This window comes from Scardinius erythrophthalmus (assembly GCF_964197995.2).
Source record: "Scardinius erythrophthalmus genome assembly, chromosome: 3".
Lineage (NCBI taxonomy): Eukaryota > Metazoa > Chordata > Actinopteri > Cypriniformes > Leuciscidae > Scardinius > Scardinius erythrophthalmus.
The window spans coordinates 31,363,697-31,507,875 of record NC_138223.1 but is presented as its reverse complement, the minus strand read 5'-3'; the positions used below and the strand labels follow the sequence as shown (position 1 = coordinate 31,507,875).

The 144,179-nt window shown below is 39.3% G+C and overlaps 3 protein-coding genes across 6 annotated transcripts in view; 2 read left to right on the top strand and 1 right to left on the bottom strand.

The window, feature by feature from the left end:
• The window catches only part of asb5b (ankyrin repeat and SOCS box containing 5b), an 11,748-nt gene extending 488 nt beyond the window's left edge, over window positions 1–11,260 (top strand). The window contains exons 2-8 of the mRNA XM_081362416.1: window positions 1,086–1,324; window positions 4,383–4,462; window positions 4,600–4,707; window positions 7,992–8,142; window positions 8,253–8,387; window positions 8,525–8,716; window positions 10,587–11,260. Coding sequence (XP_081218542.1) covers window positions 1,201–1,324; window positions 4,383–4,462; window positions 4,600–4,707; window positions 7,992–8,142; window positions 8,253–8,387; window positions 8,525–8,716; window positions 10,587–10,714 — 918 coding nt within the window. The 5' untranslated portion in view covers window positions 1,086–1,200 and the 3' untranslated portion in view covers window positions 10,715–11,260. The remainder of the gene's footprint in view (window positions 1–1,085; window positions 1,325–4,382; window positions 4,463–4,599; window positions 4,708–7,991; window positions 8,143–8,252; window positions 8,388–8,524; window positions 8,717–10,586) is intronic.
• A 1,722-nt stretch (window positions 11,261–12,982) lies between these two features.
• On the bottom strand, window positions 12,983–46,659 carry wdr17 (WD repeat domain 17; the record flags this gene model as incomplete). Its single annotated transcript, XM_081360692.1, has 28 exons — window positions 46,531–46,659; window positions 43,631–43,814; window positions 43,167–43,397; window positions 41,767–42,018; window positions 41,439–41,561; window positions 41,153–41,340; window positions 33,654–33,822; window positions 33,490–33,581; window positions 33,280–33,362; window positions 33,074–33,160; window positions 32,786–32,950; window positions 31,730–31,932; window positions 31,246–31,395; window positions 31,031–31,161; window positions 30,825–30,950; window positions 30,549–30,704; window positions 21,303–21,367; window positions 21,095–21,227; window positions 20,473–20,564; window positions 20,287–20,386; window positions 19,294–19,433; window positions 16,741–16,852; window positions 16,342–16,483; window positions 15,229–15,331; window positions 15,027–15,128; window positions 14,845–14,940; window positions 13,217–13,400; window positions 12,983–13,102 (listed from the first exon to the last, which is right to left on the bottom strand). The coding sequence occupies exons 1-28, from the start codon at window positions 46,651–46,653 to the stop codon at window positions 12,983–12,985; spliced, it is 3,852 nt and encodes a 1,283-aa protein (XP_081216818.1). The 5' UTR covers window positions 46,654–46,659.
• A 19,666-nt stretch (window positions 46,660–66,325) lies between these two features.
• Window positions 66,326–133,597, top strand: gpm6ab (glycoprotein M6Ab). 4 transcript variants are annotated; one of them, XM_081361592.1, is made up of 7 exons: window positions 66,326–66,427; window positions 125,301–125,493; window positions 126,548–126,704; window positions 127,063–127,216; window positions 128,240–128,316; window positions 129,028–129,093; window positions 130,896–133,092. In XM_081361592.1, the coding sequence occupies exons 1-7, from the start codon at window positions 66,424–66,426 to the stop codon at window positions 130,974–130,976; spliced, it is 732 nt and encodes a 243-aa protein (XP_081217718.1). In that variant the 5' UTR covers window positions 66,326–66,423; the 3' UTR covers window positions 130,977–133,092. The 4 variants fall into 4 exon arrangements, with proteins under 4 accessions (XP_081217718.1, XP_081217716.1, XP_081217715.1 ...); XM_081361590.1 differs by having other exon boundaries at window positions 66,345–66,427; window positions 131,440–133,597; XM_081361589.1 differs by lacking the exon at window positions 66,326–66,427 and adding an exon at window positions 95,387–95,872 and having other exon boundaries at window positions 131,440–133,597.
• The last annotated feature ends 10,582 nt before the right edge of the window (window positions 133,598–144,179 follow it).

The following is a 144,179-nucleotide window of genomic DNA, read 5'->3' as shown; positions in this document are numbered from 1 at the left end:
ATGTAGCAATAACAGTTAATTTTTTTTTTTTTCATTTTGGTTACACTTTATTTTAAAGTGTCCTTGTAGTTGTACATTATACATTTTAAAGTGTCCTTGTAAATGTATACAGTTTAATTATACATTTAAGTAGCACATTAGGAATATTAATCAACAACATGTACTTAATATAGGGTTAGGGATTGGATTAGGGTTTGGTTTAGGGTCAGTTGCATGTAATTATGCATAGTTTACTGATATTATAGTAAGCTATAGGCTAACTTGAAACAAGAACACTTTTTTTTTTTGACATGAAAATGTTTGGTGCAATTCACTACAGAAATAGTAATCCATCCCTCACATTTATTCAGTAATATCTCAGAAGGTAACCTTATTTTAAGGTGACATAATTACACATTACATGTTGCTACTGTTGTAATAACAGTAAATTATGCATAATTACAAGTAACTAACCCTAAACCAAACCCTAACTGTAACTCTGTAGTAAGTACATGTAGCTAGTTAATATTACTCTGTGAGTACAATGTAACTATATCACTTTAAAATAAAGTTTAACCTGAAGAATTCAGTTAAAATGTAGTGATTTTGTCTGGAAATGCTGTTCTTAACTAATGTTTGTCTTTTCGTCCCTTTTTATCAGACTACTTTGCTGCCCTGTTTATCATGATCTTAATAACATGCAAATGACCTGACTTCAAATGCTATACAAACTAAACCAAACATTTTACAATATTTTTGATAAATGTTAAGGATGTAAGGAAAAAATCCTTTAAAAGTCCTGACTCTATAACTAGCTATTTGTGTCGGAATAACAGTGGCACTGTTCTAATATTAACTTGCGATATAAATAGACAAACGGGCACGGACATGGTAGCCTACAGTAGGCTACTATGGTAAAGATGTACCTCATGAATATTAATTTAGTTCCGTGACGTGCGTCCAGTAGGCGCAATTGAAGTAACCGTCTACTATGGCAAAGGCTTGGCTTATGAATATTAATTACGTTACGTGACTGGATGCTCCAGAAAGATCACTAAGCAACGTCAGGGTGAACTTATTAATATTCATATGCTACATCTTTGCAGTAGCCAACACGACTCTGCTGAGGTCTGAAACAACAACAAGCCGAGCAGCCAATCAGAGAGAAGCGCTATGGTCACACTCGCTGTGTAAAAAGAAAGACACTGACCTGATGCAAACATGACAGAAGTTCCCTGCGGAGATTCCGAGAACTCAGATAATACCCCCAAGAAAAGAAAGCGAGAGGACGTCGAGGGGTTTTCTGCGAAAAAGAAAGTGCGCTGGGGTATTTTGATTAGTCAAGGTGAGTTATAGACACGTGTAAATAAATGTGCCTTTATAGTTGCGCCCTGCTATCACATTGCAGTAATGCATTTGTATGGGGGCGAGCCTTCTATAGGCTACCTATAAAATGGCAAATAATATTGAAGTTAATATTAGATAATATAACATAAGAATTAATATGACATTTTTAATATTCATTCTTGTTAACGTTGTGTAATTCTAATAATGTTAATATCAAATCATCATGAATATTGTTTTATATATGTAGCCTGTGTATAGTCTATACATTAATTATATAATAGCCTAACCTTTATTAAACAAACAAAATAAGACTAAGGACAGATATCATGCATAATTGCCAAGAATGTGTCATTCAGACGCATGCGGGCACACATGCAAACACCAATGGAGCAGAATGAAGTGAATATGAAACATCAGTATTATTGGTAATTTATTATTTCCAGTGTTGGATGAAAAAAAAAAAAATTCTTCCCAAGCTTGATTATTCTTTCTCATATTTCCCGCAACCCAAAATACAAAGCTGACTATTTGCAGACCATGTAACAGTATAGCCTAAGAATAGGAACGTACAAATATTCTCAAATTGTGTAGCCTACTTGGCCTAGTTGTTAGTTAAAGGTAAAACTGTTTTTATTGCTGCACACAGCTATGTTTAGTCATTCTTAGTTGGAGTTGGTGATATTTAAAGCCTCTTTACAAGGGCATTATAGTTCAAGTAAACACAGCACACTATTAGCAGACTACTGCATCATGCATTAAACATAGGCTTTTACCCTAATGTGTACCTGCTTGTTTATTAAGGGATGGATTGCTTTATATTTTTACAATACACCATATAATTGTATAGGACTGTCTCCCTGACTAGGGAGTCTATAAACAGGGAAGTTACAAGTAGTCCTAGTCTCCATGGAGCTCAGCTGTAGTCACATGAACAGAACAGGATCTGAAATATTCATGAAAGCTCTCAGAGAATATCACAATAAAGACTGCTTGCAACCAGTGTTCATACTGAGAAGTGCCCATCAGGCAACAACCTATGTTTCTTGATCAGAAAACAGGGCTATGTCACTAATGAAGTAGTTTTAAAATGACATGAATTCTTTAAGCGCACAAGAAAACACAAAATTGCATAATTAAAAACAGCATAGTAGTCTAGTATCATTGTAACTGACTAAAGCACAGCTGTGACCTAAAGCTCCACATGTCACTCTGGAATCTCAGTGGCAGTAACCCATCGCCTTCGCTCAGCTAAGCTAAAAAAGAGAAGACGGCTGCTTTTTGCACCCCGAGATGATAGCCGTCCTTTCATTTACAGGCTATGGCGTATACGTATCAATGGCTAGATGTGCCGTGGGGCGACGGAGACATGGGTACGTAACGGAAGCTCTTGTTCCGCTCTTGCTCTTAGGCCGTGTTCTGTGCCAGGAATGACAGTTGCAGAGGGCAGCTTTCGTATGCTGTTGTGGCTAGATTGAGCTTATGCTAAATATAGATCTCTGAGTAGATATATCTCCGGTTGGAGCTGCTAGCACTGTGTGTATTATGGTATTAATAAATTGTATCTGTGACATACGATTATTGATCTGACTAAATAGAAAAGGCCATGTTGTAACTGTAGTTGTATTGTTGCTACTGTGGTCAGTAGGTTGATGCAGTTGTTTAATTGAGGAATTATCCAAATGCGGTCCGGGGACTTTGCATGGATGTGTTAGGGGGCCTGTGGAAAATTTGAGAGAAAATTTGAGAGAAAAAATATATATATTTAATTTTTTTTGCTATTTTTGGAAATTTTTTGAGAAAAAATATATATAAATAAAATATTATCTATCTATCTATCTATCTATCTATCTATCTATCTATCTATCTATCTATCTATCTATCTATCTATCTATCTATCTATCTATCTATCTATCTATCTATCTATCTATCTATCTATATATATATATTAAAATTTTTTTAACATAACATTTAAATGTTATGTTATTAAAATAAAATTTAATATTTTAACATTTAAATAAAATATTTATCAAATTAAATTTGGTAAATTTTGGTAAACAAACATTTTAAACATTGCTTTGAAAAGTGCTTCAAATAAATCTGAATTGAAAAAAAAGGTTTATTTTACATAATTTCTAACTTGGAAAAAAAATTGGACTGAGGAAGTTTAAACTTATTTTTAAGTTGCAAATAGGATGCAAACTGATCCTCCGTATAAAGATCTCATATAAAAGTAAGTAATCCATTTCCCAATCCATACATAAGTAATCCAATCCATACTGAAAAAGAAAAATAATTTAGCACAAAATTACTGCTCCCCAATTTATAATTTTTTTTTTGCTATTTTTGAAAAGTAATGCTGACAAGAGAAGTCTTTGACACTGACAATTCTTCCGCATGAACACGTAATGGAAAAGACATGCCATCCAAAAGCCCTGGCATTTACTGCCCTGCAATGTTTAATGATTGGAAGTCAGAGGCCTCTACATCCAATGGGTTTTTGTAAATGGGCTTTTGCCTTGTAGTTCCATTTGAGAGATAAGTGCATCTTGCCTTTATTGCTTTTATTCCTACATACGGATAAAGTAAGTCCAAAATCCAAATTTGCGTTTTATGAGGTAAAATTCTTTCATTTTAATTTTGTATTACAGCAACACGTTGAAATGAATCACCTGTATTGTATATAGAGAGCTGGTAATGCCGTGCGATTCCACTCACAGGCTCTTCTCAACAGCTGTCAATGGGCAGTGTCAAAATCACACCACTCTCACTTTAGAATGTACTGGAAATTATATCAAGTTCATCTGTGGCTGAGTGGGTGTATTTAAAGCTCCTGAATTTCATGGTAGTGCTTTTGTAACGGTTGGTTAGCTTTTAACTACAGCAAATTATGATTGCTGTAAATTATGTTAATGTAACATTGGATAATTGTTAATTCCAAATTTTGGGGGCTTGTTTTGTGGTTTGTTTTTCTGAGAAGAAAAGGCATTTATCAGCCATGGGAAAGTTCATTGGCTTATTAATAAGAATAATTTGACGTATGTTCATTCCCTTCTCAGGTTCATGGGCGGATCGTTCTCCCCTCCATGAAGCTGCATGTCAGGGTCGACTTCTGGCTCTTAAGACTCTTCTTTCACAGGTTTACAAACATATACACATACAATAATGGAACAGAAATTGTAAAAAAAAAAAAAAAAGAAAAAAAAAAATATAAATTTAGTAACTTTTTAAAGAAAAAAAATTCTATATTGCTGTTTTTCTTCTCCATATTACCAGGGTCACAATCCAAATATCGTCACCATTGATCACGTGACTCCGCTACATGAAGCTTGTCTGGGAGATCATGTGGCATGTGCCAGGGCTCTCATAGAGGCCGGTGCCAATGTGAGTTACAGTTATTAAACAGCATATTAAAGACTTTTCGGCAACCTTACAACAATTATGAAACAAAGTAATTATTGAAACAGCAAAACACTGAACGTATAACATTTAAAACACACGACAACTTGCCCCAGTAAAAATCACAGCTGCCCTGATTATACATTTATGAAATATACACTTGTCCTGAGTACACAGTTCAATCTTTTGCTCAATAGTATCTTTAGTACATAGTACATCAATAGTACATTATATAATATTGATCCTTGCTTGAATGTCTGCCAATGTGATTTTATTGTGTTTGCTTGTTTACCCAACAGCTATAGCAAAAGTATGATGAAATTAGAATTTATTTGAAAGATAAACTTTAAACACAAACTTTAAACCAGAAATCTGGAACCAATTGAACCACTTATTTAAAAAAGAGTATGGAATTAATATTTTATCCCCTAACCATAGGCTTTAGTTACTGAGATACAGTCCCTGTGATAACTTCCTGTGTGACAACTAACCCCAGCCGCCCCTAATTTTTCCTGCTTTTTGTTTATTATATGTTTAGCCCTTTTCATGCATGGTCACTAACTACAGTGGACATCTATTCAAAAAGCCCTTCCTTGCGTATAAAGGGTTTTGATGGCATAGTTGCACATCAACCACTAGAGTGAACACTAGTGCATCATCCTATACACTGCCACCCTGTGGCAAGCCATTGTATGTGGAATTGTTTTCTCCAAACCAAGATGGCCGACAGCCAGTCAGAAATTCTCTGGAAGTTGCTCTGGAATATCCATCCATTCCTTCTATCCTAGGAGACTCTTGCAGGTAAAAAATAAAAAATAAATAAAAATTGTATTATCAAGTAACATCCAGGGAGTCTTATCATTGTTTCATTTTCCAAGTACTGATTTTAGATCGGGTGGAAATTCTGATGAATCATCTGTCCACTAAATTGGACATCATGCATCACTAACTAGATCAGCTACAATTCATACTATTTACTGTGACTGTTCTTGAAAATACTTCATCTGCAGTAACTTTTTTGGCTGTAAATAAATGATTATGTTTTTATAATGTAATTTGCAGTTACGTCAAAAAAGTAATCTGAGTATGTAATGCACGTTACTTTTAGTGCGCTACCTTACTTGTTACATCAAAAAAGTAATCTGATTACGTAATGCACATTACTTGTAGTTGTAATGCGTTACTTTACTTGTTACATCAAAAAAGTAATCTAATTACGTAACACATGTTGTAATGTGTTACCATAGAATAGATTGTTCTATTATTGGGAGATGAGAGCGCGTTCGTCTTGCGTTCGTCTTGTTAATAAAAAAAAAATCAAGTCTTATTATTACTGATAAAACGTGAACGCCACAAAAAAAAAAAAAAAAAAAAAAAACATTGATATTGTTTATTTTCTTTAGGCTATATATACACTCAATATTACACAACTACTAAAATGGTGGTAAATGCAATGCCGTAAATTAGACCTACCTGTCGCAACATTCCCTACTCAGATTTTTTTTTTTTAAATAACATTTTTATCTAGGTAAAATCTACATATAGTTCCAACGAAAGCATTGTTTAGTGTAAAATATGGTGAAGATTAGTGAACAGGTTGTCGATTCATTAAATGATAAGCTATTTCCTCACAAAAGCTGTTTATTCACCGTAGTGAAGCCTCTCCTCCATTGATATCCATTAAAAAAAAATGTTACAACACTAACCTTTCATTGAAGTAGAAGGATAATCACATTATGAAATAAATGTTTTTCTCCTAAACAAGTTGGCCATAATCATTGGCACCCTTTTATTAAATACTTTTTGCAACCTCCTTTTGCCAAGATAACAGCTCTGAGTCTTCTCCTATAATGCCTGATGAGATTGGAGAACACCTGACAATAGATCAGAGACCATTCCTCCATACAGAACCTCTCCAGATCCTTCAGATTCACAGCTCCATGTTGGTGCTTCTTCTCTTCAGTTCTCTCCACTCATTTTCTATAGTGTTCAGGTCAGGGGACTGGGACGGTCATGGCAGAAGCTTCATTTTGTGCTCAGTTTTTTGCAGTTTTATGTTGATTTTGATGTCTGTTTTGGATCATTGTCCTGATGGAAGATCCAGCCACGGCCCATTATGAGATTTCTAGCAGAAGCATTCAGGTTTTGATTTTTTATATGTTGGTATTTGCTAGAATCCATGATAACATGTATCTGAACAAGATGTCCAGGATCTCCAGCAAAAAAAATAAAATAAAATAGGCCCACAACATTAATCCAGCTGTGTATTTAATCATGAACATGGGATACTCTATATCCCTGTTTGCACCAAACCCATCTGGTGACTTTGCTGCCAAAAAGCTCTTTTTTGTTGTTTCGTCTGACCAAAAAAACAGGTCCCTTTTGAAGTTCCAGTCATGCCTGACAATTGAATATGCTGGAGTTTGTTTTTGGATGATCGAGGAGGATTTTTCTTGAAACCCTCCCAAACTCCATGTGGTGATGTAGGTGCTGTTTGATTTTTTTTTTTTTTAGGCTTTCTGAACCCAAGACTCAACTAATCTCTGCAATTCTCAGTCTGTGTTCATTGGAGAGTATTTGGCCACTCAAACAATTTCATGTTCCTAGTCACCCTGGTGTGCTAAAAAATCTTCAGAGATACTTCAGATATATTTTACTCATAAAAAATTCTAGGGATGCCAATAATTGTGGCCATCGTGTTTTGAAAAAAAAAAAAAAAACACTTTTTATTTTATAATGTGATTTTCCCCCCACTTTCAATTATTTTACTTCAATGAAAGGTTAGAGTTTTGCTAAATAATTTTAATTAAAGATCAAAAGGATAAACAATGCAGATTTATTTTTTACAGCCATCTTTGATCATATTTATCAGGGGTGAAACAAACTCAATTGCGTGTCCAATAATTGAAGCTTTACTATATTTGAATATATTTCATAGTTTTCACATGATTTTATATAATTCTATTAAGTGGTTTGTTAAATACACAGTATTACTGTGTTATTACTTTATTATGATTAATACAGTATCTCTTCCAGTTAAAAACAAAAACACAAACTGTCCACTCAAGTGGACATCTGAACATTTCTTTGGATATGTTTAAAAAAAAGGTCAAATATTGTTTTCCATGTCCTAAGAGCAATAAAAACTGAGGGAAAAAAATCCTGACCAAGGTTGTCATAATTCATGCATGAAAGGGTTCGAAGAAGACTCTGCTCAGATTGATCAGTTTGTGCGGATTGTGCTGTTAGCATGTTCTTGTGCATGGCAGGTAAAAGCCACGACCATTGACGGTGTGACCCCGCTGTTTAACGCCTGCTCGACAGGAAGTTTCACCTGTACAGAGGTGCTTTTGGAACATGGAGCAAAACCACAGGCAGAAGCGTGCCAACCTTCGCCCATTCACGAGGCATCTAGCAAAGGTAATCAAGTAGTTCTGCTTTAGTCTAACCATAAAAATACATTGATTTGAATGTATAGCATTCATAGCAGACTTTACAAAAATATAAACAAAGATGTGTTGCTGTTTCAGGTAGGGCAGCATGTGTAGAGTCTCTCATCTCATGGGGAGCAGATGTAGATTACGACATCCCCCATCTAGGAACACCTCTCTACATTGCCTGTGTCTCCCAACAGCTCCAGTGTACACAGAAACTTCTGGATGGAGGTGAGCTCATTAGGCTACTATACAAACCAGACAAAAATGTTTAATTATTTGGTGTATTTTGACGTGCTTAGGTCAGGTCTTCTCACCTTTAGTTCTGTTCTTGTTTATTTGATCACAAAATAATCTGTTTTTCATAGGAGCCAATGTGCAGAAGGGCCGTTTCCTGGACACTCCACTACACGCTGCAGCACAGAAGGACTGTCCAGATATCATCAGACTGCTACTAGAGTTTGGCGCTAACATCAACGCTCGCAACCTGGAGCTGCAAAGGCCGGTGGAGACAGCGCCACCCAGCAGTACGGCAGAGTCTGTGCTCCTTCTGCATGAAGGTAAGGCTGCACAGTTGATTTTGATACCTTTTGTTTTTTCTAGTTATGAAGTTCAGAAGAATCAAGCCCATTCAATGGATTTTTTGTTTTTTTCAATTTATTTATTGACTTTATTAGTGGAGATTTAACAGGAAAGGGAATGGGAATGATAGGGAATGGGTTCAAGGCATGATCATGGTCGCTTGAACCTGGGCCCTCTGTGAATTTTGAATGCAACTTTTAAAAAAAATGGTATCTTTGATTAAGTTGCATGATTAGGTTTGTCTAAAATATTGTTTGGTGCAGAACCCATTCACATGCTAAATTTAGTTAGTCCAAAGTTGTATATTTTGTACATTATACAGTTGTAATTGAAATGATTTAACCCCCATTGCAAATCAGGTTTATTGGCAAAATGTACAGCTGAAGATGACTTTCAGCTGTTTGCATTGAACAAATCAAACAAAATAATTGAAATAGGTCAGCACAACAAATGTTTGAAGTGGTTTCCCCAAATTCAACTGAAAATGCAACTTTTAATGACTTCTGCAGTCTCAAAATTATTCAACCCCCTGAATAGAATCCCGCACAGCGCAAATCTGCAAAAGAGGTGTTGTCTCAATCACACCTGATGCAACTAATCAAGGGATTCATTAGTTGCACCAGGTGTGCTTGTACTATAACACATGAAATATCTGAACTGGCAAGGTTTGTTGAGTGTCACGTTTGATTGCATGTTATAAATATGGCTAAGTAAAAAAATAATGGTCCAAGTTAAGAGAAGATAATGTCCTTCACAAACAAGGAACAGGATAAAAAAGATAGCCAAGGCACTAAATGTTCATAGAGACACTGTTGGAAGCATAGTTTACAAGTTCAAAGTTAGAGGAACAGTGGTTACACTACCTGGATGGGGCAGAAAAAGGAAGCCATCAACTGCTACAACCAGTTTTCTAGGAAGGCATTCTTAGAAAAACCCTTGAGTGACTGCAAAAGACCTGCAGCAAGACTTAATGGTTTCAGCTTTCACAGTGAGGTGCCTACTAAACCGCGTGTGACCTGCAGCGTGTGAAAGACAAGATGGATTCATTGAAGTATCAGGAAATCCTAGGAGAAAACGTCATGCCATCTGTGAGGAAGCTGAAGCGTCATCAGACCTTCCAACAGGACAATGATCCTGATCATACCTCAAATTCCACTAAGGCTTGGTTGCAGAAGAAGTCCTGGAAGATTCTACAGTGGCCATCAGTCACCTGACTTGAACCCCATCTCTGGTGGAATTTGAAGAAGACAGTTGCAGAACGCAAACCCAAGAATATTACTGAACTGGAGGCCATTGGTCTCGAGGAATGGGCTGAGATTCCTCAGAAACGCTGCCAGAAGCTGGTGTCCGGTTATACATCTCGTTTGCAGCAGGTCACAACAACAAAATGGTGTTCTCCTAAGTACAAAAGATGCTTGTCATGAAGGGGTTGAAAATTTTTGAGACTGCAGAAGTCATTAAAAGTTGTATTTTAAGTTAAATTTGGGGAAACCACTTGAAACATTTGTTGTGTTGAGCTATTTCAATTACTTTTGTTTGATTTGTTCATTGCAAACAGCTGAAAGTCTGTACATTTAGCCAAAAGACCTGATTTGCAATGGGTATTAAATAATTTTGATTACAGCTGTATGTTTTAACCCACTAAAATTAATTTCTGCAGTAATATGTTCATTGCATATGATGAAAACATTGAGTTGAGTTAAATGGGTGAAAACAATAATACAAATATGTTTTTAATGTAGGCTAGGATTTGAACATGGGTCACCTTGTCCATATACTTTATGAAAAACTAAGTTTTTCTTAATAAAAAGTGGATTTCGCTAACTTTCTCTGTCTTTTCCTGGATAGCCACGCCACAGTCTCTGTGTCAGCTGTGTAGACTGAGTATCCGAAACTATATGGGCCGATCCAGACTGCACCTGATTCCTCACCTCAAACTGCCTACTCTGCTCAAGGGTTTCCTCCAGTACAGATAGACTCTCAACCTTACTCCACAAAGCCCCTCCCCCTTTTATTTTCTTATATTAAGTGCATTAATTTACAAATAAGGTCATCAAATTTTGTTTGTGACCACCAACGCACAGAAAACACTATCACAATAGCCATTCATTTCACTTAATTTAAGTTCAAATGTTTATTTTTAAATACTTATATTTTTGTGCTACTAATGAACATCAGTTATATTTTTGTATATAATCACAACATTAGTGTAAATTTATCATTTGTGACCTGCACTATATAAGCTGCATGCCTATGATACAAAAATATATCACGTCAGGGTGAAATCTATTTTTATCGCACTAATGTAAAAAACAAGAGGATAACTGTTCAGAATTCCCGAAATCTGATGCTATCAATATTTTCACAGCTTCCCAAGCTGCATCATGAACTGTTTAGAAAATAAGAAATAAAACCACTGGGAAGATTCAATGTAATGCAGTACTTTTGCTAATCATTTTGTTGCCAAAAACAAAGCATGATAAGATATGTAACTTATAAATAAAGACAAATATGTAAAATTTGTCTCATTGGTCTCCCTTTTCTTTGCATTGCAGTTGGTACTGTATTTGAATCATGTTCAATGTAGTGCAATACCCATAAGCAAAAATAGAATAATACGATTTCCTGTACACTTGATCTTTTTAATAGCAATTATCAAATCATAGTCACAAAAAAGAAGGTAATTGCCTGTTCTTATACATCTCGCCTTGCGCTTTTATGATATCATCAGTCAAAATAAATAGATGAGACGCTTGAAACATGCAGAATTTGAAAAGGTCCTGGGCTAAATCAGATGCATGACTCAACTCCAGGATCGATATATAACGATATATGTTTAACTGTCCTCAGTTGCGTATGAACAGTGATCATATGAATATGTTATGTACACCCATTTGAGCTTGGATTTAGACGTAAATTCTACAACAAAACTATATACAAATAAATACATTTCACAGTGCATTTCACATTTGATGAAAATAGTCTCTCTATCTGGTTTTTCTAACATAAAACCTACATAAAATAGTTCCATTTTATATACTCAGCTATGTGTGACAACCATTGCAACCGATGATTTTAGCAATACAAATGACACTTTTTGTTTTTAATTTCCTAACTTCAGAAATACACTCCAAATGTATAGCTAAGTATATCAGCATAAATGTCTTAACATCCTCACTCCATATGTGCACTTTCTCAGACTTATTGCCTAAGTTCATCTAAACACATTTTGAATGTAACAGCAAGACTTAATGTCTATTATCGCTTCGTAAATAATGTTGCCATAGTTTACGAACATAAATATTACACCTCTGGCCCCAGAACTGCCCTGTAAAACCATTCATAATAGTTACTGAATGAAATGAAGAAACGTTACAGTAAATAGTATTGTTACAATGTTTTAAACTCTTAATTCTCTTATTTGGTTCTACTAAAATAAGGTGTATTGTATATTCAGTAGTCAGTAAATATATTCAGTCCATATATAACAGACAACAGACATGACAAACGGTTTCAGTGTCAAAGCAGCAAAACTAACACGTCTCTTTTCATGAAATCAAATGTGCAAACAAACAAAAACGTACAGATGAATGCCCTGTACTCAAGTCTTGAAATAAAAGTTACAAAACATTCAGACTGCTTGATGCAAATGTTTATACTCCATAATACCATTGACAGTGCCAACTAAACCAAGTAGAATTTCAATCTTTACGCTATAGGCCACAACCCTAAGACCTGGACATAACACCTAAACCCGAATACCTGACCACGCTTGTGATTTAGGATGAGGAAGAAAGGCATTAAATATCCTGCTTCATATGTAACATTCATTACTGTATCCAGCATAAATCTCCCTTTATAGAGATTTAACAGGTAGTTCTGGTGCTCTAATTTTCATCTCGCTTTGCTTTCCTATGATAGTAGTGCATCATTTCTTGTTGACATGTATAAATATCACACTTGCATTTGTGCTGTGGGTCTTACTTGTGGCCTTGTGTAGCCTACTGTACAATCACTACAGCAGCACTTTGCTGTGATTCTTTGCATATGAACTGCAATCCTGAATGTAATAAGCACAGCATGGAATGGCAAAACTTCAAAAAAAATGTGATTTGAACAATTGGACATTCTGCTGTTTTATGACATACTTTCTGAGAGAAAAAAGGATTGTCGTCCCCTTTCCAAACGCTGACATTTCATAGTCAGACCAGGCAAAATACTGCTCACATTTGTTGTATTTGTGCTCAGAAGGGGTTGAGGCGTATACCCGTCCCTAATGGAGAGAAAGGGTTCACTTTCGCCCACATCAGGGCATCATTTAGTGAAATGGCTGATTTGCCATCTTCCAGGAAGAAGGCTGGACCCTGCCAGGCAAAAAAAAGGCAGATGTAACTGCTCTATCTGCAGCAGTATAAGCAGATACACAAAGACATTTAAGGAATAGTGCTAAAATGCAAGTCTACCCACAAGAAACCCACCTGTATCCTGAGGCCAGTGAAGCAGGAAATCTGGACGTCAGAGTGGCTGGGCAAGTTGGAGCCAGTGACATAGTCAGGACCCTCTAGGCCCTTGATGGGCTCCTCTCTCATCCGACTCAAGAGCTGACTGTACTCCGTTTTCTGGGCCTCAGATGGTGGCACACATGAGGAGTCATCTGCCGCTCTGTGTATGCGTAGAGAGAGTGCAAACAATAGATTACTTTCCAAGTATCTTCAATTGTCAGCAGAAATGTTAGATCTTTTGTAAAACCAAGTGGGCTGTCTTGTTGCCTACTGCCATAGGCAGCTTCCTACTAAAGCCCAAACTTTAGCTGTGTCTCATTTTGAAGGCTGCGTCCTCCGGAGGCTACATTTCTCGGCCTCATATGTCACCAATAATGTCGTATTTCAGAAAAGTAACCATAATAAAATTGACTGTTATTCCTTGTTAAGCTTAAATTGTGGTAATTTCTTTATGACTTTGAGGCTGCCTCATTTCAGTAAAGTAACCATTAATGGCATATGCAGCCAACAAATACAGACACATGCGCTTTGATCTTTTTGGCACTAATAAGTTACTGTCCCGAGACAGTAGAGTAGAGACTGAACAACTACAATAGACAAGCACCCTGTTAACAAGTCAATGTGTGAGGCATTTTATAGATACCCGCAACTCTTGTTTAAAGTCGTGTTGATGAAGTGGCATTTTAATGTACATCCGAGTGTAACGGATTGTCAGAAATGTAGGGCAACGACTTTTTTTAGGGACTTGTGGGCATTGCTTTAAAAAATGGGAGCATGAATACAAGCTTGCAGAGGCGGGGTTTTAAGCTGACTCAATGATTGGAGAAGTCCTGCGTACATCAGTCTGTCCTTTTCACTAGAAGTTAGTTATGACTGATTAAAAATGACGGGTCAAAAAAGAAAGAAGGAAACATACACAGAGGAATCGTTCACAATAAGACCTATACCATGGATTTAGAAAATAGATAGGGTGAATTGTCAATTCATGCCGAATTTAAGAGTACAAACTACAAAGACATTTTTATTGGTCATGACTTTGATTAAAAATAATGGGTCAAAACAAAGAAAAAAAGACAGAAAGAAAAATATACACAGAGGAATCGTTCACAATAAGACCAATACCATGCATTTCGAAAATAGTGAATTGTCATTTAATGCCGAATTTAAGAGTACAAAGACATTTCTATTGGTCATAACTTCCGAGAAATAGCACAGACAGACAGTGGAGTTCGAACTGTCTAGTAGTGTGTGTGTGTGTGTGTCAACTAGTAGTGTGTGTGTGTGTCAACCGCCTGTGTCCGCTCACGCTCTCAAATCAAGTATACTTTGATAAACCATGTGTCCGAATGTACACATACGCTAAGTGTTTACGTCAAAATTGAAGTATATTTTGGGCTTAAGGCTAACTGCAGTGCATTTTGGGATTGCTTTGTCCATGAGGTATAAATAAAATGCTAGCTTGGAAATTGTTCAAAATGAGGTATCTTATAGTTGTGCTGCATACTATTTGGAATAGCCAATGATGCTTTAAAATACTGACTAAGTAGGTCTTGATACAGAGCTGTTGTTTGTTATGAATTCGAGTAATGTATTGTGGTACAGACTTGAGGGATTGTGTGCAGGCTCTCCAGGCCTCCAACTCTACAGACAACTGCTCTATCTGCAGTGGTACAGCCACCTCTCTTCTCTTCAGCAGCTGACTGATGGAGGATAATAGAGAGAGAGAGACATTACTTGTGATCACCAATGACTGAGTTACTTGATATAAATCCCACAGTTAACATACCTTGTGTATTCATACAGTGCTGGCACTATACTTGAATACTGTCTCCCAATGGCTAATAGTGCACCAATATACCCACAGAGAATAAGCAACTCATTGCGGTCTCTAGCCAAAGACAGAGAGAGATAATGAGATGAACATATAATGCAAGCTACTATAAATTACATCAGTGACAGCTGTTTTTGAGGCAAGGTCATTGACTTACTCACTACACTTTGGAAGAATTAGACGGTCTGTTCTGATGTAGCTCAGCAGGTCAAGGATGTGGTACACTGAGTCCACCGGCCAGTCAGGAGAGCTCAGCTGCTCTATGAGGGGAGAGAGAGTCAGTAATAAATTGTTGGTCAAATTAAGACCTTTAAAGGCTTCCTGTTATGATTTTTTTTCTCCCATTTTCAACTTTCTTTAGTGTGTAATGTTGTTTGAGCATAAAAAAGGTCTGCAAAGTTACAAAGCCCAAAGTCAAGCACAAAGTTATTCTCTATATTAGTATGCACTGTTTCTGAACTCTCTGAAACACCTTGAGTTTTCTTCTGGGAACGTACACATCACAATGTACAATGAACGTACACATCACAATATCCCTCATTTAAAAAAAAAGAGGAGAGGTACTGCAACACTGTAAAAATATGTGAAAAGTAATGTGTTTTATGAACATTCAAGCATGAAAACCTATTCTAGTAGACCTCAAACAAAATAAAGATTGAAAAAGGGCACAATAGATCCCTTTTAATTCTTTAAGGCAACAATTATGCCTTTGAATGATAAAGTCTTGTGATTTTTTTTTTTTTTTGGTCTTTGTTTTCATCAAACAATTTAATTATATTTTATAAAATCAAAATGAATAATGTTGCTTGTGGATTCAAGTTCGATAAGCTTGCATTTTAAGTTTAAAACATTACATAATATTTATGCTGAACTTTGTTAGTTTGTCTAACTTGTGTTTCAGTTTGTTTAGCAAACAAAGTCTATATATAGTAACATATATTGTTTATATAGTCACTTCTATACATCAAAACAAATTGTATACAATCACTGAAATGGAAGAAACTTCACAGAAGAAAACGCTAATCACTCTAATGGTGACTAGAAACAACACTTTTACAACAAAATATAAAGTTCCCATACTTTGACAAAAACACAAATTTTTCAAGTGCATCATTAGTGAGTCAACTTTTTCTTCATTTAATCGTTCAATCAACCTTTAAAAGTTTGCTTGAGAAAATGGAAGTAGGCCTATGCTATATTGTGTGAAGAATGTGGGCATGCTGGAAATGGCACTGCTTTGAGACACGAGCCGAGTCTCTCGGACACTCACCTTTGACAAATGTGATCCCGATGGGAAGAGCCTTTTCTGGTTCTGTGCTCAGGAGGTAATACTTTACTGCTTGGAAGATGTCTCCCTCAGCATGTGTATTCTCAGCAAGCTCTTTACATTCTTCTAAAGTCGGTAGACCACACTGGAAAAAAATATGTATTATTATTATTATATTAAATGCATTTCTGCCTGCGCAGAAAAATACCATATTCACGTCAAATAATAAACACTATATTTTCTTGTTTGGACCTTCACACTCAATATGAGAATAATTTTTAATTTGATTGTTGAATGTTGAGCAAATGGCCACAATTCCTTCTAAAATGAATGGGAACTAATAACATTTGAATCGATTTAAGACTAATGTGCAGCATTGAGACGTATGAATGAGGTAGTCACCTTTTCGTGCAGGTCGTTGATTTCGGCTGAGCTGCCAGGGTAGAAGGCACACAGTTTGGCTAACAAGATTTCGTTATCAGGGATCATCTGAAGTAATCTGGCTGCAAGATCCCTGGAGAGTAGAAGACCCAATGCAGCAAGAGTTAAGTAAAGGGAAAAGTGGATAAATATTTTATTTGTTCTGTTGAAAACAAAAAGTGAGTTTTTGAATATTTTTGTGACAAAATATTTGAGGCTGACAAAACGTACCATAAAAATATTGTAATAGTAGTCTACATGACTTGTGCTCTGTATTCCAAGTTTTCTGAATATATACATATATATATATATATATATATATATATATATATATATATATATATTTTTTTTTTTAAGAAACTAATATTTTTATTCAGCAAGAATGTTTTAAATGCAACAATCAAAAGGTATCTTAACAGTAAAGAATTTTACATTGTTACAAAAAAATCTATGCTTAAAAAAAAAGTATCACGGTTTCCACAAAAATATTAAGCAGCACAATGGTTTTTCAACTGTGATAATTAGGGCTGTACTGCCCTAGTCGATTAGTCGATTAGTTGGTCGATACGTTCTGGTTCGACCAAAATTCTGATTGGTCGATTTTCTGCCGCGTTTATTTCATCAGTTTTGCCGCGCTGAGGCGCGCTCATTTCATCAGGTGGAAAGCACTAACTGCTAATGGGGGTGTTTTCAGAGTACCCTTGTTTCACTGTAATAGTCTGTCTTCAAAACACCCCCCTTGTTTTCACCTTTTTTGGATTAGTCCAACCCAAGAGAGAGCGTCGAGCATAGAAGGTTTGATGCTGAATATTATTTATTTAATTGTGAGAGCGTTTAATTGTCAGTCCTCTTCTAACATGTCAACAACAAAGAAATCGACAGTGTGGCAGCATTTTGTTAAAATTGATAACATGAAAAAGATCGAATGCAAAGTTTGCAAGCAACAGTTTTCCACAGCTTGACGACAAACATGACATATCATCTAAAAGTGGTAACGTTAAGCTCACTTGTCTGCGTTAGCTTGCCCTGTCTGTTTTGAGTAGGCTATATGAACATATTAGAATTTGCATATTTCAATGTTATAGTGTGATAACCTAACTTTTTTATTTTTTATTTGGAGCCTAATGCGCAATTGCGCTGTGCTGTTGGTTGTGTTAGTTTTGAGCCTAGGATGCTTTATTTTTCAGTTATGCACTTTATTTCGTTTCTGCTCTTGATCTGGTTTGTTTAATAAATATAATTTTTTTATTAAAGTGGACGTGCCTTTTGTGTTTATTAAGAGTAAAAGCTTTAATTTAATATTAATAGTCTATTCGTGTCTCAGCTGCGACGCTGAGCTCATGTTCAGCCTCGCTCGGTGCGAGGACATGCACGGTGAAATGATAGCGTCTGACAGTTATAACTTATTATAACATATGACAAAAATAATTGTCTAAATTATGTTGCATATTCCTCAACAGTTCTTGTGATGATATTACTAGTTGACAACATAGTACTATTTTCGGAAATCATAAGCTATGATATTGCGCAGGTGCACGTGATGCAGCGCCGTCAGAGCTGACAAACTCGAGTGTCAGACTCATTTCAGTGCAAAATAATTAGGTCAAAAACGATTTAATATACTGCAAATAGCCTACTAGTTGTTTATGTTTATTTATAATTCATTTAGGCGGACAACAAGGCTACCAAGTCCTGCGCACAGTGCGCATCTAATTAATTTAACGGGTTTTTTTTCTAACGTCATTTTTAGTCGATTTTAGTCGATTTCTAGTCGAAAATTTCAGGACTTCGGTCGACCAAGATTTTCTTTGGTTGAGTACAGCCCTAGTGATAATAAGAAATGTTACTTGAGCACTAAATCAGCATATTAGAATGATTTCTGAGGGTTCGCATTACACTGAAGACTGGTGAAAATTTTTTTTTTTGGTCTTTTTTCACTTTTTTTCTCAGACATTTTTAAACGGAAAATCAGTTCCAAAGAAAAAAAAAAAAGGTTGGAAAAAAATGAGAGTGAGTTAATGAGGACAAGTTTCATTTCTGTGAGACATATCCCTTTAAAGTGGCACCTAAGAATACTGTACGTCAATGATCACCTTAGTTATATTAACATGGGTAGTTAAAGTTGACTGAATGCATTTTAAAATGTCAACAGATTAAATCCTGACGGGGGCTCGCAGTCATGATTTACAGTTTTAAAGAGATAATCTGTTATCAATAAGCATTAAGCATATGAACCAGGGAGGCAGTAAAGGGAAATACCTGTATGTCACAGATGGAAAGCTAGAGAGAAATGGAAATGAAAAATGTAACAGGTGTGCAGTAAGGATGACTATCAGGTTCATGTCAACACTTCTGTGCATGACTGATGATAAGAGATGGGTTGCATTAACAGGAAAGTGTGCAAACTATTTTAAAGGAAATGTGATTCAAAGTTACATATTTGGTCATTCAGTTTTGAACAAAAACCTGGTTTCCCTTTTTAAAAATTAACTTTAAGAAAAGATGCAAAGATGCATTGATCAGTTGTATGCTTACCAGGTGGCAGTGGTCATGTATTTCCTGGCCAAGAGCTCCAGAACATAGTGGGTGGCTTTACAGGCTGATTCTCCCAGGACTGTGCCCACACACACTGCCAGCTCCAGCTCATTGCCTCTGATCAGAGACGCCATAGCCAGCTGACACAAGGAGATAAAAACTCCTTATAAACACTCATAGAACATCATACATCACTTGCCTAACATGACTATTACACTAAACAAATCAAGCATATTTTAAGGATCATTAAGATATTTTGCATTGTGACATTTTTATGACAATTATTTCTCATTCAGTTCTCGTTGCTATAAAAGCAAACAAGTATTTATACATCGCGGTAGTAGTTTTTGTACTACCTTTAATTTATACTGTCAGAAATATGCACTAACAGGTCAGTAATGTCTTCTTTCTTTTTTTACATTTCTTTTATTTAGCCAGGACACACCAAACTGATCAAAAGTGACAAACAAATACTTTTATATGGTTACAATGAAAATCTATTTAAAAAAAACGCTTTTCTTCTGAACTTGCTATTCTTCAGAGAATCCTGGAAAAAATGTATGACAAAAATATTGAGCAGCACAACCGTTTTCAACATTGGCAATAATAGGAAATGTTTCTTGAGTAGCAAATCAGCATATTAGAATCATTTGTGAAGGATCGTGTGACTGACTGGAGTAATGATGCTGAAAATTCAGCTTTGCCGTCACAGAAATCAATTACATTTTAAAAAATATTAAAATAGATTTGATTTAAATTCTACTAATATTTCACAATATTACTGACCCAAAACTTTTAAAAAGCAGAGCAACTGTCTTGAAAATAATATAAATAATAAATTATATTAAATTGTCCAAGAGATATTAATTGTCCTTGCTTGGCTTTATCGTGTTATTTAACTGTCTAAACATTGACATGATATTGTTAGAGGTTCGTCTGATTTTAAATGTTGCTATTGGTGTTTAGTCATATCTCTCATTATTGTGAGCTTACTTCTGTGTTGTCTACAGCTAGATGACAGCAAGCTGCCAACACAGCACGGCCATCTTGGAAATACCACTCAGCCAGCTCTTTACATACTCTGTGCAACATCCTAGACAAAGGGAGTGGGTAAGAAAAAGAGAAAGAACTGATTTCGTGTGAAACACTTGATTTCGGCTTAAACTAAGTATAACTTACCCGCAGTATTTTTCTATGTTGTCATTGTCTGAGTTTGCGGCATGGTTTATAGATGTGATCTGAGGGCCATGGATATTGCCTTCACAAGCACCCTGATAAAACAAAGTGCATTCTCATTTATAATATATAGGGCCAGATTTACTAAAATATTGCGCCAATGCAAACTCTCTTTTGGCGTAATTTTTTTTTTAACTTAAGACACAGTGAAAAATTAGCGCTCAAAAGGCGTGGACAGAGTTATTTTTGCATCTGACCTTAAATGATTCACTTTAAATGAATCATGCAAGGTGATTTACTAAGGTTTGCGCTAGTCTATTTACTGGTATAGTCTATTTACTGGTATTTGCGCCATTATTTACCGCATAAAAAACATGTCTTAAACCAGATGCTAATTTGCGCTGCTCCTGGTAGATTGCGTTGTGTTCTTTAATTTGCGTGTCGTCAGTAGATCACACGCAGAACTCTCTACTCCCATCGACGCTTTTTGGAAGCTCTTATCGGCGCTAATTTGCCCTGTTTATTAAATCTGGCCCTTAGTCTCATTTATAATGAAACTCAACACAGAGGTTCACAGTCTTACAACAACTCTCTAAATAGGTAAAAAGATAACAGTGCCCTGTACCTGAGCCACCAGCACAGCTTCCTTCAGCTGACCTCTAGAGGTGAAGAAATTCACTAGCTTTTTCACCTCACCAGTGGCGATGCAGTATGGGATGACATCATCATTGCCTTCTTGCATGAGCTGGTCTGCTCTCCTACATTGAGCAGTTAATAAATGGTGAAAAACTCACAACATCGGATTTATAAATGCAGAGCAGTATATGAGATACCTTTGCATGAGCTTTTTCCAGTATTTCATGGAGACACCAGGGGCCACAGAAAGAGCCTTCTCCCACTAAACACATAAAACAACATAAACATACACAATCATCAGAAAATTACATTTCTGAAAGAAAAAAAGCGAACCTTCTATTTTCTCATATATTATGTTTTTTTTTAAAGAAATCAATAATTTTATTCAGCAAGGATGCATTAAATTGATCAAAAGTAACAGTAAAGACATTTATGCTGATTTACATTTTTTATTCATCAAAGAATCCTGAATATATTGTATCACTATTTATTTAAACAGCACAACTTTATTTCAATATTGATAATAATGAGACATTTATCTTGAGCACCAAATCAGCATTATAATGATTTCTAAAGGATCATGTGACACTGAATACTGGAGAAATAGTTACAGAAAATTCAGTTTATTTTAAATATGAATAATATTTTACAACAATATTGTTTTTACTTAGCCTAGAAATCTAGACGTACCCTAGCGGCAGCAAAATGTATTTTGCAGCCAGGGTAGTCTAGCAACTCTCCGTTGACTTTCGGAGCTGTAAAAACCTAAATTGGGTCAGGCCAATCACATCGTGTATAGAGTAGGCGGGGCGGGCTTAACATAATGACGACAGAGTTGTGACGGTTCCCTGCTACTTGAAAACAAAGAATGGCTGCTGCTGCTGGCGAACAGTCTTTCAAATCGGCTTTGGCCGCGACTCTGGAGGACTTGGAGTTAAGTTTTTCTTTGAGGAAAGAGCAAAGAGCTTAAGTCATTCTTGCCGGCCAGATTCAAAAGTTGAATCTATCAACTAACGCAGAACTAACGTAAGCTCCGCTGTTGGGAAAACGCTCTGGTTGGTTGAAGCGCTGTCCTATTGCGTGCAGAGTGAATTTGAAAGACAGCCGTTTATCCCGCCCCTCGGATTGAGCCGTGTCTATGGTGAGTTGCCAGACCTAACATCTTGATGTAGGTCTGGCTTGCCAGGCTAGTTTTTACTGTATTTTTGTTCAAATAAATGCAGCCTTGGTGAGCATGAGAGACTTCTTTCAAAAACATTAAGGGCCCTATTTTAACAATCTGAAACGCAAGTGTCAAGTGCAAAGCGCAAGTAACTTTGTGGGTGGGTCTTGGGCGCTGTTGCTATTTTCCCGGCGGGATAAATGACACTTGCGCCCGGTGCAAATCTAAAATGGGTTGGTCTGAAGTAGCTTCATTATTCATAGGTGTGGTTTGGGCATAACGTGAAATAAACCAATCAGAGCGTCATCTCACATTCCCTTTAAGAGCAGACGCGCCTTTTCCATAGCGGATTGCTATTGTAATGGCGGATTTGCCAGGCATGCGCCAGGAGTGGTTCACAGCCGAGGAGAGCAATGCTCTCGTCACGGCCCGTAAAAGAGAGGAGTTACATTGAAATGTAGAAACCCACCCAAATTAACTTCGGTTAAACAGGCGTATGATAATTTGGGTAAATGTGTAAGAGCTAGATGTATGCTTTTATAATAAATTGTCTGTCTGTTTATCTATCTATCTATCTATCTATCTATCTATCTATCTATCTATCTATCTATCTATCTATCTATCTATCGTAATAATGTATGATTGGCAAAAATGAAAACTGCTGCTTCTGTGTAGATGAGAGAATCAAAGTGTATGCGCGTTGTGCACACGCTACATTGATTATGGCCAAGCATGCGCCCTTAAAATAGCATATGAATAACATCCGCAACGCGCCACTGACTTTAAACTATTTTTTCCTGGTTAGTGGCGCAATTGTTTTCTAAACCTGCAAAATAGCATGAAGGAACGTTTGCGCCGGAACACGCCTCCTTTTTTGTGCTGAACCGCCCTGGGGAGCGCAAGTTCATTCCCTAGTTTAGCGACGTGCTTCTGTGGAGGGAAAAGCGCGCTTTGCGCGGGTGCAAAATAGGAATGATACATGCGTGGGTGTACAAAGTCAATTGCGCTGGGTGCAAGATAGGGCCCATAAAGTGCTTACTGAACCTTTGAACATTGAAATAATTAAGGGGGTCAATTTACCATGTTACTTTAGTGTGATTAACTATAAAGCAAAAACACTGAAATAAAACATTACACACAACTAATCAACAATTAAAGGAACTGTTCACCAAAAACACAACTGGAGTTATAATAAAAAATATCCTGGCTCTTCCCAGCTTTGTAATGGCATTGAACAGTCCCCAAGTTTTTGAAGCTTTAAAACGTCTCGGTTACGTATGGTAACCCTCGTTCCCTGAGTCCAGGGAACGGAGACGCCTCGTCGGGGGAGTTCCCCTGACGAATTGGGATCACGCTAGGGAGACCAATTGCCTTCGAGTGAATTAAAACGAGCCAATGAACATTGGCATGCAACATTTGCATTCCGCAGCCCGCCTACCAGCGCGGGTATAAAGCCCGGAAGCAAACATTGCATCATCGCTTTTCGCTGAGGAGCCGAACAGTGTCCAGCCCTCCGCGAAGGTACAGCAACATGGCGACGGGACGAGGCGTCTCCGTTCCCTGGACTCAGGGAACGAGGGTTACCATACGTAACCGAGACGTTCCCTTTCGTCAGCAGGGAACTCCGACGCCTCGTCGGGGGAGTTCCCCTGACGAATTGGGATCCCTACCAAAACGCCATGGTGCTGGCCCCTTCCAGCGCCCAGCTAAGCTACAGCCCTGCAGCAGTTTCCAGAAATTTTGCGGGAGCTAGCTAGGGAATCACACTGCTGTTCCACAAGACCCAATCAGTGGATATTGGATAACACTGGGAAAGCGTGCCCGTCCCCAAGGAAAATAATAATGGGGGGGAACGCTGCGGAAGCTGAGGCAGCCTAGAGGAAGGCCCTCAAATACACACATGTACTAACCACGTAGGGTAGTGAAACATATGGCAGTCCTTGAAGGTAGTCCCAGTCCGGAGGAGTGTGGAGCGTACTCAACAGGGACGACAGAATGAGTCTGTCAAGGGGAAGACACGGCTGAACTGCACGTGGCAATCATGGGTCACCGCAGGGACCACTGGAAAAGCACCCAGTCTACTAGCAACTCCTTACTGAAGGTAGCAGACCTGGTGCCGGGCGGTCCGCAACGCCTGGCACCGGAGGGGTGATGGAGGAACTCACAAGGTTAGCCGTTTGTTGGGTAACCAACGGAGCAAAAAGACGCACGTATCCGCTCACGGAATGGCGTCGCAAGCCGACACACCTATTCCCTCTAATTACTGGCCGTAGCGAGTACTCGGGAGGAAACCGGTTCCACACGTAGGCTATAAAACCTAGCGAACGTGTTCGGTGTCGCCCAGCCCGCAGCTCTACAAATGTCTGTTAGCGAGGCGCCTTGTGCCAGAGCCCAAGAAGCGGCAACACTCCTAGTGGAATGAGCCCGCAACCTGGGAGGGCAGGGCTCACCCTGGGACTCATAAGCCCTGGTGATAGCATCCACTATCCAGTGGGCTAACCTCTGCTTGGAGACAGCCTTCCCCTTCTGCTGGCCTCCATAACAACAAAGAGCTGATCTGAGGTCCTAAAGCTTTGCATTCTGTCTATATAAACCCAGAGGGCCCGGACGGGACAGAGAAAAGCTAGGGCTGGGTCTGCCTCCTCCTGGGGCAGCGCTTGCAGGTTCACTACCTGGTCCGCGAAGGGAGTGGTAGGAACCTTGGGCACATATCCGAGCCTGGGTCTCAATATAACCTGAGAAAGGCCAGGCCCGAACTCTAGGCACGATTCGTCGACCGAAAATGCCTGCAGATCCCCCACCCTCTTGAAGGAAGCCAATGCTAACAGGAGCGCTGTCTTAATGGACAGGATTTTAAGCTCGACTGTCAGCAAAGGCTCAAAAGGAGGACTTTGGAGCGCTTTAAGCACTAAAGTTAAGTCCCAAGAGGGTACAGGGTGCAAGTCGCGAGGTGGATTTAGCCTCCTAGCACCCTTGAGGAATCTGATGACCAGGTCGTGCTTCCCCACGGACTTACCTTCAACTACATCGTGATGTGCGGCTATTGCGGCAACATACACTCTGAGGGTAGAGGGAGACAGCCTTCAACCCCTGTTGTAGGAAGGAGAGCACGACTCTGATCGGGCAAGTTCGTGGGTTCTCCCCGTGGGAAGAACACCAGCCGACGAACAGGTTCCACTTCAGAGCGTAGAGGCGCCTCGTAGAGGGGGCTCTAGCTGAAGAGATGGTATCTACCACTGCCTGTGGCAGGCCATCTAGAACCTCCGCATCCCGTCCAGGGACCAGACATGGAGTTTCCAGAGGTCTGGACACGGGTGCCATAGAGTGCCCCGTCTCTGAGAAAGAAGGTCGTTCCTCAGAGGAATCGGCCAAGGAGGGGCTGTCGCGAGGAGCATGAGTTCTGGGAACCAAGTCCGGGTTGGCCAATACGGGGCTACCAAAAGGACCTGCTCCTCGTCCTCCCTGACCTTGCACAGTGTCTGTGCAAGAAGGCTCACTGGGGGGAACGCATATTTGCGTAAGTCCCGGGGCCAGCTGTGTGCCAGGGCACCCGTGCCGAGAGTTCCTTCGGTCAGGGAGTAATACCACTGGCAATGGGTCGTGTCCGGAGAGGCAAACAGGTCTACCTGTGCGGCTCCGAAGATTCGCCAAATCAGCTGGACCACCTGGGGATGGAGTCGCCATTCTCCCAGAAGGGAAGGCTGACGTGAAAGCTCGTCGGCCACACAATTGAATTCCCCTGGGACATGAACGGCACGAAGCGACCTCAGATGCTTCTGACTCCATTGGAGGAGGTGGGAGGCGAGTCGCGACATACGACGGGAGCGCAGACCACCTTGTCGGTTGATGTACGCAACGGTCGCAGTGCTGTCCGTACGGACCAGTACGTGCTTGTGTCTGAGAAACCCCTTGAGGCGACACAAGGCCAAGCGTACTGCTTGCAACTCTAGGCAGTTGATGTGCCAATGCAGCTGGGGCCCCGTCCACAGACCCGAGACTGCATGCCCTTTGTACGTGGCCCCCCAACCCTTGGCAGAAGCATCTGTGAACACCACAGCATGCCTGGAAATCTTGGACTAGGGGCACTCCGGCCCGTAGAAACTCAGGATCCGACCAAGGGGTGAAGGTTTGGCGACAGTGCGGGGTGACTTTGACCCGGAACGTGCCGCTCTGCCACGCCCACCTCGGGACTCGATCGTGAAGCCAGTGCCGGAGCGGTCTCATATGCAACAAGCCGAGCGGCGTTACTGCGGCTGCCATATGCCCCAGGAGCCTCTGAAACTGTTTCAGTGGGACCGCTGTCCTGCCTCGAAAGGACTTGAGACAGGTGAGCACTGACTGGACGCGCTCCTCTGTGAGGCGCGCAGTCTGAGCGACCGAGTCCAGTTTCACACCGAGATAAGAGATCCTCTGCACGGGGCAGAGTTTGCTCTTCTCCCAGTTGACCTGAAGCCCCAACTGACTGAGGTGACGGAGCACCATGTCCCTGTGATCGCACAACACATCTCGCGAGTGAGCAAGAATGAGCCAGTCGTCGAGATAGTTGAGAATGCGAACGCCTTGTTCTCTCATGGGAACAATGGCCACCTCCGCGACTTTCGTGAAGACACGGGGCGACAGGGCCAGCCCGAAGGGTAGGACCTTGTACTGATATGCTCGACCCTCGAAAGCAAACCAAAGAAATGGTCTGTGTCGAGGAAGAATCGAGACATGAAAGTACGCGTCCTTCAGGTCGATCGCTGCAAACCAATCCCGGGGACGGATGCATTCGAAAATGCGTTTCTGCGTGAGCATCTTGAACGGGAGCTTGTGCAGGGCCCGATTCAATACTCGCAGATCCAGGATTGGCCGTAACCCACCGCCTTTCTTGGGTACAATGAAGTAAGGGCTGTAAAACCCTGACCTCATATCGGCTGGAGGGACCGGCTCGAACGCGTCCTTCGCCAGCAGGGCGTCGATCTCTTTCCGCAAGTTAGGAGCATCCACTGGACGCACATGGGTAAAGTGGATGCCCTTGAACTTGGGAGGCCGGTGTGCAAACTGAGTTGCATAGCCGAGCCGAAAGGTGTGGATGAGCCAGTGCGACGGCCTCGGGAGCGCTAGCCAGGCTCCGAGAAACTGCCGCAACGAGCCCACCCGCACCGCCGGCGTACCCGCGGAGGGGCAGCGAGGCGGAAGGCAGGGACACGGCTCCGGTGGCATTGTAGCGGCCGAGAGCGGGGTCTGGGTGTGTATTTGGACAACACCTACCTGCCTCCACCGGGGGACAGACGGCAGAGAAGACCCTAGAGTGTTCTGCTGCGGGCTGTCGCCTGGCAAGAGAAGGGGAGGAGACGAGGAGCGAGGCCCAAGGGCGGCTGCTGGTCTCCGTACCTTCCCGCCCAGCAGCAGACAGGAGTGACGTGACCGGGGTGGCGCCACTGCTATCTGAGAGCTGGGGAGAGGGGAACGAGAGCGGCGCAGCTCGGGGGCGGCGCACACTGCCATTCTGACCCTCTCAGACGGAGGAGACTGGTCTTATTTTACTGCCAGTCTCGACCGTGAGGGGAAACGAGGAGCGAGGCCCGGGGGCATCGAGTCCTGGTTTCCGCCTCACCCAGCGAGAGACGAGAGTGACGAGGCCGAAGCCCTCACTGCCATCTGAGCGCTGGGGCCCGTGAGCGACTTAGAGGAAGTGGACTGCTCAAACTTTGGGTACCACTGACTGGATGACCAGCGGCGGAACAGAAACAAAATTCTCCACCCGGCCCTCTCCCGGGGGAAGGAGTGGTGATGACACGCACTCCCGAAGAGCAGAATGTCACATACTCTGGTCGCTTCTCTCAGAGTTATTTCCCTTCCTTTTGCTAGGGGGAAACAACTCTGAGCGGGCTGGTTTTGAGGCGCTCCTGGACCACAAGTGTGGACATCGTCTGACCGAGGGCCAGCGTTGTGACTAATCACGGTCAGTCACTAAGCGCAGCTCCACCCCGAGTCAGAACTACCCACGTGCAGTGAAAGTGCAGGGGTAGTGAGAGAGGAAAAACTTCTGCAGATTTAGGCATGTTTGGCTTGCCATATTGGCACCAAAAAGCTTCCATACTGCCAAAATTTTTCACACACATCCAGGCACTTTAGAATAGCCAAGGAAAGTGTGGCTGTCAAGTCTGAATCTTCAGCATGAGAACACACCATTATAGAAGGAACTCAGCATTATTTTCAGAGTATAACAGCCCTCTCTCCGATGTAGCAATCGACATCTGCCCTCCCCTGGGGCCCCGAATGAAATGCTTGGTCCCTCATGAGAAAGACCAGAATCCCATCCGAAAGCCTCGACGGCACACGGCATGCTGAGCGGCTCAAGCCTTTACGAGAAAGGGGAGACGAACAACGTGCCGACGTGGTTATGCACTCATGAGAGAACATAACCACCCACAAACACAGTCTCAACACACTGATTAGGCATGTGAAACAGTGATCATGGCCGTCAACCAGGCATGCAAGACAGTGAACGTGGCCATCGCCTTGATGACACACGGCACGCTGAGCGCTCAAGCCTGCAGGCAAGGCGAACACCGTGCCGACGTGGTCATGCTCTCATAAGAAAGCATAAACCACCCACGAACACAGTCTCAGCATGTTTGCGATGCGCTAGAGGAGTAGGAAGCTCGTGAGGATCTTTCACCTGGCGAGACATTCCGTACTGTAACCCTCAGACCACCAAATGCTCATTAACCAAAGTAGTCCTCTTTTTAGAAAAGGAACTAAATTGGGGAACAAGCAAATGGGACTCAACCTCGTAGAGGCACACGAGTCTCGGCCGCGCATCTAGAGCGCCGAATGACGCGCGCTGAGTTGCCGTGACAACCCGCGCTGTCAGCCGGCGCTCGACGGCACACGGCACATTGAACGGCTCGATCCTTTAAAAAGGGGAGACGAACAACGTGCCGACGTGGTCATGCACTCATGAGAGAGCATGAACCACCCACGAACGCAGCTTCAACACACCGATTAGGCATGTGAAACAGCGGTCGTGGCCGTCAATGAGGACAGGAAACGATCGCATCCAGAAACACACGAGTGAAACGTCATCCTGAAAAGGACGCGATCTTCACTCGTGTTGCTCTTTCAGGAAGAAAGTACTCTCTTTATTGTGCTGAAGCACACAGGGATCCAACGCGGCGACACAGCGGGGAAACTGCAAGCCCGCTGTGCGCACTCAACCGTTTACCAGCTGTGAAAACAGCTTTTGAATTAACAGTGTAGACGCAGCCGGCAGACAGGAATCGCGTGGTCGCTGAAGCGCCGTCTCACCAACACAGAAAGATCCCCTCCTGAAACAGCAGACTCGTAGAGCGTAAGAAAGATACAATCTTAAGCTCATTCACTCAAAGAGGACACAAACGGTCGGCTCCGAAGCAATAAGCGATGATGCAATGTTTGCTTCCGGGCTTTATACCCGCGCTGGTAGGCGGGCTGCGGAATGCAAATGTTGCATGCCAATGTTCATTGGCTCGTTTTTATTCACTCGAAGGCAATTGGTCTCCCTAGCGTGATCCCAATTCGTCAGGGGAACTCCCCCGACGAGGCGTCGGAGTTCCCTGCTGACGAAAGGGAAAGCGCATCCATCCATCATTAAAGTAATCCATATGACTCCAGTGGCTTAATAAATGGCTTCTGAAGCGAAGCAGAGGGTTTTTGCAAGATATTTTGCAAGGAGTCATAACCTGTGGGTCACTCACATTGGGTCAGAGGTCACCCCTCTGCTGGAACTCGACTCTCTTGTGAACGTGTGTATGGCCGTTGCCAGAAACCAGTGATTATAGTTTATAAAGTTTTAAATATGGATATTTTCACTTCAGAAGCCATTTATTAACCCACTGGAGTCATATGGATAACCTTTATGATGAATGTATGCACTTTTTGGAGCTTCAAAAACTTTTTGGCACTATTCAATGCCATAACAAAGCTGGGAAGAGCAGTATATTATTTATTATAACTCCGATTGTGTTCGGTTGAAAGAAGAAAGTCATATACAACTAGGATGGCTTGAGGGTGAGTAAATTATGGGATAATTTTCATTTTTGGTTGAACTATTCCTTTAAACCCCAACCTATCAGCAAATATTGATATGTGATTAATTAGATTACTTAATCAGCATATTATGTCATTGACTAATTATTATAAAAACATTTTAAAATATATATTGACAATCCTAGAAATTATATATATATATATAACATTTCAGAAAATTACATAAAAAAAGAAAATAATTTCAGTAGCTAAATCTTTTAGATTTTACCTCTCCCAGTTCCACCATAAGCTCACAGTATCTCTGGATTTGTCCCAGTCTGATATGGATTTCTGCTGCATTCTTGAGCCTTTCTTCTTTACTAGGGGCTCCAATACCACCCCCAAACTTTGACATCTTTACTATGGTCAGCTCTTGTGCTTCAGACTACAGGGAAGGGACACATGGTAAAATAATTACAAAAAGTAGATACAAACTACAGTATTGAAAACTTAATATGCACCAAAAGCCACTATTAGAACGTCACATCACAGTTTATTCACTCACAGTTTTGAAGCGGACCAGGTGTTTCATATGCATGATGCCCTGCCCATAGTTCTGTGGAAGAAGACTATCATCCTGTCCGTTGATTACAGCAACCAGATCCCACAGGTTATGACTCCCTCCTGGTGGCTACAAAGAGACAGTACATAACCCCTTATTTAGACTTCTAAATAAACTCCTGTGAGAGTTCTGTGTTGAGATTTACTTACTGAGAAACACTCAGAGAACCATCTGAGCTTCTTCATGCGCACGTCGCTAGATAGTTTATCCAGCTCCTGTTTAATATCTCTGGACACTTTTCCACACAGGAGGGGATGGGCTCCAGGAACCATAGCGCGATCTACACTCAAGAAATACATGTGGTTTAATGTTTTTACAAAACCAATCCATGCAAACAGTATATAATATGTGCTTTTGTTTTAACCTGTGCTGCCAATGATGTCATCCCAGCTGTGGTCAGTAAGGATGTTGACCACTAAGGGAGCAATTAGAGGAGTGAGTGACCAAAGTCTGACCGTGGAATCTCTGGAGCAGGAAGCCATGGTAAATGGAAGGCTGGGGTGACATGTTAGACCTGAGGGATTTCATATGATTGACAAAGCTGCATAAATAATGTATTATTACCTTGGAATGACACAAAATGATGTCCCTACTACTGTATCATAAATTCTACTAAAAGACAGTCCTTGGACAAAAATAAGTGTTCCCATTACATATTTAGGTCTCTTAACTGTGCAGTGTTCTGCTTTTCCTGCCTTCATTTACAGAACTTGAATCATTTAACTGTATCTAGAAATCACAATGTATAAAATGTATCATTAAATAAGCCATTTTTTTTTTTTTTTGAAAAAAGTGCATTAAGGATGACAACATAATTTTGTCTGCAGCATATACATTGAATACACTACCATAGACATCAGCTCCATGGTCATATACAGTGTCTAGACAGGTGCCATCTCTGGTGTCCCAGACACGGATGGTGTAGTCCCAGCTCCCTGAGGTCAAAAGGTACGGCACCTCTGTGTTCCACATGAGACCCCGAACTGGAGCGGTGTGGCCACTCAGCACGTTAATGCAAGCGTCTTGGGTATAATCCCAGATACGGACAGTCCTAGTCAACATACACACAGATACACATCCATTTATGAAGTTAAAGGTGCACTCAGTCATATTTATGTTGTTTTGGGAACTGACACGTATAGACAAATTCATGCACAAATTCACAGTTACTAGTGACATAGTAGAAATGCCCTATTCACTGTCAGCCATGATTTATTTCTTCTGCAAGTGAAAGTTTCGAAGAACAAGATGATATAAATTGGATGATCATGTGATCTCAACACAGAGGCTTCCATTAGGTGAGTTTATAGGCTAATTATATACATATATACTTTTGTATTTTACTTTACAAAATCTGTAAATAAAAGGTATGATGATTCTTTGATGATTCAATTATTCTTTTCGTAATATTATGTTCATTATAATTTTATTTAGTTATACTATTAATTTTTTTCAATTCATCATTCAAGTTTTTATAATTAAGTCCACAAAAAAAGTCCCAAGGTAAATTTGAGAATGACCATTTGTAATGCTATTAAAACATGTACACTCCTGTTTGGGGTCAGTAAGATTTTTTTAATGTTTGAAATGAAAGAAGCCTTCCTGTAATACCAAAGTTGAATTTTCAGCAGCCATTATTCCACTCTTTAGTGTCACATGATCCTTCAGAAATCATTCTAATATGCTGGTGCTCAAGTAATAATTCTTATGTGCTGCTTAATATTTACAATCACTTTCGATCAATTGAATGTGTCCTTACGCATCACACTTGGCATCACGAGCCACCGGTTACATTTGCTGAATAAAAGTGTTCATTTCTTAAAAAAAGAAAAAATCTTACTGGCCCGACACAAAGCGGTAGTGTATATTAAGAGTGTAAATGGAGCTTTTAATTGAGTGATTACCCATCATCTGAGCCACTGCACAGTATGCCCTCTCTGAGAGGTGACCAACGCACATGGAATACTTTGGCCGTGTGACCTGTAAAGACTTTTAGTGGCTGATCTGAACTGGTGGCCAAGTAATAGACTCGAACATTCTTGTCTTCACAGCCAGTGGCAATCATATCTCTGCAAGAGTAAAAGAGAGAGAATTAGAATGAATGAATTATAATTGTGATGGCAAGAGAAAATAATACTGGTAAAAAGGTTCTGTCATCTGTTTGTGTATCTGATTACACACTGATCACATACTTGTTATTTTGACTCCAGTCACAGCCAAACACTGCTGCTGGATGTTTGTATTTGTGCAACACTTTGCCGTCAATGGTTCGAATTATGCTGAAATCACACACAATAAAAAGTAACAATATCAGTATGAGTATGAGGACAATATGGCTTCATTACATGGATGGACTAAGGCTTGTGGGAATGTCAGCCAAACATAAAACCGGACTCACCAAAATCCATCTCCACTGCATGTCGCTATTCTTTTGGAATCCTTATGACTCCAAGCAACACAAAAAATACCATTCTTCCCATGCTACAATTCCAGTAAAAAATAAAGATTACGATTGTGCAGTCAAAATTCAAATAACAATAGCTATTTAAATCTCATAAATTAGAGTTATTAATTCTAAATAATTAGTATCCTTAAAAAAAATGCTTACCTCGTTAAATCTTGTGATCATTTTCCCCTTTTTAACATCCCAAATAAAGGCGCCATTTCTTGACGTAGCTCCTGCTATGCAGTTCAAGTCTCCTTTGGGTAACAGTGAAACATAAATGAAGGAAAGAGTTACACAGAAACAAAACCTGTCTGAAACTTTCTTACCAGGGGCCCAGGACAGAGAGTACACCACTCCCTCATTTCCCGGAGATGTGTACACAGCAGTTAAGGTGTTTATATCCCAGACTTTTATCGTCCCATCAAATGAAGCTGTAGCTAGAATGTTTGGGTCATCTGGCTTGAATTTGCAGTCGAAGATAGTTTCAACATGACCCTGTGACAAAAACAATGTCACCAAGTCATAAAAACCTTACATGTTTGTATTATAATGATATAATCATTATGATGACTTCATTGTTATTGTTAACTAAAACTAAAGTCTTAAAAATATTTGAATCGAAATTAACTACGTCAACTGCCTTTCATTAATTTGCATCTACATGTCAACTACCCTTCATTAATTTGCATCTAGATGTCAACTACCCTTCATTAATTTGCAACTACATGTTAAAGGTTCTCTAAGTGATGTTGGGTGACGACACTTCTTGTTGACGTTCGAAATATTGTCAAACAAACGGAGGCTAGCTCGACCCTCCCTCCCCCTCCCCCTCCCCCTCCCCCTCCCCCTCCCTTCCGCGCTTCCTGAAACAGTCATGAAACGCGCATTTCTTAAAGTGGAAGTAGCCTACGTGCTAACGCTGCTGCGGTGATGATGGCTCAACCAACTCCTTCAGGCTCTGAGTGAGTAAATTGAAGAAGTTTTAAATAGTTTTAAGAAGTTTCAATTTTAAGTCTTAATAAATTATACAATAGTCTGTTGATAGTAATATTCTGTAATGTGAATCCTTTAGTAAATTCAGGACTTTGCGGGTTCCTTCTCCTTTTCCCTCTTCTTTGCTATTTGTTCATCGGAACGTCATCTCTTTGGTTGTGTGTCGGCCATATCAAAATTCAAGAGAATATAATTCTAACGTTAGTCGTTGACGTTGTCTAGGACATCTCTCCTCTAGCTAACTTCCCTCTTCATGCTTCTCTCTCCTCCACTCCCCACAACCCCGCACTTATCCCCCAACCCCCAACTCATTCTTGTCGGTTATTGGCTGGAACACTGTTTGTTATGTTTCGTGGTCCAGGTTGGGCCAGTTTGTTTTTGTTGACCGCATTTTTTTTACAGTGTGTTCAGGAGACAGGCAGCTAGCGGATAGTGAGGAGATGTTTGCTGTATGTGACAAAAAATGTTTCAGCCTAAAAACCGTGTGACATCGCTTTGAGCACTTTTAACTACCTCTCATTAATTCACAACTATATGTCAACTACCCCTGATTAATTTGCATATACATGTCAACTACCTTTCATTAATTTGCAACTACATGTTAACTACCTCTCATTAATTCGCAACTACATGTCAACTACATCTCATTAATTCACAACTACGTTAACTACCTCACATTAATTTGCAACTACATGTCAACTAACTCGTTAAGGCGAGACACGGCAGGCAAAAACATAGTTTTTTTTTACTGGTCAATTTTGAGATTTTTGGATATTTGTCTTCAATAACATGCTTCTTTCAGACTTGTGGTGAAAAAAAGTCCGAAATACACATTTAGGTCTTTATTTTACTGCACTTTGTATGTTTGCGTCTCTAGATTTCTCATAAATTCAACAAAAGTTGGCGTTCTTAATCAACTTGCTGCTCCGCGATCTCTGCCGACACCCTTTCATCACATGCACCGTTAGGAAGCTCTCTCTCTGCTGTACAATCCTGTCGGATCCAAATATGGTCATTTCCTTTTTATCGGCAACCAATCGTGAAAGTAAAAGGGCTGAATGCGCGATCTCATTGGCTGATGATAAATCTTTAAAGCCCTTTTTCTCAAAATGACCTTTCTCTCATACTCCAAGTCTGAAATCTCCACTTCAGAAGCACCGATATACACCAAACTTTCCAGACTTGTACCTAGTTATATTATGAAGACATTTACCGAGGGATTTGTAAATATATTATTCCTAGCCTGATTTATATACCATTTTATTCCAAAAAACATGGCGAAAATAATTTTTTTAAGGCTATTGACAGTATTTTCTGATTTACAGGATAACAAAAGTAGATATCCATAAATCCCTCTGTAATTTTTTTCCCATCTAATATGTGAACACAATGAAAAAAATATTTTTAACCTGGCTTTATCAAATACTCAGATTTCGTTTTTTTAAATATATGCAAATTAGTGCATATTTAATTAGATATTGCCTAATTTGCATATTTAAACATTAAATTACAGAAAACTTGTAATACATTTTTTTCTCATCTTAATGTAGGGAATCAACTGGGAAAGTTTCATGGTGATGTCTGCTAGTTAAAAAAAATCCCTATTCACCTGTAGTGTCTCGCCTTAATTTGCAACTATGTCACCTACCTCATTAAAGTATTAGTAGACTGTTAGGTTAGGGTTAGTAGAATAAGTTGACGTATTTATATTTATAGTCAGTAGAATGTCTGTTGTGGGAGCATCAAAATAAAGTTTTAATGTTGGGTCGTTTTTGAGTGTCGATCGGCTTAGTTTTTTCGGTGTGTTCTGCACCGTTGACTCTAGTCAGACGCCATCAGCAGCTTTTCGACTGATTCTGCATGTCAAGTAGGTGGCGGAGCTCATCGCTGAAAGAGATCACTCTGATTGGCTGTTTCAGCTTAGCGAATCAGTGCACAAGAAAAAAAACTGAACTGACAAAAGCAAATAAATAATGAAATAAAGAGGGAACACACCACAGACACTTGTCATTCTTGTCATTTCATCTAATTTAAACAGTGTATTATTTTTATAATAACCAAGGGCTGACAATGCCAGTGACAACTTAGCAGACATAATTGAAAAAGCTACACAAATATGTCAGTTATGAGCTAGACTGGCGCTGTTTGCTTTGTCCAGAGCTTTAGCTCTTCCAGTGTCCCTTTTTGAATTCAGAATACTGCCACCTTTGAGACTGTGTGAGAGGACATAACTCTCTCGTACCAGCGTATGAGAGAGTTATGTCCTCTCACGCAGTCTCAAAACGTAAGTGCCAGCTATGATAGATATTAAGATATTAAGCAGATATTAAGCAGGTTAACTAAAGATAAGCCTCTAAAAAGTTTTTCTTTTAGAGATGAAATTTACCCCCTGTTAATGGCAGGGAAGATTAACAGTTACATGTTAATATTGTGTGTATGCTCTTGCTAGAGAAGACCTATCTGTAAGCTAGAGAATTAGCTTTAGAATTAGATTAGCCTCATGTGCTAATAAGATTGTACCCTCTGTTTGCAAGACAGTAGAGAGAAGTTTTTTTAGTGTTTTGTGATTAAGTAACAAAGGAAGTCACAAAATGGTTAGAAGGAATGCTAGGCTGATACCCACGACAGAGAAAGGTGGATTAGCTAGCCCGTTATGGACAGACAATGAGTTTAAGTCCTTGTTAGGAGAATGCATGGACTCAATCGTGACTGAGGAAGTCAGATTGAATTTAACAAAGAAATTTGGCATTGATGCAGTCAAAGTTTGGTCAATTGAAGATTGTAAGAAGGTACTAGGAGCAAGTATTCGCAAGAACGATATGAAAGCTATTATCTGTTGTTACCGAGAATTTAGCTTATCCATTGCACAAGAACAAGCTCGTTGTATTGCTACGTTAAACGATCAGAACAAACAATTGCAGACTCACATGTCCTGTCTCAAGACAAAGGTGGGCCATAACAAAGCCTCAACCAAATGTGATTTAGAAGACCAACAGTCAGATGAAAGCTATCCTGATTTACAGTCTTTTGATAGTATAGAGGACAATGTCAATGCAGATGTAAATGCAGTTGAAGTGTGCGTAGCCAGACAAAAGCCTCAGGGAAAAGGTGTTGATACAGTTCCATGTGCAACCCCCATATTGCAGCCACAAGCAATCAAAACATCTTTAGGTCCTAAAGAGATTGAGAGAATTGCTGAAAGTTTGCCATCAGTGCAAAGAAATTTTTCTAAGTTTAGAAGAGCATTGATCAGCAAAATGCGGCTCTATGATATGACTCTAGCTGAAGTCACCCAGCTAATATCACAGATCTTGACTGAGTCAGAATTCAATGATTTTGAAAGTGCTGTAAATAATTCTGAACTGCAACAGGCCAGTAAAGATGAATTAAGAGAGGAAGTTGTTAAAGTGTTAAAGAACATTGTTGGACCGAAAGTGGACTGGTCAAAGCTCACTAATTGTGTACAGAAGAAGGATGAAACTGTTTGTGAGTACACAGAACGATTCTGTCAGATCGCTGCCGTTTACAGCGGAATTGCCGACACTCCAGAGAAAGTGTTAGGTCATAATGGTCCTCTAGTTCGCACATGGTCCGATGGTCTTTTGTCAGAACATAGAAATGCATTGCCTTTCTTAGATCTTACATGGTCAAATAGAACCCTGCAAGACAACTTGGACAGTTTAGCTATTTGGGAAAGAGACTTTGATGTCAAGGCAAGAGTAAAAATTGCAGCAGCATCCTTTAAGGTTAACTCAGAGAAGCCAAAGAAACGCAAAAGTCCTAGAGAAGCCAGTTGTTCTTACTGTGGCAAGCACGGACATTTTGGAAAAGAATGTCGAAAAAATAAAAATAACTTAAGACAAGTTAACAATGTTATGCAGCTCTTACTACATTTGTTTGCAACTTTGAAGCAACCCCTCCCCTCGTCACTGGACTCTTGGGTAAGCTTTTTGAGGTGTTAACAATTTGGGCTGTGATTGCTTAATCTCCCCAGTAACTTACAACAAAGATGAAAGACTTATTTTTGTTTAATAGAACAAAAGAAAAGTGACTGTCACAGTCTTTGTTTGGGGGACATTCAGAAAACTCACAGCCTTAAAATGTTATACCACAGAATATTGCAGTTAGACAACCATCCTCTGTTAATGATGTTTATTAGGACTGATGTTTCACTGGAGAATGGAGATGTGCCAATTTTCTCACACACTGTACAGTGTGCACACAACAGGGACAGAATAGGACACGGTTCAGTGAGGGCCCTGGAAAGAACTGACGCAACAGGCGTCGGGGGCCAATCCAGGGTGAAGACACTACCTCATAGGCCTTTCCCCATTTAGTCCATCCTTACCTCACTGGTCCATAGGTGTCAAATCAATTAAGAAATAGGGAAAGAATGAAACGACAACAGTAGACTCTGAAAACGATAGAACCACAGTGTTTAAACTGCTACAACCGTAGTGTTTTGAAGAAATACTGCTCTCTGTTTTTTGTCTTACAGTGTGCAGATAAAACTTGATGGTTTTTTCCAAAAATCCATATGCAACGACGTCTCACCTGCATATGAAGCCACAACCTCAAGAAGACAACTACTCCCACTGCTGAACGAGCCAATCACAAAAAAATACACAACGCAGAAATACAAAACCTTCAGTCATCCATCGATATGATCAAGACTACAAGCCTGCACCATTATCTGAGTGCTGCACCTGGTTAATATGACTGAAGATAACTTTTCATGGTTCGGAAACCTGTTAGTATCAAGTGTGTCAACCAACAAATGACTCACGTCCAGCACACCCGTAAGATTTCACGGGCCCTAAGTGCATGTTTGTTTCTGTGTCAACATGCAATTACAGATGAACAACACAGAGCAAGTTATATGTGCCTGTAACTTACACAAGTTACAAGAATGAACATATGCGATGTGCCTGTAACTTACACCAGTTACAAGAATTAACTTTATGTGTTTAAATTTGTATTTTGTGAGAGTTTTTAAAAACTCTCAAACGGGGGACTGAAGAATCCAAATTTAAGAAAATGTTTAAGATCTGCTGATCTTACTTCCTTACATAACATCACATGAAAAACTAAGGTGAATTACACTGTATTGGGCATTCAAGGTGAACATGATGGCATCAATTTACTGATCAGAAGTCAGCTTTAAGTCAGCTGTCTAAACATTGTAATAGTCAGGGGTTTTGATAGCCTTTGATCTTCCAACTAAGAGTTGGACTGTGTGTGAATGTTACCTAGTCTTAGTTCTCGGGACCATTTGTGTTTATAACATTTGGGGAAGTCAGTTGGGGGCAATTACCTCTATTGTCTTTAGATGATTAGATTTAGTGGTTACCTCTAAGGCTGTGTGTATGTTTAGCACCTTTAAAGACAGCCCACTGAAAGGCCTATAAAGAAACCATGTGAAGTATGTTAGTTAGAATGATTTGGGAAGAACTGCAGCCGCGTACAGCGAAGTCCTCAATAAAGAATAACTTTGTTTGAACGTGATCCCCAACGTCTCCTGGTCTCTTGCTTCGACGAAGAAAAAGTTTTCAACAACATGAACCAAGTTTGGTCTGAATCCGATAAAGCGTTGCGGACATACAGCTTTACGTCTGTTTTCGCAAGCGCTACGTAAAATTTGTTTGTGGGTTTATCGAAAACTGTTAAGCGAATCAGTTTGAATTCCATAACTTTTGGTCAGCACTGCCTGAAGATGATCTGGTTAAATTTTCGTGAAAATCGGAGCAACGGCCTAGGAGGAGTTCGAAAAAGTATATTTTAAAAAAAATTCAAAATGGCCGAAGAATTTCCACAACGGAAAATGACGTCATAGGGTGCAATCGAATCGCAATAGAATTTTGTTGATTGGCCTTACGGTTCAAAAGTTATTAGAAAAATAAAAGTGAAACTTTGGACAGGTGGTGGCGCTAGAGGGAATGACTTACAAACACCAAAATTGGTGTATTTAATGTTGGTACTGTCCTCTATCAGAATGTCAAACCAAAACAACTTTCCCGCAATCGGTTCAATGGGCTGCCATAGACTCCCAGAGCGGAAGAAGAAGAATAATTATTTTTGGTACGCCAACAGATACAATAGGTGCCTACGCACATTCTGTGCTTGGCCCCTAATTACTAAAATTAAAATTAAAACTGAAAACTGAAAACATAAAATTAAAAGCTAATTTCCTTTATTCTTTAAACATTTTTATATCTCTGAAAAATTCTGCAATAGCTGGGTGAAAATTTAAAGGAAATACAGAAAAAAATTGTGGTGATGTATGTGGCTAAAATGTTGGGCAGACACAGGATGCTTAATCAGTAGTGAAAGAAAGTAGTTCTGCACATGTCCTGAGATAACCATAAGTACATGTTTTAATGTTATAAACAAAATAATTGAGTTCAGACTGTTGAATTATTGAAAATTAACAGGTCTGCACATTATGCTTTGTGTTGTGGGCGCGTTGTGCATTAATTTATGATAATTCAGTGGCCTGTTGTCAATTATTTCTTACTTAACCATGGGGTGAAAAGGTTATGTTGCATTTTCCGTCATTAACAACAATCAAGGCAACTACAAGAGCTGTTTACCTGAGAAAACAACATGAACTCTTGTTGAATTGATCAGCACTAGGATGGAAGAGCACCACTTCAAAAGCAGAATGACTAATATAAATGCATCATTTTGAGCCATTGGTGCTTACTTGAATGCATCCATTTTATTAATAAGATAACCTACAACTAACTTTAAAAAAATCCCTGTGTAGATATTAAATATAAAAAGAGTAATCATTTCAGGGTTTTTCATTGTGTGTTAATGTCAGTTTTCCTACCAGATCCCGCAGAAAGTCCCACTTTTTGGCACCCATGTCATACAGTCCTACTCCCCCATCCATGAAACAACAGACAACGTGCCCGGGTGGGAGGGAGAAGGCCTGGTTCTGTGAAAGAGTAGGTGGAGGCACAGCCTCGCTAGTGGAGGAGGTGTAGTGATTCTTGGAAGGGGAATTCGAGCTAAATGCTAAGAGAGAGATAACACCAAAATCAATATGAGTCATTATGATTCCGTACACAAACACATTTACATAAGTGCAAAATGGTGAACATGAAAACACATACATTTCTTTGCTGGCGGGGAATTTAAAACATGAAGTGCATGGAAGCCGGTTTTCTTCAGTTTAAAGTTATCCAGAGGTGTCGCTCTTGATACGTTCCATACTCTTAGCACACCAACTTGAGAATCTTGAGAATTCAATATAATAAGATAAAAAATTTTTTTTTTACTGATGTGAATATGCAAATATGACTGATCATTCCATTTCAAACTACACCCCAGCTGTTTTACGTTAAACTGTAAATGTAATTAATAATTAAATGACAGTTCTAAAATCAGATTAAGATTAAAACTACTATTTCCCAGTGGCCCTTCTGTGTGTGTTTATCTTACCCCCTGTGATAAACATGCCAGGGGCGCTGGGCACCCAGGCCAGGCACTGCACGGAGGCAGCAGCACTGGGGAAACTAAAGGTAGTGATGCAGCATAGAGACTCAGAGTCCAGCAGTCTAATGCCATTGTGCATGTTGGCCACCAGTAGGTAGTCTGTGCTGAGAGGGTCCCACTCCAGAGCTGTGATGGGGTCTTCCTCATCTGTGCCTTCTAACGACTCGGGCCGCAGTACGTGCTTTTGATTCTTTGAGCCTAAGGTGATGTAATTAAAATAAATTCATGTTATTGTTCAGGTTAGACCTGGGCCCTATTATCTCTTTCCCTGCCATTAACACGACTGACACAACACTTTCCCGCCATGGACGAGTTTTTCAGGCAATCCATGTTTTCACTGTTATACAGTAGAGGGAGCAGTTACGCATCTTCTGAAATAGTGCAGCAACCACGGATCCAAAAACAAACGAATGAGGAGCGGATAGAAGACTGCTTACATGCAATAAGCCAATGTGATTATAATAATAATAAGCTGGAGTAAAATGTTTTTTTGTTTGTTGGTTTGTTTTAAAGCAGATGCTCTGTTCTTTCTTATGGTATATTGACTGTTAACACATTCATCAAGTTTAAAATGAAAGTTTAGTGAAAATGATGGAGCTGGCAGGTAACTTCTTTAAAAGTGCTGGCGGGAAAAGAGTCGATAATATGAACTGTATCTAATCTGGATATAGTTTTTATATTTTTTTATTAAAGGAAAAGTTCACCCCAAAATGTAAATTCTGTCATCATTTACTCATTCTAATGTTGTCTAAAAACCTGTATGACTTTCTTTATTCTATTCTACAATCAAAGAAGATATTTGAAAAATGTCTCAGTGTTTTGTTATTTTTTTGTCCATAAAATGGAATTCATTGATCACCAAAATTGTTAATTTCCTGTCATGATTCCTGTCTTGTGTTCCCCTGTCTTAAGGACTTTTAAGTTGAAGTGTTTTCTGTTCCCATTGTTTCTGTGTTGTCTTATTTCCTGTTTCCCTTGTTTGCATTAGCTTCCTTGTTTGTTACAAGAGCAACCCTGATTAGTTCTTTATTGTTCCCTCAGGTGTTCTTGTTTCCTTGTCATCTTGTAAGGTTCCCTGTGAATATATAGCCCTGTGTTTTAGTCAGTCCTTGACTTTGCTGTCCGCATTCTTGTTCAGGATTATGTTCCTGCTCCCTGGTTGGATTATCTTTGTTTATGTTTTTCTTTAATAAACATTTGCTGCATTTAGATCCTCGCCTTACCTCGTCTTTGCCATCGATGTAGCACTAACCAACATTCGTCAAAATATATTATATATATATATGCATAAAGGTTTGGAATGACATGTTCTTAGCATTAACACATACAGTTAACAGTTACGGTACCTGGTTGAAAGACGGACAGACTGCCATCAGTGTGTCCAAACACCACTTTTCCCTTCTTCAATGGATGCCAGCGGAACAGGCAGATATCCGAGAGGAAACTGTGAGCCTCCTTATGCACAGTGACTCCTGAGTCAGGCCCAGAGATGGACCATATGTACAGAGGACCCCGGTGGGATACGAACGCAACGCTGTCACCTGCATTCCAGCACCAGCTTAGAGAAGCTGGGATACCTGGGAAATATCCATTTAGACAAGTTTAAGACCTCACATGAAAAAGTCATAAACAAAAACAGTTATTAAAATGTCTAAGGTTTGAGTTAAAATTATTCAAAACTGTTCATCTTTAGTCTGAGAAAAACTTGCATTTTGAGTGGTGTCTTGAAGAACACATGCTGTCAGGTGGAATATGTGTCTTGAGCTGGTGTGTATTTCTTAGGACACAGTAGGTGTGCGGGCAGTGGTACCTTTGGTGTTATCTAGCCGTGTAATGGCCTTCTGCTCGGCCACGTTCCAAATGATGAGCAGGTTATCAGCACTTGCACTGGCAAACACTTCAGGGTTGTGTGGACACCACGCTATAGCCGTGATTGTCTTCTTGTGTTCAGACATGATCGCTCGCAGCTTAAACTCATTATATATGTGATCAAGCTGGAAAGACACAATTCAATCAGTTAAACAACATAAAAAGTCACATTAGACTACATTTGTAGGTTGTAAAAAGGTTAGTTCACTTATAGTTCATTTATGTTTCTGCATTTGAAGTCCATTCTCTGTCAACCCAATAAATCATGAGGAGTCACTGAGAACAAATGAACGAGTGTATGTGGGTTTTACCTGATCTCTGATCAGTTTTATACATTTGTAGACTTTTTATTTAGACATTAGTATAATTAAAATGAATAATGTAGTTAATAGTCTCTTATTTGCCTGTTTAGCTGAGCCATTCATAGAACAAACAAAACAAACCCTGACAATTGATAAAAGGATATATACTGTAGACACTTTATAATCTTATTAGATGATTAGATGCATTTGAAAGATTTCACTTTCAATAAAAAAATTGCAATAGATCTGTAAAAGGTGTTTTTATGCATGTTTGGCCTGGGGTTTTGTTGCATTTACACTGTTCTGACCACAAGGGGTCACCATAGAGACGAGTGTCAGATTGTTTCGAAGCCTCGATCTGCCCACCACTATGTAAAGGTTAGGGGTTGAGTTATGAGGCAAGGACTCATTGATGCAGAGAAAATGGGCTTTATTTAAAAAAAAAAAACAAACAAAAAAAAAAAAACTACCCTATGGGGAAAAACAAGACTGGCATCTAGAGACTGTAAAAAGATCAGGCAAGGCACGAACAGTACATAAGACAACAAACTGACACAGGGCTGATAATACAAGGACTGAATCCGAAATCGCCCCCTAAACCCTCATTCACTATTCCCTACTTTAGTCCACTAATACTGTTCACTTGAAGGAGTGGACACTGAAACTGACACAAGACTAGACCAAAGTGTCAGGATCCAGACACCATGCCTCAAACATGCGAGATGCAGACTAGGGCTGCAGCTATCGATTCTTTTTGTAATCGATTAATCTAGCACTTAATCGATCGATTAATCGAGTAATCGGATAAAAAAATGTGTGCGTTTTTAAACAACCAAAACAAATAATGCATAACGAAAATGAGGTATTTATTCCAACTCCAACATTTGGCTCCAAAACTAAGCCTATTTATTGCAATCTTTACCCATTTAGTGTTTATAAGTGCCAGTGCCAACAATTATATAACAATACAGTTAAGTCAACTTACTGTAAAACATGTATAACATGTAAAACTATGAATACAAACTTAAATAGTAAAGGCCATTTGGCCTTAGTTTTTGTCTTCTTAATACAACATTACAAAAAAAGGATTGCACCTTCTGCAAATTACCCACCGGAGAACAAAAATAAATTAAATTAATATAAAATATCAAGCCAAACAGGTACACAATGTATACAATTTATATAAAAAAATAAGTGTAGCTTTGAAAAGGGGAATGTTTTATTGCAAATATGCATTTTGTTAAATAGAAAAAGAACAGCATTTTGTTTTTCACTTAGGCTAGTTGAAGTATATTAGCACGTTTTGTAGTATTATATATATATATATATATTTTTTTTTTGTTAATTTGACAAATTTAAAAAATGTTCTATGCTCAATTACTTTGGTAGCCGATTATGTCTTCCCCAAAAGTACGAGTGGATTTGGAGAAGCAGGCTGGTGGGGAGTTTCATTTTTTGTTGTTGTTTGTAACTATTTGGCAGACGTGACATAGCCAACAAACAAGGTCTCGCAAAGACTGCAATATTTGTTCCTCCATCACGTCCCGGTGTATACAGTGAATCCATGCTGAAATTATTGTTGCGTGGCTACATCAAAGTTTAAGCATATGTGATGCATTGCCGCAATTGGTCTGACTGGCGCGTGAGAGAGACGAGGGTGCGCGCGCGCGTGTGTGTGTGTGAAGGGGTTCTTTTTTTAGGCTATACTCTCTTGCAATTAAACGTGAATACGTTTACTACTTAAAAACATCAAAGCTAAACATCGTATCTAGTCAACCCGCATCACGGCATCACTACAAATACAGTATGGGATTAAAATCAGCGAACATCAATGTATAGGCTTAGGCACGGGCGGAAATATTGCCGCTGGGTCAAAAAAAAAATGCGGGGGACAGAATCGTTACCTTGTTTCAGCGACGCTGAAAGGAAGCGATCCTAAACTTTAGACATTCTCTGCCGTTTATGGACATCTTTACTCTCCGCCATCGCGCCAACTACATTCAAAATGAATCACGCGCCATGGTGTGCTTCCTGAACATTGAACAACGGTCCGTGTGAAACAGATCCCTGCGCGTCATCGGAATTTAACGAGGCTTCGAGGCAGAGTTTTTGCCTCGAGGAATTTTTGTAATCGAGTAAATCGAGTAACTCGATGAATCGTTTCAGCCCTAATGCAGACATAAGAACGCACTGCCAAGGGAAAAACCCCAAAGCTGTGCGCTCACACAAACACGAAACAAACACATTCCGTTTACCATATTTGTTGTGCTCTATATGTATATGCATTGATCATCATTTATTACTCTCATTGAAACTCTCAGGTTGCATAAATAATATCCTCATTTGTGTTTCGAAGATAAACGAAAGTCTTATGAGTTTGGAACGCCATAAGGGTAATGAGTAAATGACAACATTTTAGTTTTTGGGTGAACTATCCTTTTAAGTTAATTTTGTCAATAAAAAAGGAAAGAGCAATTTACTTTATTAACAGTCCATCGTTTAGCCTACTATAATTCATATTCAAACAGTTTGCACTTACTTGGTACACATATATAGCGAGCGTGGCACAATACGCAAACCTGTCCCCACTGGCGGCACACACGTCTTTATTCCAGGGCTGACATCCAGCGGCCAGCAGGCCAACCTGCTTCACCTGAGACATTTTTACCTGGACAAAGAGACAGTGATGGCAATAAGGATCTGTGATGTGGTCCATTGGTCTCAGCATTTATAATAAAAGCACATTGTTGCAGTTGTGAAAACAGACATTAAATTTGGCACAGAAATAAATTTCACTTTATCTAAAAGCATGTTATTGATGTTACTGTGAACGATTTATCCATGCATGTTTTTAACTTGATCTTCTAGTGATGTATGTTGACTTTATTCATTTAATGTTTTTTTTTATTAACAAAGTTCGGGAGGAGCACATTCAGTTAATCAACTGAATTAGCATGACAGGAAGCATACAGTCTCATACAAGCAGACATGCCTCTGTCCCATGACAGTTTTCCAGCATCCCTCCAGTTCCCTTTCGTAAAGGGAACTCCCGCTGCATCGATACTCGATACTTTGGGGAATGCCTTCGGCATGAAGCGTCTGAAGTCAACTATGGAACTATTCCAATCTTGATTGGTGCAACGTCACCCGTGACGTCGCATGTGACGGTGATCCGGAAGCTACAAAAGGGTCACAGGAACCAGGAAATGTTAGCTTCTGGTCTTCAGCAAGCGCTCTATGTCATCTTGTCTGTTCTATTTGGTGTTGTTTGTCCCGTGAAAAGAGTATTATTTATGGCGAAAAAAGAGAAGCTATTCAGGCAGTGTGCGTCCCCTTGCCCACGTTATTTAAGCGAGGATGACACACACACGCTTTGTGTAGTTTGTCTGGGAGTGGAGCATGCACGGGCGGTGCTCGAGGGCGCTGTCTGTGCAAACTGTTTTCAATGAAAAAGCTCCGCTCCCGTTTGAGCCTGTTCGATCAGTTAGATCAGGCTCGCGTTTCCAGTGCATCAGGTCCCGCGTCTGTTGAGGCAGCGCGCCGCTTGTATGCATGTGATTCGCACGTGGGGCTGGCATATGATACTGAGACGGTTGCGACCCTTTCTCAGTGTTTATTAACCAGCTCCACTGGTCTCGCGCACGGTTCGGAAGCCCGCGCTGCGGCTTCTTCCGACCGTGTTAAAGACACAGCGTTTGATTTATCTGTCTCCGAGGAGATAGATATTATCTATTAACACTAAATCACGTGGATATGGGGATTCGCCACCCCATATTTCCGTTAGTGAGGAGTTGCTGGAGGTTGTAATCAGGGCAGTGGTTAAATTAAATGTTAAATGGCCATATAATAAGCAGGAAGCGACTAAGAAAAATAAAATGAATGAGCGCTTCCTGCAGACCCAGTCACAATCTCCGTGTCAGAGCCTTCCCTTTTTCACTGATCTCCATACTGAGGTATCAAGATCGTGGAAAAATCCATTTTCATCTCAATTATTTTCACCCATGTATATATTTACTCATCCATTAGGGAATCTAATGAAAATGGTTATTAGGTGATGGCTCGGGTTGAGGATTATTTTGCGAAATATTTTCTCCCCGACATTGCGTCACCCCTGATAGCTCAGACACTTCCCTCCAAATCTCGTACATCGAATTTGTTAGGGAAAGCATATATGGCGGTGGTCGAGCTGGTGCATGCCCACACACGATGGGGTTATTACAGGCATACCCGGCTGACCTCCTCAAGCAGGTGGACTATAACTGGGAGGTCTCACTCTATATTACTGAATTTCGTAGAGTAGCTGACTTATCTCTCCATATTATTAAAGAGACGGCCCGTGCTATTGGCCGTGGCAGCACTAGTCGTCTCAGAGAGACATTTATGGCTTAATCGCTTGTGGATCGGGGAGAAAGACAGGGCTTTCCTTCTCGATGCTCCACTTTCACCTTCTGGCCTCTTTGGTGACGCGGCAAGAACCGTTGTCGAGAGGCTTCAGGAGACAGAGCGACAATCAGCTATCCCCAGTTGTCAGTCCAGGTCTCATGGGGTTGCTGCCAGGGGGTAGCCTCATGGGACAGCCGCCAGCTCCTCATATTTTGAGAGGGTTCCCTCTTGTGCCCCCCCGTATAAGGCTTGGGGCCAGAGGAAACATTCTCGCACGAAGCTCTCCATACCGAAGACAGGTCTGAGGACTGTCTCTCGGGCTAAGACGGCTTCAACTAAGAGGTCTTGTCGTAACACGCAGACCCTTATGGGCGTTCCCCCAGGAGAGCGAGTACAGTAGTCTAGCCCCCTTATGCAGCCCTTAGGAAATCGATGTTCGCTTCCCGCCGCCGATGGCGCTTCGGGACACATCGGCTTCCAGCGAACACAAATCGCAGTATCTGCCCGAAGACGTTGCGGCACTGTCGAGTTCGCCGCCTCTCAGGGAGGTCTGTAGAGAGCATATTTCGGTTAGTTCCTGCCAGTTAGCTGCTTCAGGTCACCGAAGCCATTTGGAAATTTATAGCCGAGGCCAGTCTCGAGGGACTGGTCCCCATAATGGCATATTTAGACACCCCGAGGGGTCTTCAAAATACAGCCTAGGGGGTCCTGCTTACAGTGGAGTTAATATACAAATATTATCTACCAAGGGTGGTTCACATGTCGGCCAGCCCAGAGCAGGGTCGGTTTTTGGAACAGGAAGTCTAGTCCCTCTTAACACAGGAAACCTCAAAGTGGGCTCTTCCTTGGTTTACGGGAGCCCAGGTTCTACAGCTGGCACTTCATAGTTCCTATGAGGGGGGGAGTTAGGCCTTATTTTGGATCTCAGGGTACTGGATCAACCTCCGAGGGGGTTCAGATTCAAGTTACCGACTGTCAGTCAGACCAGCTCCGAGGACTGGTCTGTCTTGATAGATCCACAAGCTCCTTAACTCCTCTTTCCCTTCTAACCCCATCACAGGAAGTTTCCGAGATCCGCTTTTGGGGGGAAAAGCGCATCAGTTCTGGACTCTTCCAGTCGGCCTAGCCTTATCCCCTCGCACCTTCACTAAATGTATGGACACGGCCCTTGCTCCATTGAGACTTCAGGGGGTCCGTATCTTATAGATGACTGGCTCATTTTGGCTCAGTCAAAAAGAACTAGCAATTCAACATCGAGATGTTGTTTTGCGCCATCTGAGGTGCGTGGGGTTGAGACTCAATGTGAAGAAAAGTTCCTTAACTCCTCTTCAGAGGACTACGTCCCTGGGAGTAGAGTGGGACTTAGTCAATGCGGGCACAATTGTCTCCTGCTTGTATAAATACTATCCTAAACACAATGAAGAGTATTAGGTTAGGCCAGGCTATCACTGTCAAACACTTTCAAAGAGTTTTGGGTCTTATGGCTGCAGCTTCCACGGTAGTACCCTTTGGTCTGCTCCATATGAGGGCTTTGCAGTGGTGGCTCAGGAACAAGGGATTTTCTCCTCTGGGAAACCCTTTTCGTACGATCAGAGTTACGCGCAGATGCCTTCGTTCTCTTGTCGTATGGAAGAAACCATGGTTCCTGTCTCAGGGCCCGGTTTTGGGAGCACCATGTGAGAGAAAAACTCTGACCACGGATGCGTCCCTCACGGGCTGGGGTGCGGTTATGGAGGGCCGTTACACCCGAGGTACTTGGAAGGACCATCATCTCACATTGTATATTAATCGCTTGGAGATGTTGGCTGTATTTTTTTTTGCCCTGAGGCACTTCCTTGTAGACCTCAGAGGCCATCATGTTCTTGTTAGGACAGACAATATGTCAGTGGTCTCTTATATCAACCGCCAAGGAGGTTTGAGATCTCGCCCTCTTTGTAGACTGGCGCATCAAATTCTTCTTTGGTCCCAGGACAAATTTCTCTCTGTCAGATCTATTTATATTCCTGGGGTTGAAAATATGGGAGCAGACATCCTGTCGAGGCAGGGGCCGAGGCCCGGGGAATGGCGGCTCCACCCTGAAGTGGTTGAGCTTATATGGAGAGAGTTTGGCCGGGCGGAGGTTGACCTGTTCGCTTCTCATGAGAACTCTCATTGCCCGCTCTGGTACTCTCTCTCACATCCAGCTCCTTTGGGCTTGGATGCCACGGTACAGATGTGGCTGAGGTCACATCTGTACACTTTTCCCCCGATCGCTCTGCTCCCTGGGGTTCTAGAAAGGGTCAGGAGGTACGGAGTGAGACTACTCCTTGTAGCTCCGTACTGGCCGGCCCAAATTTGGTTTTCGGACCTTATTAGTCTCTTGGAGAGTCCTCCATGGAAAATTCCTATTAGGAGAGATCTTCTGTCTCAGGCTGATGGTATATTATTTCATCCCCGACCAGAGTTATGGAGACTATGGGTCTGGCCCCTGAGGGGGTCCCACCCATAATTAGGTTGCCCTTTCCACCGAGGTGGTCAGGACATCCATACTAGAACCCCACTCTACTAGGAACTAAACAATTAAGTTAGGGAGGGCATTGAACCCAGTTTATTACTGCCCACTGGCTTCAGTACTGGTGTTCCATCCCGCTCTCTAACGGGATCTCCTGTTCATGCTTAGGGCCTCTGTGGCGGCCTCAGTGCCCTCCGCAAGCCTCTAAGGGTGTTCTCGAAAGGACGTTCCCACTGAAACTCCATGTTCCTGTAGATTGGAGGATGAATCCTTTTCTTCCAGCCTATTGGCATCAGGCTGATGGGTTATCCCTGGCACCCATCATGTCCTGTGGGTGAGGTATACGAATATATATTTGAGATATATAAGTATATATAGGAGAATCTATTGAGTCTGCTTCCTGCTCGTCTTACTCTCTGGAAGAGTGGTGGTCGTGCCCCCTCTTACTTGCTAGCGTGGGAGCCACTCAACGTTATTTTTGCCCTGTACTGAGGTACTTGTAGGCAATGTTAAGATTCTTCAGGTATTCCATCCTCCATCGCATGTGTCGGATGGTCAAGGTCATAGCCTTTGAGGTTCCTACATTAGGACTCAGGCTGAGAGGAGTCAGTCCATCTAGTTATGCATCAAGGGTTAGGAGCTATTCCCTTTATTAAGAGTACAGTTGGTTATCTAAAACCACTCATATTTGAAGTACAAGGTGCGCTTCTGCCTTCACCTCTCATCTAATATTTTCTACTGTCTGGGGCTCCCAGCCATGAGGTCAGTCGAGCCTCCGGCTCCAGACCTCCCCTTCTTGCACCAAATCTTATGACAAGCTAGTTTGGATCTGCCCTCTACTCATTCTATCGTCCGTGAGTGTACCAGATGCTTTATACCAGGGCGTTTTTACTCTCAGTGTGGCGGCGTGGGTATTCGTTCCCCAAAGTATCGAGTATCGATGCAGCGGGAGTTCCCTTTACGAAAGGGAACGTCTCGGGTTACGTATGTAACCCTCGTTCCCTGAGTAGGGAACGAGACGCTGCATCCCTCGGCCACACTTTTCGCGCCCCTGAGAACGACTTGCTTTGACCAATTAGAAGCTAACATTTCCTGGTTCCTGTGACCCTTTTGTAGCTTCCGGATCACCGTCACATGCGACGTCACGGGTGACGTTGCACCAATCAAGATTGGAATAGTTCCATAGTTGACTTCAGACGCTTCATGCCGAAGGCATTCCCCAAAGTATCGAGTATCGATGCAGCGTCTCGTTCCCTACTCAGGGAACGAGGGTTACATACGTAACCCGAGACGTTTTCCAGCCCTCACTTCGGACAACATGCCAAATACGCATAACTATCTACTTAAACCCGCCCCATTCTTACAATCAACTACAATGTCCATTCAATCAACAACAGATAGGTAAACCATGTCCCCAGCCTACATTTTTTTCCTATTTGGAATGGATAAACCATTTCACTCAGATGTACATCACAATACAAAAGAAAAGATTTACCACTAATTCTGTTATATTGCAATTTTAACACCTCTAATTAGCGTTAACTTGACTATAATATATAACTACTGTAGCATCTTACAATAAGCTACATTTTATAAGTAAAGACTGAAAAACAAACAAACCGGATTGTACTGTAACTGTGTGAAATCTTTAGAAAATAAAATAAAATACCAGACCTCAATGTTCTCTCTCTCTCTCACACAACTTTTTGGGCCCATTCATGTGAAGTACAAAAAAAAAAAAACACTTTCAAATGCATGTCTCAAGACACCTACATTGTGTTCCATTCCGCTTGCACTGCGTCTATCTGTTTTTGAACGCAAGAACGCGTCCTGTGAGAGCGGCCCCTTAGGGTGACACTAGCGAGAAACAACCCTCTGTTTGATCTACCTCTCTCTTCTTTACATTTGAAGTGATAAGGCTACACCAGATGACTTAATGATCGTCACGCAGCTCCTACCTTTGGTTCATTGTGATATTTGCTGAAACAGCACAGGCTTTCCATGTCTGCTATCCTCTCGCCTTGACAGACACAAAGCCAAACAGGGCTCTGCAATAGCGACTACAAGAAAAATAGCCGTTTCAATAGTCTGCGTGTGACTGTTGCCCAATGTGTGAGTGCATATAAAAATGGGGGTAGAGAAAGAGAACATGCTCATTGACTGGTGAAGGCTGCGCGTGTGGGAGAGGTGGCTGGAGACGAGAGTGATGGAACAGCTCCCGCCAGTAGCCAGGCAACAGCAAGATCCCTTCATTTAAACTCCCTCACTTACACCCCTCCCTGACATACGCGCAGCCACACACCTCATCTCACCCCTGCACAGCCTCCTCGAAGGTGTTTATGCTGCTCCCTTTTGCCTGATGATTAACATGCTCCTCTGTCCAGCATGTATACACGACCACAACACAACACATGTCACATGTACAAACTTACACAGCCTATATTGCACATACTGCAAGGTAGTGCAATGCAATTAAAGGGAAAAATCAAATTGTGATTTTACTGATAAAAATGTACATTTAAAGTGTAATTTAAAAAACAGGTTTGCTGTGCTTGTTTATAGGGCCACACAATTTGGGATTACACAAATGTTGTGATTATATATCAAAATGGCTATAAAAACAAACAAACAAATAAATAAATAATAATTATAATTTTTATAGTTATTATTACTAAATAAAAATATAAAAATGACTAAATAAAAACAAACAAAATACACTTACAACATTTCACTGTATAAAAATACAATGCTGATATTTAAGGCTGTCGTAATTTCTTCATTTTTCAGATGTTAAAACATAACATTTTATTTTTGACGGAAAACCGCAGGGAGCCCTTAAAGCATCTCATTTGTTGATGAGCTTCTAAACTCTGGAATAGCCTTTTTGTGGCTGAGACACACACACTCTCTCTCTCTCTCTTTAAATCTAGATTAAAGACACATCTCTTTAGCCAAGCGTTCACACATTACTTCTCACTAACTTGTACAATGTACTACAATCTGATGAAATATACCAAATACATATTTTTTTTTTTTTTTTTTTACTATGAACAGCAGATACACAAATTGTTCTTCTTTTGCCTTCCATGCAATGCAAACAAAGATTTCAGATGACAGCAACTTTGGATCCACACGCAAAACTTGAATTAACCTAATATTGTAATATTGTCCTTATAATATTGCAATATTATCCATATAGTGTAATCATTATGAGCACAAGTCGGAATTGCTGACTAAAGGCCTGTTCAAACCAAATACGATAACAATAAAGATAACTATAAACGATAACTATATTAGCATCCACACCAGCGCACAATATTATTCTGTTTATGCATTTACTGCGAACCAATCCGCTCTGAGACTGCAAACATTGGAGGATAATGAGCTGCTCGTATAAGAATATAATCTTATACGCGCTTCACACTGAAACACACAGCGCAAATATTGATAAAATCGCAGCATTTGCAATTTGATAATGCTGCTAAACCATATCGCTATTATATCCATTCATCGATTCACATAATAAGCTCCATTCAAATCATTTAGGTCTTCTGCAGTAAAAATGCAGAAAAATATAATGAGATGTCTGAGAGAAAGGAGATCAAATAGTGGGTGATGTTTGAGAAATGTGTTTGTGCGTTCATCTATGATTTCGACCTCAGACCTCCAAATGCCACCAAGATCGTGACCAGCAGAAGTTTGGCTTTGTTAGTGATTTCACCCCCACAACACCTCCTACCCCTTCGGCTGGGCTGCGGGGGAGAGCGTGAGTGAAATGTAGACAGAGCAAAACACACGCAGAGGGAGAGCGAGAGATGGGCCACTCATGAAACCGTTTCCTAGGCGATGAAGACTAACTCCAAGAGGCGGTTGAGATGAAGTGGCAGGAGCTCTGCTGGAGAGGGCGAGAGTGCCGGCCAGCATCAAACATCCTACACCTGGGTAACACGCAACGCATCGACGTACAGCCTACGTTTGCTCCCACTCTACTAACATATGCGTGAGTAACTTCTGTGAGTCACGCATGGCCCATTCATCTACACTGAAAAAACATTTAGAACATTAAATAATGTTACAAATACAAAATAATCTTATAGATAAAGTTTCTGACATAATGCTGCACAAAAGTAAAGTCCTTGAGAAAATTGCCTCATGGCTATTCATTTCAAATAGCACTGAAATGAGATCTGTAATAACATTTGCATAATTTAGATAGCTCGGTAAGTGCCTCCCTTTCATTACGGACGTAATAATACCTACATGCTTATCTTTGTTTACTCCAATAAGATGAAAATTAACACATAGCCTGTTGTATATTTATATGACTGGAGCCTATTCTCTGCAGAATTGTTGAAAGGGTTTCATTTATACTGAGACAGCATTGCAGCCAAATGACCATAGAAATCATATTGCATGCCACAGACTGCCGTTAAGTCATTTTCAATGCAAGCCTGACACAGACACTGTCCATTATCATGCCCTCCATATAAATCTATAAATAGACCAGAATGTCCAGGCTTTTATTGTGTGATAATAAAACAAAACCCACAACACCTAGACCAAAAACCATGTCTGTAGGTTAGAGATTGTCACTATCAACCCAGAAACAGGTCCGCTTTTTAGAATGAAAGCACTTTAATTGGTCCAGTGCTGGCAGTTGCTGTAGGGTTCAACTGACCTAAAAGTATGTATATATAGCCTATACATTGGTTCCAAAAAATATTTAATATATTGAGAAATTATATTTTTTACTTCTTTTGAATATTGATGGAGCAGTATAATTCTGTCATGACAACTCTCAGAGTGTTTGGCATGGCAATGAATATGAGAATGAATGTTGATATATTTGGTCTTGGTTGAATAGATCTGTTATGCTGCTGCTGCTGCTGCAGAGCAACTACGGGATTTGCTATAACCAAGTAGTTACAGGAAAATAGTTCTAGGAACTGTCCACTTCTAAACAGTTCTAAGAACTGCTCTCCCCCAAACTCGGTTTTGCTGTTTGCGTTCGCACTGGCCAAGTGGCCATAGGAACTGGTAGGAGGTAAGGGAGTGACGCAAGCACGGTGACTTTTATTTTGACGGTGCGACGGACCTTTATTTTGGCGGCGCTGAGAACACCAGCGCAAACAATGCTCGCATTATTCTCTGTGTTTATTAGTTAGCGATCTGTCTAACAGTACTGTTTAATATGTTATTAGATAGAACTGTTATAGAAAGTAGACAGTATATGAAAAAAAGGTTATTAGCCTATGCCGTGTGGTTGATGTCCAGTGTTGCTAGCTGAGCAGAAATACATAATCATGTTTGACTTGGTCCCCTCAAAGTTGCATTGGATTTTCTCTTCAGCATAAAGGTTTAGAGACCCATCTATCACGGTTTTCCATGTTTGTATAGTTAGTTTATGGAGTAAATATATAGGCTATAATCTGTGTGTTTACATTCTAGCTGTTTTAAAAATGGCGGGTGCTGGTGTTCCGCGAGCGTTCGGTCAATCAGCGTACACTAACGTCACGGGTAGTTCCTATAGCGCTGGTTTAGACCCTACTCTGAAGTAGGACCTAAATTAGTTCCTCCAAATGGAGTTCCTAGAACTAAAATCGTTCCTAGTTCCTGCGGTGCGAACACGCCGACATCCGGGTACTTTAGCCAATAGTTCTAGGAACTGTGAAAAGGTTCCTCCGGTCGGAAAGCGGCTATACATGACACGCACGCTGCTATCAAGACATGCTGCTGCAGTACAATAGACCGTACATGTACATGAATTACCCATAGCAGATCAATAATGGTGGAGCTGGGGAAGGTGGAGGGTTTTTGAAAGCGCACTGCACTGCTAAGGCAAATGCTAACCAAGGATTTGAAGGTTGAACACGTAACCTCATTGGCTACTGATACGGCTGGAACCAACCAGCTGTGCCCTATAGAGAATTATATGATTGCAAGTGTTCGAGTTAAGGACCTATTAGCCTGTGCTATCAAGAGTTTCATTACATACAGTGAGGAAAATAAGTATTTGAACACCCTGCTATTTTGCAAGTTCTCCCACTTGGAAATCATGGAGGGTCTGAAATTGTCATCGTATGTTCATGTCCACTGTGAGAGACATAATCTAAAAAAAAAAAAATCCAGAAATCACAATATATGATTTTTTAACTATTTATTTGTATGATATAGCTGCAAATAAGTATTTGAACACCTGTCTATCAGCTAGAATTCTGACCCTCAAAGACCTGTTAGTCTGCCTTTAAAATGTCCACCTCCACTCCATTTATTATCCTAAATTAGATGCACCTGTTTGAGGTTGTTAGCTGCATAAAGACACCTGTCCACCCCATACAATCAGTAAGAATCCAACTACTAACATGGCCAAGACCAAAGAGCTGTCCAAAGACACTAGAGACAAAATTGTACACCTCCACAAGGCTGGAAAGAGCAACGGGGAAATTGCCAAGCAGCTTGGTGAAAAAAGGTCCACTGTTGGAGCAATCATTAGAAAATGGAAGAAGCTAAGCATGAGTGTCAATCTCCCTCGGACTGGGGCTCCATGCAAGATCTCACCTCGTGGGGTCTCAATGATCCTAAGAAAGGTGAGAAATCAGCCCAGAACTACACGGGAGGAGCTGGTCAATGACCTGAAAAGAGCTGGGACCACCGTTTCCAAGGTTAGTGTTGGTAATATACTAAGACGTCATGGTTTGAAATCATGCATGGCACGGAAGGTTCCCCTGCTTAAACCAGCACATGTCAAGGCCCGTCTTAAGTTTGCCAGTGACCATTTGGATGATCCAGAGGAGTCATGGGAGAAAGTCATGTGGTCAGATGAGACCAAAATATAACTTTTTGGTCATAATTCCACTAAACGTGTTTGGAGGAAGAAGAATGATGAGTACCATCCCAAGAACACCATCCCTACTGTGAAGCATGGGGGTGGTAGCATCATGCTTTGGGGGTGTTTTTCTGCACATGGGACAGGGCGACTGCACTGTATTAAGGAGAGGATGACCGGGGCCATGTATTGCGAGATTTTGGGGAACAACCTCCTTCCCTCAGTTAGAGCATTGAAGATGGGTCGAGGCTGGGTCTTCCAACATGACAATGACCCGAAGCACACAGCCAGGATAACCAAGGAGTGGCTCTGAAAGAAGCATATCAAGGTTCTGGCGTGGCCTAGCCAGTCTCCAGACCTAAACCCAATAGAGAATCTTTGGAGGGAGCTCAAACTCCGTGTTTCTCAGCGACAGCCCAGAAACCTGACTGATCTAGAGAAGATCTGTGTGGAGGAGTGGGCCAAAATCCCTCCTGCAGTGTGTGCAAACCTGGTGAAAAACTACAGGAAATGTTTGACCTCTGTAATTGCAAACAAAGGCTACTGTACCAAATATTAACATTGATTTTCTCAGGTGTTCAAATACTTATTTGCAGCTGTATCATACAAATAAATAGTTAAAAAATCATACATTGTGATTTCTGGATTTTTTTTTAGATTATGTCTCTCACAGTGGACATGCACCTACGATGGCAATTTCAGACCCCTCCCTGATTTCTAAGTGGGAGAACTTGCAAAATAGCAGGGTGTTCAAATACTTATTTTCCTCACTGTAACTTTGTATTTGTATAAAGTAGAAGTTTGTTTTCAAACCTATAGATCGTTTGTTTAATTCTGAAACAGTATGTTGCATTTTCTTATTGGTACAGTTGGCTTTCACAAGGCAACCTTAAAGCGTACCAAAATGTGTTCACGCAAGTCTCTCACTTGTGAGTAACTGTCCTCTTATTGGGCAGAGTTTCCTCTGCGTCATCCATCAAGATGATTGACAAGTTTGCTCCATGAGCTTCTTGTGGATTTATTTGTAACTGTTCAGACAGATGCAAACACTATACGAATGTAGCCATCATTCCCGCCGTTAAATTATATGCAAATTCAAACACGCTCTCTCTGGATCTCCCAGCGCTGTCTAGAGGTTATCAGTGTCAAGACCTATGGTCAAGACACATGCGAACACTAGACGAATGTCATAATGGCATTATGATAATGATTATGATAATGCAACTACAGCAGGAATCAATTCTTCATCGGGACAGCATTCTCGCACGGAGAAGCGCAATTACACAACATTTTAAAATGAACAGGTGCTCTTTTGGTTTTCAACTGTGGTAACTAATGTGCTCACTCACAGAATCAGACACTACTGCTATTTATATAGCACATTTTCCCGTTATGAATTATAATATCATTTGTTGGTCCGTTGGGTCGGATCGCTTTCACTCCTTAAGCCAGGGTTTCTCAAACTCGGTCCTGGAGGGCCACTGTCTTGCACAGTTTAGCTCCAACCCTGATCAAACACACCTGAGCAAGCTAATCAATGTCTTCAGGATCACTAGAAACTCACAGCTAGGTGTGTTGTGATACATCATCGCAAACGTGCAATGCGCATGATAGAAAACAGAACGCGGGTCAGTTATATATATTGTGTATTTTATTAATTTGGTGCTATTGTATGCAGCTGAGTAAACAACACAGTGTGTTTACTGTGTGTGTGTGTGTGTGTGTGTGTGTGTGTGTGTGTGTGTGTGTGTGTGTCGCATAAGGTGGCTTTCTGCTGCTTGCAAATGGACTCTTTTGAGGAGACAGTGGATTTCCATTAATTTGTTGCCCTGATTCCACATGCTATGCCCGAATACACGGCAGGCTCACTCTCGCTCGTATCCAAGATTCCAGGCTAAATCATCAACACTATTGTTACGTACTGCTCTGAGACAAGAAGGTTGAGTATCCAAATGCAGTTTATTTAATAAGGACAATCCAAACACGTAATCCAAAGAACAGGCAAGGTCAAACACAGGCAGGCAGTCCAATCAATCAAACAAACAAACAGGCAGGCAGGGAGCACAGGCGAAAGGGTAATCCAGAGACAGGCAAGAAATCAAAACCAAGAATGGAGGGAATGGAGCCTGTGGACGTTTGGTGACTGTCCAGGTCATCCCTTACATGTGTTTTATTTAACTAAATACATCATAATCAGCTAAAACGCAAGCGCAGGTTACTTTACTTCCTGAACAAGTGTGCACAGTATTAACAGTAATACAGTAATACTGGTCAATAAAACAAAATGCATTTGATTATAATCAACATGACAATGTGTACAAAACTAAAACAGCCTAAATTCACGTTTATTTTTACGTATTTGTCAGTTTGAGTTGGCCTTGCCATAACGCATTGCTATGGGTTGCGTCACTTGCGTGTGTCTTGCTTCGGACTTGACTGAAGGGGTCAGTCTCCGTTTTCCAGGGTCTAAAACTCCGAAGTCGTGTGGACTGCACGGCAGGCGTAACCACCGTAGCAAAAGTTATGCGTTTTATAATGAAAATGCACTAGTGTAAACGTAGGTATTCCACAGTCTGCTCGGGAAACAATGCTCTCGAGCCAAATATGGTTCTTACAGTGAGTATCACAAAGTTACGTCACTGGAACGTTATTTGTCACGTTGCTGCGACTAATATGGTCCTTTGACGTTACGTCCTCGTAATATGCCAGTTTACATGTCTGTCCATGCAAATTACATGACCAGACGAATTTACATTTATGAAGCGATCTGAATCTGCGTCATTGAAACTATGTTAATTGAGTACAAATTACTGCACAAAACCAGCACCAAAAGTAGCATAAATGGTAATATTCAAGTCACTTGTATTTAGTCTATATTGATACACCGTGGCTTTTACCATTTGATCAAACTATCATAGTTGGTTAAATGAAGCCTAGGCGCCACCTACATGATGTTTTATTAACAAAGTTCGGGAGGAGCACATTCAAATAATTGATCCAATTATCACATATTACTCTGGGTTCAGGCCCAATATCCGAGCTCGGAGCCCTTTCCCCGGACAGCACGCCAAATATGCATACCATTTATTCTATCTAACTTATTTGTAAGTGTGAACTCGTGAAATGCCTATTATGTGAAGTGTAGGCTGACAACAACACGCGAGATGGTGACGTGAAAGGACTTTATTATTTTAAAGCTACAATATGATTTTTTTTCACCACTAGGGGTCGCTAACCTCTTACAATAACAAAGGCGTAGATTGATGACGCAGTGATAAGCGGAATCATGGAAATTGCTGGCATGCTGATGGATCTTATAATTGATCCATTTCACTCATGTGAAAACATTCATGTTTTTTTAACATGACTGTGGTATGAAACAGGTCGCGATTGCTAATGAGAGACAGATATCAGCACCACACGCGAGTCCCACAGATATAAAGGTATGAGGACATTTCATTCTCAGTCAGGTCAGTTTATTTGACGAATTAAACTTGTGAGGTAACGCAGCGCTGTTTCACTTGGTCTAACGTTACACTATCACACTAAACAGCATTTGAGTGTGTTGAAAGTTATAATGTTATTCTATATGTTAGTTTGTTGGCTATATGAGACTAGCAGTAAGCTAGATAAACATTAGAACAACATACTGATCATATCCTAACATTTCATCATGTTGAGCTATATGACATTGCTTTGTTTTATGTACATTTGCTCACCTGTCTAATAAAGTACATGCAAGAGCGGCGTCTCTGCCAAGTTGTGAAGCTCTGTCAAGTCCAAGTTTGTCGCTGAAAAGGAGCTCTCGGCATCGCGAAAACACCACGCCGATATTGATGTTCGTTTTAGTTCTCCTTTTGTCCCAAAGTCTGCTTGCCATGATCCATAATGTTTGAATGAAACAACAGCGTGCCACTAAACATTACGCAGTTGTCCACATCTGTCGCCATTACTATGGCAGTACAAGCGGATAACACTGATATTACGTCATTGACAGGCGACAAGGGACGAGCACTTTTTAAAACTGTGAATTTCTCTGAATTTACAAATTCTTGGAAACATTTAGGATAATGAAAGTGCACAATTGAAAGAAATATATAACACTGTGCAAGTGGTTTTTGGATATTTTGATAAAAAATTCTTACATATTGTCCCTTTATTTTAACATTTTTGATAATTATGCAACAACAGTAATACTGTATAGGCTAATAGTATGTACAGTACAGGTAACATATTTGGACACATTACTATTTTTTACGTTTTAAAAAAAAGTATCTTATGCGCATCAAGCCTTCATCATTTGGTCAAAAATACAGAAAAAAAATTACAATGTAAAAGAATGGTTTTCTATTTTAATGTACTTTAAAATATAATTTATTTCTGTGATGCCAAGCTGAATTTTCTCTTCAGTGTCACGTGATCCTTCGGAAATCATTCTAATATGCTGATTTATTATCAATGTTGGAAAAAGCTTAATGTTTTTTTTGGAACCTGTGATACTTTTTTCAGGATTCATTGATGAATAAAAAGTAAAAAAGAACAGCATTTAATTAAAATTATTTTATAAGTCTTTACTATCACTTTTTATCAATTTAGGCCTAACACAGCATTGCTGAATAAAAGTATTAATTTATTTCAAAAAAAGAAAAATACTGACCCTGAAATTACTGAACTTTTGAACGGTAGTGTATATTGGTGCCAAAGATTTCTATTTTAAAATTTTAAACTCAGAATCCTGAAAAAGTATCAAAGGTTATAAGTATATTAAAATAGAAAACTATTATTTTAAATTGTAGTAATATTTTACAATATTACTGTTTTTTCTGTATTTTTGATAAAATAAATGCAACCTTGGTGAGCATATATATATATATATATATATATATATATATATATATATATATATATATATATATATATATATATATATATCTCCATGCTAAAAATTCTACAAATTTTCCATGCTAAAATATTGTATTAGAGCTCAGTGAAAATGAACTGTATAGGCTACATCTTGGGGTTCCAATAACTTGGGGACTTTTACCTCAAATACTGTACTTGCACGTATTTGGCTGTTCCTGAATAACAAAGTCCGAATTTTAAGTATCCAAATATATGACAGTTTCAGAGATTATTATTAGCTACATAAATCCACAATGTTTTATAAATAACAACCATATGTTCTAGTTCAAATTGCCTCCAAACTAGCCTTTACGCATTGTCTGCAATGTACTCATAGATCAGACATTGCAACAAACAGGTGTTTAGGAAAGTACTGTGTTTTTTTCTTTCTTTCTTGTTGCTATTGAGTGTTTTGGCGGAAAATAACATCAAAAGGGCCTACAGACCCGCTGTACCCTATCATGAAAAAGATAGAAGACAATAGCAGCCATGTCTCTTATTGTCTGCAGCACCAAAACAAAAGCACCAAAGCTTTTCATAAAACAGCCCATGCAGCTGGAGCTAACTTGGGTGAACTTTAAAGCAATGAAAAAGTTTACATTTACATTTAAATAAATCAAGAGACACATACTGCCCTAAGAAAGTGATCATATTTAATAATGTTTTGTTAAAGCTTTGTGTATTAACTGTCAGCATTGGTTTGCAGCAGAGATGAAACATGATCTAAGTGCAGCAGTCTTTATTTCGAAATAAACTCCAATAGTCACAAAACAGAATATTAGGAAGAGGAACAAGGATCAGGAACAGAACAGAACAATAACATAAAATGAAACTAACTGAGAACTGAATGACGTGAGGGGCTAATTAACTAAACACACCTGAACAGAACTAAACCAATCAGTGACCCTGGTGACAAAACAGGCTGGGAAAGTGAGCGAACTGAACTAATTAACAAATTGAAAACCAACCTATAAACACAGATATGAGCACAACAGATCAAAAACAAACTCTAAACGTGAACAAACAAACACAAAATGTGACATTAACAATGCAAATGTTAGCCTACTGAATCCCAGCTTTTTGTCTTGCGTATCTTGGCCAATATTACAATTATTATTATTATTATTATTTCCCTGAAACTAAACGTGTTAACATATAGAAATATGACATTTCTTTAACGCACTGACAGCCATATAATTTTAATTGTAAGTCATATTTTCTATTTTATAGGTTTTACAAAGCAAACAATCAACTAATGTCATGCTATTGCTATGAGAAACTTACTACAGTAAGTACAGCCATACAGTCCCACCCTCTCTGCATGGGGCCTAAAGAGGATAAAAAAAGATTGGGGATTCTACATATCTAATCTTTTCCTGTCCATGAGGATCGTCACGCAGTATTATGCATGCAGAGGTTGTTTTTTTCCTGTCAGATACACTATGACCTGCACCATCTTTCTCATTTCCCATTTATAATCAAATACTCATCACCCTGCCACATCTTCAATTACTTAATCTTCCAATCTTTTCCTCTAAACAGCCCTAGAGACTAGGCTCTACAATTCCCTAAGGACAGTATAAGCACTCTCCTGAATCTGACTGTGATTGCATCAAACAGTTCTCATGATATAACAAAGATGACACTTTCCTACCTTAAAACAAACTGATTCAACCAATTCAACGCACACACAAATGGACATACTAACTAACATGAATAGTGCATGAGGTCTCATCACTTGTTCCATAAGTGGGGCAACGTGTCAAGTGGATATCTATGATGATCTGCATGGCGAATCGCACCTGTCTCAAGAAGCACTGGTCATTAGTCCTGCTTGTCCCTGCATCTTGGCAAGAGAAGCTGATTATGTATCTAGTTTCTCACTGGGTCTAATCTGCCCAGCACTGTCTGCTCAAAATCATAATGAAATCTGTGATGAGGCATAGTAGACTAGTAGCACTAACAGCCTCTTGTGCATTCCCACAATGAGTTCTCCCAAATCACAAAGTTACAGTACAAAATAATCCGAATAATAGCCTATTTTTGTTTGCTTTGTAACGGCAGTTGTGAATTAAATAGCTCTCAGTAAATGTATTTCAATAGGAAAGAAAGGACGTGAAACACCATTCTAGGTTCTTTACAGTGCCAATTTTTGTTCTGCACCGAAACAATGTACGGACAACGATAATAACAGTCCAGTGCGTTAGTAGGGTTGACAAAGTATTTTTTTTTAAAGCAGCACATGTAGCCTCGCTCTGTGGGAAATGTAGCGAACATTGCGTTGAAAACAGGAGTGAAACGTGAGCATGAAGCTCGCTTACCTCTCCCGATGTCCGTTGGACAGCGACTTGGTGCTGAGATTAGGTGTATCGCTGACGGAGAAACACTCGCTTCATGTAGTTTGTTAACGCTGCTTCCGAGTCATTGCGACGATTGGGCCATTTCAAACTGACGTCACACGCTGTCCCTGTTTTTGAACGCTGATTGGTCACTTGATTAATCAATCAAAGCAAATCATAGATAATCCATGTAATCTTCACTCGGGGAGGTGCTCAGGTGCCTTGTGCTTTCTTGTATTTGTAGTCCAAACGGTTGGTCACCTAATTGTTGAAAAAAACTAAACAAAGGAATTTTGTGAAATATGGCAACCGTTCAATGAAACTGCTTGCGGCTGACATATTTGTCTGTGAGGGCTGTGCAAGGCAGGGAGATTTATGCATTATTAATCTACCAGCCTTTTCACACAGAGATTCAGTTTCATTTGTGGACTTTCACCCCATGCATGTTGTCATTTGCTGCACAACTCATTGGCAATAATAACCCTTTACGGTTTTGGATAGCCAATCTGCTATATTAGCCTATGCATGTGACTACATATAAGGCGTATGTAGCCTACTGCATAAAGTTCATTCGGTTCTTCAAATTCAGAGTGCAACTCCTGTAATCTACCAGCAGAGGGAACTGCTAACCTTGTTCATATCATTTTGTGAGCCATACACGTCACAGAAGGTGTGTTAGGAGTAAATACGATGCAATAAAAAAGAAGCGGATATTGTCGAATTAAACACACATAACACACTGTAGGCTAAGGCGTATATACCTAGGACACCGGCTTCCCACGGGCATGGAAAAACCGGAATTATAACCTGGAAAAATAATGAATTCAGCAATGTCATGAAAATAGCGTTTTTTTTTTTTTTTGTTTTTTTTTCAAGTTATGCTCAGTTTTAGGCCTATATATTTAATCGATAAGATAATGTCGTTACCACGACAACATGATCTTGTTGCGATAGCAATTAATATGGCATGACAAAAAATAATAATAATAAAAAAAACATGTTGCAGGAAGGAAAATAAATATGGAACTTTGTGGCCTACATAAATAAAGAAGTAAATTGTAAAATAATTACAGAATTAATAATAAACTTTCCTAAAATGTGAGTTTGTTTATTTAGTCTTTTATACCATACAACAATAAAGCAATACAATAACATTTATTGTAACTTGTTATACATTATAATCGATTCATTTATATAAGAGACTCGAGCAATCTCAGTTGTAAATTAGGCTAAAAATATAAGCTATTTAAAATCTGTAAAGGAATTATTATTTATTTATTTAGGCTATTTATTTATTTTTTGCTTTTAGGCCTTGCTAAAATTTATTTTATGTTCATGAAATTTATCAAACAATATGCCATTGATTGATAAGTTTCCCCGTCCGTTTGTGATCGTGACGTCACCGCATTAATATACGGACGAACGCGCTACTCTCAGTGTCAAACTCTTGAACTGGACTTTTCCTGCGGTGTCGAGCTCTTAGTCTTAAACATGGGTAAGTCATTGCTTTGTCGTTTTAACGGAGATCGAGAAGACGACTTCAAAAAGTCGCTGAGGAGAACTGAGGTGTGTGAAGTGCAAGTACGACAACTCAGTAGGGGGAATGACAGAATGTTAAGGTTTAGCTAAGTTTGTTTCTATTGCATGTAAACATATTGTCATCCTATCACAGCTTCGGCCGCTATGTGATACAACCGTTTTGATTCAACAAGTTTCTGTTTACTAAGAGAAAGAGCTGAGAGTGTTTCATTCACAAAGCAAAGCAAGCTTAAATAGGCTATACTAAAGTAATAGCTTACTGAAACATTGCAATGTTTGTGATAATACTTTTTTGCATATTGTTTCGAATCTGTATGACTCTCTATCACAAAATGAGATGTTAGCCTCAGCCTCAGTCAATGTACACTTTCATGCATATTTTCTTAATACATTGAAAGTGAATGGTGACTGTTATTTTGTAACATTTCTTCTTGTGCTCATTAGAAAAATTCATACATGGTTGAAACAATATAAGAGTATATAGTCAGTAAATTATTGATTTTTCATGTTTTTGTTGTTGGTTTTTATTTTTATTTTATTTTTTATTTTTTTTTGGGGGGGGGGGGTACTTTTAAGAAGAGGAAACATATGAGGCATATGCACTTTATTAATCATAGTAATTTATACAATCACATTAAAATTGTATCCATTTTTCAGTCTGCTATGGTATAAGCATTGTATGTGGTATAAGCAAACATGCCTTTCTCTATTGATACCGATTTAAGTATAGCTGGCAGGTTGCCTATAAGCTCATAATCAGATAATGGTGATTTTACTGTACCTGGTGCAGACATCTGTGCCTTTTAATGTCGTTCAGACATTGAGTTTGCAGCAACATATTACAAACTACTTCCAAATGGTCGACAGACTATAGTGTTCTAAACTTTTTATCAGTGAACAGACACAAATTGACCTAAACAAGATGTTTCCATACATTCCTTAATTTTTTATTATTATGATGATTATCAAAACTATGTAAACATGACAGAGGAAGAGACTTATTATTGTCAGGAAAGCTCATCAAAAACACAGGAAACCTTTGCATCACAAAACAAGTGAAAATAGATGTGCAGAAATTTTCCTCACTAATCAAATGCACCTTGTTTGTAATGTGCAGCAGTACTACTACTGACCAACTGCTACAGAATCAATCACAACTCCTTTAAAACTTTTAGACCTGCTTCATTGCACAAATTGAATAGGCTAGATTTTTTTTCTAGGCACAAAACATTTTGTTCTTATTATGTGTGTTTTAGATCTGGGTCTTGGCATTTGAAAAGCACTGCTGTTTTGGGGCTTTCACTTCATGCTCTGTTTACCGGTTATAGTTGGAATATGAAAAATGACAACACTCGTTTGTGCTGAAAAAAGACAGACTTTGTTGAAGCTCTCATTCATGGTGCTTGCTGATGGCCTGTCTCCTCTGTGTTCTCTCTAATATATGCATGGAGTCACATGAGGGATAAATAGCCACATTATGTCTCTCTGTTAGCCGCCTCCAAACATTCTCTTCTTGTGTGGGGGGCCTTTGATAATCCTGACAAGCGCCTCTGTTTTAGTGAGACTGCCCTCCCCTCCCACCACCCTGTTCTCACTCTCCTTTCACTGGTTGTCGGTCAGTCTAATGAGCAGAACATGGGTTTGGGTTTATGGGGTTCAGGGACTTAAAGCTGGAATGCTGTCTCCTAGGCTGCACCCATGTCCTGTTACAGATGTCCAGTTGAAAGGTCAGCCAGTGCCTTTGGTGTGTGTATGTGTTTTTGTGTGAGGGTACAAGTGCAACGTGTGCCACTGCCACCCCGACATCTTTTAAAATGAGGCAGTAGCAGAAACCAAGAGTCTGTATTTTTGCCCATATGGTGATGAAGACGAAGCTCAATATGTTTGTGAACGTATATCGTCTTCACGACGCTGCTGTTCAATTACTGTTTTGAATCACTGAAACAGTGCAGTGCTGGTATGGGGGAAAATATTATTAAAAAAATACTTAATTCATACAATTTATATACAATAACACATACATTTTTTTTTTACATTTTTGATTATTACTGACATCTTATGAAAATATGCATTATTTATGAAAGAAACAAAAATCTTAAGTTTGTCTCATTCTTTTGTTATTATTTCTTTGAGAAAAATACCAAAATCGCTTTACTGCTTGTATGTTTAAAAATACTATTTTTGGAAATAATTATTAAGATATATTTAAGGTGTAATGAAAATATATTATTTCTTTTTACTTGGTAATACCACATTATGTTAAATTAGTTTTTTTCTTTAAAATGGTATTTAAGTTTTTCAAAACCAAATCAACATAAATACAAAGATACACGAGTATGTTTAAATATGAAAGAACGTTTTAAAGGGGTCATATAATGCCATTTTTGTACAATCTAATATGATTCTTTAGGGACTAAATTAAAAGTTTGTAATATACTTTAATTAAAAATTCTCATTAGTATTGTAAGAAAACACTAATTTTACCTGGTCAAAAACAGCTCTGTTTTCAGCACACCGTTTCAGTGCATGTGTCTTTAAATGATAATGAGCTTTGCTCATCCCGCCCCTCTGTTCTGTGCATACACCGTTTCTAACACAATAACCACGTGTTGTTCATTATAAACGTGGGATTATGAATTATATTGAGAACGTCGTACATAGAAAACATGCCATAATGTACCCTGAGTGTAAACCTTAAGGCCTCATTATACTTCTGCGTCAGACCTACGCCGGAGCCTATACGCCGTAGGCAACGTGTTGGTTTTAATTTATACTTCTGTGTCGTTGTCCGCATTGATGCGCACCTAGGGAGCATGTGAAACCCCGAGGGAGGGGTTCTGGCAGACCAATCACCGCGCTTGTGTCCGCGTAGAATTGACGCGTTGTTACATTTTTGGAGAGGTGCACGTCATGGTACGCCGTAGGGTACGCGCGCTACACACAGCCTACGACGTAGCTACGGCGGCAGTTCGACGCAGAAGTATAAAACAGGCTTTAGATGCATTCATCGTGAAGCCTGCAGCAAGGTTTGCAAATTTCGCAAAGATTAATATAAATACTAATATAAAGGTTAATAAAACATTACACTCACATCTTCTGGAGGTTCAGCAGGAACACGTTGGTACCGATCCGTTTTTTCTCGTTTGTAAAGCTGTCTGGTGTGAAATGATTTGCGCAAACATGAAAGCATGGACGATCGTAGGGAATCCACGTGAGGGAATCCCCGCGTCAATCCTTTGGGCATATCCCTTCAAAAACAAAACTCAGCCACTGCATCTTCAACGGCTCGGATTTAGGAACATCCAAATGACTGCTGTGTTCCTTATTAAATCTCAGAACACCACAATCGCTTAGACGCCATTCTACTCCAGCATATCAACAATGGCGGACTACTATGACGACAGCTGTCACAGCTCGCTCAGGGCGGGTCTTGTGTTGAAACACGGCTGTCACTCAGCAATCGCGGGAGGGGCGTTGGATATTATGACGTCACAATATCGAACGGCTTGATTTCAGAGAGGGTCAAACATATAAGGAGATTAAACAAAACCACTGGATGGATTTTTATCATGATAGTATGGTTGTGTACAGGCACTGCCAACAGACATTTCAGTGCAATCAACTTGTAAAAGTGCATGTACCATTATATGACCCCTTTAAACTAGACACATATGTGCATTGACCCAATTAAAAGGAGCAAAGTTTTGCAGAAAACTAACAGAAATTGCTGATTTATGTGCATATTTTACCTTATTTTAATACATGCACTCTGCTGGTGAACTTCGTTCATCTTTGGAACACAAATGAAGATCTTTTTGATGAAATCGGAGAGTTTTCTGTACCTCCATTGACAGATACGCAACTGACACTTTGCTGCTTCAAAAAGTTCATAAAGAGATCATAAAACTCATCACAAAAAATCAGGACGTATCGCTTGCGATAATTAATGCGATATGGCTCAGCTTGTCAGTTAACTATGGCTCTGTGTTGTAAATGCCGCTCCATCTGAAAGCAGGTGATGGCGATTTACTACTAATCAAGGAACCAGCTTTACTGACGAGATGCGCCTAACAATGTCATGCGATATATCGCCCAGCCCTAAACCTCATTGGTTCTTGCACATCAAGCAAACATGCTTGAGCTTCCGTTTACCACAATTGATGTTGAGTTGATGAATGTTTATAGGTGAATAAAATCTTATCTGTTGATGTATAAAGGCAATTGTGTCTCTTCAGAAAATTTTGGACTAAATCGTTCAATTCATATAAGTTTTACTACCTCTTAAAGGTCCCGTTCTTCGTGATCCCATGTTTCAAACTTTAGTTAGTGTGTAATGTTGTTGTTAGAGTATAAATAATATCTGTAAAATTATAAAGCTCAAAGTTCAATGCCAAGCGAGATATTTTATTTAACAGAAGCCGCCTACAAAAAAACGGCTTGATTGGACTACATCCCTCTACTTCCTTCTTTAATGACGTCATTAAAGCCGTGTTTTGACTAACCTCCGCCCACAGGAACACAGGCGTATTGATGGCGAAATGTCAACAGACGTGGTTGATGTTTATCTATAATCGGATACCGCAAAAGTTTAATTCGAAGTTGTTAGTTTGCTCTGTCCATTTCACCACGGACTGTTTTTTTAACCTGGGATAATATCAAGCAGGCTTCTCTCAGCGTTTCATACTGACGAGGAGGGGACAATTTCAACTATATTCCAGCAAGCGGCAAGTAGTGATTTACTATGGAAGTAGCGATGAACTTCACATCGTTTCTCTTAGTAGAATGAAAATAATCTTACTTAAACTGTGATTAATATACAGAAAGCGATCAAAGAACAACCCCTTTCCAATCGCCCAAGCTGTCAATCACACAGCGACAGCTGTGGACAGCTGTGTGTTTATCTGGACACTTGCCAAAACTCGTTATGAAATCAATGACGCTGTTACACTGCACAACGAATCTCTTACTGTATTTATATACCTCATGTTTGCATTGGTGAAATCATTAGTTAAAGATCTTTTTTCACGCGATCAACAGACTGTCATCTGCTCAGTGCTCATCACTGCAACTTTTTTGTGATTGAAATAGATCTAAATACTTAAAAAAACTTCTCACGATTCTTTATTCTCGATAGCTGTAATAGTAAAAATGTATAATAGCTGTAATAGTAAAAGTTTTCCAGATAGTTCCACATGTAATGCCAGATATTTCATATGCAAGCATTGTCAGCCAATCACAGCAGAGGGCGTTTACATTGAAGTCTCACAGCAGACACGCCAGTTTGGAACGACATGAGGGTGACATAATTTAAATGTTGGGGTGAACTAACCCTTTAAAAATACGTTCACACCAAGAATCATAACAAAAAAGTAAAAAAAAATTCAATTATATATATATTGTAGCTAGCGAAAGCGGTCATATAGGGATTGTCAAAGTTTTTTTTTTTTGTTTTTTCCCGTCACCTTACTGAATTTTTCGTCAACGATACCAGGGACACCGAAGCACCGGGGAACATGAAATTTGGTGGGCATGTAGCCCCACTAGACTTCTAAGGAAAAATTTCGTTTGGTCCCCGGGGGCCACTCCCCCCCCGCGCCCCCCCAAACCCCAAAAAATGCAGTTTTTCCTAAATAACTACCTGAACCGTGGCACCGAGGATGAAGAAATTTTTATGGTATGTTGGTCTACTAGACTTTTACGGAAAAATTTCGTTTGGTCCCCGGGGGCCACTTCCCCCCCCCGCGCTGGGGCCCCCGTAAATTTTTCGTCAACGATACCAGGGACACCGAAACACCGGGGAACATGAAATTTGGTGGGCATTTAGCCCCACTAGACTTCTAAGGAAAAATTTCGTTTGGTCCCCGGGGGCCACTCCCCCCCCGCGCTGGGCCCCCCCAAACCCCAAAAAATGCAGTTTTTCCTAAATAACTACCTGAACCGTGGCACCGAGGATGAAGACATTTTTATGGTATGTTGGTCTACTAGACTTTTACGGAAAAATTTCGTTTGGTCCCCGGGGGCCACTTCCCCCCCCCGCGCTGGGGCCCCCGTAAATTTTTCGTCAACGATACCAGGGACACCGAAACACCGGGGAACATGAAATTTGGTGGGCATGTAGCCCCACTAGACTTCTAAGGAAAAATTTCGTTTGGTCCCCGGGGGCCACTCCCCCCCCGCGCTGGGCCCCCCCAAACCCCAAAAAATGCAGTTTTTCCTAAATAACTACCTGAACCGTGGCACCGAGGATGAAGACATTTTTATGGTACGTTGGTCTACTAGACTTTTACGGAAAAATTTCGTTTGGTCCCCGGGGGCCACTCCCCCCCCCCGCGCTGGGGCCCCCTTAAATTTTTCGTCAACGATACCAGGGACACCGAAACACCGGGGAACATGAAATTTGGTGGGCATTTAGCCCCACTAGACTTCTAAGGAAAAATTTCGTTTGGTCCCCGGGGGCCACTCCCCCCCCGCGCTGGGCCCCCCCCAAACCCCCAAAAATGCAGTTTTTCCTAAATAACTACCTGAACCGTGGCACCGAGGATGAAGACATTTTTATGGTACGTTGGTCTACTAGACTTTTACGGAAAAATTTCGTTTGGTCCCCGGGGGCCACTTCCCCCCCCGCGCTGGGGCCCCCTTAAATTTTTCGTCAACGATACCAGGGACACCGAAACACCGGGGAACATGAAATTTGATGGGCATGTAGCCCCACTAGACTTCTAAGGAAAAATTTCGTTTGGTCCCCGGGGGCCACTCCCCCCCCGCGCTGGGCCCCCCCAAACCCCAAAAAATGCAGTTTTTCCTAAATAACTACCTGAACCGTGGCACCGAGGATGAAGAAATTTTTATGGTATGTTTGTCTACTAGACTTTTACGGAAAAATTTCGTTTGGTCCCCGGGGGCCACTTCCCCCCCCGCGCTGGGGCCCCCGTAAATTTTTCGTCAACGATACCAGGGACACCGAAGCACCGGGGAACATGAAATTTGGTGGGCATGTAGCCCCACTAGACTTCTACGGAAAAATTTCGTTTGGTCCCCGGGGGCCACTCCCCCCCAGCGCTGGGCCCCCCCAAACCCCAAAAAATTCGGTTTTTCCTAAATAACTACCTGAACCGTGGCACCGAGGATGAAGAAATTTTTATGGTATGTTGGTCTACTAGACTTTTACGGAAAAATTTCGTTTGGTCCCCGGAGGCCACTTCCCCCCCCGCGCTGGGGCCCCCGTAAATTTTTCGTCAACGATACCAGGGACACCGAAACACTGGGGAACATGAAATTTGGTGGGCATGTAGCCCCACTAGACTTCTACGGAAAAATTTCGTTTGGTCCCCGGGGGCCACTCCCCCCCCCCGCGCTGGGCCCCCCTTAACCCAAAAAAAATGCAGTTTTTCCTAAATAACTACCTGAACCGTGGCACCGAGGATGAAGAAATTTTTATGGTATGTTTGTCTACTAGACTTTTACGGAAAAATTTCGTTTGGTCCCCGGGGGTCACTCCCCCCCCCCCCCGCGCTGGGGCCCCTGTAAATTTTTCGTCAACGATACCAGGGACACCGAAGCACCGGGGAACATGAAATTTGGTGGGCATGTAGCCCCACTAGACTTCTACGGAAAAATTTCGTTTGGTCCCCGGGGGCCACTCCCCCCCCGCGCTGGCCCCCCCCAAAACCAAAAAAATGCAGTTTTTCCTAAATAACTACCTGAACCGTGGCACCGAGGATGAAGAAATTTTTATGGTATGTTGGTCTACTAGACTTTTACGGAAAATTTTTGTTTGGTCCCCGGGGGCCACTTCCCCCCCCGCGCTGGGGCCCCCGTAAATTTTTCGTCAACGATACCAGGGACACCGAAGCACCGGGGAATATGAAATTTGGTGGGCATGTAGCCCCACTACACTTCTACGGAAAAATTTCGTTTGGTCCCTGGGGGCCACTCCCCCCCCGCGCCCCCCCAAACCCCAAAAAATGCAGTTTTTCCTAAATAACTACCTGAACCGTGGCACCGAGGATGAAGAAATTTTTATGGTATGTTGGTCTACTAGACTTTTATGGAAAAATTTCGTTTGGTCCCCGGGGGCCACTTCCCCCCCCCTGCGCTGGGGCCCCCGTAAATTTTTCGTCAACGATACCAGGGACACCGAAACACCGGGGAACATGAAATTTGGTGAGCATGTAGCCCCACTAGACTTCTACGGAAAAATTTCGTTTGGTCCCCGGGGGCCACTCCCCCCCCCCCCCCCGCGCTGGGCCCCCCCAAACCCAAAAAAATGCATTTGTTATTGCTTTGTAATTTGTAATTGTAAACATTTGTAATTGTTATGGTATGTTGCTCTTAAGGGCCCACATCAACCTAGCCCATAATCACTCATTTGTGATTTGCGCCCCTCCCATAAAAAATGAAAATGCAATATTATTCTGCTTTAATCGCCCCTATCTTCTGTGGAGATGTTCAGAACTGCACCATATTTCATGTGTATGATTAACTTGACATCCTCTGGGGGTATCCTCTGCTAAGTTTTGTAGAATTTCATCCATGGGGGGGTATAAAATAAATTCATTTATGTGCACATTTAGTGACTGTACACTCATCGGCCTGTAGATGGTGCTGTTGAGCGAAGGGTTGCTGGTTTAGGATGATACTGTCACACACACACATGCAGGAATACAAACAAACGCAAGCATGCACACACACTGACATCCACACGCACAGACACACACCCATACACACACATACAAATCCACATGCACAGACACACACACACACAAACACACAGACACACACATACACACATACACACACACACACACACACACACACACAGACAGACATGCACATACTATTACTTTTTTTAGGTATATACATAAACACGCAATACAGCCAAATTACTCCACGTCATTTATTTTTGTGGAAAGCCAGTGCAGGCCTGAGCGGCGGTCATATTTTGTACCGCGATGCGGTACATCTAGTTGTTATCTTTTTTGTTGTTAGTGTGAAAGGGCCTTAAGGCATGGAAAATCCATAGTTCCCTAATGGAAGAAGTGACTGTGTGTATATGGTTGCCCTTTCTTCCACTATTTCCTGTATGGAATGACAAAAGTGAAAATTTCAAAAACAGACAATATATCCTCAAAGCTGGCCAAATCTGTGAAAACTGGCTTGTATCCTACAAACCTGTATTTTCCTTTCTTTGTCCTCTTCTGAGACATGCCGTTTAACATTTTCCTACGGAATAATAAACAGTCTTCACTCTTCAAAAGAGATGGGAGTTCAGTTAGGTTTGAACCACCCTCACATTTCCCTGTTTTCATTCCCCCTTCTGAGACTCAGGTTTTGATTTATTCTGGTTGAAATCTGCTGGCACATGCAATCACAGCAGTGGATCTTGAGGCTGTGAGTGATTTCTGCAGTGCAGTAAGAACCTTCCTCTTGAAATCCACCCACAGGTAGTTTAAGAGGAAGATCTGGAATTTCTGTGTCCCTGAGCAGCATTTAAACACCATGATCCCAGACCAGAATATAGCAAAATTGGGGAATGGGTTTGATAAAATTGTATTAAATAGCCAAGTGACTATAAGCTCAGACTTGCACATGAATGTGGCTTTTTATAGTGTCCAAATAGCCATAGATCTTCTAAAACCATGCTCTTAAAAAGCATCACCTCTGAGGAGAACATAAGACAAAAATACATAAATTTATTGATTAAACCCTGAGGGAAACTGTAGGGAACTTAAGTCATTTTAAGAACTTTAGACACTTACGCAACTCTAAACCAGTAAAATAATAGTAGACACATCAGGGCCTGCTGTGAATTCCCACAGTCTGTCAGTCTACTGATGCAAGCCTTTAGTGGAAACTAGACCCTGGAGCAGTATCATATGCTAATGGGAAATACAGACATCTGTGCTGGGATCGCATAAGTCTTTAGCTCAGTAGTATTACTGTTAGTCTACTTACTGGTTTTAGTTTATGGCCAAAATAAATCAAATTTCAATGAGATGAAGATTGTTTTAAAGGAAACTCCATGCCAAAATGCACAGTGTGTTGTTTTCTTTTATTGTATCCTGTTGTTCCATGTATCTTCTAGTTTTGGTATTTCTGATCTTAAAGGCTTTGGGTGTACCCAAGTTCCCTGTATTGTGACCAGGGCTCTATTCAATCCCCTGTGGAATCCAAGCAATGTGACGCAACCGACCTGACCTTTCAGTACAATAGCTACTGTAGCAACGCTCAGGGTCAGTTAAGTAACAAACACAATGGAAGATGTCGAAATAAAAGCTTCTCATCTTGGGTCAGTGTTTAAACCAGTCCACTGATGAACAGTTATTCTTTAGTTTATGTTTGGGTCATATGTGCTTTTGAATTTACATACAGTATATAATCTACATTTCATTCTTTATCTCCACGTACTACATAGGGTACAGCAGGGCTAAAGGCGCAACGGGGTAAAAGGCACATTTGATTTAATTTCCTCTAAACCACTAGATGGCACAATAACTTGCCACAGCTCTTTCCAAAACACCCGCTTTTAAAGATGCAGGTGGAATTTTGGCTGATCCTTGACACGATCCCGGGCAGCAGTGCAACGTTGATTCTGTGCTAATTTGATCAAATATTTTTTTTTTTTTTTTTTTTAAATGTTGTAGATTTATGTAGCAGATGAGAATCGCTAAAATTATAGACAAAGGTCTTGTTAATGATTTTCTGTTTTGTTCTAGGTGATTAAAGCAACAGCGTTTTAATAATGGAAGAATATGTAAAAGTATGGTATTTGGGGTAAAAGGCGCCCCTGCTGTTGGGGTGAAAGGCACAATAATTAACATGATAATAAGCAGCTGGCTGACTTTTCCAGTTATGTGTATATATATATATATATATATATATATATATATATATATATATATATATATATATATACAGTGCTATGCATAAGTTTAGACACCCATACTAAAGTTGACTAAAAAGAGGAATAAAAAATCTTCTTTTGGAAATTGAACTTAATGCCTTAATTTAAAAAATTAGGAAAAATCCAACCTTTAAGGAAACCAATTTTCTTTGTGAATGAATAATGTATCGTAAATAAATAAATGTTCTTCCTTAAAATACAGGGTGCATAAGTTTGGACACCCCTATGTTAAATTCCCATAGAGGCAGGCAGATTTTTATTTTTAAGTATTTTTTTTATTATTATTTTTAGGATACTATGTATCCTGATAAAGTTCCCTTGGCCTTTGGAATTAAAATAGCCCCACATCATCACATAGCCTTCACCATACCTAGAGATTGGCATGGTTTTATTTCTGTTAGCCTAATAGCTAGTTTGATTTGCATTGAGAGATGATCTTATGGAAAGTACTCCATGCCAATCTCTAGGTATGGTGATGTGGGGCTATTTTTATCCAACTTTATCAGGATGCATAGTATCCTAAAAAATAAATAAAAAAAAATACTCAAAAATAAAAATCTGCCTGCCTCTATGGGAATTTAACATAGGGGTGTCCAAACTAATGCACCCTGTATTTTAAGGAAGAACATTTATTTATTTACGATACATTATTCATTCACAAAGAAAATTGGTGTCCTTAAAGGTTGGATTTTTCCTAATTTTTTAAATTAAGGCATTAAGTTCAATTTCCAAAAGATGATTTTTTTATTCCTCTTTTTAGTCAACTTTAGCATGGGTGTCTAAACTTATGCATAGCACTGTATATATAATCTTTTTTTTTTTTTTTTCTGCAATCATACACTATGCGGTGCAAATCATTTTTCTGTGTGCCTTTAGCCCTGTTGTACCCTATCATATTCCACATTGAATACTTTAAAGGTTTAAAGTTCACTAAAAAATGAGAATTCTGTAATTATTTACTAGCTCTCTTGTTTGTCATAACCTATATGCTGTATTTTTTTTCAAGGGAATGCAAAAGGAGAATTTAAAGAGTCTTCAAAAGATAAAAAAATAACAAAAAAGATAAATGCAATCTACATGACTACATTGACATCAAGCTTGATGGATCTATGACAAACAACAAGATTTAGGCAGATAATAATAACTTCAGTATATAAACTTTTAATCACTTTTATAAGTGATTTAAAAACTTCATTCTATTCAGCACATAAGACTATCATATCATATCGGTTCAGTAGACATGGAATATAATACAGTCATATATCAAATGGACTACTTTAATGGTTCCTTTAATGTGTTTTTCTCAAATTTTTGGTAAAGATTCGTAATTGCTGACTTGGTGAATTAGAATGTCTGATACACACACACACACACACACACACACACACACACACACACACACACACACACACACACACACACACACACACACACACACACACACACACACACACACACACACACACACACACACACACACACACACACACACACACACACACACATGTAGTGTTTTCATTTTTTATGGGGACTTTCCATAGACATAATGATTTTTATACTGTACAAACTGTATATTCTATTCCCTTACACTAACCCTACCCCTAAACCTACCCATCACAGAAAACTTTTTGCAATTTAACATTTTCGAAAAAACATCACTTTTTTGATTTATAAGCCTGCTGTTTTCCTCATGGGGACCAAAAAATTTCCCCACATGAACAAGGATTTCGGATATTGCCATCCTTGTGGGGACATTTTGTCCCCACAACGTGATGATTACCAACTCACACACACACACACTTTTCTGCTTTCTTAGCTCTAATAGACTTGCCTGTCTCAAGGTGTGTAGGTGGAATTCAGAACAAGCTAGGTTTATAGCATTTTGTCAAACTACTTGTCTAAGCCTTGTCAGCGAGTTACCATGAATTACAGTCTTTGTCCTTTCTTTCTGACAGACAAAAATATTGTCTTTATTTATTTTAAATGTCATATTAGGCTACTACTTTTCAGCTTGCATTATATGTGATTGTTCACATTCACTCTGTGCACTATATAGGGAGTTGTATCACACAGCATTACAGTTTCTTTGTAGCTTCTTAATGGGATGATATCACACTAATATCTCTTAATATGTAGTTCAATCTGTTGCTTATGTTAAAGCAGAGGGGAGTCATAAGCACAGGCATGCTAATTATCTGTCCTTTCTGTTCCCAATATCTTGTGTTGATGCATATGATTCACTTGATTGCATTTGGAAAGGAATTATTTCCCCTGAGAACCATGAATGTGGCATCTTGCAAGCAGGACGAGGATAGATAAACAAAACATGTCTTAGTACTGCATGTCACTTGTTGCAGTGTCTGATCCAAATACCAAACTGACCTTAGAACAAGACATAACTTGTGGATTTGAAAATAATAAAGTCATATTATATTTTGTTTATAATGAGTATAGTTATGCCAAGCTCTAAAAGTTATGCCAAGCTCTAAAAAGAAAGCTGGGTAGAAATTGTGATTAAAATATTTAAAAAAAAATCTCTGTATCCAGTAAATAATGAACAAAGTCATGGGGCCCTTGAAAATAGTTGTGGACAAAGAGGGGCCTTGGAGTCAAAAAAGTTGAGACCCAGTTGCTTAGATGATACATTGGCAATCAGATGCTGTAAAGAACATTTGTGCTCTGTTCTGTAAGAATCATTTTGACCCATACACTATGAAAAAAGGTGATTTTTAAACATTCAGCTATGTCAGCATTTTCTTAACCATTCATGACAAATGATGTGAAATATGAGTGCAAGTGTATTCTCATGTACTCATTGCGCTGTCAGTGAAGCATTATAGTCTTTTGACTGAGAGAAGCCATAGTTTATGTTGACATTATGAGAGTGTATGCGTGATTTATACATGACATGCCTTTTAGCAACATCACTCCGGTTGTTCAGATCGATGCAGTGTCAGCTGTTGATAACAACATGGTAAACATCAGAAACAAATGGGATAATTTACTATCATCTCTAGGTAACTGGCTGATCTGGTCAAACATGATAAGTGAGAGAGAGTTGGAGGGGGCTAGCATCTTTTTGTTGACCCATTCCTATTTTTCCCCTTTACAGCTTACCTAGGACTGTATGGTTTGAACAAAATCCTAATGGTATGAGTAGGTTTACAACAGGGTCATGGTATACATCATGATAAAGTTATTTTTAGGGTAAAATGAATGTTTACTTCTGCTTAAGTCAATACTTAGCTACTTAAATAATAATTTTTTTCATTGAAAGAAATGAAAGGTAATTGATCTTATTTGATTTTCTCTTTTTATTTTCAACATCAATATTTTAGAGCTTGGCATAACTAGAGAAAAATGTATATGTGTTTTGCCTTATTTTAAATAATATAAGTCATATTGTGGCCCCCTTGGAAGTTTTTAGGGCCCCTGGATGAGAACAACTGTTTTATATTAATGCAGATTCTTTATTATTTGCATTGCTACAATGTTGCTTCATGTTGAACCTAAAACCATTCATTAATAACAAGTTCTTCTTGACTTGTTTGGGAAATGTGATCTGAATTTTGCATTACTGTTTTTTCAGTGTTTTCAGGTGTTAATAGTGTAAAGTTGTCCTAGATAATAGCACAAATATATCTGTCTTGGTATAAACGGCATAGCACAATCTATACTGGTTGGCACAGTCTGCCATGGTATGCAATCTGTGCATGATACCACCCAAAGCCCACCTACTGTATTCTTTATATAATTCATGTGTGCTGTGGTGGTACTTGGCAGTTTAATAAAATATAAATATAAATCTGAGAGAGTGTGTGACACTAGGGCTAGATCATGTCATCACCTGGGCTGTTTATCATATTCTACATTGATTTTTATGTACACTAACAACTAAAAAATGTGGGGTGGAATCAGATGCTCCATTGTTTGCATGCATTCTCTCTCTCTCTCTCTCTCTCTCTCTCTCTCTCTCTCTCTCTCTCTCTCTCTCTCTCTCTCTCTCTCTCTCTCTCTCTCTCTCTCTCTCTCTCTCTCTCTCTCTCTCTCTCTCTCTCTCTCTCTCAAGTGCAGATCTGTGAAGCAGTCTGTTGCCATGGTTACAGGCTAAAACTGGAGCAAGTGATACGCTAAGGCTAATTTATAGTGTTTAAAACATTTACATTTACAGGACAATGAAACTGAAACACTGGCCAATATAGTGGAGCAATAGCACAACTGGACATAAGATATTGCAATCCACACAACATAATGGGAGACATATCGGGAGTTCAATAGTCTGATAAATATAAATTGTTGGCGTGCATCTCACTGGTAATGTTGGCATACCAACACAAACCACATCCAACAGGAGTAAAATATCGACGCTAGAAGAGGGATGTCCAAGTACTAACCCAGATTGTATCCAAAAACACAAAACCATAGCTGCCCAAATCACTGCAGAATTAAATGTGCACCCTCGACTCTCTAGTTTCCACCAAAACTGTTCATTGGGAGCTCCATAGAGCCAATATTAATGGTCAGGCTGCTATAGCCAAACCTTTGGTCACTTGTGCCAATGACAAATGTCGGTTTCAACATCAGAAAACGTTTTCCTCCACCAGCATCACATAGTGACCTGGCCACTGTTCAGGAAGAGGAATGGCTCAAAATCCCTCTGGCCACTAAAGGACTTCTGTGAGGCTGTATTGGCTGCAAGAGGAGGCCATACACCATACTAATAAATTATCGTGGTCTAAAACCAGGTGTTTCAGTTTTATTGTCCAACAGCTGTACATTTACATTCAATCATTTAGCAGAGACTTTTATCCAAAGTAACTTACAAATGAGGAGAATAATATAGAAGCAGTTGCGCTAACAAAAGAGCAACAAGTGATGTGACAAGTACCAGTTAGTCTCACACATTACACAAAGATTTTAAAAAGTATATATATATATATGTGTGTGTATATATGTATATGTACTACTAATTCTACTAATTCATAGTAGAAGCTACTAATTCACTCATTCAGTATAGTGGACTCCAGTATATTGACTATAAAGGAATGAATGAAAATTGGAGCTTTGTGGTTTCAGGGATGACATGATGATACGGTTCATCTAAGTTCACAACTGTCTGTTTTTCATGTTTAATATATTTATATATTTGCGTTCACAGTCTTATTACAATCTCCATGTACCTCCAGCTAGAACTAATCTTGGTAAAACAGCTTTTAAATACGCTGCACCTTCAGAATGGAACTCTCTTCAAATGAAATTGAGGCTAAATCATTTGGTGTCTCTCAGCACACTTTTCAAAACACTTATGCAAGCACTAGAAAAAGATTTAGTGTTTTGCAAACGCTTCTAAGGCTGTACTTTTAATGATATCTTATTGTGTGTTGTATTGTTGTTTGTTATATGTGTATTTGTATAACTGGGCTGCCTATCTTGGCCAGGACACTACTGTTAAATAGATTTTAATCTCAGTGAGGTTCTCTCCTGGTTAAATAAAGGCAAAAAAAAAAAAGATTATAATAATATATATATATATATATATGTGTGTATTCATAATGAATAAACTAAGCCCAAAACAGTTGTCAACAAGAATAAATTAAACTGTCTTACCATGATATCAAAATTGATCATATTTTTCTTTTTTCTTTTTTTATTCACATGGCCTTGTAATCTTTAATCAAATAGTTAATCTCCCCTTACCCTCCAAACAACATCTGTTCTCATATCATGACATATGTCTCAGCGGAGGTTAGGACTAAATATCCTCCACAACTGACAGCCATTTAGTTACTAACGCCCAACTTCCTACAATTTAGTAAATTCCCATGGACAAAATGAAATCCCGCCGTACATTTTTTTTTTCTCCTCCCAGGATCGCGATAGTGAAGAAAAGACTATCGCAACTTCCGTTTAATGCCATCTTCAATGTACAGTTTTTCTCAGTGTACAATGTTAATCATTTTAATTTCATGTATCTTTATAATTAGTCTATAATAGTTCACTATACTTCAGTACAAATTTGTATTTGTTAATTACCTTAATTCTTATAATCAAAAAAGTGAGCTTTTGTTTTGTGAAATAAAGATGTTGCAAAGTGCAAACTCATGGATATGATGTGTAAACATTCACTTTATGCAAATACATACTTATATGTACACCCAGTATTCAGGTCAGGGTGTGGTGCTTAGTGGAATAAGCTCTCAGGTGATTTTTACAGTTTGTAGAGACTCCATTATTCAGGTAACAGTCTGGTTCCCTCTTGTCCAAGGTCAAAATCTCAATCATAATTACTCAAAACTTAATTTACTTTCCCTTTATTAACTATAGACTTACATAGAGAATTATAAGCTGTCATAGGCATTATCACCTGGTGTGTCTCTGGGATTTTTACTGAGACATTAGACTGCAATGTTCATTCTCACAAAAAGCAGTCAGAGGTTTTGTACAAAACCTTTAAGAATCACTGGCATCGTATATGCTGTGTCTTTCCCATATAGAAATGATATTTCACATGTAGGGAAAGTCTCACACTGGACTCTCATTAACCTCTGCCAAAATCACCTCATTTGGTGATTTGTTATCAAGACAGACAGTTGTAATCGAAAAATTATTCAACCCCCATTGCAAATCAGGTTTATTGGCAAAATTTCAGCTTTCAGCTGTTTGCTTAAAATCAAACAAACGTAATTGAAATAGCTCAACACAATAAATGTTTCAAGTGGTTTCCCCAAATTCAACTGAAACTGCAACTTTTAATGACTTCTGCAGTCTCAAAATTATTCAACCCCCTGAATAGAATCCCTCACAACATCGCAAATCTGCAAAAGAGGTGTTGTCTCAAGTACAACTGATGAAACTAATCAAGAGCTTCATTAATTGCACCAGGTGTGTTTGAACACTAGAACACATGAAATATCTGAACTGGCAAGGTTTGTTGAGTGTCACGTTTGACTGCATGTTAGAAATGCAATAGGAAAAGTCAATAGAATGACTGCAAAAGACCTGCAGCAGGACTTGGTAGCAACAGGCAATGAGGTTTCAGCTTGCACAGTAGGTGTGTACTAAATGCATGCGGTTTCCATGCTAGAACCCCAAGACGTACACCTGATCTAAAAGCACAAGAAAAGTGGCTAAGGCTTGGTTGCAGAAGAAGTCCTGCAAGATTCTACAGTGGCCATCACAGTCACCTGACTTGAACCCCATATAAAGTCTCTTGTGGGACTTTATTTGAAGAAGGCGGATGCAGCATGCAAACCTAAGAATATTACTGAACAGGAGGCCATTGCTCATGAGGAATGGGCTGAGATTACTTAGAAACACTGCCAGAAGCTGGTGGCTGGTTATACATCTCGTTGTCAGGTGATTTGCAATGGGGGTTGAACATTTCTGATTACAACTGTAGTCTGAGCCGTTAGTAGTGGAATTATTACTATGGACATCATTATAGCTGATGATAATCAGCAACATAACAGTAAGAGCCCCTTTATAAGGTTTGGTTGATTACAAGTTCCAACACAACCTCATGGCAACTTGTAACTTACATTTTTCTGAATTGGTGGCTTATTTGCATGCTATGCATTCGTAAAAATGTTTGTGTAATTACGGTAACATAGAATACTGTTTCTTACTTACTGCATAACTAATAAGGAATTACTGAAGAACTAATAGGTAATTCTTCATTAACTACTTATTCACTACTGTTAACTACTAAGATGTGTTAACTAATCAGTATGTAATATAATTTTATGATTGTTAAGTAACAGTTAGTTAATCAATAAGTAACGAATTATGTCATATCTCCTGAAAAACTACTATGAATTATCTAAGGTTCAAGAAAATTAACTAAGAAGTAACTACTGAACAGTCATACAAAACTACATTTAGTTGTGGCCCTTTCTTATTTACTAATGTCATTAGTAGTATTATGAAAAAACAGTTTTAACAAATACAATTTAAAGAGGTTTTTGTCTGTGTGGTTTTGTGAGTGTGTTCTGTAAGAAATCAACTTCAAAAAGGAACCCCACTCAAGTGCCTTGCCATAACTCAGATTAGTTTTTATATTTTATATACAATACTGTGTGTGTCCATTTTCCTCAACATAGAGTGCCATTGAGTGAATTCATATATTTGAGGCAATGACTGAGGGAAACTGAAAATATAGGGAACTTATTAGTAATTAATAAATAATTATCAAATAATGCTGCAGGAATTACTTAGAGCCTGCAACAGTATTCTAAAGTGAAAATATAGGGAACCCATTAGTAATTAATAAAGAACATACTTCTGACTCAAATCAAACTTACTGTAAAAAACACTATTAACGTAATCATCTACACCTTTGTAAAATAGCCTACACGACAATGACTCGTTTACATGATATCTTCCTTTATTTCAAAACATTTCTTTTATAGAAACTATATTTTATTTAGTTTTAACATGTACAATAGCCTACTGCCTACATTTAAACTCGTTTAACAAACATTTTAGAATCAAAAGTTAAACATTTAAAAGCAATTCAGCCTGTATTTCGCCGAAGAAATGCCCCAAATCAGCGGCGCTGAGAACTCTCCATGCAAGAGGATGCAATTGCCCGCGCTCTTGCATCACCAAATCACTGTAAAATGTAGGCTACCGCGATATTGCCGGAACTTGAATGATGCAAAAGAAGTTTAAAATGTATAAGAAGTATAATAATAATGTCTAATGTTGCCTACATTATAAGTTTTGCTAATGAAATAGTTTGCTTATTTGCAGATCAATATATATATATAGGTAAATGTCTGCACTTATCTTTCTTATTAGTGCTGAAGAATGACTAAAACTGGCTAGAAAAAAAATAAAAAAACATTGATTTGTGCTTTTGACTTTTTAAGCAGGCCTACTTTAAAAATGAATTACCTTTGTACTTTTACTAAGGTAATTTTGAACCTGAAATTTTGAATAGGCCTAATTATAATTTTACTGGAGTAATACTTTATTGAGGTATCTGTACTTTCACTCAAGTACTTGATTTGTGTCCTTCATCCACCATTCCAAAAAAAAAAAAAAAACGGATTATTGTAGTGACTACTGTGTATGAATGTTCATTAGTAGTTACTTTATTTTTCTTGAACCTTAGTAGATAATTAATAGTTATTCAGGAGGTATGACATAATTAATTAGTTATTGATTAACTAACTGATACTTAACACAATCATACAATTCTATTACATACTGATTAGTTAACACATCTTCCTTAGTAGTTAACAGTAGTGACTTGAGTGTTAATGAAGAATTACCTATTAGTTCTTCAGTAATTTCTTATTAGTTATGCAGTAAGTAAGAAACAGTATTCTAAAGTGTTACCGTAATTACTTACACCATAGGCTACTTACAGGTTTAGGGGTGGACCTTCAGGCTTACTTTTTTCTTAATTGTACATTTTCGTACAAATCACATCCTTCAAATTCATACGCCAACCTTGTAAAATGCTTACGCTTTCTCATGAGATTGGGTTGGAAGTTCAGTAATTCTGAAAAATCTATTTGGGGAAGAAAACAGCCCTTTTAGGGACTCGTTAAAAGAAATACAATATAATGTTTAGACCCACTTAATATCATCAGTGTACAGTTATTAGAATTTGGTGTCAACTTAGAACCAATACTATCAATCTATAATATGTGTGTGTTTCTGCCTGTGGTGGAATAGTACCTACCCGTCACTGGAACGCAGCATAATGGGAATGCCATGTGGCAAATACAGTCCTCTGGAGAGCTCGTTTAAAGCAAGTGTGCGGCTTAAGCGATTTGTGTATAGTGTGTTGAAATAGGTCAGCAATAGAATTGGCTTATTTCAGTCCATGTGACTAATACACTATGTCACCACAGGCACATCAGTGATACCATTGTCCTCCATTCTAAGGCATTTAAAGAGAATTAACCATCTTTAGTCACTTTAAGCCTTTAGCACATATTCAAACACCAAATCTGTGACATGATCAGTTATGTTTCAGTCAGCGAATCACTTGCATGATAACTAGTTTAATACTGGATTAACAGTTTTACTGTATGTGCACTAAAGAGCAGTGGCATAACGTTAAATAATTACCGGTGTATCTATGAGCTCATCCAGGGGAAAATCAATATATGTCAGTTAGCATGAATGATTGACACATTTATTGCAGCATTAAAAATCCATTTAGTCCTCTCCTCTAGGCGATTGTGTTGGGAACAGGATCAACATTGTGACACGCATGCAGTTTTTATGGCTCCTCCCATCATACAATTCAATGAACTGTCATTTGTGTAAAGCCAGTTGGCATGTGCACCTCTCAAATTGGAGATGTAGTGAAGGTATTTAATAGAGAGAGATTGAAGGATGAGGGGGCTTTAAATGGGTATTCAATCCTGTTTTCTGCATGCTATTTTAAGTATCAAGGCAGGGAATCCTCGGCTTTAGAAACAAGTGTACGGAATATTGAAAAATGAGGGGGGGGGGGATTTTTGGGCACCACCTTAAAGGAAAATTATTGAGAACTTAATTAGCCTACTGTGTTTAGAAATATGAAATGTGCATATACTTTTTAAATAAGAAGGCAAGATCACATCCATATATTTCATCTAAATGTTTTCAATTATTCTTCCCTCATTGCAGCCTACATTCTTGGTCTTTCTGGAACTAATCAACACAAGAATATATTTGGGAAACTTTGACATATTAAAACCGATTAGTGTCTTACATGATCCTCCTTTCCTCTTTCGTTCTCTCTCTCGCTTTCACTCAAAACAAAATCAATCACAGCAGATTTTAAAGATTATTATGCATACTGGACTAATTGATTGAGTTATGGTCAAATTTGATTTGTGTTGCCAAATGGGAGTGATTGCAGTCTATCTTGTCCAGTGTGTAGTGAGACTAATGAATTGGATTCTGTGGTCTGAGTCATACATTCATGCTCTCTATATTAGTAGAGGTGAATTAGGGGTCTAAAATAAAAGGAAGACAAACGTTAGTTGTAAATAAAACATATATAAATATAATATTCACCCCCAAATAGAAAAATAATTATTTTATTATCAATTTTATATTACAAATTTGACATTTGCTCAATATAGGCACCCATTTTCACATAGTTGGTTGAAAGCAGTGATTTTATTTGTTACTGTATTAGTGAAACATGTAAAAAAAATTGCATTAAAAAAGTGAAAGAATATCTGTAGAAAGTGCAGAGAAGTCTTTCTTTGGGCTTTGGTTCGATTCATTTTGATCATTACCAGGTAGCAGCCCAGCAAGGTGGAAGCAGAAAGCACAGCTTTTCACTCACACGCCAAGATAGAGGAACAAACTTTTTGGTTTATTCTAGTTCCTGTTACCTTTGTTCTCATTTTCCCGCCACTAGTTTGTTCTGTGGTTGTTAATTGGTTGCCCACACCTGTTCTGTTTACATTGATTGCCCTGTTTGAATATAAAGCCCTGAGTTTTTCCTAGTTCTTTGTCCTGCATTGTCTTTAAAGTTTAAAGGGTTAGTTCACCCAAAAATGAAAATTATGTCATTAATGACTCACCCTCATGTCGTTCCAAGCCCGTAAGACCTCCGTTCATCTTTGGAACACAGTTTAAGATATTTTAGATTTAGTCCGAGAGCTTTCTGTTCCTCCATTGAAAGTCAATCGACGGCATACTGTTCACGTCCAGAAAGGCAATAAAGACATCATCAAAGTAGTCCATGTGACATCAGTGGCTCGATCTTAAGTTTATCAAGCGACGAGAATACTTTTTGTGCGCAAAAAGTAAACAAAAATAACGACTTTATTCCACTATTCATTTTCCTCTCTGGTCTCGAGCTATTTCACGTAGTGTAACTGCGTAGCGCGTCTGTGTTGTACGTCACACGTAGGCTCACTATTGGCCGACGCTGGTCATGTGTGATGCGTGTGACGTACAACACAGACGCGCTACGCAGTTACACTACGTGAAATAGGTCGAGGCCCAGAGAGAAGGAAATGAATAGTGGAATAAAGTCGTTATTTTTGTTTACTTTTTGCGCACAAAAAGTATTCTCGTCGCTTGATAAACTTAAGATTGAGCCACTGATGTCACATGGACTACTTTGATGATGTCTGTATTGCCTTTCTGGACGTGAACAGTATGCCGTCCATTGACTTTCAATGGAGGAACAGAAAGCTCTCGGACTAAATCTAAAATATCTTAAACTGTGTTCCGAAGATGAACGGAGGTCTTACGGGCTTGGAACGACATGAGGGTGAGTCATTAATGACATAATTTTCATTTTTGAGTGAACTAACCCTTTAATGTGGTTGTGTTTCTTGTTTTCTCTGAGTGTACCATGGTTTATGCATGGTGTAATTCACCACGGTGTACCATGGTGAATTAAATTAGCCTTTGTACAACCACACAGTGTGACATCTACTTCAGAAGAAAATAAACTATAGGAAGCAGGTCGTCTCATAATTTTTTTTATCTATAATCATTCAAGCTGTGTGTATTGTATCAAGGATGTAAATCTTTTCTTCTCAGCCGGTACTCAGTCCATTTGGCACAGCTCTTAATCAGTAATCCTGTGTTGATTTATTTAAAAAAAAAAATAAGAGAACAATGACTTTCTTATCAGCATGTTGTCTCACAAAAGACCAGGCATGCATTAATAGTCCCCTTTCTCCATATCTTGGACTGGATCACACAGGGACTGTTCTCCACTCTTTATAATAAATGCGCAGGCCCAATTCTGTCACTTCCTCACTCGCTCGAGGTGTTCTGATTGGATGCTGGCGCTGCTAGCAAGACCCTATGCTGGTTAACATTTCATTATTTTTGCTCTGCACTTAGTGTAGTATAGTGAGCAGTCAGATAAAGATGTTGTGTGAAATCTATTTACATTACATTTCAACCAACTCTGTTGTGAGATGTGGAGCAGATACAGATCCTGTGTTGTAGAAGTGGTGTGAAAATCACTGTTGATGTACACAGTGAACAGTATTTGTAATTTGAATATGCATACAATTAAAAACACTCCAGAAGCCACTTGTCCTTTTGATACTCGTCTTTCACACCATTTGCAGTTTATTTTGATTTAATTATTCAGCATATACTATAATTAACTAATATGTTATGTTCAAGTGTGTATATATATGTGACCCTGGATCACAAAACCATTCATAAGTCGTACGGGTATATTTGTGGCAATAGCCAACAATACATTGTATGGGTCAAAATGATCGATTTTTCTTTTATGCCAAAAATCATTAGGGTATTATGTAAAGATCATGTTCCATGGAGATATTTTGTAAATTTCCTACCATAAATATATAAACGTTTATGTTTGTGAGTGAATGCAGCACAATCGCGAACATAAATGGACAACTTTAAAGGAGATTTCCTCAATGTTTCGATTCGATTTTGTATATCGCCCACATTTTGTCATGGTCATTGAGGAGACCATGAACCCAATTACTGTCAAAGATGGAGAGGTCCTTTGCAGGGATGGGAGAGCTTTTAAACAACATCAAACTATAGCTATAGTGAACCTATTGCTGTGAATATGCTGTTCAGCAGCAGAAGACCAAAATCAGATGTTCAAAGCTAGTTGAAATATACCCGGAAAAGAACTTGCCTCTGCAATGTTTGCTAAATTAATCCTGAAAATCGCTAAATAAGGAGTCTGAATACTAATTCCAGTTTCGAAGTTTAAGGCATTTTATAACGTGCCTATTATAAAAAAACACTTTCACACAGGGGACATGTTTATTTGCAAAGAAATCAACTAAATTATTGTACCAAAATATGGAAATTTTAAATGTGTCTGGATGCATTTGGAAGACACTTTGTATATGCACATGTAATGCATTGGAGCTCAGAGAATAGAATAACTGTAGGATGGTCTCTCTACATCAATCTCATTGCATGCTGTGACATTTAGACCGACGGCCAGTGACAGCAGTATATCATAAGAAGCGGTCTTCCTGAAGAAAGTCAATCTCTACAGTCAGATGTAATCAATGTAGTAATCGCAGATGTGGTGATGCATTATCAGTGATTACTACACCTCAGCAAGAACATAAATGACATCAGTTGAATGGCTTTTTTTTTTCAAATAAGCCTAATCGTTATGGATTACTTAGGCCTAATTTTGATTTAACAGAGATTTAAACAATTGTTTTATTTGCAGGCCAGTGTTGTAAGTTAACTGTAGATAATGAATCACTTTGAGCTTTGACAAAGAAGGAAAGCCCAATTAACTTAAGAAAACACACAGATCATCTATATGATTCTCAGCACTGACTGCAGTTTGGAGAAATAATTTTATGATAACAAGGCATTTCAGCTAATCTACTTATAACTCAAGCCAGCTGGCAGCATGTACCACAGTCCATGTTAATGACTTATCTAGCATCCATTTTTGACTCTCCTGTAACATCATGTGTTTGAACTGTTTTAATTTTTAAAAGATAAATATTACAATCACACTGCATATATGTATTTAAAAATACATTTTAAATAAATTGTGTTTTTTTTTCAGATGCTTTGCATAAATCAGTAAATTGAAGTTATTATAAGCTAATTGCAAATAGCATTCAAAACAGTTTAATTCACAAACAATTACCACATCTGAAGCATTAGCGAGGCAAATTCTCACAGGAATATAATGTCACGCTTTGATATTGCAATGTATGACTCATACCTTGTGAGAATTTCAGACAATCAGTAAGCAAATGGCTGGTTGTGCGGTAAAGTGGAATTACTGTACAACAGTGAGTAAGTGAACTATAAGGAAAGTAATGTTATGTGTAAGTATAAGTGCTCGTAGAAAGACACATACACATTTGTGAGTCCTATCAAATGTGTTGGAAATTCAGTGCCACTTAAATAATTGTTAATGGGAATTAAAGTGGAAAAAGTGAAGGCAACATTATAGGCTTTAAAGATATAATTGAGTGTCATTGCCTGAGAAGATTCCCAGTCATTTCCGTATCACTTTATGTTATGGTGTTGCCATATAGCAACAATTAATTTCTACTCATTTCTATGGGTAGTACTAGACTATGGGAATTAAAAGGGCAGGCCTTAAGGTAGCCGATGGTGTGCTGTTTTTAAGTCAAATGGCATTTGAATGTCCCTCCAAAACTCTCTTTCCCACTGTTACCCTCACATGGAAGACACCTGTTGAAGTGCTCCAGAAATTGCTCTATTAACCTCTTTTCAGAACATCTCTTCTCAAGGGGGATTTTTTTGCAGCATCTTTGATAAGTAAATTTGATATTTTTATACACAAATCAACTTTGTCTAACATAGTTTTACTGTAAATTACGAAAATATTAATGTTTCTATATGGCAACGCTGTACCACTATGGAAAACTGTGCAGAGCTATGGCCCTCCAGGAATTGAGTTTGAGATCACTGCCATAGAGGGTTATGGGTCGGCCCAGTTGCTTTATTTCCACCTTAGAGCTCTTTGAGCCCGATCTCACGGGAAAACGTACAAATTCTACGAGGTGGCTTATTCGTACGAATTCATATGACCTGACTCGTACGAATTAGTACGTTTTTTTGCAAAATCGTACATATTTTACGAATTGGCCAATTCGTATGAATTCATACGAATGACCTACCCCTGACCCCGCCCCTAAACCTACCCATCACGTGGGTTTAGACAAATCGTACAAATTCGTACGAGTGAGGTCGTACGAATTAGTACGAATTAGCCAATTTTTATCATTCGTACGAATTCGTACGAATTGGTCGTGAGATAGCGTTGGCTCTTTCTTGTTGCTGTAGGTTCTATTGATGCTGTAGGGAACTAGCGTTGTATCGAAACACTGTAGGAACGCCCCTGCGTGATTGCATCGTGAGGCAATTATGGAATCAGTCCAGTGGCGTGACGAAACATCATAGGCGGGTGACGTCATTGACCAGGAAACTAGAAAGCACACCTGAACCAAACAATAGGCTTGTTCGACTTGAAAAGGCGCTGCACAGACCGATCGGTGAATGACATCAAATTACCGCGAGAGCGAATAGAGAGTAGACGGCTCCTTATGCTTTTGAATTGCTCTCGCGGTACTTTGATGTCATAAACCGATCGGTCTGTGCAGCGCCGATTCAAGTCGAACAAGCCTAATGTCAGCCTCTGTGTCTTTAGCAAGCGCTCCGTGTGTGAATCTTTGTCTGTTTTTGTCTGTCTTTAGAAGTTGCTAGGCAGGAATTTTCACCTACAGTATATATCTTTCAAGCTCTGAAAAACTTCCCCCCAGACCTGAGTGGCCATTATGTGTTTGTTCGTACCGACAACACATGGTTCTCGGACCTAGTGTCTCTCCTCGACGGCTCTCCTTTGGAGATTCTGCTCAAGAGGGACCTTCCCTTCAGGTGAGCAGGTTGATCCTTCAGCCCCGCCCAGAATTGTGGAAACTGTGGGCTTGGCCTCTGAGGGGGCACAGCTGATGAGTTCAGGTCTTTCAACCGAGATTGTTGAGTCCATCCTCCACTCCAGAGCTACCTCCACGAGGAAACTCTACACCTTGAAGTGGAGATTATTCACTTCCTGGTGCGGAGAGCACCAGCTGGACCCAGTTAACTGGTGCAGTGCAGGAGTTCCTGCAGGAGCACTTCTCCACAAGGTTATCCCCCTCCACACTAAAGGTGTACGTGGCGGCCTTAGCTGCTTACCACGTCCGTTTACGTGTTGTGTCTTTGAGGAAACACCCTCTAGTAACCCGTTTCCTAAATCTGCTCTGCCCAGTTAGGGCCTTAGATGCTTATGTCCACAGAGCTGTCCTGTGGAGGAAATCTGAACAGTTGTTCGTTTGCCTTGGGTCACCCAGAAAGGGATGCCCAGCATCTAAGGAGAGGATGAGCCAGTGGGTGGTCGAGGCCATTTCACTTGCTTATGTGTCGGCCGGTCAGCCTTCACTTTTGACTGTACGGGCCCACTCTACTAGCAGTATGGCTGCTCCAAAGCATTATTGTCAGGAGTTTTTCTCCAAGATATTTGTGATGCGGCAGGCTGGTCCACACCACACACATTCGTGAGATTCCACGACTTTGACCTCGGCTATAATCACGACGCAGTCACACAGGCCGTTCCCACAGGGTTTCGTCGCAGCGTCTGGTTCCCTCTTCAGGGGACTAAGGTTACATATGTAACTGAGATGTTCTTAGAGCTGTTGGCAGCATTGTGACTACAGTTGTTCGGTTGTTGGTTTCAAATTGCTAGTGTGAGTGTCATTGACACTGATCAGAACAGCTGGAGTTGACATCGAAAACCCACTGCTGTGCCATGATACGTCATGACTTGTCTACTGTATTGTGTAATTCAGTACATTTGGAATATTTTAATTACATTTTCATCATTGTGATTAACATAACATGTATTTGCTACTAGACAATCAAATTTTAATCTTTGCCAGTTAGGTTCATGTTATCTCTATAAATCCACATACACACACACAAATTGATTAACAAGGTACTGTATGGTCTGAAGAAAGTTGGTTTTAGGGGTAGTAGTGAGTGAGTGAGTGATAAAGCAGTGTTTTTGTTAATGCATTTTTTGATGAGATAAAAAAAAGCTGATCCATTTGTGTCAAGATCCTAATATCTGATTAATGCTGCTGCTATTAATGGTAGGCTACAATTTAAAAAAAATAAATGTGAGATAAAGTTGTCTCATGCTGTAACTCAACATAATTGTAACAATGGGCATTATCAGTGATTATATTAAGTATAGTAAAAAAAAAAACACATTTCTGATTTAGTATCAATGAAGGCATGAGCTTTCTTTATGTCGTGGGAGACAAAACACTTGCCTGCCTGCGTTGGAAAGCGGCAATCTTTCCTATAGTTTGAACCCATCAAGTCACAAATTTCATTTCAGGATAGATTAAATGTATATATCAAGCCATGCAGTAAAATAAACACACACTTCTGTCCTCAGGAAGACATAGAGAACTCGGTATGGTGTGTGCGTGCGCGCGTGTATGTTGGAGTGTTCATGACGAAGGGAGGGGGGCCCTGCTGGTTTCTAGGATACACCCATCCATCTGTTAGTGCGGGGAGTTGTTTTCAATGCGGTGCATTTTTCATCCGCGCTATAGAATAGAGCTCAGTTGTTCAAAACACCTGCATTACCAATTTTTAAAGTGTCTCAAATCTCTCATGATCAGAATTAACAATCCTAAAGATAATCACGCGTCTCTGTGAAGCCAGCGAAAGGAAAAATTGGAAATTATATCCCGATTTTAAAACACACGTGTTTTCTTTGGAAATGGACAGCGTTTGAGAGAAACAGCTGAAGATCGTGTTGAGTGATATCTGCGGTGGAGAAGAGGAGTCCCTTACAAAGCCACCGCACGCACGCACGCACGCACACACACGCGCTCAATCTCGCCACCGCGCGCACAGTCGCTCATCCACTTGACCGCTATAGGCATTGTTACATTTCATCCACTTCTATAATCGCGCTTTGAACCACCATGGAAGAGAACATGGAAGAGGGACAGACACAGAAAGGTATTGTGTTATATTGCTTTCCCTTCCATCTCCCCATTTTATCATGCGCGCTTGTCTTTGTGTTAATGCATGGCATATACGTGTTAAAACTATTGATGGTTACTGCCACTGATTACTTTTATGACGTTTTATTACTTGTATTTTTAAAGGCTGCAGCACAATTTGCAGTGATTTTGATAACGATCAGTGGTTCTGTTAATTGGGGCTGGTGGGGGTTCAAATGCACTGCTCGGTCTATGGAAATGACCATTGTCAGTGCGCTCGTTTGTCTCATGCGTTTTGTGCTTGTCTTAATGGATAATGAGGAAGGATTTGTCACCGCTCTCTTTTCTTTCTCCCGCTCTTTCTTTCTTTCTTTCTTTCTTTCTATCTATCATTGGGCTGCTCTGGTTATCACCACAATGCAGCCATTACAAAACAGTACTCGGGTCAGATTAGATTAGTGTGGCTGTTCACCGCCTTTGTCTCTTAAACTGTTTACTTTATACGAGTGTCACTCATCTGATTTAAAGCTGCAGCTTTTGTGATGTGTTTGGGTTGGGAGGCATGTGAGAGAGGGTGCCTTGCTGCATGTATTACAATGAGTTATGAGAACATGCTAAATGCAGGAATGTTGATTTGGATTTATTAAAAATGCACTGAATTTATTTACAGGTGAGAGGAGGTTTCTGATTTTTCTGATGAAGATGCTTTGTTTAGTCTTAAATATGCCCCCCACAGTGACTCTCCCACTCACACGCCCACTCTCTTGCTTTCATTTTTATATTGCTGTAGTTGGACGTGCTGGAAGAAAAATGGGTGGCAAATATAAGGTGGGGCTGTGGGGAGTTAAAAGAATAAGGCTGGTTGCTATGGCCTGAGTGGATATGTGTCATCAAAATGGTGCTATATGAGCAACCGCAGCTCTTCTTTAAGCAATGGCACTGCCATAACTGACCCACTTCTGATTGAGAGAGAGAGAAAGAGGCTGGGGCAAGAGAGAAAATAAATCAGGGCGTCACTGAGCATGCAGAATTATCTCTTTTTAACCCATAGGCTACTACATACCTCTGCCTTGTAACTCGCCTCAGAAAACAAACTATGACCAGCTGTTGATCAAAATGCCATGTGTCTGAACAATCTAGGTTGCGTAAGGCTTGATATGAGAGAGTTTGAATTCAATTCACATAGACTTTAAATAGAATGTGCGTTGGTTTCTGCTGATGCTGGTCTTGGCTGTCAATGTGAACACCCACAATGAAATGCTTTACACATACAGCCTACAGAAGCTGCTCAACAGATGTGCAGTCCTTCAGCGTTTCCTTTGAAAATCAATTATTTCCACTTCACTCATGTGAGGAACCACTTCGCAATAACAGTGTTTAAAGACTACCCATGGGGACGGACAGTGAGGGATTCTCTCAGACCCGGTCCATCTCTCTCTCTCTCTCTCTCTCTCTCTCTCTCTCTCTCTCTCTCTCTCTCTCTCTCTCTCTCTCTCTCTCTCTCTCTCTCTCTCTCTCTCTCTCTCTCTCTCTCTCTCTCTCTCTCTCTCTCTCTCTCTCTCTCTCTCTCTCTCTCTCTCTCTCTCTCTCTCTCTCTCTCTCTCTCTCTCTCTCTCTCTCTCTCTGAATGAATTTCCAGTCCTCATTGCTGAAGGTCTCTTCCTTCTTAATGTCTTGTTCTCACTGGGAATAAAGAAATCATTTAATAATTAGTGTGTTGAAGTAGTTATGGGGTGGCAAGAGAGAAGGAACATGCAAATCAATTAAGAGGAGTAGACCTGGCTGTGGATATAAAGATTTCATGAGACAAAATATCAAAGCTGATGTGAACAGTTTGATTATAACACAGGCACATGAAAACTGGCTGGTTTTGGGGGTTAAGATATATAAATCATTCATCTTCAGCAGATGGCAGAGTGCTCTGGATTAATTCTCATCTTTAGTGTCCATAAGTGGATCAGCAGGAAGATAAGCTACCGTCACCACCAAGCCATGCACTTCCATTGGATAAAATGATGAGTTTTTGTGTTTGTACTGTAGCCTATGTGTGTGCATGGCTTGTTGAGACTGAAACCATGGCCATAATATGATTTTCTTTGAAATGTAGAATTGTACCACTGTAGCATATCATTAGAACCATGGCATCATTGGTATTGGATACAAAACTTCTTGAAGTCATAAATCAAAAAAAGTAATTACACTCCTATGAGTGCATAGATTAAGCCTTTGCTTGACCTGCAGCCAGTTTTTAGATGGAAACGGTGCTGATCTTGCTCTTGGGACATGCTACAGTGCATAGCAAAATTAAATACTCGGGGTTGCCTCGTTCTTTCTCCGCAGCCATCATTCAAACTCTCTCATTAACTGCATAGACTCTAATGTAGAAGGGAAATCGATTCTCTGCACTTTGATTTGCGGATTCATATGCTTACTAACATTATTTAGGCATTGTTGTGAAGCAGCAGATTGGATAAATCATGTTTCATAAGGTCTTAGTGAATAGGTCACAGTGTCAGTCAGAACATGATATCCAATAACTCTCTGTTATGATATAAATATGGCCTTTGAATGCAGTTTTGAGAGAATTTAAGTCTTAAATTTCATTTTATGTTCTCCTAAGGAAAATCATTTTGGTTTGTCCTAATTTTGATTATGGCCCAAGGTTCATTGCTTTAAATAATCTAGGGTGTATTTAAACAAGAGTGTACAGTATGTTCATGTTCCAACAGATTCTGAGGAAATACTCAAAAAACATAATTCAGATACTGACAATTGAAAAATGTGTTTGCTTGTGTTTTTTTTTTTTTTTTTTAAAGACATGATGTCATAGAACTGAAGATTTGTTTTCACTTTCAGAAAGATAATCAGTCAGTGACAGAAAAATAACGACTTTGAAGTAGGATTCAGAGTGAGATTCTCTGTGTACTATTGATCTTTTGCTTCTTTTGTTGATTTTTTCTTTGCCACTTCAAAAATATGATAGCTCTGTGTGCTCATTCGAAATATGTCGCTTCTTCCTGCCTCTTGATAAATGATGTCCTCTGGGCTAGAAACTCTTTGAATTATGTCCTGGGCTGTTTCAGTTTAAACATTTCATGTTTCATTATATTGTGCGCCTGTTGGATGCTTCAGTCAAACCTGTTTGCTTTTTAGCCTTTTAGATTATTATTGCATTCTACATTTATTTTTCAGGGCACTCAAAAAACTGTAACAAGAATGACTTAATAATGCCTTGTGACATACTATTCTCTTCTTGAAACAACCCAGCAGTGTGCATCTATAGTGCCTTAAAGCTATTAAACTGACACTACATCCATTTCAGTATGTGTGAAATACAATTAAATGATTTTGATGAACACTAGTGTAATCAAGCCAATAAGCTTTATCAGAGTGTCTGTTTTCAACAAGCATGGCAGCCACTGCTTACAACATAATAGAGGCCAATTATCTGATCAAAGCTTTTGTTCGGCTTTATTGATTTTACAGGTTTATTTAGAAAGGTGAAATTCATGAATTAATCTGCTAATTATGTACAGGGATCCTACAGTCATGGGGAATTCCAAATGTATTTCCAACCCTGGACAAGACATGGAAATTAATAAATTCTCAGTTCAATCGGTTTAAAATATTTTTTACATTTTTTATCATAAAATGCTAGGAAAATTAATGAAAAAATTTCCTTGCCTTTATTTTTCAGGTTTGTGGTCACTTATGAGATGCTTTACGTTTAAAGTCGCCCTGTGGTGAAAATCAGGTTTTTAATGTTTTTTATATGTCTATGTGGTGTTTTTAATATGGTTTAAGACAAACCATGTGCAAATGTATTAGTCAACTACACCATTGCTAAGTATTTTCTTCTTAAAACTGCAGTGAACTAAAGACAGTCTCAAAAACGCGGTTTGAAAATCGCTGGTGTTTCTGACGTCACATACTACCTTGTAACCAATCACGTCAATGTGTGATTGTCAACGAGTGGATCTCTGAGCTGGTGTGAGTGAGTGGAGGTGGGGCTAATTTGCATATATGTCGAACCGCTATTTTAATTTTTTTTTTTCAAGGAAAAAGCGCTTAAATGTGTCTTTTTGGTGATCAAAGATGAGTTTTAAGGGATACAATTATTGACAACAGGGGGACTTTAAATGTTTAGATGTCAGCAAGGACACTTTTATGGGATTTATAGGCTATAAACACACACTCTTTCCATCAGAGGCTAATGTTGTGACTGCTCTAGAGAAGTACTTGACCTGTGGGTTTTTAAGTCAGTGCCATCAAACAACACCAGCACACTTTTTTTTCTTTTTAACAAGGAAAACCTTGCTCATGAATAATGCAAGTGATGTAAAAGGGTTCTGGGATTGTTCAGAGAAGATTCAGAGAAAATGTGGTCTCAGCCTGCTGGGCAATTTTATGCCATCTGTCTCTACTCTATTTTTATACTGTCAAACCTCTTTTTTTGCATGAAGTCATGCTAATGGTATTGTGATTTCAGGTACTTCATAAAGCTGTCAATCATATATATAATTACAGCTATATGTGTCTAAATACTTTCATTGTAGCTCAGTGTGTAAGAAAGAGAGCAATGTGAGGTCATAAAAAAGAAGGGGTTAGTAAAAAAGCATCTAGTTTCTAGCAGATAATATTGTCTTAAAAAAACATATTTCTTAAATGTTTCACTGTTTCATTCACTGCTGCAGGGAGTTCCCTTTCGAGGCACTCGAATGACACTTTGGGGGAACGCCCCTCAACATAGCGCCTCTGAAGTATGAATGAAACTAAGCCAATCGCTGAGATCCTCTTCAGGGGGACGAGAACGAATCCCGATTGATACCTGAAGCTAGCCTCGAGTGGTTCCCTTAGTAGAATACTGCCCTACAAAGGCAAAAGACCTTAAGTCGCTAGAGTGTGGAACTGAGAAAAATGACTTTAAAGATTTGGAAATCTGGCAAATAGATGTTTTAGTAATGGAAATTATATACATAAAAAAATCTTGAGCTCAAACTTGACTTTTGGCCACTATTTTAAAGTTACTGTACTCTGCCTTTGTATTGTCAACGAAAAGTGAGAAGTCATGCCAAGGCAAAAGGCAGTAACTTCCACATTATCAATATTTAGTTGCTGATCACCATTAACAAAAACATTATAGTAACACCTGTATAAAATCTAGTGATCATGGCATTTATTTTGTATGATTTACAATTATTTATAGCCATCTACTTATTGCTATCACGGGCTTTGGCTGCATTCTGATGGCATTATCAATACATTTGACATGACAAAATACCTCCATAGATATATTAGTCCAGCATTGGCTCGACCGTGTTTAGGGCGGGGCTGAAGGCGCCGGCGAAGTTTTGGCACTCTGCCAGCTAGATGCATGAGTGTTTCAACCAGGTCCTGTACCCGAACTGAGTGAGGCGGGGCTTTAATTCTTGATTGTATTCATCTGACATGGCAATGTGTAACGTTTAAGTCAGCTCTGCATAATCCTTCGCGATCGATATCGCACGTTTGTTGACGGCGGGTTCAGACCATACTAAATGTTCTGACTGCAACTGTGCAGGACAAAGCTCGAGGACATCAGAAGTTAGAGGGACTGATAAGCGTACAATCTGGTAGGTAGCATTATTTGACAGAACACCGGCACAGTAACTTCATATTGACGCGCGGCTAAACAAAGGCAGAGTACCGTAACTCCATTCCGAGCGTTCCAAAACAAAGCCAAAGAGCCGTAACTGATGTTACGGTGTTCTGCCTTTGTTTCTCATGGGCTTTTGGAAGTTACTGTTAAGACAATTCATTATTTTCTCGAAAAAACAACGGAATTGATTCAAGATACTTATCCACATGATAAAGGAGGTCTTGAATGTGCCAAAAATGTAAATAACTCATTTTCGACCAAAAACGAAGTTACGGTCTTTTGCCTTTGCACGGCAGAATATTTCGATGCATGGAAAAATCTCACGAGTATTTCTCCTTGGGCCCTGTGCACCATTCAAAAGGGGTACAGACTGCAGTTCGGTTTCCACCCACCGAAGTTCAATGGGGTGGTCTGGACTGTAGTCGACCCAGAGCAGGGTCGGGTATTGGAACAAGAAGTATACTCCCTGCTGGTAAAGGAGGCTATAGAACGTATTCCTCTGCCGGACAGGGAGTCCGGGTTTTACAGCCGCTACTTCATAGTTCCCAAGAAGGATGGGGGGTTGTGTCCAATAATAGATCTCAGGCACTTGAATCGGTCTCTGAGGAGGTTCAGGTTCAAGATGCTCACTATTCCCATCATCATGAACCAAATTCAATCCGAGGATTGGTTTGTCACGATAGATCTGATGGACGCATACTTCCACATTTCCATCCTTCCATCTCACAGGAAGTTCCTGAGGTTCGCTTTCGGGGGTGAAGCGTACCAATATCGGGTTCTTCTGTTCGGCCTAGCTCTCTCCACTTGCACATTTACCAAATGTATGGATAGCACCGTTGAGGCTTCAGGGTATCAGGGTGCTCAACTATATCGACGACTGGCTGATTCTGGCCCAGTCACAAGAGCTGGCAGTTCGGTATCGAGATGTCGTCTTTGCCCACATCCAGAGTCTTGGGTTGAGACTCAACACGAAAAAAAAAGCGTGTTGGCACCAGCCCAGAGAACCTGGGAGTGGTGTGGGACTCGGTCTCGATGCAGGCACAATTGTCTCCTGCACGGATCGAATCCATCCTGGTCACGGTGAAAGCTAAAGCTAGTCCAAGCCATCACTGTAAGACATTTTCAGAGAGTGTTAGCGCTCATGGCAGCGGCATCCGCTGTCGGTCCGGCATCGGTCTCCTGCACATGAGGCCACTGCAGTGGTGGTTGAAAACCAAGGGGTTCTCCCCAAAGGGAAGCCCATTCTGCATGATCAGGGTTACGCGCAGATAAGTGGCACCACCCCGAGGTGGTGGAGTCAATATGTCAGAGATTCTGCTCAGTGGAAGTGGATCTATTCGCGTCTCGAGAGACGACCCACTGTCCACTGTGGTTCTCCCTCACACATCCAGCCCCATGGTGTAGACTTGGCCGAGGCTGCGTCTGTGCACATTTCCCCCGATCGCTCTGCTCCCGGGAGTTCTAGAGAGGGTCCGTCGCGACGGGATCAGCCTACTGTTGGTAACCCCGTTGTGGCCGGTCCGAGTATGGTTCTCAGACATAATATCGCTCCTGGATGGCCCTCCATGGGAAATTCCCATCAGGAGGGACATGCTGACAGAGGCAGAGGGCTCGATATTTCACCCTCGGCTCGAACTATGGAAACTGTGGGTCTGGCCCCTCAGGGGGCACAGTACCGAGAGGCTGGCCTGTCAGCAGGAGTAGTGGAGACCATACTTAGCTCTAGAGCTCCCTCCACGAGGAAATTGTACGGCCTACAATGGAATGTTTTCACCGTATGTTGATAGCGTGAGGTGGACCCAGTTAACTGCCCAGTGGCTTCAGTGCTGGAGTTCCTCCAAGATCGCTTCTCGGCTGTTCTTACCCCCTCCACACTCAAGGTGTACGTGGCTACCATTTCGGCTTTCCACGCTCCTCTGGGTGATGGGCCTCTGGAGAGACAGCAGTTGGTCGTACGTTTCCTCCGTGGGGCTTGGAGGATGAGACCTGCGGCTCGTACCAGGGTTCCCACTTGGGACCTGGCAGTGGTTCTCGAATGGTTGGTTGAGGCCCCCTTCGAACCGCTTGGAGTCGGCTGAGGCCAAGAACCTTTCCCTATAGATGGCTTTTTTGTTGGCCATTACTTCTCTGAGGAGGGTAGGAGATCTCCAGGCGCACTCTATATCCAATGGGTGCCTGGAGTTTGCTCCAGGTGACATTAAAGCCATCCTACATCCCAGGCCAGGCTATTTGCCCAAGGTGCCATCGAATGTGGCACGGCCTTCGGTTCTGCAGGCTTTTCATCCTCCACCTCACATGACGGCGGATGAGGAGAGACTTCATCTGCTCTGCCCTGTCAGAGCTCTTAAATTATATATTCAGAGGTCATCTTCATGGTGGAAGTCAGAGCAGTTGCTAGTGTGTTTCGGGTCGCCCAAGAAGGGGCTTCCCGCTTCCAAACAGACCATTAGCAACTGGATAGTCCAAGCTACATCTATGGCCTACCAGGTGCGCAATTTGCCTTCACCTTTGGCCGTGAGGGCTCATTCGACCAGAGGCATGGCGTCCTCTAGAGCCTTCCTCACAGTGTCCCTGATCCAAGAAGTCTGCGATGCAGCAGGATGGGCCACCCCTCATACTTTCAATAGATTTTATAGCCTGGACATTCCATCTATACTTGGCACCCTTGTGCTCTCGTCCTAAGTGTGCCTGTGCGCGCTTCACACTGGGACAGGCAGGGCTCATTGTGGCATTGTAACAACTGAGACAAGTCAGACACAAGTATTTTTTATAGTTTAACAAATTATATTTAAAACTCACTCTGGGATCTGTGGCCCCATCCCCCCAAACAGGACAAGAAGGTCTTAGTTACCATGACCACGATCGGATGGTTGGTTTCATGACTGTTAGCAATGTGAACAGGGCCCCTGCCACAAGACCTACAGACATTAGAACAGACTTTCCTGCATTCATTTATCGATGAACTGATTAACATGAAATTAACATGCATTCCAGAACATTTTGTGAATTATTTACTGTCTTGTGTTGTGTTTTTTAATACTATTACCTGTTGATTCTATTATCTCTTTGATACTATGTATTTTATTATAGAACCAACGGTCAATGTAACCTCAACTATACCATGTTTGGTCTCTATAAATTGGTACTTTGAAGATCGAAATGATTGTGTACATGATATGCCGATAGCTGCGCAACATATTAGTGTTACAAGAATCTTTCTTAGTTTCTTCATCAGAAACCAGTCCAGCTGCACATGCAAATGAGCACGCTTAGAACAAAGATTCATAAATCAACCACAGAGGAATTTTCCTTTCTCAGGCTTTATTAGAGAGAAATTCACAGTGATCTCTCTCTTCTCTTCTGGCCTCAACTGCTGCTTCTTCACGTTGATCCTGTGTGCTCTCTCCGGCCCAGGGCCCTCCAGCCATGAGAACAGCGTCAAAATAACCATGCAAGTTCATCATATCTTCTCCATCCAGTGGAGAAGAAAACGATTGCAACTTGTACAGTAACATTTTACACTCACGGACCCATCAACGACTTCCATTTTCAACCGCTTCAAGATTTGTGTCCACTGCACAGACCATGCAAGTATCAATTTTAATGAGGTGCGCTGAAAATGATAAGCTTATGGTTCTTTTCATAGTTAAATGGATCTTTCCCATAGTTCCATTTCCTGCTTCCAGTTCCATTCTATCACTAAACATAACTAAACTAAACTAAACAAACATACATACATGCATAGGTAAAATGGTGAGTGATAGAATGGAACTGGAAGCAGGAAATGGAACTATGCAACTTGTGCAAAATATGTATTTGGTTCGGATTCTCTGCTTGCAACAAAGCCCATTTTACGATCTTGATCTTGTTACATGCTCTAAGCGCTGTACATGCTAAGAAATAATTATTTTTCAGTGGCCATGAAAGATACGCTTTTCTTAGAATAAATGAATAATCAAAGAGTTTGTTGGAACTGATTAATTGATTGTAATATTAATTTAGCTACCTCAAGTTAATCCAATTAACTGACCCAAATATTAATAATTAATCATAATTGATAATTATGAGTTATTATTAATATTTCCCCTTTGAGCTAACTTGTTACAGCATAGTGGGTACTCGTTCCCCCGAAGTGTCATTCGACGCAGTTCGAGTTCCGTCGAAAGGGAACGTCTCGGGTTACGACTGTAACCCTTGTTCCCTGAGAAAGGGAACGAGAACTGCGTCCCTTCGCCACGCCTTCCCCTGCCTGGGAGCGCTTGCTTCATCACAGAAGCTAACTCTGTTGTGTGCCAGCGTCCTTTTGTAGCTTCCACTTATGCCGTCACTTGTTACTACATGACGCAACACCAGTCAGGATTGGCTTAGTTTCATTCATACTTTAGAGGCGCTATGCTGAGGGGCGTTCCCCCAAAGTCTCATTCAACGCAGTTCTCATTCCCTTTCTCAGGGAACAAGGGTTGCAGTCGTAACCTGAGATGTTTTGACAATACATACTGTAAATACATGTACATAATTTGTTTGTTATTTTTTACATTTCAATTTTTTTAAATATTGCATTATGCTATTGTCACTCTCTGTCATATAAGTTCTAAATCAGAATTGTGGCTCCATACAGCATAGAGTTATTTTTGTTGTTGTTCTTGAGTTCTGCATTCATATTTTGCCTTAGTAATGTTTTGCCTTTTTGTGGCCAGTGGTCAACCGACAAGCCTGTGCATCAGGAATATAACCGAATGGCAGCTTCCATATAACCACAGCTAGAATATTGACCATATAGCAGTCTAATTCTAGTTGATACAGCAAACAGGGAGATTGTAATGATGGTATTTTGACTGTAGAAACATTTACAGATGTTGGGGTTGATACGACCTTTGACCATTAAAGTTCAGGTTTACTGATTTATCCGCACAGATAATCATTCCAATCCACACAGTATTACTGTCACTTGTAAAGTTTCTGCAAACATGATCTAACATTGCCACATTGTGTAGTACCACTCACTCACAATATATCACCTTTGACAAGAAAGAGTAAAGCTGTTTAATACTATCCTCAACCTCAGTGTAAAACAGGCATATGCTAAAACAGAGTACTACTTCGTCCTTATTACACACAGCATTTCTCTCCTTCTCCCTCTAGAGTTCCATTGATTTAATTTTTTTTTACTTTTTGAATTAGTTTGTTTTGTTTATATGCATTTTATGTCATATACATATACAGCTGTATCACAAGTGATTTTGCAGGTCCTCTCTCTCATTTTATTTCATTTGGTCAACTTTATACTATAAACCATTTTTTTTAATGATCTATGGTGAGGATTGACAATCTACCTCACAACATAATTGTAAATTTTGTGAGACTGTAACTGCCAAACAACAATATAAATACAAGTCAGCACATGATTGCATGATATACGCAAACATTTGAATATCTTGTGCTTTACACACTCCAAAGTGAATAAATGTCCCCATATGCTGCATCTACCAAAAAAACTATTTCAGGTCCTTCTGGAATGAAACATGACAGGCATGACACTCGCTCATTATCAGTTTATAACTTTCACTCTTATTTAAGTAGACACAGTCTGTCTAGACAGTATTCTGATCATCATGGCATCGCAAAGCCACAGATTTTGCACTTCCTGTAGAGATCCAGGCTGAATTTTTATAGGTCTGTGCATCCCAGATCATGGTTGCTGTATAGAGCTTCAAAGGGCTTGGCAGATGTACTGTCAGCTGTAATCACCCGCTCTTACACCAATGCTGACACCCAATTAGAATCACTGAGCAGTCACACAGCAGGCTCAGCCCTCAGAAGATCCTCAACAGCATTAAAGAAATGAATACAAACAAGTTGGGGGAAAACACACACACACACACACACACACACACACACACACACACACACACACGCGCACACACACACACACACACACACACACACACACACACACGATAATTCCTGTCTCAATGTCTCACTATCTTCAAACGTCTTCTGTAAACAGACAGATCAGGGAATAAAAGTGTAGGATGGGCAATTGAAGGATCTGCAGGGTCTAAGGGCAGAAAATGGACATTTAGAGAAAGCGGTAGAACCAGGGACAGTGTTGTTTATTGCTTGAGGGAACAGTGATTACTATGATTTCATTGACGGCCAATGTTACATGCAATACAGTGGAGAGTGGAGCTATCCACAGTACATGGTTGAATCCTCTTTCATGGTGAACAGATCATTTTATGTACTTAAAAGTTACATTTAATATAAATATACATTTATTAAATTAACTGCAGGATAATCCTCACAATGTACTGTTCTGAATTGACAAATAAAATGAGTAGGCTATTTATATTTGAAATGCATCAATGTAATTCTTAAAGGGAGGGTAGGCAATTTGTTGCAATTTGTAACACTTTTTGTTATACTGGTTGACACTCTCTTCATATTCTGATAGCAATCAATAAATAGAAGTGGTATAAATATTAAAATGTATATATATCTTATGTGGAAGTCACAGGACCAAACAAAATTTCATCCAATCATTGCATTCGGTCCGAATGCACCTTGAAGGGAGGGTGGGATCTTATGCTTTCCAAGCTAGCTTGCTATTGCTAGCCTCTCTGAAATTGTCTTCCCTTGCTTTAAAATATGTCTCCTAATGCATATGGAGGAAAAAGAAAGGCAAAATACTTCAGAATGCTTATTGAACCAAGAGCTTTCTGCATGCCAGGTTTCCAACTAGCTTAACTATATTAAGCGCTTTGAGTGCTGAGAAAAAGTATATTTAACATTTGTTAAATGTAACGAATTAACTAAACAATGATACCTGTAATACTGTTTTATCTGTTGTATGTAACACTACTTTAACAAAGCATTAATTTAAGCGTTTTAAAATGTTTGACCTATTCCATTGATTTACTAACATTTAATGTACTGTAACTTAAAGTAAGATTGAAATTTTTAAACTTTTAAATTTATAGATTTTTAAAAAGTGCATCAAGAACACAAGTGAATTTACACCCGTACCAAAATGAATGTCTGATTTTACATTTATCTGCATTCATGAGTGAAACAAAAACATTAGCAAGACATCAAAAGAGTTGGTCCCAAGAGCAAGTATTTTAAAAGATAAAAACAATATTCATTTAATGAAATGATTCAAATAGATTTTGCCAGTAGAGTGTTAAAATTTAAAAGGAACTGGGGCTACAGTCCCTGATAAACGCAGTGTTACCCGGCCTTTTCTTCTACAATCCACCTCCAGCAATAATAATTACATCATAATGATAGCGTGATGATCTACTGAATTGGTTTGTAAAGATGTTAATAGAAAAAAAGAAACAAAAGTTTACCTATTACTGTGGATAAGAATTAATGATTCCCTAATAATTAATAGACAGTTTAAAAAATGTGTCAGTCCATTCAGCACATTTTTTTTCTTCTTCTTTTTTTTTTTTGCAGCTCCACTTCCAACTATGGCTGCATGACAGATTTCTCCAGAATCAGGAGATGGGCCATGCTGATCTCTCTTTTGGCCCAGATACACAATTCATTAATCCTCATTGTTTCTACCAGACAAGCTATTTAATAGTCTTCCAGGAGCACTCACACATACACAAACAATCCGATTTCAAGTGTGTTAGAATGCAGCCATTTTGTAGGTTGCTGTTTCTTATAATTAAACTTATTTGTTTAGAGCAAACACAATTACGCAAATAGCCAAGAGATGGGATGATTGTTTACCTCAGAATCTGATCTGAGATGTTGTTTTGACTCTCTCTAATTAGTTAGTGATAAGCCAGTGCGAACACACTGCATACACGTGATGTTATCAGGCTGCGCTCATCACTAACACAAAGCCATGTTGTATAAGGGCGGTGTTATGATGAGATGGGTGTCCCAGGCCTATTGTATGGTAATGCGAGAGGGAGTGTGTGCCACTTTCTCCTCTTGGGCACCCCTCCCCCACCATACACCCACCATAAAACCCCTCCTTTCTGTCTGGCCTGAGCGGCTCAGCTGAGGGTTGATCCGATTGCCTCAGACCCTCTGGGATGATGGGTCCACACACACACACACACACACACACACACACACACACACACACACACACACACACACACACACACACACACACACACACACACACACACACACACACACACACACACACACACGCACACACACACACACACACACACACACACACAATTTAATCATAATTTTCTGCTTGATGTTGAAAGTTCTGGAATTTGTGAAGATGATTATGAATAAGCACACTGGGAAAGAGTGCAGCACAATAAAATTGTTTAGTTTTTAGATAGGATCTCATTCTAGTCTTTCACCAAATGCCTAGGATGTCAGTAGGCTATCTGTGATGTTCTTCTTGAAGGTAACACGTTAATTTCAGCCTGCCAGCAAGCTGGCTGATGGTAGAATTCACTTGTGGATGTTCAACATCCTGAAGCCCTTTTGCAGCAAGACCAAACATAATTTTGATCCCTACCCACTCAAACAAATGTAGACACTTTTAAAAAAAACCTGGTTGCCAGGTCTTGGATATCTGTTCACCACAGAAAATGCATGACTGGATGAGGGTGCTCTGCCAAATCAAAGAAACCTTGGCCTCAGATCCACTCTGTGAATGGTTGAGACTGTATTCAGCTGATGCCAAACAAACCAAGCTATGGTAATTGATGCCAATGGGCTTATTGTTAACATACCGTAGAAGTAGCCTGAGATTATATTTATTTAAGAGGTCACGCTGAACTGAATATGTGCACACTGTGGCAGAAATTGAATTATAGCTTGTTTAAAGGGTGGGGGGCTACTGGTTAAATGCTCCTGCCAGGCCGTATTACAGTGTAAGTGTCTTTGTGTATTACTGTGTGAATCTCCAGGAGTCGCCCTTAAAACCGTATTAACCGCATTACAAAGCTTCTGAGCAGGTCAAAAAACACATTAACAGCAAAAAACATTCGGTCACGTTTGCCCTTCCATTCATACTATTTTTCTTTGTTTTTCAGTTTTGTTTTGTTTCTTTTCACCAATTTACACTTATATCACTTTATTTTTCTCTTCGTCCCATTCTCACTCAGTAAAAGAGTTTAACAAGTCCAGGCATTTGTTATTTTCCTTTTTTTGCGTGCTGATCTGACACTGCTTTTGTAGAAGCTGATCATCATGGAATACTTGACGGTTAGTCTAACCCTAAAACCCAGAGCCAGAGCTTCATTTCCTGAGTTTCCTTACTTTTATTCTCTACTAGTAACCCTTGAGCTTTCTCTCTCTCTCTCTTTCTCTTTGTGTGTGATGTGTCAGATTCTCCATTGTCCCAGTGATTTTGTTGACGTACAGTAAGTGGGTCATTGCACTGAAGCAGAATTTGCTTGGGTTGGCATGGTAACGTCACGGGTCGATTAAACCCGCACACGAGTCAGTTCAGAAATCTGCGGGATGCTAAATGCTAACATGCACTACATGGCCCAACTTATATGGATGTCCACTTTTAATTAACATGTTGAGCTATTTCAGTTGCACTTACTACTTTTTTCCTCATACCTGTGAACAAAGCAAGTCCCATAAAGAAATGACTTACTGACAGCAAGCCAAGCCGTCACCCATTGACTTCACTGATTGTCTTGTGTTGTAATGAGAGCAAATCCCTGCAGTCATGTTCCAACATCAAGTGGAAAGCCTTCTCAGAAGGCTCTGAAAGCTGTTATAGTAGGAATGGATGGACTAACTGCCTATTAAAGCCCATGGTTTTTAAATTGAATATTTAATAAGCACTTCTGGCCATTTAGTTTAAAATTGTAATTAAATGTGGTAGGTAAAAATAAAACTCAAGTCAGTAAACAAGATAATATCTTGTAATCACACACTAATCTACCCATCTATTCCATTTCTGTTTGATTCTAGAATATAGTAGTTTCATTTTATTTATACTGAGACGTTTTCTATGCTTTGTTATTTAACTCCCTTCATAAGTGCCTCAAGCTTTCACATGAGTTGGATTGGAGTCCTAATGGTGTTAATGGGAGAAGCTGCTTTGTATTTGAATTAACCACCTGCTTAGCACTTTACGCTTACTCCTGCTCTTTTCTGTCCCTCCTAGAGCTAACCATTAGACAATTTTGACCCTTTGACCTCATTGGGCAGTGGGCTGGAGGGCATAATCCTCTCACTACTGTTTGACAAGAGCCGGGCAGATGGAGCAAATGAATGAGAGGGATATGGATCAGGGGGTTGAGTCGATAGGGAGTCCCTTTCTTGTTGTACAGTGGAAGTGGGACATTTCTTATTAAGCCCTTTTTGGAAATTGGTCAGTCACTTAAGTCCAGGCCTGTTATGGGTAACACTTCATTTCGATAGTCCACTTTAGACATTCTACCAACTATAAGTAACTGTTCAACTACATGTCAACTACATGTAACTCTCATTAATTTGCAACTACATGTTAACTAGCAGTTGTTAGAGTATTAGTAGAATTCTGCTTAATATCTGCTAACTCTTTATTGTGATGGTCCCCCAACAGACATTATACTGACTGTAAGCAAATATGTCAACTATATGTTGACTACGTCAACTACTTATAGTCAGTATATGGTCTGTTGGGGTAACATAAAGTGACAGTCTAAAGACAGTCTACTAATACTCTAATGAAAGTTAGTTGACGTAGTTGCAAAGATACTTAGTAGAATGTCTTAACTTGACTAGTGAAATAAAGTGTTACCCTGTTGGTTTTTTGGTCTGTGTTTACCTACATTACTAATATTATAACTATTTAAAATGAATTTTCTATTTTAATATATATTTTTAAAAATGTAATTTATTTCTGTAATGGCAAAGTTGAATCTTTAGCAGTTTTTATCCCAGTTTTCAGTGTCACATCACATGATTCTTTAGAAATAATGTTGTGCTCAAGTAACATTTCTTGTTATTATCAATTTTGAAAACAGTTGCTTAATATTTTTTTGTGGAAACCATGATATATTTTTAAAGGGTTATTTGATAAATAGAAAGTTCAAAATAACATTTATTTAAAATTGAAGTCTTTTACAACATTATAAATAAATTGATTACATTTGATCAATTTAATACATCATTGCTGAATAAAATTATTAATTTATTCAAAAAAACGTTTTAATGGTAGTGTATGTATATTTTAAATTATATTAATCACATTTTGATTTATATTTAGTATATTTAATTAATTTCTGTAAACACATTAGCTGGCACAAAAACAGTAAGGTTTTCGATTAAGGTAAAAATATTAAACTTTAAAAGAATAATTTACTTACTCTAAATAAAACTAATAAAACAAGAAACAACATTTAACTTATATTTCACTACAACAAAGGAGCAGTAAATATACTGTATGTGTTTTAGCTGCCTGAATTACATGAACTCTCTGAACAGATTCACTAAGCGAATCTGACTTCTCAATACTTGTTGGGAAAAAGTGGTTTGCTAATAGATTATTTTGAGATACTGTCAAGCTATTAGAAAAGGTCAATAGCATCACTGTTATTAGTTGGTTTCCCCTCCCAATACAAATGCATCACGAAAAAAGAAATGTTTATTTTTATTCAGTGGAAATCCACTTTGTACACTGAAAGAGTAAATCAGTGTCCTTAGAATGCATCAATGTCCTATGCCAGCTGAAATGGACACACAGTCCAGTGATGCTCCAATGTCTACAAGATCTTCTTGATTCTCTCTTCATCACTGTCTGTCTGTCACCCTTCTGTCTGATGTGCCCTTTTCTCTTTGGGATGTCAGGAGACCTAATAGACAGCTCTTGCACGGTGTGCATCAATAGACACTCTTCATTTACAGAAGACAAGTAAGAAACAGACAAAGAGAAAAAAGGGAAATACAGAGAGAAATGGAGGGGGCTTGTAGTGGGAGAGTTAAATTATTGATAGTGATGGCAGGCCCCTCTCTGCTTCGCGCTGCACTGCTTCTGAATAATGGATGAAGCCTTCTGCATGTGCACGGGCTCACTAACCCATTTGTCTTGCCACTGTAACGTATGCTTATCTGAGCCCATTGGTGGGAAAACGAAATGCTGAACACTAAACAATCAACATATGGTCACTGTATGACAGGAACAGGCCAGTGATTAAAGTGCATCCGAGGGACTGCTGACAGTTCTAAACAATGGGGCTCACCTTTCGGCGATATTCTAAGTTTAGTCTTTGGGAATTTGCAAGCAATTAGGAGCAGATTGTTTGGTTTATAGCACACAATTAATGGGCAGAACAGATGAGTCTGCTTATAGAATATTCATCTGTCCAAAAATTGGCAAATAAAAGCAATCAGGAAATTATAACAAGAACACATTTGCATCCATTGCAGACAGTAATACAGTAGCTCTATAATCAAGAGACAGGCCAATTATTTAACAAGTGTTTATTGTTGGTGCGTTTATCTTTGGATTGTTGGAGATGTTTTGGAAAGAAGTCTCTTATGAACACCATGAAGACTGCATTTATTTCCATATAAAATACTTCATCCTGTACCTATGTATCCTGTGCAAAAAAGAGGAATTATGTTAATGAATTGCAGTTAGAGGTGGGTGATGTGACCAGAATCTTATATCATGATATGAGTAATTATTTTTAACGATAACGATATATATCACGATATAGTTATTTTTGCTTTAAATAAGGTTTTTATAATATCAAAAAATAGAACAAAGACACAAATTAAATAAACCTGTAAACTTAAGAATATAAGAAATACTACATAAATTGTATAAAGTAATCGAATTTATATATATAAAAAAAAAACACTGCATAGTTTTCACTGTGTAAATTAAATAAACAATTATTCTTCTTAAACTTACAAATGTGATTCAGTCAAGAGCAGTGAGAGATTTTCTCTCTTTTTTGTTGTTTGATTAGCATTAATAACGGTAGCAGGTAAATTTGGATGCTGTCACTTTAAGACCAACTTCATGGATCCAATATAGGCTACTCATGTGTTTTCTTTCTCAACTGTTTACGTTCACTTAGGGCATAAATGACTGTGTTTACTTGCAAATCCATGGTCATTTTGACACATAAGTATGTATATTTAACCGTTCAAGCCCAATTAGTTGGCAAAAAGCACTCAGTTCAGTTCTCACGCGTTTTCATGAGCGCGCATCTCTCAGACAGCGCTGAGAAAAAGTATCTCTGACAGCAGGCGCATATAGTCAAAAACATTAGTCTTTCGCTGCTTACTGCACTTCAACAGCTTAAAATAACTTTTTTTAAACCGCAATAATAAGCTTTCGTGACCACTTAGCACAGCAACTGCGTAACTGTGAGCGTAACTGTGATAGAGACGTAAGTCCAAAATCTCTACCGGTTGAAACATTTACTGGTTAATCGTGTCTACCGGTATATCGCCCACCCCTAATTGCTGTGATCAACTCTGCATGGGTTTTAAGTTTATTATTTTTATGACAAAAATAAGAACACTCTACTGCACACTGTTGACTTTACTCTTTTATTTTATTCAAAGCGAACAACACGTTTCGCATATAGCTCCTCAGGTTCGTCTCATCTTCAGGAACCTGAGGACGCTATATGCAAAATGCGTTGTTCGCTTTGAATAAAATAAAAGAGTAAAGTCAACAGTGTGCGGTAGAGTGTTCTTATTTTTGTCATTTAAATCCGTTCCTTCCATCTACCTGCACCTACCAGGCTGTGCATGGACCTTGGTTTGAATTGGAATATTTATTATTTTTATTTTTATTTCAGATGGGAATTTATATTTTTGGGGTGAATAATAATTTTGTCCATGACACACTGAATCATGCAGAACTGTGTCTCTTGAGGCCGAGTTTAGTGCAGCCCCTTGATGCTGCCTGAGTCGCACTGATGCCTGTGCGTCTGACAGCTGGCAGTATTGCGTTGCCTCAACGACTGATTATCTGGAGTGAATGAGAGGAAAGAAGGGCAGAGAGGAAAGAGGGGGTAATAAAGCAAACGTTCATACATTATGAAGCTCATTGACCCCCAAAGCATGTAGCCACCAATTTACTTAGCACTCAATTTGGAAATTGGTAGAGTCTTGTCTTAGTTTGAGGTTTGGTCCTGGTTTATGGCTTTATATCTGAGCACTCAGTCTCTGTAAAATGTTGTCTACTGTTTGTCAAGTACTCCTTTGAAACTCATTTACAGGTCATAAAATTCAGTATCTGTCATAATGTCTGTAATAAATGCAATTATAGCAAGTCCATCGAGGCACAGACCGTTCATAAATTTTGCAAGAGCTGCTCTTATACAGTGCAGTTCAGTCACTGACACAACAAGAGCTTGTTAAATATATTTCACTAATTCATTTAATCTCAGAGGGTGGCTCTATTCAACCTTCCCTTCTGGAGCCGTCCAATTAACGACCTTGGTGTGAGAATAAGAAGTGCACAAAGCAATCAACACAAAGACTGCTTGCTAATTCGCAGGTTTTAATGAAGGCCTGCCACTTTTAGATGCAATGCCTGTCAATCCCAGGAGAATTATGGAGCATGCTCTTGGTCTGCCCACCGGCGTCACTGTAGTGCCTTCATCCTCTTTAGTGAAGCTTTCACATTGTATCAATAACAGATTTCTTTTTTATATGAAGGTCACGTTATAATATATATATATATATATATATATATATATATATATATATATATATATATATATATATATATATATATATATATATATATATATATACATATTATACATTAAATGCTATTTGCAAAAAGTGATAGATGCTATTTATACTTTGTGCAAATAGTGTCAGATACTATTCAGTGTATTGTAGTGCATTATAAATCAGTATCCAATAATGACAATTGAGTTAAATTATTATATTCATTAAAATCATTAAATGCCATTCTTATTACTGCCTTACTGCCATACATATCCATGCCACAGCTCTTGTTATTAGTGGGATTCCTTTTGTAATTTTTCTCTGGCTCAATCAGACAGTGGTGGGCAGAGTTAGTGTAAATAGTCAACAAGGAGGGCGATTTGCACTTAGTGTAAATAGACAGTCTGAAATATGAATTATTACAATTATAATGCAAGGCAGTTATAATTTAAATGTTAATTTAATGTAAATTAATATAAACAGAGTGCAACGAACAAAAATATTTTATTTTTATATTATTTTATTATTTTCAAAAATTGCCATGAGTTGAGATGTCATACTTGAAATAAAATTTATGATGTGATGAAAAGAAAAAAAAGGTGAATATCTTGTGAACAGATTATTTTTCTTGTTATTCCCAACCAAGCTGTGCGATTTGTAATTCTGAAAATATGAATGTATTGACTATTGACCACTATTTTGGTACAAAATTTAAAACAATGGTAACTATGAATTTGTGCCTAAACACCCATGTACAATACTGTATGTTTACTAAAGATTACCACTATATATCTCTAGAATTAAACTCTTAGGTTTAGCATTACATTTACATCGAATTGTAACTATAGAACAAAATATAGACAATTATCTTCTGTTTATTTATTCTCTAGCTCAATATGTGCCTGGTTACACAGCATTAGTTACATTTGCATTTTATATCTTATTATTCATTGACAAAGTTTCTCCATAAATCATTTAAGAAGTGGCAATTAAAAATAAGCCTGTGGGCTATAAGCACAAATCATATCACACATGTGCAGCCTTTTTTTTTCTTTTTTTTTTTTTTTTAAATGGGAAATTAATTCATATGAATCCAATTTACAAACATTACATAAACATGAAGAGTCTGTATTCTGATTCATGACCCACGAGAGCTCTAGGTAATTGGAAAGATGTTCAATGTAACATGCCCTGTTATTTTTCAGTCAATTTTTCCGTCATTTACATTTACGCATTTGGCAGACACTTTTATCCAAAGCGACTTACATTGCATTTCAAGGTACACTTTTACATTCTTATCAGTTCTTGCTTTCCCTGGGAATCGAACCCATGACCCGTGTTAATAATGCTAAAATAAGAGTGACTAGATGTATAAATGAAAGCAAGTGGCATCAGGTTCCTTTATGTAGAGAGCAGCACAGCCTGGGTATAAGTGCTAAAGGAATATCCCAGAGTCTTTTAAGCATTCCTAGAGGCCTCTATGGATTTAACTGTCAGCTGATACAGTCCAAATCTTAAGCTTTTTCAACACCAACAGTAGTGATTAGTATTTCACCCATTTGCATATTAATCAAACACATTAAACATTATATGGTACCTGATTGCATTGTTACCCATTTACATAGAATTAATAGTGTTTACTAGTAGATACTCGTTCAAGTCAAAGGAGTCATGCCCCTTGTCCGTGACATCATAAATGCCTCCCCCTGGGTCGCCCTGTGTGCTTGATTTAATAGTAATGGAGCAATGGAGAGACTTAACAGGGGATAAACACTGCCTGGTCCCTGATGTCTTTTGAGTGGGGTTTCATATTTCAGATATTTGTGGTTGGCAAAGAGCTCACTATCTATCGGACATGCGCACACAGCAGTGGAGTGAAATTTGAGGGTTATAGGAACACCCCTCACACCAAGCAAGGATTGCAGCAAGAGCAAATGCATTTTAATAGCTGATGGGTCAATAAAGTGACGGTCTATTTTTTATTTTTTTTTGTTCTACCCATTTATTTATATAGTTCATACATACAATGACTTGTACAGACCTCTTTTATGATAAGCATGTTTTGATTTTCTGAATTAAATTGAATTCTGAATGAAGAAAACCTGAAACACTGATGAAACGGATGAAACACTGAGATTTCCTTGAAAACCACTCACGTCATGTACGTCAAATTTCGTCAGCACATACAGCACGCAAAGCCGATCATACCCGCGAAAACATTTCTTGTTTACGTCGTGCCGTTTTTGAGTTAAAGCCGCAAAGCTGTTTTTGAGTGCTGTAAGTGAATTCTTTCGTGCGGTACTTTTTTTTGACTGACAAGTTGGATTTATTGTTTCATGTGCAATTGTAATGATAATACGGAAGGTGTATTATTACTGCAACACACCCTTAAGTGTGCAGTATCTGAGTTTTTTAGTTTAAGGGCAAAAGAGGTTTAAATGACAGGAGGCGCTGTCGGGACGGTTGAAACAAGTGTTTAAACCGTCCCGACCGCGCGTCCTGCACGTTAAACCTGGTCATAGCCTATACTGTTCATAGATTCATATACTGTTTCTAGACTTGTGTTTCTTTTAATGCAAATTAATTTTCAATTACAAAACACATGCTATCTCTGTAATAATCATCAATTGCCCAATCTTCAGTCTTCAATAAATTTAATTTATCGTCTTCTGGTTGACCTCGTTTTCTTCATAATAACAGGCTATTCAACTAGCAAACACTCAATATGACTCAAGGAAGAAATGTAAGAAAATTAATTGTAAACGGATTTGTCTATCTTCGTAAAAAAATAGCCTTTTAGAAAGATTACAAAATGCGCATAGGCTTATCGCCGATTGTTTATTGGGCGACAGAACAAAAAAGGTTAATATGAACCTTTAAATTAAAATAAATTACGAAATATGTTTGTAACAATATGTACATAAGTTACTTGTCAGGTATTGTTCACAAAAATCAGCATTAGATGAATAGTTGCCATTTAAACTGTTATGTTTCATCCGTCCCACCCCTGTTTCAATCGTCCTGCACAGGCGGGAAGATTGAAACAAAGCACAACTCCCGTTCAAAGTCAAATTTTACTTAAATCATTCTGTATTTGTACCGAATAACACATGATTCTAAGAGAACACATATGTGAGATGTTAATTACAAAAAAATTAAAAATCTATCTGTAACCTTATCTTAGAAAACGACATTTATCTGAAAAGTGTTTCAACTGTCCCGGCTCTCCCCTATTATTGTTGTATGTGGAGTTGTAATCTCTTACCAAGCTGGTGTTTCAGTTCTGTGTGGCTAATTAAATAGTTATTGTTGTCTATTCATCAAGACTGGTAATGCCTCTCCAAAAGAGCAAATTGTCTGAAAAATTCATATTGAACACAATGCAGTCTGTCAAACACATACACACAGCTTGAAGTAAAAAATAAATCATGATTATGGGAGATAAAATCCATGTTCTTTGTTGAGTGGCTCATATGAACAAAATAGATCTGCATGATGATCCTGGAGTTCCCATTTATACAGATGTGATGCATCAGCTCCTCCCTCTCTCTCTCTCTCTCTCTCTCTCTCTCTCTCTCTCTCTCTCTCTCTCTCTCTCTCTCTCTCTCTCTCTCTCTCTCTCTCTCTCTCTCTCTCTCTCTCTCTCTCTCTGGTTGGTCTGCGGTCGTTCAACATGCCATTAGCTGCATGCTGGGGAGCTGCTTCACATTCTGGTCAGGCTGGCAGCCGGCTGCGGCGAACGGAGCCTTTCAGAGTCCTGCATCTGCGGAGCTGTTTTGTTCAATATTTGAGTGAGGGAGAGGGTGTTGTAATACACTACTACATTAGAAACAACTGTTTATTTAAACCTAATATTTTGTGAATTAAAGAAGGGGAGAGGTGGATTATGATCTGTCCTGTGCATCAGTGGCAGGAGTTGGAGCGGCTCAAGACAATTTGTTATACTATATTGTGGTGTTCCAAGATAATTATTTAATAAATAGTATGCAAACTCTTCAAAATACATAAAATGCTAAATTTAAGGATTCACATTTAAAAACCTTTTGCAATACTAATTTAAACAGCATGATTCAGGTGATTTTGAGGTATTTAATGAGCAAAAAAAAAAAAAAAAAAACGTAGTTTTTACTTAAGACCACATGAAATAGTGGAATTTTGTGGCTTTTTATTCAGTAGTTTTCTATATGCTAGTGTAGTTCTAAAAGATGACACAATTATTGTCCCTTATGATCCCTTCAGTATGAACCAACAAATCATCTGGAATGAAAATGTAGTGTATTATGGTTCCATCATTTTTCCTCGTCATCTTTGATGGCCGTTCTTATGTGCTTTTGATGTTTGAGTTGCTCTTCCATTATATTCCATTTCCATGTAAAAAAGTAATGTAATAGGATAATGAAAGGGTTTAGTCTAGACATTTTTTTAGGGCATAGTATTGTTTTCCAATGAATAACAATGGGGCAGATATACTTTTTCGCCTCAGAAGCTTTGGTGTGTTCAATTCCTACTCCCACATTGAGAATATAATTCCAAAATGCCTTCTCTCCATTTGGAAGGTTGTCTGAAGGTACAGGATGCTTTTCTAAGTCCAGTGTGACCATGCAAGATGTAGAAAGAAGCGACTCTAAATAATCTTTCACATCCACCCTGTTGTTATCCTGGTAGATGTGGCGCATTCATTGCTCTGCAGTGAATTAAATACATTGGACAAAGAGGAAATGAGACGAGTGTTCCAGTTGTAAATCTACATTACTCCAGCAGTGCTACATGGATGAAACAACTTGTCATCTGAAATGGAAGTGTGGTGTCTATTTTTGGGTTACATCATTTTTCCTCATCAGCTTTGATGGCCTTAATGTGCTTTTGAGGTTTGGGCTGCTCCTCTTTTTCATTCCATTTAAAAGGAGTTTAATTTGTTTGTATGCCAATTAAATGTTTGGATATTACATTTAATTTTTAGTCTAAATATATTGCTCCATTTTAAATATGAAATCAGTTTGAGATAATATTTGAAACCAACTGAAATCTCACATATGCAAAAACATATTTATATATATTTTTATTTTATTAAATATTTAATAACTAAGTGATGTAATTTGATGATGATACACAAAAATAAATAAAAATAATAATAATTGAACTCTGTCAGCTGGTTGAAATCCATGTGCAGTTGGTCTAAACATAAGAAAGTCTGTATGAGGAAAGAAAGGAGATTACCATTGTAATGGTCTCTGATTCTGATCTTCTGGACCAGTGGACAAGGAGACAGATAGTTGTATTTGCTGACATACTACCAAGCAGGAAGCAATTCATCTGTGTGAGAGATGCTTACCACCTCTCTCAGCCTTAATGTAGTCAATATAGGGTGCTTGTCTTCTTCCATTAGTGTTTCAAGTGCCTGCCAATTATACCACATCTGTTTTAGAGCTTCATTTATTATTTGTGATGTAGTTGTAATGATTTTTTTTTTTGTGTGTGTGTGTGACTCGCTCAAATACAATTTAGTTAAAATCAAACCATTTAGTCTTTTTTTAACCAATTTATCAGGATCATAGTTTTATTACTTTCATGATTTCACTAGTCAGAAAAGTCATTATACAGCAAAAGAGAGACATAAATTAAGCTTAAAATAACCACAGGCCTATGTTTCCCACCAGTTTACTATGGTTGCAAACCATTTTACAATCTATAATTTGGTAACGCACACTGAGCAGCAAACCTTGCTTCACGGTGAGGCACAATCACATTGTTTCATTCTTATAACTGAGTGCACTTTTAATTGCAGAGAATAGACTTCCCTCCTGAGAGCATCTATTACGATGAAAACACTCTCCACTGTTTTTGAATGTGAAAGAACAGTGAAAGAATCAAACATCCACCGAGAGGGTTTTTAATAAAGAGGCAGATTCAAGGACAGAGAGATGGATTTAGACTTTTTTGAATTATCATTTCTAAAAAGCAGTATTCTTACCTAAGCAAACATTATAGATTTCTTACTGGCACATATGGCGTGATAGGGGTGCACTTGATGAGGCAGGTTTAGGCTTGAGTTTTCCACTGACAGTCTGAGTATTGATCTCATGTCTCATCCCACTGAGATCAAAGAACAGACTTTGGCTCCCTCATTAATCTGTTTCAGCTCTCTCAAGACTGACTGCATCTTAAGGACACCACAGGGATGTCAGTTTGGTGCTGTTTATTGGCATGATAAATAAGTAAGGTGTCACTCTACTTCACTCCCAGATATCACAGTCAATCTCCCTAAATTGAGGGGCATTCAAATTTACACACACCTGGAATTAGGGATCCAAGCATTAGCGAAAATGCAAAGACATTAAGTCTTAATGGCATGTAGACTTTTCTGCTGACTCTACACTGAAAAAAAAAAATATGTGGCACTACATCAGGGATGCTGATGATCTTGTGTACATTACTGTAGGTATATTATAAATATAGTTTGTACTTATATAGTTCGCATAGTTGTTCTACCCAAGATGATTATATATACAGAAAAGTATATAACTGCTAATATATGGTATTTCATTTAGCTATAGTTTAGACCACAAAGGTGTTCAAATAATTCAAACTTGCAATATAGGGACACATCAAATGTTGTCCTGCTCAAAATGTATTTAATTACAGGTACAATACCTTCAAAGGTTTGGGGTTGGTAATAATTTTGAATGATTTTGAAAGAAGTCTCTTATGCTTGCCATGGCTATACAGTGAAAACAGTAATATTATGAAATATTATTACAGTTTAAAATATTTTTCCATTTTAGTATATTTTAAAATGTCATTTATTCCCGTGATGACAGGAGTCTTTATTGTCTTTAGTGTCACATGATCCTTCAGAAATCATTCGGATATGCTGATTTATTATTATTATTATTATTATTATTATTATTATCAATGATGAAAACAGTTGTGCTGTTTAATATTTTTGTGTAAACTGTGTTACTTTTTTTCAGGATTATTTGGATTATAACAGAATTTTCAAAAGAACAGCATTTATTTAAAATATTTTTGTTACATTTTTTGTAAATGTCTTTACTGTCTCATTGATCAGTTTAAAGTCTAATTACTGAATTAAATAATTAATTTCATAAAAAAAATCTTACTGATCTATTCACAGACTGCAGACTTTAGTGTTCTTAAAACATTTAATAATTAATAACAGTAATAATAATAATGATTTGTTACATTTATACAGCGCTTTTCTCTGCACTAATAGCGTTTTACATAGAAGTTAAAATTGTATTTATTTTAATTCTGTTGATCTGATTGAATTCATGTTTAAACAGAAAACAAAAGTCATACTATACAAGAATCAACACATACGAAAAGTTTGAGCACTGATTGAAATTCCAGTATACTGTACTAATGCATGGTGTGATTAATACATAAACATTGTTAATTGTTTTAATCTGTGCATAACTCAGGTCCATATACAGGATTACATAAAGAATGTTTTGATGCAGTAACGCTTGCCTGCTCTCCAGGGCATTTATACTGTGTTCAGAGCTGCAGGCTCTTCTCAAGGTGTAGTGGAGGTGCAAGTCTGTTTCCCCTGTAACAGCTGGGTCACTGCTGCAAAAAACACATTCTCTACACTCCTGTAAACGGCAGGTTCTGTAGCACAGCTACAAGGAGTGAGGAGAATGCAGACACAATGCTATTGCACCAATAGCTGCTTGGCTACAAGGCGCTCAGTGAGAAGATGGGATGTAAGCTCAAAAACCGTGAGCATTCAGCTTCAGGGCTTAAGAGGTTGTGCTGTGAAATATTTAGCCTGCTTGACTTACTGAGTTCAACAATAAGGACTCTATTTTTCTTCTAAGGTTTACTGTACATGATAGTGAACATCCTCTGAAGACCTGATCTACTATGCTTTCCTGTACTGGTGGGTTTTGTTTAAGATGGCCCCTTAATTCATTGCTGTGTCACGCTGTGGAATAGCCGCCACTGGTGCCATTCTCGACTTGCAATATTTCAATCAATAGTGGTTGCGTGCTGTTGAATTGTGTCCATGAATCTTTCAGCTGTGGCAGTTATGATTGGTTAGAGAGTGACAGTAGACTTCCTGCCCTGTGACATGTGTGGGAATGGATGTTCTCTTTGACTGTGAAAATAGAATTTGCTTTGCACTTTCATCTGGTGAAACTGTTACCCCTCTGAGATGGGTAATGGACCAATGGGACTCTAATTTATCATTTTCATTTGTTGTACATAAACCGTCCTGCTTTGAATTGATGTAGTCTTTGGTGTGTTCAATTCCTACTCCCACATTGAGAATATAATTCCAAAATGCCTTCTCTCCATTTGGAAGGTTGGCTGAAGGTACAGGATGCTTTTCTAAGTCCAGTGTGACCATGCAAGATGTAGAAAGAAGCGACTCTAAATAAGCGACTCTCGGTTTATGTCTTTGAACTATCTTAGACTTTATATAATGATTAGGGGCGTTAAGATTTTTTAAAAAATGTTTTTTGAAATGAGTCTCTTATGCTCATCAAGTTTGCATTTAAAAATATAGTAAAAACAATAATATTGTGAAATGTTATTACAAGTTAAAATAATTGTTTTCTATTATGTTGATATTTAAAATGTATTGTTTATCTGTGATGGAAAAGCAGAATTAAAATATAATAATGTAATATTTTTGTAGAAACACATTGATACTTTTTTTTTGATGAATATAAAGTTCAAAAGTACAGCATTTATTTGAAATTATTTTCTTTTTCGTAAAAGTCTTTGCTGTCACTTTTGATCAATTTAAAGCATCCTTGTTTTAATGTATTACTTTCTTTAAAAACAACAGTCTCTTGATTTATTCAAACAAATTAAAAACGACTTTTTACACTGTATTTCAACTTAAATTACATTAAACTGACTTAAAAAATGAGTTAACATTTTGATGAGTTAAAGCAATGTAAAAACATATGTTGTCATAACTTATTGATCATATGAATACATTTAAATACTTTCACTCAACAAGATACCTTGTTGAATACATTTTTGACACATTCCCTGTACTTGATTCTAATTTCTCTTGCACTTCTACATATTTATCAACAGCATTGCCCTATATGGGTGGTAAAGCATCGCTATTGGTTGTCATACACTACTGCTCTTATAGCAGTTATGGACTGACATTCCCTCTTGTTCCCAGGGTGTTCTGAATGCTGCCTCAAATGTCTGAGTGGGATACCCTACGCCTCTCTGATCGCGACCATCCTGCTGTATGCCGGGGTGGCACTCTTCTGTGGCTGTGGTCATGAGGCTCTCTCTGGGACCGTCACCATCCTGCAGACCTACTTTGATGTTGTCCGGTCGCCTGTTGATGCCCTGGACGTCTTCACCATGTGAGTGCCACAGTTCCAAAGTCATAATAAAAAAGAACATTGCCGCCTGTTGAGCCCAATTTCGGTGACATTTTTTAGTTGCACCCTACTTTTCAAATGCACATGAATTCAATTCAGTTTCTTTCACCAGTGCTCCTCAATAATTGCTTGTCTATTGCAAATAACCCAAGCTCATGAATTAACATTTTACTTCATATGACATATTACTTCATGCATGTCCTGATTTTGCCGAGTTCGACGTGTACATATTCTACAACATATATACAACATATTTTGTTGATCCTGGAACAACATTCTGGTCTGAAAATTTTGTCCTAACCATATCCCTACCCCTTCACCTAACCCTACCCATAAATTATCCCCAAAATCAGAGGCAAATTACATGTAAATAGATATAACATCTAATATAACAAAGATGTTGATCCAGGAACATGTTGTACTTGGTGAAATCTGGTTGTGCTTGTCTATTTGTGGTTTATTGGTTAACTCTACCATTAAAAAAACAGACTTGTTGCATACACATTATTCAAGTTTGTTCAACAGCGACAATACAGACTAATTAAATCTAGAGCGAGTAAAGAAAATAGCTTGTTTTCCCACACTCATATTTCTAAAGAACAGTGACACACGCACAAACTTTTGCCAAGCCTGATTTTTCTGAGCTACCATGTTAGGTTTTGGAATCTGTCCCAGTCAGAGAATTAGGCGTTCTGAAATCACACCAGATCAACCGAGCACACCTGCTCACCGGAACTCCACTGGTGGGAAGGAGAGCAGGATGGAAGGAGAGAACAAGGGAAAGGAGTGGGTGGAGGAAGGAATAATGGTGTGGAGCGGCATTTCTTCAGCCATTTTATTTTATTTTTTCTGAGTAAGGCTTTGGAATAAGTAAATCAGACAGTTATATGTTTGTTTTTAATTGAGTTTAATGTATACAGACGTACTCTGCCACCATTGTGCCCCCTATTGTCATTGAATTACCGTTGTATGCTAGATAAGCACTGACACTCTTTTCATTAAAAGTCACTAATTATTTATCGTTTTGATTCCTCAGGATTGACATCTTTAAGTATGTGATCTATGGAGTGGCAGCAGCCTTTTTCGTCTATGGTATTCTACTGATGGTGGAGGGATTTTTCACCACTGGGGCCATCCGGGACCTTTACGGGGACTTTAAGATCACCACCTGCGGGCGCTGTGTCAGTGCTTGGGTAAGATCAACCACCCAAACAACTACTGTAATGTATGATGAGCAAAACATTGATCTTGAAACTGTGATTTTCTAAATTATAAGTAAAAAAAAAAAAAAAAAAACTTTCACACTAAAAGAAAGCACATGCTTCAGGTTAAATGAGGCAAATCAAAGCATATTATTGTATAATAGAAAAGAAGGGTTGTTACTGAATTAGAAAAAATAAATCTGATATAAATCTGATTCGAATAACAGAAAACTTTCAGATGGCTCATAAGGTCACCGCTATATTATGCATCCCTAATTTAATGAGTTACAAATATGGTGTGAAAATGGTGTAATCAAGGAGCATATATGTCTCTTTCTTTCTTCTTCAGTTCATCATGCTTACTTATATCTTCATGTTGGCTTGGCTGGGAGTTACAGCCTTCACCGCTCTGCCAGTCTTCATGTATTTCAACATCTGGAACACCTGTCAGAACAACACTGTGGTGTACAATACTAATCTTTGCTTCGACCTGCGTCAGTTTGGTGCGTAGCTCATTTCAACACTATTAGATGAGACATGTTTCCTGTAATTTCCTGTAATATGCTGGTGTCAACTAAATACTTAGCCAGCGAAATAAAATATGGATCTATGGATTGCTGATATTTTCCAGTCACATTCAAGTGCTTCTGGATCACTATGTGAATAAGTTAGCAGTGAATCCCAAGTCTAGCTGGCTGTAGGACTGTAACTGTCTGAGATGACTTCAAACAACCTTTATCAATCAGGTTTATGTTTTTGTGTTGCAGTTTATTTATGTTTTAGTGCAGAAGCTACTGAATGTGTCAGGCTACATGCATTATCCAGACTTCCAAGGGCAGAGAATATTGAAAAATAACTCAACAGAATGCATATAAAAACAGTATTATGATATCATTAAACACTCTTTTTACACATTACAGAAATCCATTGTATACCAATACTGCTGGGATTACCATTATGACATTTAATTGTAATACAGCCATTCATTAACAGGATTGCAACATCAATGACAGTTATTTTCTAGTTAAATCACCACTATAGCTGTGGTGTATCCCATCGGTCATCATGATTTTGCCAAGACATGTTCCTGCAACGACATTCCAGTCCGAAAATTTAGTCCTGACCCTATCCTTACCTTAAACCTAACCCTATCCATAACTTATCCCTAAAATCAGAGGAAAATGATTGGTGAATTACACCAATGTAGAAGCACCTGACCCTGGTTTGTAAGCCTAAACTTGACATAAGCCTAAACTTGACATAAGCCTAAACTTGTCCCTCAAATCTGATTGGTTGATTGGAATGTTGTTCCAGGATTAACAAAGATGTTGATCCAGTTATACTTCATAGTTATAGTTCATGACGTAATGAAACCCATTATGGAAAAGTTAAAAATGACCCAACCATGACTTAGCACAATTTAGCCAAATCTAATCGTCATTTATGTGTTTTTTGCATTTTTAATAAGCACATATCAACTCCCTAATAGTCTGATGTTAACACAACTCACTTAATTTGAATTGCAGGAATTGTGTCCATTGGTGAGGAGAAAAAACTGTGCACTGCTTCTGAGAACTTCATCAAGATGTGTGAATCTAATGAGGTCAGTTGGCAGTTCTTTATCCTGACCGATGACCTTCATCTTCATATAAATTCAATCCGCCATTACAGTCAGTGAACTATGGCATAAAAGAAGGGTGGGGAGTGAGAGAGATAATATGAATAAATTGTAAATAATAAATTGTCTTTCCGTGCTTTTAAGTCTGAAGACACAGTGCAGCGGGGATTCCTCCATATAAATATATAATTGTTAAATAATATTAAAATTTATTAGCAAGATTGCGCAGCTCCTTTTATGGACTGTGCCACAAGTTACAGTATATGGGAGTGGATGCCATGTTTTCACAATATTATTAGAGATTACAGGCATTTATCAGATCTGTTTAAAGGTCAGTGTTGACATGTGCTGCTCTGGAAAAATGAAGTTGAAAATAAAATGAATGTGCATAGTAAAGATGTCATAGATTGAGGTTATCATTTTAAATTGTTTTAGAGATCTAGATTTATCTGCACTTTGCTGGTGTAGACTTTTTTTACAGTTAATTACAGTTAAAGAAACGGCAAGTAACACATTGAATTAAACATTACATTTTGACAGAAAGACTGAAATAGTATTTTCCTGTAAAATGCATTCCAATAAACTTTGTTTTATTTACAACTTCGAAAAATATTTTTTACAGTGTTCATGGTAATTGTTCAGAAAACCATCCACGTTTTCTCCTCTTCAGAGTCTTTTTTTTGTCTCTTTCTTCAGCTGGATCTGACGTTCCACTTGTTCGTCTGCGCACTTGCGGGGGCTGGAGCAGCCGTTATTGCCATGGTGAGCTTTTCCACTGCTTTCTTTCTAACTAGCTTTTTATCTTTCTTTGTTACTCCGTTTCTGCATTGTATAAATTCCCATTGAATCTACATTTCCTTTCAGGGGCAATAAAATTCAATATAGATTGATTCTTGAGTTTCACTAATTCGTTGACTCCAGTGACACCTGTGAGACGCTTAATATGAAATCTAAGCAAGTATGTTATAGAAACCAGGCACTTGTTTAGAATCATGAAAGAATGTGTGGGTCTGTCTAAAATGCAATAGACATTCAAGGCCTCTTGTAAAATAGTGAGTGAGCAAAGAGAGAAGGAGACAGAAAGAGAGGGAGAGAAACGCTCATCATTGAAAATGCAGGAGGTGTTGTTGCCATGGAAACAGAAGAGGAGAGGGAAGGAAGGAGAGAAGCTTGTTTGGAACAGCGATAAGTGATTGTGAGACACCATTTTCTGCCCATTGGTTTGAACCTTAGAAAGCCATTTTCATTAGTTAATAATATAAGGGCTTATGTAGAAGGTAAATCGAATAGCATCAAATTTATTTGAGGCAGACTGTCAATACACTGTGTCTACCTTAGTGTTTTGCCAAGTACTGTGCTTTTGTCTTCTGCCTAAGCTTATCTGAAAAGCACAATGCATTTGTTTTCTGGAAAGGTAACAGTCTGGCCTCATTTATATGAGTTAATTGCATTCCACATGGTTTGCAAATGAGAAAACAGCTTGGACATTAAGTACTTAGAAACAAAGAGTCTACAGAATTGGATCATAATTTGTGCTCTTTTGATTATATAATTACATCATACCTTTCAGAGAATATTGCTGCATACTCGCAGCTTGCTGATTTGTGCAGCAATGATGCCACCCATTGGTGTATGGAGGAATTCAGCTAAGTTATATTCGGAGTGGCATTGCATTTGTGGCATTGCAACGCAACTGCAGGAGCCATTTTTGTTCTGAAAATGCATTAATTATACCACAATTTTCGAAACCATACACATTTAAAGGGATAGTTCAGTTTGAAATTCTGGCATCATTTATTCACCCTGTTCCAATTTTTTTATTTTTTTTTATTTTTCACATCTGAGATGTTTGGCAACTCTTTTCTTCCATACAATGAAGGTAAATGGTGACTAAAGGCTCACAAATTGACAAAGATGCACCCTAAAGGGCATCATATGTCTTTTTCCTATGACGTATCGCTCAAATCTCATGAGGTTTAACTCATTTAACTCACTTTACAAATGCACATATTCAAAATTGGTTACAAGACACACAAGAACCAATGATGTTTGCCATCATTGAATGTTAATTCTTGTGAAAGGCTCAAGATTTGAGTGCCGCAGGACTCAAGGGTTATCACTCAACCCTTTCACACAGAGCGTTGATCCCAGAAAATTGCCATAGAATTGCTAGAGTGCCTTCTGTGTGAACACAAGCCTAGTAACATTACTGGGATCAGTTCTGGAAAGCGCCCTGTGTGAACCAAAGGCAGGACCAATGAACGCATGCACAGAGTCAAGAAAATCTCTGGCTGAGTAAATGAACCAAAATCAAACAATCCCGGGACACATTATCAGTGCATTTTCCGGAATCTCTGTGTGAAAGGGGCTAATGACATATAGCTTCAGAAGATATAACTTGACAGCCCTTGCTCACCATTCACTTTCACTGCACTTTCAGTGTAAATCAAACATCTCCTCTTTTCCACAGAAGAAAGAATATCATACAGGTTTGGAATGACATGAGGGTGAAAAGGAGTAACTTTCTTCATTTCTCTTTTTTAACGATCTGGCTACTGTCATAGGTGGTGGCAGTGTCTGTCCTCATCCGTAACAATGTCATTCTGACGTCTAAGAACACGGGGAGGTACTGCACGCGTTTCTGAAGCCAGCTCTGGTCTGGGGTGTCCCTTCCCACCTCCAGACACACTCTCTGTCCACCAAAGGCCCCACCACCATCGCCTACGGCAGCGACTTTCCTAATGACGTCCCATAATTGGCTTGATTAAAATGACACCCTGGCCCTTCCATTTTGCAAAATCGTTTCAGTTCCTGTCCTCCTCCCACCTCCCCAACATAACCAGCTGCGTAGCCCCAAGTTAACCCAACAGTTACAAGTGATAACATGTGTAAGGAAACAAACTAACTTGGCTTATATTCAGCTGGAACTGGTTGCCGCTTTGCCTGACATGGGAAATAACTGATCTGGTTGATCTCCAGTCTAAACTGGGGCACTAAACACCATCCCTGTCTTCTCCAGAATAATTCTTTGACCTTTTTTGGGGGGGTTTACGGAATGGTCATCAGCACTAACACTAACCCTCCCCTCTAACCACTGTGTTGCTGTAGGTGCATTACCTGATGGTGCTGTCGGCTAACTGGGCTTACGTGAAGGACGCCTGCCGGATGCAGAAATACGAGGATATCAAGTCCAAGGAGGAGCAGGAGCTTCATGATATCCACTCTACTCGCTCTAAAGAGCGTTTGAATGCATACACATAAAGCACGCGGTCATGCGCACACATATAAATATGTATACACACACACACATACACAAGCATGACGTTCCCTTCCCTGAAGACACATATATAAACTAAACTTAACTAAGTCTAATTTCCATGGTTTCCAGGGGAGAGGAGTGTGATGGGATTGGGGAGGCAAATAACTGTAACACTTGCTATGTACGGGTGTGACCCAGAATGTTGGTCTAAGGGCGTGCTTATCGTCTCAATGGCAACGTCTCTGACTACCCAGGATATAGATTTAGTTTCTTTGTCCTTTCATTTCTCCTCTACCTCCCTTTTCTGTTGACGTATTTGAGAGCACATCCTGATAAATACACCAAGCTGAGTGACTTCTCTTTTGTACCACATACTTTTATGTCTCATTGGGTCTTGTTAGGGGTTTTGGGTTTAGCCAAAGGGATTACAAGCACACTTTTCACATTTTTGTATTACACACCGTTGATTTACGGTCTTCAAGCTCACCCTATAAATGGCTAGTCATGATTTAGATTCACCGACTTTTTAAAAACCAAAATGTGACCAAACTTGTAACTTATGATTTACAGGTTAAATCGCTCAAGCTGCCACACTTACAGCAGCAACAGCATAAAAAATGTACAGATTCTTTTTCCAACAAATTCAGTTTTGGAGTGCCAGGGATTTCAAAAAGTACCTTAAAGTGACTTTTACTGCTATATTGTAGCTTGGCCTAACTGTATATGCTAGCTGTGCGCAGTATTAATGGAAGGTGTGACACTGGTGCTTAGTAAACGCTTGTTAAGCTTTGACAAAGATGGCTGCTGATTGGGAAAGAAGGACCGTGAAAGAACGTCTCAAATCAGCTAGAGCGGTCATGTAGGATTTGCCTTGGGAGACTCTATGGATATTTGTTTTCTTTCATTCATTGCAAGCCATACTCTCACATGCGAATAACATTTTCAGGTGTTTTATTGCTTAGTTTTAGCTTTAACTTTTAAATGCAAGTAATCAAATGAAAACAGTTTTTTGGTCATTCCTCTGAACTGTATATATCTCTTTAAGTGTGAACACATTTCATGTCAATTTCTAAAACACATCTTGCCAGTCAATGTTACAGTAGGTGATATTCTTGAGATTGTCGTTCATATCAGAGAAGTATAAATCTAAATGGAAAAGTTGATTGCAACGACTCTGCCAAACACTGTGGAAGGCTGAATAAACAAGGTAACATACAAATATGTTTTGAATAAATAAGAAAGATATGGGTGTACAGGCATGTATAACGCCAAATTCAGTGTTTTGGCTCGGTCTTGCCGACTTCAGTTGCCCTACTTTTGCAGTAAAGTACTTTTGTCAGTGTCTCAAAAAAACAAAACAAAAAAAAGCTAGTTTTTGTGCACTTATGGACCATTGTGAGTTTTTTGGTGTAAGTGCATTTGGAATCAGCGCAGAGTCCCTGTACTCTTACTAGTCATGCAGCTTTTTTTTTTTAAAACCACAAAAGAAACTTGTAGTAGGTAAAAAAAAAAAAAAAAAAACGTAAATCTAGTTGTTATTTGTGGCATGGTTATGCATCTAATGGTAATAGTTTTAACTAACTCAAAAAGGAAAAAAAAAATCCTTTATTTTGATTTTTACACTTATGACTGACTGTCTTGCTGGGGTCAACTATATTTTTTCTAAATGTGCAGTATTACAGTTGCTACGCTAACAATATTAAGCTAAATATCTTATTAGGTTGTAGTGTTTGAGTTTTGTCCTTTCAAGTTCGTGATGATTTTCCAAACCATGTCTTAAACCTATACTTGTTATGATGTTGCGTATCCAGTATTACCCTGACATTGCTTTCAGCTTTATCCACATACTGTACTAGTTTTTTGTACTTTCACTGAGAATGCTTTGTAGCAGGCAGTAAAATTAACTGGTTTTGTACATAAATGTGCCAACAGCTTGACAGTGGCTTTTTTCTTTTTGAACTGTAGAAACAAACTTGCTTGCGTAAATAAAGACACTTGTGTACTTGTTTTAATTGTTCATGTTTATCGTGTGTGTGTTTGAGATTTGCTTTATTTGGAGGTCATGTGAGTGACCTTTTAAAGCCTGTTAATCTTGCATCTATAGTTCAATACAACCCATAGTTTTAAATGCATTTCTTTAAAAACAACACAAGCAAATGCTGACCTATAGCATCCTTACAGGGAACAAAGTCTGAGAACAAGCTTGACAACAGGCAAGTGAATTTTAACAAAACCTAAATTGTTAGTCAATTTAGTACATTATCCCCCGGTTTTTTCAAGGCTTAAAGGGATAGTTCACCCAAACAATGAAAATTAGCCCATTATTTACTCACCCTGAAGCCATTCTATAGGTGTATAAGAAATTCTTCTTTCAGACGAATACAGTCAGCGTTATATTAAAAAATGTCCTGGCTCTTCAAAGCTTTATAATGGGAGTGAATGGGTGTATGTCTTTAAGTCCATCAAAGCACATCCATTCATGATTAAAGTACTCTACGCATCTCCGCGGGCTACTAAAGGCCTCTGAAGTGAAGCGATGCTTCCGTGTAAGAAAAATATCCATATTTAAAACTTAATCTACTAAAATAACTAGCTTCCGGCAGACGGCCGTACGCATCAATTTACGCCAAAAGAGTAACCCTTGAACTTGACACACAACGTAATGACGAACGCAGAACCGGACCTATGACTAAGATGCTAGTAATTAATTTAAGGTTAATTTGTATATGCAATTCTTTAAATGTAATATTCAGTGATTGCTTCAAAGCAGTAAACAGGGCCTCAATATCAGTCAACAGGAAAAAGGCTAATATGGCATGGAAAAATTAGGTTGGATGACAGGAACCAGAATTCTCTGGCAGGTACTTATCTAAAGAAAATGGCAAATTCCTTATGCCAAATATTCAAAACATATTTGGTTTTATTATGCTATTATTAATATATAATATTATTAAATTATTATTCTTACACTTTATGTATATATGTCCGGATTACACCTATTTTTATAAATTATCATTCATTAACTACAATTATGAATATTAACTCATGGGTGCAAGGATCGTCCTTGCATGTTAAGGTGGAACTGAAAGTTCATGCCATCCAAATCTATATGTGTGCACATGAATGCAGAGGTTCAATATAGATTTTACTGCAAATTTAATATCTGTGCAACAGATATTCCGTTTCAGCTATTATATGGGACATTCGTCTGAGCGTTCTTCTTACTATTGATATTTCAAATTATTAACGAGGGGAAAGAGATATGGCTTTCTTACTTTAAAATCTGTTGTTCACGTCTCTTTGTAAAAAGACTGCGGTGCAATTGCTTGCCAGTAGCTGGCAGTAAAGTTCTAAAACAAAACCAATTCTTGTGACCTATAGTCTGTAGTAGATGACATTTTATTTATCTGTTCATGACTGATGTACACAGAAAAGCAACATACAAAAATCAAATAAAAAAATCTGTTCCTTTAGTCTTGAAAAATAATGTTAAATATATTAAGATGTGACATACATTGTGTTGTTTAAATTACAAATTAGCCAAAGTGGTATGAATGAAATAGAAAATTGTCATCCACATTGCCTCAAACAAGCAAGGTTATGGTTTTTGCATTGTCTGACCAAGGTTTTGCATACTTGCTTTTCAAGTCTCAGATCAAATATAGGCTACATTTACAATAATGTGTCAGTGTCAGTGATGTTCTCACCAAGGAATAGGCTATTAAGCTTTGCCACTTTTTAACATTTTAAATGTTTATTCTGTTAATGACATCTGCACACAATTTGTACTTGGCCATACAGCATTACACATACGCCAGAAAACATAAATTGAATGTCTCAGAAATTGCCCCCTGCCCCCTCCCATTGCTAATACAATCTGTAATGCATACCAATTGACTTTCAACTGGAATAGAAGGCAAAAGTAATGAAGGCTTTTGTGTCTGAACTGCAGGGTCTTACATATGCAAGTTCCCAAACTCCACAGTGCCCAATTTAACAGGTGTGAAATCTAATTTTGCACCAATCTAAGAAGGAAAAATGTATGGAACATTGCCTACTGCAGCAGATTCACAAATGTGCTCTCACTCTACAGTATCTACATTTCTGTGTGATTAGCATGGCAGATTTATTAGCATATACAAACATGCATGCATATCAGGACCACTGAGCCCACAGAGCAATGTTAGCCATCATAAATGTCTAAAGAGGCTCATAATTCATGATGGTGTACAGTAACTTGAAAATACTGTTCCGTCAGCTTAATAAGTCAATAGGCCTCACCTATTTTATCAGAGTGGTTAACCGTGTTGTTGTGGGTCGTTTTGACCCAGTTTAAACTTTATAAGATTTTCTGCAACTTAACATCAACCTTTTAGCCTGAAACTTCATGACATCCGCCACAGACATGATTTGTCATGATAAAATGCTTTCACTGTCACCATGACTCCATGAACAGAAAATTGTGACTCTTGAACTGTTATTTGCCATATCCATGAACAGAAAATTGTGACTCTTGAACTGTGATTTGCCATATCGGGCCAAATTGACCCAGTAACAACTATGCTGGATTAACAGAAGTAGCAGCAGCACTTACAAGGCGTCATATACTGACGCTTTTGACATTTCGTCTACATTGAACGCACATGGCACCCTTTAGCGTCAATATGAGACGCAGATAGAAATGGGCCAGAAGGCGCCTCCTAGCGGTCTAACCCTACACAGACCTAAACCTACCCATAACCGAACAAAGCTCTGTGTGTGTCATATTGACGCTAAAGGGTGCCATGTGCGTTCGATGTAGACGAAATGCCAAAAGCGTCAGTATATGACGCCTTAGGATGAGAATGCGTTGGTTATACTGCCACTCTGAGCACTTTAGGAAATTAAAGATGTCAACAATGTGCATTTGCTTGTCAAACCACCTGACTTCCCATGCACTGAAACTAAAAGCAGTGGTTTTCTAACAGAGGTCACACATGTTCTTGAGCAGTGCCATTTCACTTGAATCCTGCATGTAATATCTGACATGAAGAAAAACAACAGCATATTCCTATGTTGCGTTGTGTAAGGGCCATAAACATGAGTGAACGTGTCACTTTCTGCTTTGGTACACGGTTTCCCACTTTGTAACAATAGTCTTCACTTCTATAGCAGTCATTTTATGGCAGTTATGACATAGAATATTATGACATAGAAGAGAAAGAGCAGAAAAGTCACTTTCACTGCAGTACAGGTCATCCTTTCCTTAAACGAATCTCAATAAACGTAATAATTGCATATGAAATCGCTACGTACTACATTTAAATAAGAATTTCTGATAAAGAAAAACATTCGAATGTGCGTTTTTTTTTTTTTGTGTGTGTGTGTGTGGTTAATATGGCAGTAGATTATTGTGACACCTAGTGGTGTGGATGCCGCATAAAACGAAAGCAGTCATTTTTGTTTACCAGAGCCAATGTAGACATGTTCTATTCTTGGTAAGCCAAGCCATGATTAATTTATTCAGTCACCAGAAAGTGTCAGATAGGGGGATTATGAGATTTATTCGTCTGATCATGTGATCTTAAAGGGCACCTATTATGAAAAATTCACTTTTACATGGTGTTTGAACATAATTGTGTGTTGGCAGTGTGTGTACACAACCACCCTATAATGATAAAAATACACCCAGTGCGTTTTTTTAAATCCCCATAAATCCGTTCTCAGATTTGGGGCAATGTAATGTACTTTTGCACAAGCCCCTCCCACGACTGTTGATGGACACTGCATTTTTAGCGTAGACCCGACCTGAGTGAGCTGTACACAGAACGCCATTGTTTCGATGCCGGAGTAGCTGTAGCGACAATAATGTCTCCTAAGCGATTGAGGTGTTTTCTTATAAGATGTAACAATGATCATAGCAGTCTTTATTTACGTTGTTACTCGAGGATGGATCTGTACCAACTGTTTGTGATCCAGCTTACAGTCTCCGGAGCGATAGGCCTAACGTTACTAATCACGGCAGTAATGAAAGGTAGAGCGCAAACTTTATTACAGTTCATCTGAGTCGCTTTATGGATATAAAGTTTACCAGTTTATTAAGCACCCCCTGACAAGCTGTGTATATATTTGTTTACTGTTAGTTGTAACGAGTGTTTCTGTTTCATTCGCTGTGTATGTTAATGATAATAAAGGGAGAGAGAGAGTTCATGGGTACGACTTTAATGCACACTTCTTATTACTGTGTTTATTCAGCTCTTACATCCTGGAGCAGCAGCTCATTTGCATTTAAAGGGATACATACTAAAACGGCGCATTTTTCTCAGCCCCAAAAAGTGACAATTTAAACATACTGTAAAAAATGATATGTTGGGTATTTTGAGCTAAAACTTCACATACACACTCTGGGGACATCAGAGTCTTATTTTACATCTTGTGAAAAGGGGCATAATAGGTGCCCTATGGTGGCCCCCATGAGGCTGCCCAGTATGTATTATAAAGCAGCTTTTATTAGACTACTGAGTCTTCATCTACTGTAAATCTGCTGTAATCTATTCTAACTTTCTCATTTATTGTACTTTATTTAGGGCTAAAACTTACAAACGAATGCAGTATACCTCTGTGGGATGGCAATGAGCCATTTGAATTCAACTGAGAGCACCCTCTGTTGTCTAGTGGAGGGACTTACAACCATGTGTCTAACATCTCTTAAGTGTACAAGCAAACACTTTGCTGCTGGCACTTAATCCATGGGTATTTGTCAGATCAATGGAGAGATTCTCTTGGACATGCCTTATGTATATGTCAGAACCAGAAAACCAGCCTGCTCTGTGATGTTAACAGTGTCAGATTCTCATCCTCTCATCTCTTTCCTTTTTATTTTTCACTGCTGTGTGATGAATAATGCAAACACAGAGACATTTTATACTTTTATTAGAACACATTATAAACAGTCCTTGAATTCATCTCAGCACTGTCTCTCACTTTCCCAATGCCTTTTCCTCTGAAAACTCCCTTTTCCACTTGAGTTACATTGTAAAGGAGCACACAGTGACAGTAAATTACTTCTTTTTATATCACAAAAGAAAGAAAATCATATAGGTTTGGAAAAACATGAGGGTGGGTCGGCTAAATACTGACAGAATTTTTAGTTTTGGGGGAACTATTCCCTACAATAATAAAAAATGATCATTTAAGTCTATTTTAAAAGCATGAAATATGATGAATAGGCGAATTTTAAAGAATATACTTTTAATATATATATATATATATATACAGTTGTGGTCAGAATTAATGGCACCCCTGGTAAATATGATCAAAAATGGCTGTAAAAAATAAATCTGCATTGTTTATCCTTTTGATCTTTCATTCAAAAACTTTGCAAAAATCTAACCTTTCATTGAAGTAAAAGAATTGAAAGCGCAGGGGAAATCACATTATGAAATAAATGTTTTTCTCCAAAACACATTGGCCACAAATATTGGCATCCTTTTATTAAATATTTATTGCAATCTCCTTTTGCCAAAATAACAGCTCTGAGTCTTCTCCTATAATGCCTTATGAGTTTGGAGAACACCTGACAATAGATCAGAGACCATTCCTTCATACAGAATCTCTCCAGATCCTTCAGATTCCCAGCTCCATGTTGGTGCTTCTTCTCTTCAGTTCACTCCACTAATCAGGTCAGGGAACTTGGACGGTCGTGGCAGAAACTTCATTTTGTGCTCCGTAACACATTTTTTGTGTTGATTTGGATGTTTTTGGATCGTTGTCCTGATGGAAGATCCAACCACGGCCCATTATAAGATTTCTAGCAGAAGCCGTCAGGTTTTGATTTTTTATCTGTTGGTATTTGCTAGAATACATGATACCATGTATCTGAACAAGAAGTCCAGGACCTCCAGCAAAAAAATAGGCCCACAACATTAAAGATCCAGCGGTATATTTAACCGTGGGTATGGGGTACTTGTTATCCCTGTTTGCACCAAACCCATCTGGTTGCTTTGCAGCCAAAAAGCTCTTTTTTTAAGTTTCATCTGACCATAGAATAGAATCAGCTGGGGAATCCCTTTGAAGATCCAGTCGTGTCTGACAACTGAATATGCTGGAGTTTGTTTTTAGATGAGCGAGGAGGATTTTTCTTGAAACCCTCCTAAACAACATGTGGTGATGTAGGGGTTGTTTGGTTTTTGTTTTATAGGCTCTCTGACCCCAAACTCAAATAATCTCTGCAATTCTCCATCTGTGATCCTTGGAGAGTCTTTGGCCACTCAATCTTTCCTCCTTATTCAGACAATATAGACACACGTCCTCTTCCTGGCAGATTCGTAACATCTTTAGTTGATTGGAACTTCTTAATTATTGCCCTGATGGTCAAAATGGGGATTTTCAATTCTTTAGCTATTTTCTTACAGCCACTTTCTATTTTGTAATGCTTAACAATCTTTTGATGCACATCAGAACTATATTCTTTGGTTTTACTCATTGTGATGGATGATTAATTTTTTTTATCCTATTTAAACTCCTCTGAAACAAGAAGTCATAGCTAGACAATTTCATGTTCCTAGTCACCCTAGTGTGCTAAAAAAAATGGTAAATATTAATGGGAATATACTTCAGGGATATTTTACTCGTAAAAAATTCTAGGGGTGCCAATAATTGTGGCCAACGTGTTTTGGAGAAAAACATTAATTTCATTATGTGACCCTTCAATTCTTTTACTTCAATGAAAGGTTAGATTTTTGCACATTTTTTGACTGAAAGATCAAAAGGATAAACAATGCAGATTTATTTTTTACAGCCATTAATTCTGACCACAACTATCTATTCATGTCTATATATCTACAGTATATATCTATATCTATAATTATGATATGTCTGATGCGATATGATATGATTTTTTTTTCTCCATTCTGTCACTGATATAGTTTTGATTCCTTGCCACCGTCTTTTTTCGTAACGTTGTGCAACGGTGTTCAACGGGGTTTGAGATACGTTTTCTCTTGTTTGGTGGGTGTGTCAAAAATGTCAGCCCAATCAGCAGCAACATTATGTTGTTTATGTTGTTAAGGTGAATTCATCTTGTCGTATAGATTGAATTAAAATGTTTCTTTATTGCCTTTGTTATGTGTCATTATATTGCTCAAAATAAATTCATTCATTCATTCATTCATTCAACATATACACCATGCGGTAGACAGCTCGTACAATGGGTCCAAGTAAAGTCATTCAAATATGTCCGCTGCAGCTCGGTATATAATCAACAATTGAAGATATTAGAAGACATGTTTGTTGTGAGAGTTTTATAGTAAAAATATAGCATATCAACAGTGATCAGCAATAATGATAAGCCTAATACTCACAATAAAAATAATATGGTCATATAGATCATAACACAGTCTCGGAGGTAAGAGGTGGATTATCCTTCACCAGAAATGTTTGTCTTTTCATCCTGAAATGCGCGGCAAATGTTGGATCACAATAATTAGGAACTACAGTTTCCACAAATCCCTTAACTAGACTGGGATGTTCTCTTTTATTCTGGACGGCAAGGCAGTGACTGTAACATTGAGCGTATTTTAAACACGCAGCCTTGAACGTAGGCTGAACGCAGCCCTGAACACACCTTCTCACCACCTTCGGAAACCCACATTCGGAAACTCACCTTCGGATCGGAATGTCTCGTCTGCCAGCCTTCAGTCCTCTGGTCACCTCTCACCTCAACCTACAACAGATAAGACTCATCACTATCTTGCCAGTCTCACTATTAACGATCTGCTATCCAGAGATCCGACAGCTATCTACCTGTGTGTTATTCAATAAACTGTTGAGACGTTACTTGTGTTCACATTCTTCTGTTCCATGACTATGTACACTGACATATTATAGAGACATTATTTACTCATATGCTAATAAGGGATGTAAAAATTGGCAATTTGACTGAGTAGGCAAAAATGGTTAATCTGTATAGATCATTGGTTTTAAAATGCCCCAGTGTTACTGACTAATCAATTAGAATTTCTTCACATTTCAAGGAATAATCAGACATAATTAAGCGTTGGAGCTGGTAGAGTAATCAGACCACTGTTAGTCGAGTCCCAAAATAGATAAATAGCCCTGGATAAGATGCAGTAGGCATTTTTGAGGAAAAGTACTTCAAGTGTTGTTTCTATATGATTTTTAGGTGCTGAATCCATTTCTGCCGTATAACAAGTTGTAAACATCACTGTTTTGGCATAAACAATAAAAACAAAATGGCTGCCAAAAAAAAACGTTTTAATGCATTTATTGCTTTTTAAACATTAAACATTAGAACTAAACTATGCATTCTCAGAATATTTAAACATGTAAACAATGAAAAAACAACATTTACATGAAAGGGACAGTTTTTAATAGCTGCTGGAATTATGCCAAGGTACCAAGGTACACTGGGAAGCATATATCAGTGGAAATATGCAATTATGCCCAGCCCGAAGGGGGGGGACTTGGAATACACATGACCCCAGGGGGCTGCATATTGAGAATCACTGGGGTGTCCAGCCGCAGGTGGAATATTTCAAACCCAGGGGTGGCAAGGTGGCTTGCCGAGGGAAAGACACATGCTCAGAGAGGCTTACAGTGGACTACACACGTGGGGGTCGCCCAGAGGCCGTGTTAGGTGTCGCCCAGCCTGCAGCTCTGCAGATGTCTGTTAGCGAGGCGCCATGCGCTAGAGCCCAAGAGGATGCCACACTCCGGGTGGAGTGGGCCGTCACACCAAGGGAGCATGGTCGACCTTGCTGCTGGTAAGCCAAAGCAATGGCGTCCACTATCCAGTGAGACAACCTTTGCTTGGAGAGAGCCTTTCCCTTCAGCTTCCCACCATGACAGACAAAGAGCTGGTCTGAAGTCCTGAAACAATGCGTTCTGTCTACGTAAGCACGGAGGGTGCGTACTGGACAGAGCAGTGCCAAGGCTGGGTCTGCCTCCTCCAAGGGCAGCGCTTGCAGGTTCACCACCTGGTCTCGAAAGGGTGTGGTGGGAACCTTGGGCACATATCCAGGCCGGGGTCTCAGGATGACGTAAGAGTTAGCCGGTCCAAATTCCAGGCACGCTTCGTCAACTGAAAATGCCTGCATGTCCCCTACCCTCTTGATGGAGGCCAATGCAACCAGGAGCACTGTCTTCATTGACAGGAACTTAAGCTCCACTGATTGCAGAGGCTCAAAGGGAGCACTCTGCAGGGCAGTCAGAACCACTGAGAGGTCCCAAGAGGGAACGAGAGGAGGGCGAGGAGGATTCAGTCTCCTCGCTCCTCTCAGGAAACTGATGATCAGGTCGTGCTTTCCAATGGACTTACCATCAACTGCATCATGATGTGTGGCAATGGAGGCACCATACACTTTCAGGGTGGAGGGAGACAACCTTCTCTCCAACCCTTCTTGCAGGAAGGAAAGCACGACACTGATCGGGCCTTTCGTGGGTTCTTGAAGTTTAGAAGAACACCAGTTGACGAAGAGGTTCCACTTCAACGCATAGGCATGTCTCGTGGACGATGCTCTAGCGGAAGTGATGGTAGCCACCACCGCTGGTGGTAGGGTACTCAAACCTGCCTCGTCCTGTCCAGGAACCACACATGGAGGTTTCAAAGATCGAGCGTGCCCTCGGTCAGAGAATAAAACAGGTCGCAGTGGGACGAGTCGTGGGAGGCAAACAGATCTACCTGTGCGTCCCCGAACTGATCCCAAATCAGCTGAACCGACTGGGGATGGAGTCTCCATTCTCCAGCGAGAGGCCGAAACCGAGACAGATCAGCTGCACGGTTCAGGTCTCCCGGGATATAAATGGCTCGAAGCGACCTCAGATGCTTCTGACTCCATATGAGGAGGTGGCGGGCGAGTTTCGACATACGGCGGGAGCGCAGACCACCTTGTCGGTTGATGTACGCTACTGTGGCGGTATTGTCTGATCGGACTAATACATGCTGACCCCTGAGCAACGCACAGAAGCGGTGCAGGGCGAGACGTACAGCCTGCAACTCGAGGCAATTGACATGCCAAAGGCGCTTGTCCAGGAGCCCGCGGCATCGTGTCCATTGCACATGGCGCCCCAGCTCATTGTGAAGGCATCTGTTGATACAACAACATGCCAGGAAACTCGTTCTATAGGCACTCCAGCCCATAGAAGACTGAGGTTCGTCCACGGGGTGAAGGTCTGACGGCAGGTCGAAGTCACTGGGACTCGGAGCATGCCGTGTTGCCTTGCCCACCTCGGGACTCAATCGCGTAGCCAAAGCTGAAGCGTCGAGAGGAACAAGGGCTGCCTCGACAACCTTCGTGAAGACGCGAGGAGACAGGGCTAGCCCGAAAGGGAGAACCGCGTACTGGTATGCCTGCCCCTCGAATTATTATATATATATATATATATATATATATATATATATATATATATATATATATATATATATATACTGGTATGCCTCATTTGCATATGTAAACATGACATTTCAGAAAACTTGTAATACAAAAAATGTCTGTCTCTATGTAAGTGAAAAACTGGAAAGGTTTTATGGTAATATCTATAACTTCAAAAATTTACCCTATCCACCTCTAGTGTTTCGGCTGTGAATAAT

What these genes read in the sequence shown, in the direction of transcription:
- gpm6ab (XM_081361589.1), top strand. Translation starts at nt 95,836, where the DNA reads ATGGAAGAGAACATGGAAGAGGGACAGACACAGAAAG. An exon ending in GCCCTGGACGTCTTCACCAT is followed by an intron (nt 125,494 to 126,547) that starts GTGAGTGCCACA and finishes TTGATTCCTCAG; the next exon opens with GATTGACATCTTTAAGTATG. An exon ending in AGATGTGTGAATCTAATGAG is followed by an intron (nt 128,317 to 129,027) that starts GTCAGTTGGCAG and finishes CTCTTTCTTCAG; the next exon opens with CTGGATCTGACGTTCCACTT.